The sequence below is a fragment of the Gigantopelta aegis genome, chromosome 15 (assembly GCF_016097555.1).
Source record: "Gigantopelta aegis isolate Gae_Host chromosome 15, Gae_host_genome, whole genome shotgun sequence".
NCBI classification, from domain to species: Eukaryota; Metazoa; Mollusca; class Gastropoda; order Neomphalida; family Peltospiridae; genus Gigantopelta; species Gigantopelta aegis.
This window is the reverse complement of record NC_054713.1, coordinates 23,815,431-23,959,609: the sequence shown is the minus strand read 5'-3', so window position 1 is coordinate 23,959,609 and position 144,179 is coordinate 23,815,431. Positions and strand designations below refer to the sequence as shown.

General features: G+C 36.7%; 1 protein-coding gene across 1 annotated transcript; it reads left to right on the top strand.

Annotated features, from left to right (window-relative positions):
• Positions 1-42,499: 42,499 nt before the first annotated feature.
• On the top strand, positions 42,500-129,007 carry LOC121390428 (probable cation-transporting ATPase 13A3). The gene is given in 32 exon segments (XM_041522239.1): positions 42,500-42,569; positions 67,519-67,616; positions 69,446-69,613; positions 71,157-71,212; positions 73,914-73,995; positions 75,403-75,488; positions 76,751-76,825; positions 77,795-77,864; positions 78,399-78,533; positions 80,043-80,112; positions 87,428-87,500; positions 89,597-89,606; positions 90,409-90,643; positions 92,073-92,218; positions 94,351-94,551; positions 94,994-95,055; positions 96,409-96,553; positions 98,418-98,528; positions 99,003-99,168; positions 101,088-101,208; positions 106,087-106,211; positions 106,766-106,938; positions 111,537-111,644; positions 112,513-112,592; positions 113,774-113,926; positions 114,957-115,053; positions 117,093-117,165; positions 117,918-118,068; positions 119,740-119,885; positions 120,788-120,876; positions 124,187-124,270; positions 127,423-129,007. Coding segments are annotated over 32 exon segments (3,912 nt in total). The 5' UTR covers positions 42,500-42,556; the 3' UTR covers positions 127,933-129,007.
• Positions 129,008-144,179: the final 15,172 nt, after the last annotated feature.

Sequence of the window (144,179 nt, the reverse complement as noted above, 5' to 3'; positions counted from 1 at the left end):
TTGGTATAATGTGTGAAAAATTATGACCTCTTAGTCTTAGATGGATGTTTGGCATTATGGAATTAACATATAACAGAATTAACAGTTAAATAACCGATGATATAATCCTAGAAATATCTCACTCTTGAAAGCAGGTGAATTTCTATTCGCAAGTAGCTATTTCGAGCCCTGTTTGGAACAAGTCGAGAGTGCTATGCTGTGTGTGTGTGTGTGTGTGTGTGTGTGTGTGTGTGTGTGTGTGTGTCTGTGTGACAGGGGATTAATATTATGTATAATCACTGAACTGTCCAGGTAATCTGTGCAATGTGTCGTACACTTAGAAATGATGTATAATTCCCGAAAATTTCACTTCTAATTTACGTAATACCTAAAATGTAGGTGGTCAGTGATTGGTCAGTTGTCAAGTGAATATTTTTGCTAAAACATCTTGAGAGGTGTCGAAGACAAATGACACTACACTTATTGATTCCAGGTGTTTTCAGTTGTAGTCCAATAAACGTCACCCAAGGATGTATTAATGTTAACGTCACCCAAGGGTGTATTAATGTTAACGTCACCCAAGGGCGTATTAATGTTAACGTCACCCAAGGGCGTATTGTTAACGTCACCCATGGGCGTATTAATGTTAACGTCATCCAAGGGCGCATTAATGTTAACGTCATCCAAGAGTGTATTAATGTTACTTAACAAATTATAATGAGTGATCAGAACGAAATGAAGTTCTCTCCTGTAGTGTGTAACAAACGTATATTACATGTATATAGAATTATTATCTTATTAACGTCATTTAATTTGTCACAATATTTATATAAATTATATCGTTTTGTATGGTTCTCATACTAAATTCAAAATCTATATGTAGCTCCCCTTTTATTTTTTGACGGACCGTTCAAAATTGTCAAAATTGCGCCTAACTTCCTTCATAGAAATGCACACCATTCCTTTTGGTTATTAAAGGAGCTCAATCACGGATTTAGTGGGCCTTGTTTCTCTAAATATGCATTATATATGGAAATTACATTCATTTGGAATACCAAACCTAGTTACTGTATGATCCAAAACATTTCAATTTAACTACGATCGAGGGAATTCCACGACACGCTTCATTTTTAAAATTTGACAGTCTTCTTGTAAAAAGTCATAAAAATACGGCATCAGTCGAGCGTTTTACCACTTAGCCCGAGTACTCTGTCAGGGGACTGGGTGGGGTGTCGAACGCGGCATTGCGTTCGCTCCCACCCTTCCCCACCAACTTTAAAGATTATGCATTGCCACTCTACCCCAGTTAAAGAGCGACAATATATAGTTAACCGTACACCAGAATCTGATGTTGACCACTGCTGACGCCTATGTCAGTACCAGTAATTATATTTAGAAGTATGTCAGTCTGATATCCCACTTCAAAAGTATCTCCGCTGGAATGAAAACTGCCAGCCTATTTTTGAACAGAGAAATAAAAACAACCCAACAAAAAGCTTTTGCACCTGACTAGAATAGTTGGGTTGCTGGAAGTTCAAACATTTTTAATAACTTGAAAATAAATCCTACTCCGCTTAGTGTCAACATAACTTCTCGGCGAAATCATTTTGTAGCAAACTGATTTCCGCTTCAGGTATTGGAAGATTCAATCTTTTGGAGGAAAAAAGCAAACTAAATCCCATGCTTCATCGCGCAATAACCGCTTTCCTTTCACAGAGTGCACATCAAATTTCACACTGCTTACGGTTCATTAGGAACTTTTCTTCTTGAGGATCAAGTATGTGAGGCACCTGCGGTGAGAAAGTGTCCGGGATGGGCACGTAGAATGACCAATGTCCACGCGATTCTCGCTTCATTACCGGCGTTGTTCTCACATCTGTTTGTCCGAACTGGCGCACGAAATTGATTTGAGACTGTTTAGAAACTCCTCACAGACGATTTGGTCACCAGGTTGCCGAGATTCTCCCAGGCCCACCTGCACTTGGAGATGGGATAACACAAATAACTTTAATAAATAAAAAGAAGAGGCACCCACACTGTCAATGCGTCGTGTTATGGGTTGACAGGCACACATAAAAGATGACGGGGGAAAAGGAGAGCTGTGATTGGGGGTGATTATGGCTTCTATGTATATTAGTAAAGACTTACAAGAAATGTACGTGAGGTTAATTCAGTTCATTAATTGTGTCTTTATTTAACCATAAGAACTGATCCCGAAGAACTGCAAGCGAATATATTTCAAATTCAAATTATCACCTCAAACTAGATTTTGTCTTCAGTAATTTCGTACATGTAAACAAAATCCTGTTTAAACTACTATAAACATTAGGAAAACCAGCAACACATGATGTAAAACATTAATATTCTAAACAAGAAAATATAATGAATAAATGTCTGTAAAGTCAGGAATGCCCCTTTAAGGATCCTGACTGTCATTTCTTAAGCGGCCCTCAAATATCGGTCGCGGCGCCCGCGCGAGTCCTAAAACGGGCCAAAAAGGGCATTTTCGCGAGGCGATTTCTACGGGCTCCGCTGGATTTTTAGGGGTCGCCCGAACCCCGCGGGCGTCAAAACCTGACTCCCAAATCTGCGATTTTCCAAGCGCGATTTTAGATCGTGGCAATCCCGTAGACACGTCGCTAGGGCCCCGCTCGGCGGCCTAACAGAAACCGACGGGTGATCTGGCGGCCGGCTGAAGATTTTGGCGAAAATTATTGGGAAAAAAATTCGCCGGGCGCCATGGGATTTTCACGGCCACCCTACGATAGCCTCACGGCCCCCTCACGGATCCCGGGCGATTTGTACAACATCCGGGCGCCCCGCTGGTCCCGACCGCCAACCCCCCCCCCCCCCCCCCCCCCCCCCCGGCAGCTCCAAGAAGTCCTCAGAAATAATGTACAACTTTATACAAAAGCCCGACATCAATCGCCAGTCGCCCGGGCCCTGTCTAACACGTGAGGGCACACGTCGCAGATTCATCCACGGGCTCTAAATCCCCCGGACGCCGGCTGATATGTGAGGGCCGCTTTAATAAAGCATAATTATGAACAAAGCACTTTAACATATATATCTAGGTGTGGTATACTGTGTTCATTAAAATTATACTGATGAAACTATAATTTCCATCCGACACCAAAACTAAAGTGTCTATAGAAGACAAAGGGTTAATCAGAGAAGTAAGTTAGTTAATCTAGATTTCAAACATGGTTCTTGGTTATGAAAAATCAAAGGCCGTGTTTTCCTGTCTGTGGGAAAGTACATGTAAAAGATCCCTTGCTGCTAATGGAAAAATGTAGCGGGTTTCCTCTGTGCTGATGAGAAACCGGCTTCGGTGGCGTCGTGGTTAGGCCATCGGCCTACAGGCTGGTTGGTACTCGGTTCGGATCCCAGTCGAGGCATGGGATTTTAAATCCAGATACCGACTCCAAACCTTGAGTGAGTGCTCCGAAAGGCTCAATGAGTAGGCGTAAACCACTGGTTCAACAAAGGCCATGGTTTGTGCTATCCTGCCTGTGGGAAGCGCAAATAAAAGATCCCTTGCTGCCATCGTAAAGAGTAGCCTATGTGGCGACAGCGGGTTTCCTCTAAAAAAAGAGTGTCAGAATGATCATATGTTTGACGTCCAATAGCCGATGATAAGATTAAAAATCAATGTGATCTAGTGGCGTCGTTAAGTAAAACAAACATTACTGTACTGATGACTACTAATTAATCAATGTGCTCTGATTGTGTTAAGTTGGCGTCTTTGATTTCTATCAATGTCTGACACCAAAACTATTTAAGCTTCAGATAGGTAGGTTTCTTAAGGAATGCAGATCCTCCTGCCTCCTACAAAACTATATAGTCCGGCGACAACAAAAGAAAGACATGTTTTATTTAACGACGCACTCAACACATTTTATTTACGGTTATATGGGCTCGGGGATCGATCCCACACCAACCGCGCATCGAGCGAACGCTGTACCACTGGGCTACGTCCCCCCCCCCCCCCCCCCCCCCCGGCGACAACAATGCACCCTGTTTGAGAAAGCGTATATATTACTTTACTTCCTAATGTGAATGACTTAAAAGGGATACAAAGGCAAACTTTCAAATTCCATCCGACACGAAAACGAGTATTTTGAAATATGCCCAAGCGTGGATCCAAGAGGAGGGTGATGAAAGTGAATCCACCCCTCCGAAAGTTCAAATCCCCACCAACCCCCACCCCCCCCCCCCCAACAACAACACCCCTCAAACAAACAAAAAACAAACAAAACAAAACAAAAAAACAATCAGTGTTTAGCAGATGAATATAATGCATTTGTTAGTTTTTCCAATGGTCAGCTTGATATTATTTTGTGTGGAAGATTTAACTATATATTTAATACATGGTGTTAGTGTTCTTTTGAATACTGTAGTCGCCATTTGTAATCGCTGGACTCCTGCCTAGAAGGGTGCGGGACGTAACTCAGTGGTACAGCGCTCGCCTTATGCGCGATCGATCTAGGATCGATTCCCGTCGATGGGCCCATTGGGCTATTTCTCGTTCCAGCCAGTGCACCACGACTGGTATATCAAAGGCTGTGGTATGTACTACCCTGTCTGTGGGATGGTGCATATAAAAGCTCCCTTGCTGCTAATCTAAAAGAGTAGCTTATGATGTGGCGACAGCGGGTTTTCTCTCTCAATATCTGTGTGGTGCTTAACCATACGTCCGACGCCATATAACCGTAAATAAAATGTGTTAAGTGCGTCGTTAAATACATGTCCTTCCTTCCTGCCTAGAAGAAACCTGTCTTTGCCCCTGCCAGTTATGACAAAAATATTTTTTAATGCTAAAGTACCAACAGCTTAGCTTAGTAACTGGTTTAACGTGTCCATATACCACTAGGGTTTCGAACACGCCTATCGGGGATCTGACTCGGAACAGGGATAACCTAACAAATACGGTCAATTGTGAAATTTTTAATATTAACACCAAAAGTATTAAAAAGGGGAAAATTGGGGTTAATAAATTTTGGCTGAAATATATTAACATTCCTAACCTATATAAATTATTAATATAATATAATTTCGGCGCAAATTTAGATGGGCTGGTCTAAAATTAATAATAATTATTGAACAGTATTCATTAAGACCATGGGAGGTAAGGAGGAAAGGCTATAAAGTTGGCACAAGTATACAAAAAATATTAAATTAATTTTGCAAAAGGGGCTGCCAATCATATTTTAAACATTGGTGTGACCAGGTGAGGGTCGGGAGGGAGGGGAGTCCGGCCCTACACAAAACCTAAAGCCAAACCGCCTACGCCTATGGCCCTAAAGAATGCCCTAACTCCTGGTACCCCCCCCCCCCCCCCCCCACCCCCACCGTGTCCAACCGCAGTTCAGTCCAATCCTGGCAGCCTAGTAGTTGTTTAAGACGTTAGTAGAACTTCCTAAACCGGCGTCACTAGGAGAGTGACTCCAAAGGGTTATGAGTTTCATCGTGTGTGCCACTAGGAGAGTGACACAAAAGATTCAGCAATGGTTAATTTAGTAAGAAGGAGGAAGGCGTTCGAAAGTTTTACGGTCGAGCCCTCCGGAAGGAGAAAGATGTAGGCCTACCCGACCGATGCACGAAGGAACAGGCGACCCTTCACTTGTCCTCTAAAACAACACGATAGTCATTCAGAAGACACTGCCATCACTTTAATCTTTAGCTTAGTAACTAGTTTAACATGTCCATATACCACTAGGGTTTCGAACACGCCTATCCCTAGTCCGGCCTCCGATAGGATCGGGGGTCTAACTCGGGATAGGGATAACCTATCAAATACGGTAAATTTTGAATATTAACACCAAAAGTATAAAAGAGGGGAAAATTGGGGTTAATAAATTTTGACTGAAAGAAATATATTAACATTTCGACTTAAAGAAAAATATTAACATTTCTAACCTACATTAATTATTAATATAATATAATTTTGGCGCGAATTTAGATGGGCTGGTCTAAAATTAATAATAATTATTAAACAGTATTCATTAAGCCCATGGGAGGTTAGGAGGAAGAGTTAAAAATTACCAACACCACCACCCCTAATGGCGGACCTGGGGGAAGGCCTCCACCTAAATTTTGGGACAGTTATATTTGCATTTTAAGTTTTTTCATTTTTAACGTTAGAGAATCCGAGGGATTCCTTCGGGAACGTTTGTGGCCTTCGGCCACATGTCATTGAGGACCCCATAAATAGATTTTCTGGATTTGCCACTGTCCACCCCCTTCCCCATGGCCAGCTTCACAGTCTCATTGTGACCCCTGCTCGATTTCACGGAGGATCCGCCTTGCTGATTGGTGTGGTCGACATCGGTAACGCTTATTGGACGTTTCTGATTGTTCGGTCGTCAGGGGTGGAATTTGTATTACATGAATACAACGGGACCGGATAATTGGTTCGGTCTTGAAAGCAAAGGGTTTTCGGTTTTCAGGGGTTAATTTCAGTGATTAAAATTAAAAGTTTATATTGTTTAAAGACACCACTAGAACACATTAATATATTGGATGTCAAACATTTTGTTTCAGTTATTAAAGCTGCTTAAAACACGGGACCATGAAATAAGTTGTGTTCTGAGGGAATTCTGGTTATCGAGGGTCCGGTTTCAAAATTGTAAGTCAAGAAATGTGCCGCCAGACAGGAGGGCAATAAGTGTAATTAGCGTGGCATTTGTTTTACAGGTTTGAATCGGTTTTAACAATATTTGACCTATGGGCCTAATATGTTCATTACAGGTGACAAAATACCCATGTAGTAATGAGTGTGAAATATCAGTTACAGTCCCCATACGTGTTTATACAATTTTAATATTCAGTTGGGTTATCGTTTGATTTTGTTTTTGTTTTTGTTTAGGTTTGTTTTTGTTGTTGTTGTTTGATTTGGTTTTTTGTGGGGGTTTTTTGTTGTTGTTGTGTGGGGTTTTTTTTTTTTTTGGGGGGGGGGGGGGGACACCCGATATATAAAAACTGGTTACTGTGTTATAGTATTAAGTTTTGAAATACTATAGTGTATTTAATTTTTACTGTTAGTGTCGTGTTTGTTATATTTTATTGTTTAGAATATTCATTTCTGTACAACCAAATGCCACGAAATGCATTTTTCATAATTATAAAAACGCACGTACCTCTTCCAAGTAAATGTTACGAAGACGAATTTAAATCAGTTTTAGAGGGTATGTCCCGTTTCATTGTCACAGACTCAGATTCTTGTTTTACTCTGGTATAACTTTATGTTTGTAGATTAACCAAACTTATTGTCTATGTTCAAACTAAGGTCGTCGACTTTAAAGGTAGGGTCAACTCAAACAAGAGCCTTATGTGTTTGAAAGATGCATACCCGGACCACCAACACATACTGATACTTTAGCAAATGAAAAACGCGTAATTTTAGAGTTAATAAAAACCCATGATTATTCCTGCTAACTGGGGGCAGCCATTTTGTTTCGTTTTTGTGACGTCCAGTGGGATGGCTTGGGGCGAAGTGACGTCAGCTCCTGACCATCTCCTGTATGTACAGTGTAAACAAAAGCAGTAATTTTCGACAAGGCGCTTCTCTTTGATCAACCTGACTTGTAAAACAGCATAAATGACGTAATAATATAATAAACTATTTAACTAAATATATTTCAAGTTGCATTAACGGAACAAAATAGGGTTATAGTATTTTTCTCTGTTAAATAATCCAAAGGAAAAATGTACACTATTAGGCCTATTGATATGCTACGTTGGAGCAAAAACGACAACCCACGATACCCAAGTGATAATTTTCTTTTCTTTGGGACTACGTAATTGGTCAGTTCTGTGGTTTTAGATGGAAAAGTCTACTTAATCAATAGTTTTTACAGTAATACAGTAATAAACCATGTCCATTACAATTTTAGGGGCGACAGGTAATATTCCACAATACCGGTATGTATTTTTGTGTCTAGACAGCGTCAATTAATTGGCTCATCTGGTTACCAATCAAATACACACCTGCCAATCAGGAATCACAGGTAGAAGCAACTAACAGCATAGACCAATTAACTAAGAAAACACTCCGTGTATCATTTCAGTACGTAGGTTAATGCATGGGCAAAACATTGTTAATTGTTTCGACTTGTTGTGTAGCCACTTTGACAATGGTATTTTATTTTGTATTGAAAAATAATATATATAGTGCTGGATATACTTATTGCTGGCTTACTGGGATGTGTATTATTACAGAACATTGCAATGTATGACTATTTATCATCCCGCAAAAACCAGGTAGATTGTTTCTCTAGTTCTAAGGCTCATTCCTGACGTTACGCGTTAAGTATTACGTAACCACCAGCTCGCCAGAGGGCGTACTCACTGAGATGGTACAAAATGGCTGCGCCCGCTGTATATAATAGCCGTCACATTTAACCGTTTTATTAATTAACTATACGACTATACGTGTTGATATTAAGCAATAATGTGCATTATATATCGTTGAATATGCATACCAGGCCAAATGCCTTAATTGTCCTCTCCTTTAAGATATCGGCTTAGAATGGTTAGAATGGTGAATGCTGCGAGCTTCTGAGCAGGATATTTAGCCGACAGTAACCAGTTATTTTATTTATCGCAGTCATTCATAATGATCAATCAATCAACCATCCAATCAGCTGACTTCGCGTGCTTACATTCAATTACTGTTAAAACACGCCCGTTGTGGGTACAAACTCTGACAGAGACGAGAAAGGTTGCATTCCGACAAGCAACCCCCTGAGTCAGTAGATGTGGAAGGTGTAGTGCTGTGCGGAAATAGAGACATCGAGAAGACGTGTCCGTCTCAACGAGAGAAAAATCACACTAGGGTGTAGTTCAGTCGTCATGGTTGGTATAGTGGTGCGGAAGGGCCCAATGTAAAACAAAGTAAAATCTAGAAAATAGCAGTACTTTATTTCAGAGTACTGTACGTCCACACGTGTTAATAACGTAGAACTGGAGCAGAAAGAATCGACCAGCGCCTTATGTACTTGAGGACACTCGAGCTAACACCACAAGTACGGAATGCCATTCTCCAGCACTCATCTCATTCCGTACCTGTAGTGTCAGCTCGAGTGTCTCCCAGCGCTGGACTGTTATATAGCTAGCGCTAGTGGACACTCGAGCTAACACCTCATGTACGGAATACAATACTGCACACTTTGCTACAATAGGGCTACGTTCGCAGTTTTTGTATTATCGGTTAGGGGCACCATTTCCCCATGTCATTCCACTAAAGTTAAAGTTTGTTTTGTTCAACGACACCACTAGAACACATTGATTTATTGGATGTCAAACGTTGGGTAATTCTGGACGTAGAAACCCGTTATATTTTTCCATATGTAGCAAGGGATCTTTTATATGCACTTTCCCACAGACAGGGGATCACATACCACGGCTTTTGAGTAAAAAAAAATCAGTTGAATGGATCAATAGAGATGGTTCGATTCTGCGACGCAAGCACCTCAAGCGAGCACTCAACCGACTGAGCTAAATCCCGCCCTCGTTGCATTCATTCAACTTATTTTCGTGCTTATATCCAATTAAGGTTCAAGCACGCTATCCTGGGCACACACCTCAGCTATCTGGGCTGTCTGTCCAGGACAGTGTGTTAGTTGTTAGTTGGTTAGTGGTTAGTGAGAGAAAAAAGGGTGTAGTGGCCTTACACCTACCCATTGAGCCCTCAAGAACTCGCTCTGGGTGGGAGACGGTACCTGGCTGTGAACCATGTACCTACCAGCCTGTAGTCCGATTGCTTAACCACGACGCCACTAAGTACGACTCTTAATATAATAGTATTGCATGATAAGTGTTAAATTCTATTTTTAAAATTCCAACGGGCAGACAACAAGTCAAACATTTTTATTTATACAATTTTTATTTATTACTGTTATGATTTTTTTTAAATTCAAGATGTTTCTTTATGTCGCACCCACAATTATTTTTCTTTTTGATATGATATCGTTAAACATAGAAGTAAAAGAAAACTGCTACAATTATACATTAAGTTGATTGGATTTTTTCTCATTCCAACTAGTGCACCACATCTGCACAAAGGCCGTGTAATGTGCTTTCCTGTCTGTGGGAAAGTACATATAAAAGATCCTTTGCTGCATTAGAAAAATGTAGCGGGTTTTTGCTCTTATGACTACGAGTCATTATTACCATATGTTTGACATCCAATAGCTGATGATTAATTAATCAATGTGCCCTAGTAGTGTCGTTAAAAACAAACAACAAAAAAATAACTGTTAGATAACTTTCAGGTCATAATATGCATGTTTGAAAATACGTCACATCTCATAAATATGCACATGCTAACAAATGAAATTTGTTTTATTGTATCATAAAAAGATTACTCTGAAAGAAGCCTGTACTTTCTCCAGAAAACTTAGGATAACATACGTTAATCTACTTACTATTAAAACACCAAACTAAAATAAAATTTCAACAGTGCAATACAAGCCGTAACATACATGACTGTTACGACTCTTCCATTAGCATACTCAGTGGCATAGCTCGGCGTAAGACGGGTTCCAAGAACGTTATGATGGTCATGAGGCTATGCGGCCATAACACATTGATAGCTGCTTTGTCTACAGAGGAGAACTAATCTTGATGACAATATATGGTTTCAACTCCGTCTGTAGGAAGACTGCCACTTTACAGCATATCAGTTAAACATGCGCCAAAAACCTTTCCACACGGACTCTTATAGGAAACTGTGCAATGGTGGGAAGACGGGTGTGTGTGTGTGTGTGTGTGTGTGTGTGTGTGTGTGTGTCTAATTGTGACGAGCAAAATGTTTAGGTGTTGGTTCATACATTAAAAACAAAAAAAAAAATATATATATATATATATATATATATATATATATATATATATATTTGCTTACGGGGGGGGGGGGGGGGGGGGGGGGGGGGCGGGGCTTCGATCCTCAAAATCCACACGCGAATTCCATCGATTCCGTAGAACACATTGATTTATTAATTATCGGCTATTGGATATCAAACATTTTGGTAATTTTGAAATAGTCCTAGAGAGGAAACCCACATGCACCATCCCACACACAGGATATCACATACCACGGCCTTTGATATACCAGTCGTGGTGCACTGGCTGGAACGAGAAATAGCCCAATGGGTCCACCGACGGAGATCGAACCCAAACCAACCAGCCAGCGCTTTACCACTGGGCTACGTCCCTCCCGGGATGTTCATAGAATACTATTTCTGGGAAGGGACTGTAAGTATTTCACATAAATACTGGTCAAATTATTTTTAAGGCAAAACGTACATTTAAAACGCTCTGCAAGATATTGGTGAGTTTGTACTTTAGTAAAAGAACCTGACGTTAAATGGTGGTTTAGGTTATGCCCAAATTAATTATTGTGACTTCTTTCCTTTCAGTCTCACCGGATATAATGGCAGAATCTTGCAGATTTCTGCTGCTGATTGACGGACTGGTTGATTTCAGTTTGTTTTGTTTTAACGACACCACTAGAGCACATTGATTAATTAATCATCGGCTATTGGATATCAAACATTTGGTAATTTTGACATATGGTCTTAGAGAGGAAACCTACTACATTTTATATTAGTAGTAAGGGATATTTTATATGCACCATCCCACAGATAGGATAGCAAATGCCACGGCCTTTGATATACCAGTCATGGTGCACTGGCTGGAACGAAAAATAGCTCAATGGGCCCACCGGCGGGGATCGACCCCAAACCGACCTCGCATCAAGCGAGCGCTTTACCACTAGGCTGCTTCCCGCCCTGGTTAATTTCGGAATCATCTTTCTGTCCCAACTGCACAACAAAACCATTACCACCATCTAAATAAGTGCTGCTTGTTTACAATGCAGCGTTACCACGGCACAGAATGGTGAAACTCGATGTCAAGTTACATTGATTTAATGTGCTTGTTTACAATGCAGCGTTACCACGGCACAGAATGGTGAAACTCGATGTCAAGTTACATTGATTTAATGTGCTTGTTTACAATGCAGCGTTACCACGGCACAGAATGGTGAAACTCGATGTCAAGTTACATTGATTTAATGTGCTTGTTTACAATGCAGCGTTACCACGGCACAGAATGGTGAAACTCGATGTCAAGTTACATTGATTTAATGTGCTTGTTTACAATGCAGCGTTACCACGGCACAGAATGGTGAAACTCGATGTCAAGTTACATTGATTTAATGTGCTTGTTTACAATGCAGCGTTACCACGGCACAGAATGGTGAAACTCGATGTCAAGTTACATTGATTTAATGTGCTTGTTTACAATGCAGCGTTACCACGGCACAGAATGGTGAAACTCGATGTCAAGTTACATTGATTTAATGTGCTTGTTTACAATGCAGCGTTACCACGGCACAGAATGGTGAAACTCGATGTCAAGTTACATTGATTTAATGTGCTTGTTTACAATGCAGCGTTACCACGGCACAGAATGGTGAAACTCGATGTCAAGTTACATTGATTTAATGTGCTTGTTTACAATGCAGCGTTACCACGGCACAGAATGGTGAAACTCGATGTCAAGTTACATTGATTTAATGTGCTTGTTTACAATGCAGCGTTACCACGGCACAGAATGGTGAAACTCGATGTCAAGTTACATTGATTTAATGTGCTTGTTTAGACGATGTTGTTGTAACGCACACATTAGTCTGATAGTCAATTTGATATCGTCGATGTCAGGTCAAATGGTTTTCAGGTGCGATCTGATATTTGACAAGAAAAACCTTGTCAACGAAAATAATAGCCTCGTCTACATAATAATCATATGTCATGATGCCATGCGTGTTTGACGGTACATATTCTTAACTATCGGATAAGACACTTCTGTTTTTTGTAGAAGCCACTTTGACCGAGTAGATAAGATACTGGACTGTTAAATGCTACGGTATCGGTGCAGTAGATTCGAAACCTTCCAACTGAAACTTGCTATTTTTAAATTTCAGTACAATAAAACTAGAAACAACATTATATATTACCATTTACAGTTTTAAAAGACCCATTCTTATTGTGGTTTCAGTACAAACTTCTACAAAAACGTACTTTTTATATAAAATAAAAATATTGATTCAGACATTTCTTACTTTGATTATGTTCAGCGAGAAACATTGTAAGATTTATTTACAATTGTACAATTGTTACTGATGTTAGAAAAACTGTCAAACAGTAGACAGAAACCAAAGCTGAACATATTTCGTTAGATAAAAATAGTTTTGTTTGGAACTCAAAATGACACCGTTTTATTGATTAGCTATATATCTGTATATCTCTTTAGTTTGAATGTTAAACGTTGTAAACAAGGAATCAGTGAATATGAAGCAACTAGTCAGTGATCCTCGTTTACAAATACAATTCACCATCAGTGTGAACGGTTTGACCAAATGCAATTTTGCCAAAAATCACATACTGCCAAGAACGTCTGTAAACTGGTCAAAAGTTACTGCTGATGATATAAAAACGTATAGAGCTGAGTCGAATATTTCCTTGTCTCAAATCTATATTCCTAATGATGCAATTTCTTGTAAAACTCCAAACTGCAATATATCTGGTCACTACATGCTATTGATAGTTTATATAATGAAATTGTTAATGCATTAAAATTGATATCTTAACATTTGATTAAAGGTAATAGTGACAATCACAAAAATGTGCCTGGATGGAATAACTACGTAAAAGATCTGCATCTCATTGCTCGAGAGGCTTACTTGTTATGGCGAGACAGTGGTAAACCTAGAACAGGACTTATAATATTGAACATATGAACAAAACACGTAGGCAGTTTAAATACTCTCTTAGAATGTGTCAAAATGAGGGCAGATGCTATAGCACAAAATTTGACCGACATGAACTTTCGTGAATTTTGGAAAAATATTTCTACAGAAAATAATAAACGAACTCTCTTGGCAACAACTGTGGATGGTGTGACCGTGGAAGAGAATATTGAAGGTTTGTTTAAAGAACATTATAAAGAACTTCTAAATTCTGTGACGGGTCAGCATCATCGAGCATATGTTGAAGAGTATATTGCTAATGATTCAAGTTATGTTGCTGAAATGAACGTTTGTCCAATGAGGTAATGGAGTTTGTTTTTAAACTTAGCAGTGGAAAATCAGCAGGGAATGAGGCCTCTCAGCGGAACACCTCCAAAATGCGTCTAAGAGATTATTCATTCTATTGTCAGTTTGTTTCAGTGCCATGCTTGTATCGAAAATACTTAATCATAGTCAGCAGAATGTAACATCTCGCGAAATGCGATTTTAAGCTACGCCCTTTTTCGTAAGCCACGCCCTCATATCACAAAGGAGTCTAACATTTCCGCGGGAAATAAACATAAATATGAACGAGTAGGCCTAATTCCCTACTATATTGGTAAATTATGCCAAATATAGATCTGTGTTATTGTAACGAGCATTTAATAAAATGTGAAGTAATACAAATCAGTTTTAGCCTATAATTGGGCGTTTTTCAATATGTTTTTTCTTCTAATCTGTACTTCCGGGGCCAAATTCATAAAAGCTTGCTAAGCCTAGTTACTTGCTAAACTGGCTTCTAACTCCAGTTTGTTGCTAAGTGTTATTCATAAAACCCTTCTAATGGTAGCAAGATTCTAAGTTGCTTGCTAAGTCTTAGAGTCGATCGGGAGTACCTCTAACTCATTAGCAAGCTGCTAAGTCACTTGTTTGTGTTAAGTCGTGCAGTCAGGATGGCACGTAGAATGTTGCAGTTGGCCGAGTTACGACGAGCAATGCGACGGGAACGTATTTTGAGGGATTGTAAGAACCCTTTGGATGTGTTTTCCGACTCTGAACTTATAAAACGCTATAGATTTTCACGCATGGGAATAATGCGTATTGCGGATATAGTAGCTGTGGACATTGAACACAAAACAAGACGAAACTGCGCCCTTCTGCCCTATCAGCAAGTCCTCATAGCTTTGCAATACTATGCGTCTGGGACATTTCATAGCATTGTTGGCGATCCTCTAGAGACATCACAATATACAGCTTGCAGATCGATCCACCGTGTATCCACTTCCCTAGCACACTTAAATAGATGACTTTGTGACATTTCCAAATAGCCTCTATTAGAAACATACTTATCTGCCCTTGATTTGCATAGCGCTAAGCGGCCCCAATCAGCCACTAAATGACTTCCGGCGCGTTCACGCTCCAGTCGCTTGCAACAAAGGCCCTTTGTTACTACTGAATTGTGGAGTAGTCATCGACTTGTTCCTTTTTATTTTTGACATTAATAAAGTTTTATATTACTATTATTGTCAGATTGTGTGCAATCTCCTTTTACTGAAAAGAAAATGTAGGGCCTACACTATGTTTTGTGCTCAACAGAAATACTTACAGAACATGTCTTTCATAGAACGATGAATATATGCATCAAGGCTTGTCTGGCCAGTCTGTCTTCTCACATGGTGTTTCGTAAATAGGTTTTGACAAGCCATAGTCAAAAGAAAGCCCCCAAAACAATACAAATGTGATTAATGTTTGCCACTGTTACGGCACTATATATCACTTTTCTTGATCAAGGTAGCAGCAACGATAGTCAATATATATATATATATATATATATATATATATATATATATATATATATATATATATATATATATACACACATGGGCGTACATAGGATTTTGAAAAGGGGGGTTCCAAAATAGAGGATTTTGAAAAGGGGGGGGGGGGGTCCAAAATAGATTGCAGAGATATTGGGCATATATTTCTATGTTGAGTAAATAATTATAATAATGTCAGATATCAATGTCAGATATATTAAATTATTAAAAAAGCGATTTCGGGGGGGGGGGGGGGTTCGGTCGAACCCATCGACCCCCCCCCCCCCTATGTACGCCCATGATACATACATACACATACACAAGGTATATACACACATACAAATATACATGTGTGTGTGTGTGTGTGTGTGTGTGTGTTTTGTATGTATGTGCATGTGCGTGCCCCCCACCCACATTGCCACCTTCCTACGCCACTGGTATATGTACAAAGATAAAACATTTGTTTTTTAATGTGCGTGTTCGCCTGGGTTATGTTTCTGGTTCGGTGTGTGTACTGGTGTGTGGGCTTGTTTTATAGGCTTTTGTTGTTACTGGTGTTTTCTTTGGGGGGAAGGTAAAATTGTTGAGGGGGTTTTATGTTTAAAATATTAGGGTTTTTGTTTTGCCTGCCACTTACGCTTATAATCATGTATACAACAATGTCTTCATTTTAACATGTTGGGCATCTACCTACCTTAAATAATCGGCATGCAAGACTAACAAGTACTGTTACTATAGGCAGATGTTTTTAGGTTAAATTATATATTTAGCTGTTATTACAGCAAAATTTATACTTTATAATGCAATGTATATAGGCCCAATTGACATGCAGCAAATGAAATATTTAGTCAAACAGGCGCGTGTGCAGGAAATTGTGTAGAGGAAGTCTAGACTGGCTAGTGGTGTTTTAGGGGAGGGGTCGGGTCATGCGTCCCCGGAAATACATTGAAGGAAGGAAGGAAGGAAGGAAATGGTTTATTTAACGATGCACTCAACACATTTTATTTACGGTTATATGGCGTCGGACATATGGTTAAGGACCACATATATTGAGAGAGGAAACCTGCTGTCGCCACTTCATGTGCTACTCTTTTCGATTAGCAGCAAGGGATCTTTTATATGCACCATCCCATAGACAGGATAGCACATACCACGGCCTTTGATGTACCAGTTGTGGTGCACTGGCTGGAGCGACAAAGACTGATCCCAAACCGAACGCTTTACCACTGGGCTGCGTCCCGCCCCTGGAAATACATTGAAAAAAAAAAACATAATATAGCACGTGGGGAAGGGGACTGTTCTGATCGGAATATTACATATAGTCCGTCTCATCCTCCTACAAAAATGTTTTGTTGTTTTTGTAAATAATTTAAGTTTAGTTTGACGTAAAAATAAAAAAAAGTGTTTTGGAAATAACAAAAATAAAACTATTTTTGTGTGTAATTTAGAAAACAAGCGGCTCAGAAATAAATAACTTATAGTAAATTCCATAGTATAAAAAAAATGCGTTCCCCGTGGGACGCATTATAAACATATGTTTCTATTATCTTTTACAACTGTCTTACTGTCATACACAATTCATTATAACTGTAGTTGTATTTGTATGTTTAAATGAGATTATGATAATTAATGTGAGGCGAGATTGCAGCTTTGAACCCCCCCCCCCCCCCCCCCCAAATATTTAACACATGGTCAGTTATAACAAAACGCAATTTCATCAACTTAATTTTTACCTGTGTCATTCTTTGTTTTTAAAGCATAGGTGGGGACATTTATGATGCCAGGGACTGGCATGCATAAATCTCAGCTGAAGATTCACAAACAACTGTGATTTCGGCCATTCTTGCTGTAACCGGAACGCGCCGAAAGTGGTTAGTGGTTAGGGTACCAAACGTTTCGCCCCCCAGCCAGTTCTCCCCCAAGACGATTCGCCCCCAACTGTTTGCCTGTTCGCCCCCAATTATTTGTCAGTTCGCCCCCAACTTTTAGTCAGTTCGCCCCCAATGTTTTGTTACTTTTAAACAATTAGTGTACTGTTTCTTTAGAGGGATGTTAAAGTATGTGTGTGTGTGTGTGTGTGTGTGTGTTTATTTTAGGTTTATGCCCGCAGGAAATTGTTATGAACTAAAAAAGAATAAACTGCCTTCCAAAAGCAAAACGTAATTACTTGATTTGTATTATCATCCCATGGTAGTGATCTCTAACTATTCAACACAGGGTGGAAGTGAGAAAAAAGAAAGAAAAACACTTTTTGTCACACGAAAAAATTAAATACCGGTACTCCATTTCACAGTCACATCAGCGCATGCGCGACATAAAGTAACAGTCCCACGCTCACGTTACAGCGTAATAAACTAGTTTATTAATATTTTATGAAGGCGTGTTTTGTAGTAACCCTTTTATTGTTTTGAGTCTATCATGTCAAAACAATGATACACGAACGGATTTAGACAGAAACATTAATTGCCGCTAAAACAACACATGCCGTCTGTTGATAGAAAACATGGCTCAGGCCGAAACGAAGTACTTGGGAGTAAAAAAATTTAACATAATTTTCATGTTGAATCCAACCATCTTTACACTTTCCTGGCATTGTAACAAAATACGTTTTATTACCGTCACTTTGAAAACTTTCGCTAGTACTGATTAAATGTTTTAACAATAAACTCTTGATATTGTTCTACCGGAAATGTCTCACCGACTTGAACAAGTCATGTGCTTTCCGATTTGTCTTTTGTTCTAACAGTGTTGAGTGTAACACAGAACAAACACGTATATCAGAACAGAACTTTATTACACTCAGGCGTAAGAGGTACATACATATTCCATGACTTTCCAGGATTTCCATGAGCCGAACTGACTGGGGGCGAACTGGTACCTTTGTTGGGGCGAACTGGTTTTGCACTTGGAGGCGAACTGACATCCTATTTGGTGGTGAACAGACCTGGGGGCGAATTGACTGGGGGCGAACTGGCTGGGGGGGGGGGGGGGGGGCGAAACGTCATGGATTCGGTGGTTAGGGAACGTAACTCTGCCTATTTTTTCTCGCGAATTTCTAATAGAGGCTATAACGCCGAGGCTCAAATAATTAAGGACGAATTTTCCAAACAGGACAGTTCCCTCGTGTTATCGGGTGTGTATATGGCACACATCTTTCTGGGGTGTGTTGAGTGCATCTTTAAATTCTACGTACTTTTGCGCCGAAAATAAATTTTCATTTTGAGAATAATTAGAGTTTCTGCTCTCTTTTTTTGTTGCTACATTTAACTCCCAACTCATATCGAATGTTCAATAAAGATATAACTATTATCCTATGACAAAATCACCAACATTACATTTGAAATGGACATGTGACATGGTATTGGACATGTGCCAATATGCTTATCAGGCAACTATGGAGCAGCATGTTTAACATGCTTTTATGAATTACATACTAGCTACCAGCTCTGTAGCAATGAACTAGGCATTTAGAAGCTTGCTAACATCTAGCAACCGACTAAGTTAGATGCCTTTTATGAATTTGGTCCCCGATGTTTTGACGTACCTACGTAGTCCGATATAGTGAGGTAAAGTTGTGACAAATAGGGGTATAATAGTACAAAATTTTATACTAACATGCCACTTTGCATACAGATAGGTTAGTATGTGTAGAGTAAAATTTTTATATAGGACCAACCTGACAGCGTCCCCTATTGGTCAGGTGACGTCATAATTCAAGATGGCTACCGTCACTTACATTTTGCATGGATTACCTTTTTGTGCATCACTTTTGACTGCTGAAACCTTAAAAAACATTATTGAGAACCTTCTCCATTTAAAAGGAATATCACTCCCATATTAATACACCTTATTTTTAGTCATATATCCCTGCATGTCTGCATAATTATCAATAATTGAACATAACATAAAGAAAATCACAAGAAAGGAATATAATATATCAAAAACTTTAGAAACATATTAATGGTGAACATGAAGAGAGTTTTAGAAGAAAACAAATTGTTTGAACAATTTTTGTTATTTTCCATTTAATGTTTTACTTACACTTTTATATCCGAAATTTGTTGTTTATCTAGCAGTACCGACAATATCTCTATCAAAAGAAAAATGGCGGATGTTACTACCTTGACAACAAACAGGTGAGCAATACAATTTTTCTTTTCACACTATATAGTCTCTGATAGTGTCACAATACTTTTATATATATTTTTTACTTTGTTTTCATTGATTTAAACATTTTTTAATGTATTTAATGTGTTCGGTGATTTTGCTAAATTGTATTGGTTTTACATATTTCCTATAGTTTTAAACTAAGAAAATGTTATATAGATTTGTTTTTATCAATACTGTAACGTTTTAAAACTTTAACAATACTAAAATAGGTCCAAAGTAATAAAATACAATTTGTTTTCATTTAAAACAGGTGCTACCAATTCTTTTTTTGAGATATACTACTTTCTAAAATACTAGTCATTATTTTATCAACTTCAAAAGCCAATTGTTTTAAATCGTTAAAAAAAATGTGCGAGTGTATTATTCTTTATTATGTGACCTCCTGTCATGCACATATGTATTAAAATAATGTCCTCAATGATTTTTTTAACATACAAGTTACACATAATGATAACAAAATGTATTTATGTTTATTATTTTTATTTTTTTTAAATACTATAACTTTTGATATATTTATCATTTTCAGGTCACATCATGTCAAGGAAAAGAAAGTGTGAATTTGTTAATATTCAAGAGGACTTCAAACAAAGTAAACCATTAAAACCAGTTTCCTGGGATCTTTGTTGCCTCTGCCAAGAAAATGTCAAGTCTACTAGAGAGGATCTTGTTTGTCCAGCAAACAGCAAACGACACAACAGAGGTGCAGGTTACAAAACTCATTCAGATGATCTCCTTATGTTTGCAGATATTGGTGCTCTACCTACATGCATTAGATTATCCTGCCTTGGTGATGGCAGTGGTATGGAAGCAACTTTCATGAAAAATAATGCAAAATATCACAAATCTTGTCGAAATAAATATATAAAGACTGGAAATAAAAAATAAAAAATACTGCACTGATACTGCAGATGCTGCTAATGGAGTTAGTACAAGGTCTTCACTAAATGTAGTAACAGGTGAATATACCTGTTTTTCTGTGATGTAACTGATAAGGTATGCAATCTTGTTTGTGTAAGAACTATGGGAATCGGTGAACATGTTCTTGCATCTGCGATTGAACTTGGTGATAAAAAACTCCTAACTAAACTCAGCCAAGGTGACATGGTTGCTATAGAGGCAAAATATCATAAAGTGTGTTTGATCAGATTCTACAATCGCCTTAGACCAAACACCACAAGCAGTACCACAGACAAAAACTCTGATAATCTGATTTATGGCTTGGTTCTCAATGAGGTCATTAACTATATAAAAGAAAGATACGAATCTTCAGAAACACACCCAGTATTCAAACTTGATGATCTCACCAAACTAGTTACCAAACGAATGACTGAACTTGGTATGACTGATGCAGAATCCAAGGTTCACAAAACAAGACTTAAAAACAAAATTATTTCTTTCATTCCTCAACTGCAAGCTCACTAAAAAGGCAAAGAAATATTATTAATGTTTCATGACACACCGGGGGATGCTGTTTTTGATGCCTGTTGTCAGTCTGCTGAAATGGATGGAATGTGTTTATCTCAAGCGGCAGCAGTGATTCGAAAGCATCTTTTTGATAAATATCCAGAATTTAGTGGTTCCTTTACACCCCAGTGCCAACAAGATTCTGTTCCAAAATCATTGATTACTCTGATTCGAATGTTGCTTGAAGGACCTTACATAGACAATAAAAACTCTGAAAGTATTAACACTGCTGCATTGTCTATTGCACAGCTTGTAAGGTTTAACAGCATCACACGTGAAAGGAAATCATTACCTAAGCAAGTACATCATTTGATTGATCGTGAAACACCACTACCCCTTTACATTGGAAGTATGATGCATGCTCAAATATGCAAAAGGGGCATTATTGACAAACTTTCAAAGCTTGGGCTGTGTGTGTCATATGCCCGAGTGCAAGAATTAGAAGCAAACATCACCAATGCCCTCTGTGAACAATACTCACAAAAAAACTTGGTTTGTCCACCAGGACTAGGGTGTGAAGTATTTACAACTTCAGCAAATGATAACATTGACCATAACCCATCTTCTTCAACATCCACAGAAGCATTTCATGGAACCGGAATATCACTTATCCAGCATCCTGATAATGAACTGACAAAGTCTCATCTACATTTTTCAAAGGGCTTGGTATCAAAGACATTAAATGCTGTTCTGCCAGATTCATACACATCTATCCCACCATTGTCGGGGGGAAAAAGCGGAATTGCCAATAACATGTATCAACTCTTCAGATGAACTTGAAACATTTGATCCTGTCTCAGAATCATCCCCATGATAAACAGATCCAAAGGTGCTCTTCCACAATGCTTCCACTCCTACATGAATATGTACAGTCACCTGCAATGGTTCGACATGCAATAGACATCATAAAGGCATCACTTTCAAAGTTAAATCCTGATCAGCCCGTTATTGTTACATGCGATGAACCCGTATATGCTGTAGCAAAGCAGATCCAGTGGTTACTACCTTCAGAATATGGTTAAGACAAAGTGATTGTTATGATGGGTGGATTGCACATAGAGATGTCAATGCTTAATTTGATTGGGAAATGGCTAGAAGGCAGTGGATGGTGCGAAATGTTAACAAAAGCAAATATTACCTCTTCTGGAAAAGCTGATTCATTTCTCAAAGGTTCCCATGTGAAACGTGCAAGATATGCACATCAAGTGTCTGTGGCATCTTTGCACATCGTACTCATAAAGGCTTGGCAGAATTATGAGAAAACCAGTGAAAACCCATTGCATCTGAGTGAGTGGATTAAAATGGAGTGTGATAGGTCTGTCCAGTTTCTTTACTGGTATACGGTCATCGAGTTAGAGCTGCTGCTCCTGATGTTTATACGTAGTATGCGGCAGGCCAACTTTGAGATGTATGTGGATGCCTTTTCTCAAATATGTCCATGGATGTTTTCATTAGACAACGTTCACTATGCAAGGTGGCTACCAGTCTTTGTAAAAACTTTGAGAGAGTTGAAAGTAAAACATCCAAATGTGAACGAGGAATTCATGAAAGGGAAGTTTGTTACACTGAAGTCTACTAGAGCATTCTCATGTCTTCCTGATGACCAAATCCATGAACAAAATAACAGGGATATCAAAACGGATGGAGGTGCTGTAGGTGTGTTTGCTAGTCCAAATGCACTTCTGAAATGGATGGCTGGTGGACCAGAAATTGCAAGAATAGTAAAGGAGTTTGAGGAGGTAGCTGGCATTGGATACTTCGGTGAAATGCAAGATAGTCATCATGAAGACAACAAGGCATTTGAGAAGCGTTTTCAGAATAATGTGAAAGATCTTGTGGAAGCTTTTGAAGATGAAGAAAATATCTTCGATGGTGATGACAAGTTAATCTCATTGATGACAGCACAAATTATGAACAAGAATGCAACTGAATCGGTAAGGAATGCTTTAGTAATTGGCAAGGAACAGTACACCAAATATGTCCAAGAAAGATTAATTGAAGGCAAAGCATCAGTTCATGACATCATTAAGAAAAACAAACTCCAAATTTTTAAAGAAAACAATACTTACATTGTTCCAAAGATGCAATCTAAGGTAAATTCACTCACAAAAGACTGTCGACTGTTTTCACGGATGTTCATTGCATGCCAGACACGTCAAGGAGATTTGTCAGCCTTCTTCAGCCATGAAAATCATTCCTATCCACCATCAATTTCAGAATATGGAAAGCTTAGAAAAGGGAGTAAAGCAGATCTCATGGGTTGCTTACAAAGTTGCTGCACAGTCCAATATTATGCGTTAGAGGCAACTGCTATGGTTATCGATGGTCCTGCATTGGTGCACATGATAAAACCTGGAAATGCCAAAACCTTTGAGGACTACAGCCATGTTTTTTGGAAGTCTGTTGCAGTACAGTCACATTCATCATCACGAGTGGATGTCATCTTTGATAGGTATTATCCAGATAGTTTAAAATCAGATACAAGAGAAAGGCGTGGGTCAGGGAAGAGGTACAAGGTGTTACCATCAACTAAAATCCCTATACAGTGGAATTCATTTCTTCAAGTTGATGAAAATAAAATGGAATTATTCAGTTTATTGGCTGAAGAACCAGCAAAGATACAGGAGAAGCAAGTCTTATGTACCATCTTGGACAAAGTAATCGTACAGACACCATCGTCAGTTGACACAGAAGGGTTGTCACCTTGTGGACAGAAAGAAGCGGATACAAGACTTCTTTTACATTCCAAACATGCTGCTAGTCTTGGCCATAAGAAAATCATGATCAAAACTGTGGATTCTGATGTTATTGTTCTGGCAATATTTGCTTTTGAAGGCTTGTCAGTGGATGAGGTTTGGATATAGTTTGGAACTGGTAAACACAAGCATTACATTCCAATTCATGAGTGCTCTCAAACACTTGGCTCAGATATCTGCTTGGCAATTCCATACTGGCATGCTTTCACAGGCTGTGATACTGTGTCTGCTTTTGCAGGACGTGGCAAAAAGACAGCATGGGATATATGGAAGGTATTTCCAGAGGTAACAGACACAATTAAATCTCTGTCTAACTGCCCAACAGACATTTCTAGTCAACAAATGGCCATGGTCGAGCGATACACTGTTTTACTATATGACAGAACAAGCTTAACTGATAAAGTCAATGAATGTCGTCAGGTACTTTTCACCAGGAAAAATCGACAGTTAGAAAATATACCACCTACTGAAGCAGCCCTTGTGCAACTCACAAAGAGAGCAGCTCTGCAAGCAAATATTTGGAAACAATGTCTTGTACAGAATCCAATAGTACCTGAAATCATCGATTGTGGATGGAAAAGATTTCAATCTGGGTTTGTTCCTCTATGGACATTGGTGCCTGAAGCTTCTACCCATTGTCAAGAACTAATTCATTGCAGTTGTAAAAGTCGATGTGAGAGATGTAAATGTGTAAAGTCATCTCTGCCTTGCACAGACTTATGCTTCTGTCAAGGCCATTGCTCACGACAGGATGTACATGAATCTGACTAACAGTATACTACTGACAATATTTACTCGGACAATTGTTTTTTAATGTTGAGTTTATTTCATGTTTAAATGCCACAAGACTTTCCAAAGACTTAAAAACAATGATGAAAAATAGTATTCCTTTATGATAACACTTGTGAGATGCACCTTCTGAATATCAAACTTGAGGTAACTCATTTATAATATGCGATTACAAATTTTTGTGGCCATTTTGAATATTGTATCTTATTACATTTTGCAGTTCACATATCCTTCATACAATTTAGGCATGATATATGTAATCTAAGACAATATGATCAACTTAAAATTGATTTATTAATCATTTTGACAATTTCACTATTGACATGTGGCCGCCATTTTAAAATTTTAGTCATGGCGGCCATATTGGATTGCAAAAACATTTTTGTCAAACTGATCATCCTTACTTACATATAAATTTATGTTTAAATATCTCAAATCGCCCAATAATTAGTCAGATAGCGAAATTTTCGTAATGAACCCCCTAAAATGGGTGGCCATCTTGGATTATGACATCACCTGGCCAACGGGGCTTCTGTCAGTTTGGTCCTATATCAAATTTTATTTTATACATGAGTACCTACTTGTATGCAAAGTGGCATGTTAGTATCAAATTTTGCACTATTCTACCATAACTTTGCCTCACTAATACACCTGCCGTCAACTCAGCAACTGAGTTTATGACAGACAGATGCATCGGACTACAAACAACGCTGCATAGTTAATCGTTTGTAAACGTGACACAATATTAATAATACGTGAATAATTAATATAGGTATAGGGTTTTTTTTTGGTTTTTTAACGCCTGTATCAGATATAAAGTCTGTTTTTTAAAGTTTTTTTTTTATTTAACGACGCCACTAGAACACACTGATTTTTTATCTTATCATCGGCTATTGGACGTCAAACATATGGTAATTCTGACACTGGTTTTTTTTTTAGGAAACCCGCTGTCACCACATAGGCTACTCTTTTATGACAGGCAGCAAGGGATCTTTTATTTGCGCTTCCCACAGGCAGGATAGCACAAACCATGGCCGTTGTTGAACCAGTTATGGATCACTGGTCGGTGCAAGTGGTTTACACCTACCCATTGAGCCTTGCGGAGCACTCACGCGGGGTTTGGAGTCGGTATCTGGATTTAAAATCCCATGCCTCGATGGCCTAACCACTACGCCACCGAGGTTGTTCGTATCAGATATGTAAATATGAATATATATATACAGTATATGTAAAAATTAATATATAATCGTGGGTTAATTCATTATCTACCACCTACAGGTAAGGTGAGGGAATGGGATTAAATTGGCTAATGTCAGGGCTTTAGATTGCACCAAAGCTGCACATGTACTATATATGCTGTAGGTAGTTTTTGCAAAAATGATAAACTTCAGATTTCAATTTTATCAGGGTAGATTTTCCATTTTATATGTAATGCTAATTTCAGCTAAATAAATGCCTTCTTATGCAGACACTGAAAATTAAATATGAATATGATGGATTAATCCATTATCTAAATAATCAGGGTATATTTACAATTTGTTATTTGTAATTTTCTATTTTTGTAAAAGTGGGGTGGGACGTAGACCAGTGGAATAAGCATTCGCTTGATGTGAGGTCGGTCTGGGATCAATCCCCGTCGGTGGACCCATTGGGCTATTTCTCGTTCCAGCCAGTGCTCCACAGCTGGTGTAACAAAAGCCGTGGTATGTACTATCCTGTCTGTGGGATAGTGCATATAAAAGATTCCTTCCTGCTAATCGAAAAGAGTAGCCCATGAAGTGGCGACATCGGGTTTCCTTTCTCTATATCTGTATGATCCTTAACCATATGTCTGATGCCATATAGCCAGGAAAAAAATGTGTTGAGTGCATCATTAAATAAAACCTTTCCTTCCTTCCTTTATTTTTGTAAAAATATACCGGGTATGTGAATAACCTTACTGTATGTTTCCTATCACTGCTAGGAATAGTTGTAGGTAAATATACCGGGTATGTGAATAACCTTACTGTATGTTTCCTATCACTGCTAGGAATAGTTGTAGGTAAATATACCGGGTATGTGAATAACCTTACTGTATGTTTCCTATCACTGCTAGGAATTGTTGTAGGAAAATGAAACACTTAAAAATTTAATAGGTTGGATTTTAGAGTACCTTAACCACTGACGGTACAAGATCATCCACTGAGGGTACTTTTTCCTTAATATGGTATATTAATTTATGTATTTGTTAGCTATTGTATATTTCAGCTAAGTAAACACCTTCTTATGTAGACACTAATAATTAAATATGTATACCCATTATCTAACTAATAAGGGTCGATTTTCAAACTATAAGAAATTATAATTTTTTCTATTTTTATTATTATTATTTTTTAATATTTGTGAATAACCGTATTTTATATTTACTATCAGTGCTAGGGATAGTTCTAGGAAAATGAGACATTTAAGATTTCAATAGGGTGGATTTTACAGTACCTAACTATCCGAGGATACAAGATCATCTACCGAGGGTACTTTTCCAAAAATATGGTATATTAATTTACTTATTTGTTAGCTAATATATATTTCAGCTGAGTAAAGACCTTCTTATATAAACACAAACAATTAAATATGTATATGATGGATTAATCCATTATCTCACTGATCAGGGTAGATTTCCAAATTATATGAATTTTTTTTAATTTTTTTTTATTGTTATTATTTTAACTACATGTGAATAACCTTACTGTATGTATACTATCAGTGCTAGGGATAGTTTTAGGAAATTGAGACACTTAAGATTTCAATAGGGTGGATTTTATAGTACGTAACTTTTCCCAAAATGTATATTTATTTACTTATTTGTTAGCTAATATATATTTCAGGGTCAGGGTTCAGGCAAGTAAACACCCTCTGACATCGCCAGTATATAGGGGCGGGACACTAACAAGCTAAATCTTATATAGACACTAACAACTAAATAAGTGTATGATGGATTAATCCATTATCTAAATGATTTCCATATTATAAGAAATTATTATTATTTTTTTTTATTATTATAATTACAAAATATATATATATGAATAGCTAAATGCCAATTTGGGTTCAAAGTGTGCACAATTTGGTGCACATCAATAATCTACCAGGTACCACCCGGGCACCCTTGAAGAAAAATCCAAGATGGCGGCCAAAATGGTGGCCAAATCAGGGAAATGGCTATAGCTTGCTTATAAATTGATAGATAAACAACAATTATTGCATCTACCCTATGGTTTTAGAAAGGCACTGGTGCTATCAAAATTCAGATTTAAATAAATGGGCCATGTAAATACATGAGAATTGAGAAAAATGACAATAACTTCCTTATTATTCAGTACTAAAAATGTAATTCTTGCATCTAACCCATGGTTTTAGGGGTCATGGAATATGATGAAAGTAGTTCAGTTTTTCTATATAAATTAATTTTAATTAATTCAAGATGCCAACCAATACAGGCAATGTACCTAAGGAGATGTAACTATTAAAAATAAAGTGCCACTGTATATTTGTAAAATGATTAACACAGTCATTAAAAAACCCCTGTGGGTTTAAGATAATCAATTAATAGTACTAAATAATTTGACAGATGTAAAGAAGAAGTTTGTTTTGTTTAATGACACCACTAGAGCACATTGATTAATCAATCAGCGGCTACTGGATGTCGTGGTTAGGCCATCAGTCTACAGGCTGGTAGGTACTGGGTTTGGATCCCAGTCAAGGCATAAGATTTCTAATCCAGATACTGACTCCAAACCCAGAGGAGTGCTCCACACGGCTCAATGCTAAATACTAAATAAGTATATGATGGATTAATCCATTATCTAAATGATCAGGGTAGATTTCCATATTATAAGAAATTATTATTATTATTTTTTATTATTATAATTAAAAAAAATATATATATGAATAGCTAAATGCCAATTTGGGTTCAAAGTGTGCACAATTTGGTGCCCATCAATAATCTACCGGGTACCACCCGGGCACCCTTGAAGAAAATTCCAAGATGGTGGCCAAATCAGGGAAATGGCTATAGCTTGCTTATAAATTGACAGATAAACAACAATTATTGCATCTACCCTATGGTTTTAGAAAGGCACTGGTGCTATCAAAATTCAGATTTAAATAAATGGGCCCTGTAAATACATGAGAATTGAGAAAATGACAATAACTTCCTTATTATTCGGTACTAAAATGTAATTCTTGCATCTAACCCATGGTTTTAGGGGTCATGGAATACGATGAAAGTAGTTCAATTTTTCTATATATGTTAATTTTAATTAAGTCAAGATGCCAACCAATAGAGGCAATGTACCTAAAGAGATGTAACTATTAAAAATAAAGTGCCACTGTATATTTGTAACCCTGTGGGTTTAAGATAATCAATTAATAGTACTAAATAATTTGACAGATGTAAAGAAGAAGTTTGTTTTGTTTAATGACACCACTAGAGCACATTGATTAATCAATCATCGGCTACTGGATGTCGTGGTTAGGCCATCAGTCTACAGGCTGGTAGGTACTGGGTTCGGATCCCAGTCAAGGCATGAGATTTTTAATCCAGATACCAACTCCAAACCCAGAGTGAGTGCTCCGCAAGGCTCAATGGGTAGGTGTAAACCACTTGTACCAACCAGTGATCCATAACTGGTTCAACAAAGGCCATGGTTTGTGCTATCCTGCCTGTGGGAAGCGCAAATAAAAGATCCCTTGCTGCCTGCCATAAAAGAGTAGCCTATGTGGTGACAGCGGGTTTCCTCTAAAAAACAGTGTCAGAATGACCATATGTTTGACGTCCAATAGCCGATGATAAGATAAAAATCAATGTGCTCTACTGGCGTCGTTAAATAAAATAAACTTTACTTTTTTTTTTAATTTGCAATGTAATATTATTTTAGGTGGCCTAGTACTTGCTTTATATTCCCAGTGTTAAATACCATTATCGTAAAAAAAATAGACCAGCTAAAACTGAATTCTATTGCAAACTGGCAAAACTGCATCATGCTCACTAAACAACACACACAGTACCCAAGAGAAAAAAAAAAGAACCAATAAAGGGTCACTTTATTAGTGTTTCATTATTACATGTAGGTCATCCTCTTTAAACCAACAAGTCTTTTGTGTGACTGTTACTTTTAACAGTTCGATCTTCCTCGGTTCATTACTTATATTGGTGGCCATCTTGAATAAATTAAAATTAACAGGTATAAAAGAACTGAACTACTTTCATTGTGTTCATTGATCCCTAAAACCATGGGTTAAATGCAAGAATTACTTTTTTGTATCAAACAATAAGCAATTTATTGCCATTTTGTCCATTTGAACCACCATATTGGCAACCATCTTGTATTCAGGTGACCCATTTATGAAATCTGAATTATGTTGGCACCAGTGTCTTTCCTGGCTCTTAAAACCATGGGGTAGATATAAGAAATTTTGTTCTCTGATTTGGCCACCATCAGTGTCAGAATCCATAGATAACAACTATGTGTCAAATTTTGCACACCCAAGTGGTAATTCTTTGAGACTATCATAAAGACAATGACAATGACCTTTATTCTCATAAACTGTAGGCTTACAGTATAGAGAAGAATGAAATACACACACACACACATACATATATATATATATATATATATATATATATATATATATATATAGATGCTATGATAGCACTATATAAAATTAGTGGGCAATGGGTGGAGTGGTGCCATATTTTTCAAAATGGCCACATGGAAATTTTGAAATACATATCTTTGGACATAAATTCAAATCTAATCGAAATGTTCTGTTGTTTTAAATGTTTGACTATGGTTTATAAAAATAAAGAATTGCTTATAATAAATATTTAATGTGATTAGATACAATGTAATTGTTATTGGAAACTCTGACAGTATTTACGTACTTAAAAGTTGGTATCCTGACATTAAAAGATGCAAACTCAATGTGCTCAGTCAGAATAAAATGTGTTCAGTTATGTTTGTTAATGGTTTGACAATGTAAAAAGTGTTGTTTAAACATTTCACTACCTGTAATTCTGGGTTTTTTTATTTTATTTATACCATCTGTTAATGAGCCATAAATTTGCAAGTGCATTTGAAGAATTCAGTCGGCTCTCATAGTGAAGCCATTGATGCCTCTGGGTGCCACTCATGTTTCGTTAGCTTTCCCCATTCCCATTGTTTATAAGTGTCCGCTTGTTTCTGTCAGTTGCGCTATATACTACGTTTGTGACAAGATCTTTACCATCACCTAAAATTCCAGTCTCCTTACAGAAAATTTCATTAATTCTGCCTGCACACCTGCTGACTTGTTAGTGGTATGGTCCACACTGCTTGCCACTCATTTAAGACTTTTGATTTCAGAACCTGCAGCCTGTCTTTATAACAGAACAGATGACCACTGTTATTGCAAGATTCGTCATTTTGATGTATGATTGCACAAGTACCTGATTATTAATGTTATTATAGGTGTTAAAACTATTGATATATTTAATATTTTATGAGATATTGAGAAAAATAGCTTGTGGATGGTGGCCATCTTGGATTTCAAGATGACAGCCATTGGATTCTTAGACCCCTGAAATGTCAGTCTAGGTGTTAAATCTGTATTTATATCTTTACTACTAAATGAGATATTGAGCAAAATAGCATGTGGACGGCGACCTTCTTGGATTTCAAGATGGCAGCCACAATTTGCAAACATTTTTGTCACCATTGGATTCCTAGTCCCCTAAAATGTAGGTATAGGCATTTCAACTCTCTCGATATGTGTACTAGTTAAGGAAATATTAAACAAAACAGATCCACAATGGTGGCCATCTTGGATTTCAAGATGGCAGCCATACGGGGTGCAATTTCCAGTGGGCTCTGGACTAAATATCCTTGTATTGGGTTACTCTAACCATGTGCCAATGTTAATTTTTTCACGGAATATTACACAATTGATCAACTAAGTCGCTCCACTACTAGCATGGATAGTAAACATACCGTAAGGTTATTCACATATATTTGATTACAAAATAAAAACATTACACACAATTTAGACATCTACACTGATCATTTAGATAATGGATTAATCTATCATATAGTGTCTACATAAGAAGGTGTTTACTTAGCTGAAATATACATTAGTTAACAAATATGTAAATTAATATAACAACTTTTGGGAAAAACTACTACTGAAACCTTAAGTGTCTCATTTTCCTAGAATTATCCCTAGCACTGACAGTAAACATACCATAACGTTATTCACATATATTTTTAAATAATAATAATAATTTTTGTTTTTTTAATTTGGAAATGTACTCTGATCATTTAGATAATGGATTAATCCATCATATACATATTTAATTGTCATGTCTACTTTAGAAGGTGTTTACTTAGCTGAAATATACATTAGCCAACAAATATGTAATGTAATATACCATGTTAAAGGAAAGGTACCCTCGGTGGATGATATTCATGTACCTTCGGTAGTTAGGTACCGTACTGTCAAATCCACCCTTTTGAAATGTTAAGGATCTCCTTTTCTGAAAACTAACCCTGACATAGATAGTAAAAATGCAGTAAGGTTATTCATATCTATTTATTTAAAAAAAAAAGATAATGAATTAAGCCATTATATTCATATTGAATTGTCATGTCTACATTAGCCAATATATATGTAATGTAATATACCATGTTAAAGGAAAGGTACCCTCGGTGGATGATATCCATGTACCCTTGGTAGTTAGGTATGATAAAATCCATGCTTTTGAAATTTCAAGAGTCTCCTTTTCTGAAAACCACTCCTGACATGGATAGTAAATATATGCAGTAAGATTATTGACATCTTGTTACACATGGAAAGAAAATCTACCCTGATCAGTTAAATAATAGATTAAGCCATCACATTTATATTGAATTGTCATGTCTACATTAGAAGGTGTTTATGTAGCTGACATATACAATAGCCAACATATGTGTAATGCAATAAAACATATTAAAGGAAAACTACCCTCGGTGGATGATATTCATGTACCCTCGGTAGTTAGGTACCGTACTGTGAAATCCACCCTTTTGAAATGTTAAGGATCTCCTTTTCTGAAAACTAACCATGACATGTAAATATGCAGTAAGGTTATTCACATCTACTTAAAAAATAATAATCTAATTTTAATGGAAATGTAAATGCACATATGTAATAAAATTAAAATTTACCCTGATCAGTTAGATAGTTGATGAATAATTCATATTCATATTTAATTTTCAGTCTACATAAATTGGAGGGGCTGGACGTAGCCCAGTGGTAAAGTATGGTCGGTCTAGGATCGATCCATTTTGATTGGACCATTGTGCTATTTCTTATTGCAGCCAGTGCACCACAACTGGTACATGTATATCAAAAGCCGTGGTATGGTGCATATAAAAGATTACCTGCTACTAATGAAAAAATATAGTGGGTTTCCTCTCCAAGACTATATGTCAGAATTACCAAATGTTTCACATCCAGTAAATCAATGTGCTCTAGTGGTGTCGTTAAACAAAAAACCCCACCAGTCTTTACTTATACATATGTATTTTCACACACGCACACATTTATTTCAACTTATTTCTGTGCTTAAATCCAATTAAGGTTCAAGCACGCTGTCTTGGGCACACACCTCAGTTATCTGGGCTGTCTGTCCAGGACAGTGGGTTAGTTGTTAGTTGGTTAGTGGTTAGGGAGAGAGAAGAGGGTGTAGTGGCCTTACACCTATGCATTGAGTCCTTAACAACTTGCTCTGGGCTGGAGCCGGTACGGGTTTGCAAACCCTGTACCTACCAGCATGTAGTCTGATGGATTAACCACTGTGCCACGGAGGCCGGTTACACACACACACACACACTCGCACGTACGTACGTACGTACGTACGTATGTGTGTATGTATGTATGTATGTATATATATGCATATGTATATTAAAGGTAAATGAACCTTCAGTGGTACTTTATTCAAATCTATTTAATAAAAATCATACTTTAAAAAATAAAGAAATAGAAATCTACTCTGATCACTTAGATAACTGATTAATTTTGTGTCTACAAAAGTAGATTTTTACTTTGGGGAATAGACATTAGCCAAGAAGTGTGTAATTTGTTAACTACATCAGTGGATGATTTCATGTGTACTTGGTAGTGAGATAATGTATTTATAATCCAACCTACTGAAATCTTAAATTTATGATTTTCCAAAAAACTACCGTAACTACTGTTGTGTTGTTGTTGTTATTATTTTGTAGTTGGGTGATTTTTGTTGTTGTTTGTTTATTTGTTTATGTAATTAAGTTGTACAGACGTGCATTACAATTTTGACGTTTAGATAACCGTAACCACTGGTGTAAAATTCATCAAAATATTATCCCACAGAAGACGATTAGGAAAACAACAAACAACGACATTGATATACGCTACGTAACATTCAATTACACAATTTATTAACCACACTGTATATTATTAAATACTTGTTACATTAATATCTACAGTTGGAATAATTTTTATATATACACTAGGACATTACTCGATGTCGTAAAATCTCGATGTCGATCAACCGTTTGCTTATGAATATTCAGTAGACACTCACTAGCTGACGACTCTCAGCGTCTACGATTTAGTCTCTCCCTGCTTGTACACGGGCATGTATCTAGTAGTATGACAGATGTTATTCTTGTTCCTATTGTGAAAAACAAAACCGGAGACATAACAGATAAAGGCAATTACCGTCCAGTTGCATTAGCAACTGTGATATTAAAAGTTATGGAACATATACTGTTATCACGAACAGACCTGAGTACATCGGACTATCAGTTTGGTTTTAAAAGGGACATGCACCGATATGTGTTTATTTGCTTTTAAGGAAGTTATTAACTTTTACATTTCACAAGGTAGTCCTGTGTATGTTTGCTTTTTGGATGCGAAAAAAGCCTTTGACCGAGTAAATCACTGGATATTATATATGACACTTTTGAAAAAAGACGTGCCTTCTTTTGTAGTTCGCTTTCTCAAAGCATGGTATTTAACCCAATTGTTTAGTGTAAAATGGGGTACATATATTCCCCGTAAGTTTAATGTAACAAATGTCGTCCTTATTATTTAATATATATATTGATGACCTTAACCTACAATTGTCAAAATGTGCAGTTGGGTGTAATGTTGGTGGGGTCTTTCGAAATAACTTCAGTTTTGCTGATGATATGTCACTTCTTTGCCCATCTATTTCTGCATTAAGAAAAATGTTAACGATTTGCGAGAAATTTGCAGAAGATTATGATATTATATATAATACAATGAAAACTGTTTGTATGTGTATTGAGCCAGAAACTCTGAAGTTGATCAATGTGCCTTCGATATATTTGTGTGGTGATGTACTGAAATTTGTTGACAACTATAAATATCTAGGTCATATTATATGCAAAAACATGAAAGACGATAAATACATTAAACGACAGTATAGAGCCCTTTGTGTACGTGCAAACATGTTGTTGCGGCGATTTGCAAAATGTTCAGAATCTGTTAAAACACAATTATTTGTCAGTTATTGTAGTAATTTGTACGCGGGTGCATTATTGGTGAAATTTACACAGGATACCATGAAGGATCTTAACATATGTTATAATAATGCATGCCGATGGATGATCGGACAACGACGACCATACAGTGCCAGCAAGATTTTTGTCAGTCATCGAGTAAAAAGCTTTGGCGCTTTACTTCGCTCAACAGCATATTCGCTGAAAAGAAGAATCGAAACAACTTCAAACGATCTACTTGCCCACCTACGGTGTACAAATGTGTACGTCAAATCGGTATGTGTAAATCGCTGGCACAAGTTACTGTATATTATGTAATCAGTTTTGTATGTGACGTTTAAATATGTTCTATGGATCACTGATCTGAAATAAAAATCTATTATTATTATTATTATTATTATTATTATTATTATTATTATTTAAAAACATTCCTGTTGTTTTGTCCCTCGTTTCTTTTCGTTCTATTAACGGGGAAATGAACTCAAACATGAGCCGTATGTGTTGAGAAGATGCATACCCGGACCACCAACACATACTGACACTTTAAGAAATGAAAAACGCGTAATTTTAGAGTTAATAAAAAACACCCTGATTATTCCTGCTAACTGTTTTCTTTTGTTTTCGTTGCGTCCGGTATTCTAGCCTGGGACGAAGTGACGTCAGCTCCTACCGACTCCTGTATGCACAGTGTAAACAAACGCAGTCATGTACGACAAGGCTTTCATCAACCTGACTTGATAATATAATAAACTATTTAACTAAATATATTTCAATTTGCATTTATAGAACAAAAAGGGCTTATAGTATTGTTCTCTCTTTAAAAAATCAAAACAAAGAAGAAGAAAAAAGTATACTATTAGGCCTATTGGTAGGTTACGTTGGAGCAAAAAGTACGACCACCAACGATACCTAAGTGATAATGTTCTTTTCTTTGGGACTACGTCGTTGGTTAGTTCTACTTAATCAAGAATTTTACAGACACCTGACTCCTCAATGACACCAGACTCCTCAGTGACACCTGATGTCTCACTGACATCAGACTCCTCAGTGACACCTGACTCCTCGCTGACACCTGACTTCTCACTAATACCTGACTCCTCGCTGACACCTGACTTCTCACTAATACCTGACTCCTCAGTGACACCTGACTCCCAGTGACACCTGACTCCTCACTGACACCAGACTCCTCAGTGACACCTGACTCCTCACTAACACCAGACTCCTCAGTGACACCTGACTCCTCACTAACACCAGACTCCTCAGTGACACCTGACTCCTCACTGACACCAGACTCCTCAGCAACACATGACTCCTCAGTGACACCTGACTCCTCACTGACACCAGACTCCTCAGTGACACCTGACTCACTAACACCAGACTCCTCAATGACACCTGACTCCTCTCAGTGACACCAGACTCCTCACTGACACCAGACTCCTCAGTGACACCTGATGTCTCACTGACATCAGACTCCTCAGTGACACCTGACTCCTCAGTGACACCCGACTCCTCGCTGACACCTGACTCCTCAGTGACACCTGATTTCTCACTAACACCTGACTCCTCAGTGACACCTGACTCCTCAGTGAGGAGTCCAAACTTCGCTTTGACCAGCTTGACTTCGCTGTGTCAGTCGTTACAAGGCGAAATCGGTGTCGCTTTTTGTACACAATCACGGATGATTGGTGAAGAACTTGAGGAACATCTATTCATAGATAATAATTAAGTGTTATGTGTCTGAGAGTTCTACAAGTGGGAGAGACTAGATCAGACCTACGTGTGCTACTAAACTTCTATAGTCAGGTGTGTCTACCGGAAATTGAAAAAAACAAACAAAAATAAAACACCCCAAACATTTATTTAATATAATAGGTCTATAGAGCTTTTTACTAATGTTTGGTTCATATATATACTCTTCAAGAAAAGAAACGTAACATTGATTTTCAAAGTTTAATTTATAAAATGGTAGACATGATAAAAGCAACCAAAGATAAAGACGCCATGGAAAGGGGATTACTTTGTACATATGTCCGAAACAGTATCTCTGGGAATCCACCTGAAACATGTACACAGGCATATGTGTGGCATAGGGGTGGGCAAAATGTCAGTATCAGTTATGACCACCACGATCCCTGGTGACAGCTTGACAATGGCGACGCATGGAAGCAATCAAACGTTGCACAACACGTTGTGGGATGTTCTGCCACTAATGCTGCAGTGCCATAAGAAGTTGCGGAAGTGTCTGGGGTGGTGGATTCCTCCAGCGCACACGCTGATCCAGTGCATCCCATAGATGTTCTTTTGAGTTTAAAGCTGGTGAACGGGCAGGCCAAGATAATGTCTGGACGTTGTGGCGTTGCAGAAACTCCTGACTAACACGTGCAACATGTGGTCTGGCATTGTCATGCTGAAACGTTGATTTTCATGTGCGGAATGACGTGATGCACCTGCCATATGCACAAGAGCCGTCCTACCACCATGATGGATTCCTGCCCACACCATGACACTGCCACCACCAAAACGGTCGACTTGTTGCACGCAGTTTGGAGCACAACGTTCCGCTTGACGTCTATAGGCACGTGTGCGTCCATCAGCACGTGACAGGAGAAAACGAGACTCATCTGAGAATAAAACAGTCCTCTATCTGGTACGTGTCCATCTCACCCTCTGCTGGCACCACTGCAAACGCTCCACTAATTGACGTGGGGTCAAAACGTTACGTCGCACTGGTCTTCTAGGGAAAATTCCTGCCTCCCTCAGCCGATTACGAACTGTCTGGTCAGTAATTCTGCATAGTCCAGGGACTTGTGTCGCTGTGGTTGTTGCTGTTGTGGTTCGATTTCGAAGATGACACACCCGAATGTATCGATCTTGAGCGGCGGTTATTACTCTGGGACGACCTGACCTTGGCCTGTCATTAACACCTTGAGTGGTGTTGTACCATGCCCATAAAGCAGAGATGGTCAGTCTGGAGACGCCAAAGTGCCTTGCCACAGCTTGTTGAGTTGCCCCTGCTTGCAATCTCCCAAGGGCATTATTGCGTTGAGCTGACGTCAATCTTGGCATTATTGTGTTACCTACAGTGTCGTTATGCGGTCTGTTTGAATCACTGCTGATGTGGTCTTTTATTCCCCACCAACGGAGGGTTCGGCGTGCAAAGTTACAGAACTTCATGATGCACGTGCTTCTCTGAGGATTGCGCTTTTGCGTTTCAGTACAAACGTTGATTATGGCTACGTGTATGCGAATCGAACGTGTTTTATAGTGTTTTTGCATCACCATTCGCTCACTTACTTGATTTTCTTTACGATGTGGTCAGTACTGTGGTCATTTTTTTTTTTTGAAGAGTATATATTTGTTATAAAATGTGTAGAAAAATACGTGACCTCAAATTAGACTAAATACATTATGCTTTTACACGTTACACTCAATAGCTTGGCAACATTGTGAGGTATTTTAGAAGTTGTTAATGTAAACGCCGATCCGCATCATTTATGACGAATATTAGTCCTGTTGCCATGATGCTGAAATATGTATAGGAAAAACGGGTACACCCGTCAAGCTGCTATGCACATTCATTGTAACCGAGGTTGATGTGATGTATATGATGTGACTCACCCCTCGTTAAACACAAATTCTACAGCTCGATGGTTAAACTGTAAGACACGCAACAGACTTGTTTAAAGAACTACTTTAATAGACCAATTTTCTGTGTCTTGACATCTATCTACTAGTCACTAAGACTTTTGCTGATTCGGCAGACCAGTATGGGTCGGGGGGTGGGGGGGGGGGGGGTTGTGCTCCACCCCCACCTTCCCACTCAAGGACGAGAAGGTACGGAGTTTATTTGTCCTTCTCTATATAAATAAAGATTAAATAAAATATGGCTCTCACCCATCACCACCACGAGAGACTGTGACCCACATTAGAGATTGTAAAACACATCCTATTCCAGATATCCTTCCTGTTCGGATCCCATGCTGAATGAAAATGATAGCACAGGTTTATGTTGTTCTCAAGTTTGTTACATGAGATATTATTTTCCATCACTTGTCGCCTTCATATTGGAGGCCAATGCCGAAAACCTTAACCCGCACCCGCAGGTTGGCCGCCTTTCATTATGTGCATGGGTTATAGACGTGCTACGAAAACCACTGGGTTTGAAATAGGTTACCTGGTGAATGTAAACGAGCACACTCACAAACAATACATTGACCTCAGTTTTGGTGGGTCACAGGATCGCTCGTTCTCTATGGATTAGAGTCTCCCCCCCCCCCCCCCCCCCCCCATATAATTGACCCACGAAGGGTAGCCTACATCAAAGGTCGCGGTATATACTATCCGGATTATGGAAACTTGCACATAAGATATGGTGACCGGGGGGGGGGGGGGGGGGGGGGGGGGGGGGGGGGGGGGGGGGGGGATCGGTCGATCCTGCCCGCGAAAAAGAGGGTTCCATATAAGGTATTTTATAAAGATGAAGCTATTACGAATAGCACTATTCTGTCATGACATATAATATGTGCAAGTAACATTAATAGGGTCAATCCATCTCAAATCAGCAAATATGTGGGTCGCCCACGCACTTCGGACTCGGATTCACTTCAAATTTTTGCCAAATATTCCTCAGTGATCCATAAGCATACATCCGAAAATTGGTCTCTGTATTGTAAGTATTGTTTGAGAAATTGTCATTTTACTAACCGTGGTTTTTGTTAAATTTAGTTCGAAAATGGACACCATCATTTCCGTGATATATATTTCAAGTCCCATTAAGTCAGAAAATAATGTACATAGAAACTTGATATTTTCTTATGAGTACTAAGAAGATTATGAAATTCAGATATAGAATATAGTAGACGTGGTTTTCAGTAGTTAAACTGAATACTTAGTGACAAGTAAAGAATCTTTCAAATGCCATTTTATCTTACGAGCAGCCATTTTGAATCCCCAAAACACTGTCTTACATGCAATATTACACACCTTTAACTTTTTTCCTTGTTAAGTCCACTCCAATGACCTTTGAGTGCTAAATTCTTGCATAATTAAAAAAAAAAAAAAAATCCCAAGAAAAGACTTCTATATGGATAATGAAATTTGGTACACATAAACTACATACAATTAGCTATAAAATAACACAATTTTGGGATTTCATTGAAAAGGCTTCCAAACCGATTTTTTTCCGATTTCAGAAGGATGCCGTTCGTTAATTATATTTTATCACATAGTTGTATTGATTAAGATTTCTTACACACCCGTTGGTGAGAACATCATTCGTTATATGTTTGATAACACATATAGTATCAAGACACATACACGTGTGCGACAACTTTTAAAGACATACGACTATCTAGTCCTAGGTGGTGACCAAATCACCGGAATTACCAAAACACTAGAAGAAGAAACATATTATAGAACTAATCCTAGAGTTTTTTAAGATGAAAGGTATACTGTCTTTGTGTAATGCACCATTATTGAAAAACATTGCTTTGTTTACTTTTAAAAATATAATCTGGTGAACTTGTGAATTGATGGTTTTCGTTTTTCCTTCACACTTGTTAGTTATTTTGATGACGTAGCCTACCCGGTAGCTATTCTATGTTGTTACGTGTTCTTGTCATGTATACAACATGGTCCTCCCTTTTCCCCCAATTGTATGTGTGTGTGTGTGTGTGTGTGTGTGTGTCTGATCCCCCGTTTCATTGGTTTATGCCTTCCAGCTTCAGTCAGGGTTAGAGATTACTGTATATAATAGATTGTCGAGTTTCGATAACCAGACAGTCACCAACTACGGTGTCTTAATACTACGTACGTACAGACCTTTAGTTTGATCCGTTTTGAGTTTACTTATACATTAAACTAACATTTTAATGACTAGTACACAATTATATAAGCTACAATATAAAGAAATAGCTCAACTTCCCTATCCGAAATCAGCCGACTGTATTTCGGTTAGGGACGGGACGTAGCCCAGTGGTAAGCGCTCGCTTGATGCACGGTCGGTGTAGGATCGATCCCCGTCGGTAGGCCAATTTGGGCTATTTCTCGTTCCAGCTAGTGTAGACTACCACGACTGGCATATCAAAAGCCGTGGTGTGTGCTATCTTGTCTGTGGGATGATGCATATGTAAGATCCCTTAAATTGCTGATAATGGAAAAATGTAGCGGTTTTTCCTCTCTAAGACTATATGCCAGGGCCGTACTCTAATCAAAATCCATAGGAGTGGGGGGGGGGGGGGGGGGGGGGGCACTACTTTTTATAAACAAATGAAACACTATACAAATTAAACCCTGAGATGTGTATGCTATTTTTTGGAGTAAAAACAAGTGAGATTCTCGTGGGGGGGGGGGGGGGGGAGTACCTGTTCGGCCTGCCCCCCTCTCCGTGAGGGTGCGGCCCTGTATGCCAAAAATTTTTTGTTTGACATCCAATAGCCAATTAATAAATCAATGTGCTCTAGTGGTGTCGTAAAACAAAACAACCTTTTTTTTTCTTCTTTTTGTGTGTGTGTGGGGTGGGGGAGGGAGGGACGTAGCCCAGTGGTAAAGCGTTCGCTTGATGTGCGGTCGGTCACCGTCGGATCCAGTGGGCTATTCTCGTTCCAGCCAGTGCTCCACAACTGATGCAACAAAGGCCGTGGTATGTACTACCCTGTCTGTGGGGTGGTGCATATAAAAGACCCCTTGCTACTAATCGAAAAAGAGTAGCCTATGAAGTGGCGACAACAGGTTTCCTCTCTCAATATCTGTGTGGTCCTTAACCATATGCCTGACGCCATATAACCGTAAATAAAATGTGTTGAGTGCGTCGTTAGATAAAATATTTCTTTCTTTCTTCTTTTTTTTTTGTATTTCGGTTAGCGGTGTCGGATTTACATAGGTAGCCTATAGTCAAAGACATGTATTTGTAGGCCCTAAATTTAATATTATTATATACTGTAAGTTAACTCCAAGATAATAATACTGAAGATCTGTGCCATCAGATTTAAGAATTTATATTTGTATTTTCTATACGTGCAGTTTTTAACGGCATATAGGCCTAGCCTTACGTGAAACCTTGTGAAGCCAACCCATTCTGTGTGGACACGAAGCGTAGAACCGAGGGTAACAAAATACTGATTGGTTGGTTTACTTCTCTGTCTCCTAACTGGTTAAAGGTCATACTGTTTATCATGGTGGGAAGCTGACATGAGCGGAAAACTGTGAAGCAAAAACACATCAAAATCACCGAACATGGGAAACTCAGGTATAGAGAACGCAATTAATGCTTTGTTACCCTTTCAAAATAAAATCAGAAATGATTTTGAATGGGAATATTGGGTGACAGACCTACATAAAACGAATATGGACATATCGTAGGGCCCTACCCACGTCGGCGGGAGAGTCGCATGCAAAGCCTAAACTTGGTAAGTAAACGGACGCCGTGTTATTTTCGGTATTTCAGTCTGTATTACTACTAACTGTGTGGTTTGTATGCTTGTGTGAATACGTTTGTTACTGAAATCTTTCCCAATTGAAAAGAACACTGGACAAGATTGAAGATGTATCGCCATGGTCCCTAACTGCGTTATGCTTTAAATTTCGTTACGTTTGTTTACGTAGGCCTTTACAGTTGGCGCATTCAACGTTACATCCAGTTTGTTGTCGTTCATTTGTGAGGTTTTCCTAAACAATTCATTAGCATTTTCATTAACAATAAAGTTCTAACGACAAAAATTAGAATACCATACAACTTTGTGGGAAAAAAATCTACATTTCCCAGTTAGGCCTAGTCAACAGTATCCTCGCGGTATGGGTTTTGAAGTGGATAAGCAACCAGCTCATGTACTATGATGTAGTGCAGAAATAAAGATGTTGTTCTTGTTACTATTGACAGTGCTTAGTCTGACGCAATATAACCATAAATAAAATGTGTTGAGTGCATTGTTAAATAAAACATTTCTTTCATTCTTTCTTTGTTACTATTGACAGAGACATGACCTAATATATACTCTTCAAAAGAAGAAACGCAAAACCACATTGTCGTAACATTTGGAGAATTGATTTAATTATTGAATGGTGAGTCCGATAATTACCAAATGTTGCAGGATTGTTCACAATTCACTCTAGTCCATTGTGAGTAAGTGATAGGACACACCACCAAGGTCAAGGTCATCTGGAGTCAATACCGGGTGTGGCCTCCGCGTGTGTTGACAACTGCCTGGCACCGCCTGCCCATTGAAGCAACCAGAGTACGGATGACGTCCCGGGGGATGGTGGCCCACTCGGCCTGCAAGGCTGCTGCCAGCTCGGGCAGGGTCTGGGGCTGTCGTTGTCGCTGTCGGAGGCGTCGGTCCAACTCGTCCCATAGATGCTCAATTGGGTTCAAATCCGGTGATATCGATGGCCAAGGAAGGACATTAATGTTGTTGTTCTGTAGGAAAGCCGTTGTGAGACGTGCTGTGTGAGGTCTGGCGTTGTCATGTTGGAACACTGCGTTGGCGTTGGCCATAACTGGAACGATGTGTGGCCGGAGGATCTGGTCAATGTAGCCCTGTGCATTCAGGTTGCCCTGCACGTGGACCAGGTCAGTTCTGCCAGTGTGTGAGATGGCTGCCCACACCATGACACTACCCCCGCCGAATCTGTCCACTTCCTGCACGCAGTTTGCCGCATAACGTTCACCACAACGCCTATACACGCGACATCTTCCATCATGACGTCGGAGCAGAAATCGGGACTCGTCACTGAACCACACCTGTCTCCATCGCAGTTGAGGCCATTGTCGATGAATCTGGCACCACTGCAGTCGGAGTCGACGGTGTTGTGGTGTTAAGATGACACCTCGAACTGGACGTCTGGCACGAATTCCTACCTTACGTAGGCGGTTCCGTACGGTCTGGTCGGATATCCTGCGCAAACCTGGTATTGCTGCGGCTGTGGAGGTGGCAGTAGTCAATCGTTCCCGAAGGTGGCGTACCCGGATGTAGCGGTCCTGCCCGGGGGTAGTGACCCGTGGTCGACCGGATCTAGGGAGGTCACGTGTTGATCCATGTTGCTGGTAACGGTCCCACAGTCTGGAGATGGTGCTTGGGGACACATGGAATGCCCTGGCAACGGCCGTTCTGGATTCGCCTGCGTCTAGTCGGCCGATGGCATTGTTTCTCTGCGGTTCACTGAGACGTGGCATGTCCTGGATTGTCAACTGTCGGCCAGATACAGAGGCCAGGCAAGCGAACACCCTGCACTTTTATACTGTCGGTGTTCATGTTGCACGTGCAGACAACGCACGTGCAGTGGTGACATGGTTTGCACGTGGCTGCGTTTTTGCGAATATTCACATTTTGGAACTTTATTGTACAGTAGCTGCGTTTTATCGAATGTAACCGTGGGAATGTGTTTGGGACATGCAATGACCTTATATTCACAAAGCATGAACTGGTAGGAAACATAAAATCGGAGTTATAACCCATTTGTACCCTTTTGCGTTTCTTTTTTTGAAGAGTATATGTGTATGTGTGTGTGTATATATATATATATATATATATATATATATATATATATATATACAGTTGAACCTGGTCTAATGGTCACCTGTACATAACGGTCACCTGCCTATAGAGTCCACTATAAATGCCCCCAATGCATTTCCTTCCTTATTTGACCTGTACATAACGGTCACCTGTCCTTAACGGCCAGCGGTCACTATTTTTCACCCAAAATCACAGGTTGAACCTGCTATAACGGTCACAAGATGACCCTGGTTAAATGTCTTTACTTTTTCAATCATCTTAAAAACTATAAATTAAATATCATTTAATATGTTTATATGGCCATGTCTGTAGCTTTGGGTTTATTTTCCGTCAAAGTAAAGTTCCATTGTAATTCTGTGATCGTAATTTAAAAACAAACGGGCACTCAATAACTTCCGTGACACGCAGTTACTGGTGTTGTAATTCGATTGGTTCTCAGCATCCTCACTGAACAGTAGACGACTTCCCATTGGCTGTACATAATGTTTTCTGTATGTATGGTCACTATTGAGTCTCAAAAAACAAAACAAATGAGGTGTATGTTAGGAGAAGAAGAAAAAAAACTGTTTTATTTAACGACGCACTCAACACATTTTATTTACGGTTATATGGCGTCAGACATGGTTAAGGACCACACAGAATTTGAGAGGAAACCCGCTGTCGCCGCTACATGGGCTACTGTTTCCAATTAGCAGCAAGGGATCTTTATTTGAGCTTCCCACAGGCAGGATAGCACAAACCATGCCCTTTGTTGAACCAGTTATGGATCACTGGTCGGTGCAAGTGGTTTACACCTACCCAATGAGCCTTGCGGAGCACTCACTCAGGGTTTGGAGTCGGTATCTGGATTAAAAATCCCATGCCTTGACTGGGATCCGAACCCATTACCTACCAGCCTATAGACCGATGGCCTAACCACAACACCACCGAGGACGGTATTGTTATGTTAGGTGTCTGATTGTTTCTATCCAGACATGATTGGTAAATAAACATGAACTGCTGAAGGCGGTGGTCATTAAAGATGCCCTGTTTTAGGATTATTTAATGACTCATGATCTTAGTCAGCTGTAATCAATGGTCATACTCCACTGAAGGCTTAGCAGTGACATGAAACAAACAAATGAGTTACACATGCTGTCACGGGGATCCTATAATACCCGTAACTGAATAAAACACGATTATCCAAATATCTCTCCTAACTGTATATCTATTAGATCTCTCTGTATCGGGCAGTTCAAAACCCGAGTGGCTCGTCTCTAGGTATAAACAGAGATAAGATCTTATATAAGGTATATATAATATAGCACGTTTAGTTCACTAGAAAACACAACAAAACACAATACACTTTGGAATCTGTATTAACCTTACGCTGACAAATATGTTTGCCGCAGTTAATTACTTACAACAACAATAATAATAACAACCCAGAACTAATCGCTTAATTAGTTAATCACTAGGTGTCTAGTTTACACAATATTCTAATCACTTCACCGTGATACAACACACACACGTGTGATAATTGAGAAACGCTGCCAGGGGAACTTAATTAATAAAGGAATTACAACTCTATTCCTAACTGGTTAATTTTTAATTAACCCTTAACTACTCATTCAGTAACCTTGTAATACAGACTTAATACTGGTACCTATCACCATAAAGACAATAACCTACAGTTTACCTAGGTCCTCTAGGATGACTGGTTAAGCTTTAATAATTTTAGACAGTGAAGCCTACAATTTACTTCGTCAGTTTACCGGAAACACTGTCTAAATAATATTGTATAATACAGTATTAAAATATTTAAAGTCACATCAATCACATCAAGGTTATACAGAGCAGAAAATATATAATTACCAAGTCCAGTCGGACTAACGTTCCCCGGAGCCGTCCAATATGTTTCTCCCCTATATATCTAAAATCCTAGCTATTTATTATAAAACCCGAATATCACCTGGGGGTACAGGGCGGTACCGAATACCTACAAGTGATATTTCCACAGCGACCAAGACAGCAATATTTTTCTTAGATGGTCAGACTTACTGTCGCCTAGTTCGCCAAAAATCACAGTCGTAAAACCGCACTATCGTAGGTATTACGTAACTACTGGCCACATGGCCTCCGCACCTGGTCTGGGTGTGTATTAGAGGGTACGGTCGCGCGGAGGTATTACGTAACAAGGTGCCCACCTAGTCTAAGTGCATATTGGGACTGCACACGGCCCACTAAAACAATTAATATCGCCACAGGCGAAAAGAAATTAAGAGCATGTTCCGTCTCACATGCCTTCAATTAAACAAAATATCTTCTGCAAGTCAATGTCAGTTTTAACCCTTTGCTTAAACCCTTTTAACTTCTTTGTAAATAAAATTTATTTAACCATCAATTAAGTATTTTAGCTAATCATCTGTATAAACGTTTTTAAGTTTTAAACCTTTTTTTTTTTTTTTTTTAAACACTTCCTCACCCCTCTTGTTCTGAGTACAGTGTCTGGCTCTAGTCAGAAATCGTGCTTGAAACAAGCGTCCTTGAACATTAAATTGATATAAGCACGTTAATTCCTGACATCTGACCTGACAGTCATTTGTGGGCATACATACATACATACAATGTCAGTGTTTGAGAAATGTATTAACGAATACGTTTGCATGCAAAATGCCACCGAAAAATCGTACTGCTTTGATGTTAGAATAGAGAATCGACGTTATTAACAAATCTGAGAAAAGCAATTTAAGTGCGCGAAAGATCACCGATCATTTTGGTGTAGGGCGTTCTCAGATTAATTCTATTTTAAAAAAGAAAGCTGATGTTCTGGCCGATTTTGACAATAATGTTTCAGCCAAAAGAAAAAAGCAGAAGAAAGCAACAGGCAATGATATCATAAACAAGCTAGTGTGGGAATGGTTTAAAAATGCGACAGTTGTGATATGTATTAATATATGGGTTCTAATTTTGAACCTGTGTATAAGGGTCACCTGTCTATAACGGCCACTTTTGTCAGGTACCTTGGGTGGCTGTTATATACAGGTTTGACTATATATATATAGATAGATAGATATATATAGATAGATAGATATATATATATATATATATATATTATAGTCATACCTTGTTACAACGACTGTCGTTACTATAACATTAAAAACCAGTCGGCCACAAATTGTCGGGAACGAACGTACATCAATCTTATTCTGTTCATTACACCAGAATTCACACCTTCTAACACCGAGAGCAAATTGGGAACAAACATGCACCTAACGTCTAAAAACACCTCTTTACAATGACATTACATAATCACAGATGCTGTAGTACATTGGCAGTACACAGCCATTTGGCATCCTTGATCTCGTCGCAAGCCGACAGTCACATGATATCTGAGTTACCGATGCTAACTCTATAGACGTGTATTGCTTTTGAACATAAACCTTTCGTCATTCAATTAAAGGATTAACTTTAAAAAATCAAGTCTACCCTTACGGAAATAACTTATACAAACTTATACTGTAAGTGGAATATACTTTACTTATACACCATTTATAAGTGGCCTATAAGTTACCCATATATTGGTATAAGTGAAGTATCAGTGTGTATAAGTATAAGTGAAAAGAATGGTTAACTGATACATCACATATATTTCACCTATAAGTGGTTTATCAGTGGTATAAGTGAACTGGAATTAAGACATTTTTGTGTTTGTTTCTATAAATGAAATATAAGTGAACTATTAGTTTGGAGATAGTCCTTTTGCAAAGGAAATGATGTGTTCTAAATGAATGGGGAAAAAACTAAGTCCAAAACATTTTCATGGTTATTATTTAAAAATTCATAACTTCTCACAGGATTTATCAAATTCATTGGGAACAGTGGCTAAACAACCAAACATACATGTAACAGAATTTGATAGTATTTCCAATAATAATTTTAAAAAATTATTAATATTAATATTAATACACATGGTGCTATATGATTATATTTATCCTATGCTACCTCCTCACTTAAATAGACCCTCCAGACTCACCACCTGTCACAATAAATATCTGTAAAATTGTAGCTGCAGGGCAGGAGTGTGTGTGTGTGTGTGTGTGTGTGTATGTGTGGAGGTGAGCTCCATTTCAATGTTTATTACAGTATGGATTTATTTTATCTATTAATGGTAATTTGTATTTACATATAAAAAAAGTTAATTAACTTTAAAAAAAAATAAGAAAAAAAAAATCAAGAAAAAAACCCCCACAAGAAAAACAAAGACAACAACAATGACATCAGGAATTCAGATAGAAAAAGGGATTATTATGAGAGGTGCAAAATCCTGAGATTAATAGCCTTGCCATCTTAGGCAGTATGGTGCAACTTCAAAAGGACTTAATTCAGACACCACTGTGTGGGTCTCCAGCCAGTAGGAGGAAACCAAAGAAGAAAACCAAAATGGCGGCACCTGGACATTTTCTTTGTGCACATGTGTTTAGTTAAGACTATACCCCATGTCCGTGGAACAAGTCTATCATACAGGAAAACTAATTTGGTAAGTATCTGACTACATGTAGCACCTATTTCTTTTTTTTAACAGTTCATGTTTTTCATTTAAAAACCATGCATTACAATCATTGTTGGATTTTCAAATAGACAAAATGGCGTCAATTCCTTTGTCTGATAAATTCTCTTTATTTATGTTAATGCATGTGCATAGACATTTCATTTAGTGAATACAACTATACTAAAAGTTTAAACTAGTGCTGATTATAGTTATTTTGTCACATAAAGGTTTGGTGGTGGTGTTTATGTAACAGGGTTCAAAGGACGAAAACAACACGTCACGACGTTTGGAAATGATTTACTTCATAAACAGTTCATTATGACATTGCAAACAACGCCCTGCAAGAATAAAATATACAATATATAACAGGCATTCATTATAAATAATCACATGTATGCGTCATAAAAATCATCGTCATAAAAATAGTTCGATCATACATGTCAATCACAACATCATAAAAATATGTCCATCACAGGTCATCAATATTAAAAAAATATATATTAACATTTCAATTCGTATCCCATTAATGTCACGGTTATAAGTAACATCTACTAAAATATAGTATCTTCCTAATCAAACAATCTGTTTGATTAAACTAAACCTGAATAACCTTTTGGTCCACACCTACATGTATATGATAGATATCGGGATAATCAATTCCAAGGGGAGGTAATTACAATAATAACAAATGGTTGAGATTTAGTGAATACATTAACCTAATTGACTTAAAATAAATTACTGTGTAATGTTGTCAGAATAAAAAAATACTTTACTATATTAAATATTACAATTATGTTATAATGAGGTTTAGATTAATAATTAATTGAAATAACTGCTTGATTACTAACTAACTGTCAAACCCTGTATGTGGTACACGAGCGTAAACAATGCCGGTGGTCAACAAGACAGTGTGTGAAAACCTGGGGAATAAATTATAAACTATTAAGCATCATAAACTACAGATGCTTACAAACCTGCAACAAAATAAAACATTGGCACAGCATACACTCATAAATCATACACGCATATCTTCGTACAATTATGATAGTGGAAATATTAAAATAAGTTGATGTTTAAAATACAAACATATCTTTACGCTGAAGAATTAAGTGTTATTGATATAATATATTTATATGATTCCTTTTTAGAAATAATTTAAAACATTTAGTAGTTTGTTATACTTAGTCGTAGAACTCCTAGAACTTGCACAATTAGTTATATTATTATCAAAACAATGTAATCATTTATCTGCATTAATTCGCTAGTATGTGAGCAATATATTTATATATATTATTAATAATGTTTAACTAAAAGAAAGAAATTAATTTGTACCTATAATGTATTCTGATCTGTCGCCTGTCAAAACCCGTCAAACATGTCTGCTGTTCATGTAGTGCGTGCACGTGAAAAGCATGCAGTGCTATTAGCCAATCAGATAAAGGGTACCTGACTGAGAAAACTAATAGAATAAATACTATTTGGCAGACAACAATATCTGACAAATACCTGCGAAATATTAAAATAACAAATTACATATTTACACAATATTAAAACATCATCTGCCACATTTACATTTAAATATTATAAGTACTTAGTAGTAATTAATTAAAATATACTTGTAGTTTCCCTCTGTTACCAACAAACATGATTTTTCTTTCTTTTTTATGTCAAGGCAAATTTTAAAGTTTTTAAATCCATATGATCAATTAATAGCTTGGAAGTATTAATAAGTTATAATTTTTAATTATATAATTTTGATCATTGTGACCTGTCCCTCCATTTCCGGTAATGGAGGAACATTTGTGCCATTGTACATTGAAACAGTTTATGTGATAAAACCAACTTGAAAAGCATCATATATATATATACTGAACAAAATAAGAAACTTCCACTAACTTTGCTTGAAGTTGAACATAACTTGATGAAAACAAACCGGGGGAATAATTGTTATATATGCATTTAAAGAGTGTTCCATGATGCATCATTTGGTGCAAAAATCATGGCCATAGGTTAACAGAAACTGGGAGAAATTTTGACTTAATAACGGGTATGACCACCTCATGAATTGACCACTGCAGTGCATCGCAGGCGCATAGAATTGACTATTAAAGTGTTGATTTCTGCCTGTGGAATATTGTCCCATTCCTGAATGAGCGCTTGACGAAGTTCGTTGACGTTAGCGGGTGGGTTGGGACGACGCCTCAATCGTTTGTCCAGACTATACCAGACATGCCCAATGGGGTTGAGATCAGGACTTTTAGCGGGCCAGTCATCAATGAAATCAATGTTATTTGTCCTAAGAAAATTTACAGTGTCTCTAGCTGTATGAGAGGTGGCATTATCATGCTGAAAAATCGAGATGTTTGCGTTGTTATGGAACAGAGGAATGACGTGATGAGCGAGAATGTCATCGCGGTAACATTGAACATTTAAATTGCCATCAATGACTAGTGGTGAATGATAACCATGGGCAATGGCTGCCCAGACCATGACACAACCCCCACCCCCGAAACGATCTCGTTCAAGAACACAACAGTCAGCATAACGTTCATTTCTCCTACGGTAGACGCGCACCCTGCCATCACCACGTTGTAAAGAAAATCTGGATTCATCCGAAAAAAGAACGGTATTCCAGCGTCGCCGTATCCAACGAGTGTGTATACGTGCCCAATTAAGACGATGACGTTGCGTTAAAACACATCCGACGTAAGGATGTCGTGCATGTAAACCGTTCTCTCACAGACGATTACGAACAGTTTTCACACTGATTCGGTTATTATGAAGCCCAGGCGTGTTAGCAGCAGTAGCAGTGGCAGTTTGGAATTGATTGCGCAGATGCGTGTTCATGATATAGCGGTCTTGACCATGTGTTGTAATACGCGGACGTCCATGACGTGGCAAGTCGTTGGTGTTTCCTGCCGTTCGAAATCTTAAGCGAAGATTTCGTATCGCTCGACTAGAACTCCCAACATGCCTTGCAACGTCTTCTGTCGACATGCCAGCATCAAGCATGCCAATCGCCCGTTCGCGTAAATTATTGGGTATTCTTAGCATACTAAAAATGCTACAATGTAAAAAACGTTAATTTTTTTACAAATTTTGAAGCGTTTTCGTTCACTTGACAACAATGTCAGTAAGACAAGTAAAACAAATTGACCGAATACTACACGGGACATGTCGAACCATGCATGCACGTGCAAATTGAATTTCGCGTTGTCGACGATTAACAGTGCAAAAATAATCGATAAAATTTATGAATCCTGATAATACAGCTCAAGGCTAATACTACCTATATAATTTCATTACACAATGAATTCTTTAACACAACAAATACTATATGTACAAATCGGAAGTTTCTTTGTTTGTTCAGTATATATAACATCCTGGGTCAAGACAAATGCATGACCATATAGGTATTCTGACTTTAGAACAGTTTAATTAAATGATATTAACATGCAATGCTTGGGCTTAATAAATTAATATGTGTATTAAGCAAACATAAAAACTAACAAATATTTTTCATGTTACTGTTTAAAATGTCAGTCATTACAACTGCCCCCATTTCCCTTGGGCTTTTAATTAGCACTGTGTGAAGTAAATTAATTACTCCCAGTCTGCCAGAAGTAGAGATACACCTCCTTTTGATAAGACAGGTACAAAGTGATCAGGTGACAACTCCCATTCTCCTATAGACATTTTATTGCCCAAATTAGAAGAGCTATGTAATCCCTTTGTAAGGTGATATCTAAAGACTTCCAGTTCTTCCAGTGTTTGTGAATTGCAGAAGTTGATGAACATTACATAAATTATTTTAGTTCATTTAATCAAAATACATATATATATATATATATATATATATATATATATATATATATATATATATATGATGCTTTTCAAGTTGGTTTTATCACATAAACTGTTTCAATGTACAATGGCACAAATGTTCCTCCATTACCGGAAATGGAGGGACAGGTCACAATAATCAAAATTATATAATTAAAAATTATAACTTATTAATACTTCCAAGCTAATAATTGATCATATGGATTTAAAAACTTTAAAATTTGCCTTGACATAAAAAAGAAAGAAAAATCATGTTTGTTGGTAACAGAGGGAAACCACAAGTATATTTTAATTAATTACTACTAATTACTTTATGTGACAAAATAACTATAATCAGCACTAGTTTGAACTTTTAGTATAGTTGTATTCACTAAATGAAATGTCTATGCACATGCATTAACATAAATAAAGAGAATTTATCAGATAAAGGAATGACGCCATTTTGTCTATTTGAAAATCCAACAATGATTGTAATGCATGGTTTTTAAATGAAAAACATGAACTGTTAAAATAAAAAAATAGTTGCTACATGTAGTCAGATACTTACCAAATTAGTTTTCCTGTATGATAGACTTGTTCCACGGACATGAGGTATAGTCTTAACTAAACACATGTGCACAAAGAAAATGTCCAGGTACTGCCATTTTGGTTTTCTTCTTTGGTTTCCTCCTACTGGCTGGAGACCCACACAGTGGTGTCTGAATTAAGTCCTTTTGAAGTTGCACCATACTGCCTAAGATGGCAAGGCTATTAATCTCAGGATTTTGCACCTCTCATAATAATCCCTTTTTCTATCTGAATTCCTGATGTCATTGTTGTTGTCTTTGTTTTTCTTGTGGGGGTTTTTTTCTTGATTTTTTTTTTCTTATTTTTTTTTAAAGTTAATTAACTTTTTTTATATGTAAATACAAATTACCATTAATAGATAAAATAAATCCATACTGTAATAAACATTGAAATGGAGCTCACCTCCACACACACACACACACACACACACACACACATACACACACTCCTGCCCTGCAGCTACAATTTTACAGATATTTATTGTGACAGGTGGTGAGTCTGGAGGGTCTATTTAAGTGAGGAGGTAGCATAGGATAAATATAATCATATAGCACCATGTGTATTAATATTAATATTAATAATTTTTTAAAATTATTATTGGAAATACTATCAAATTCTGTTACATGTATGTTTGGTTGTTTAGCCACTGTTCCCAATGAATTTGATAAATCCTGTGAGAAGTTATGAATTTTTAAATAATAACCATGAAAATGTTTTGGACTTAGTTTTTTCCCCATTCATTTAGAACACATCATTTCCTTTGCAAAAGGACTATCTCCAAACTAATAGTTCACTTATATTTCACTTATAGAAACAAACAAAAAATGTCTTAATTCCAGTTCACTTATACCACTGATAAACCACTTATAGGTGAAATATATGTGGAGTATCAGTGATGTATCAGTTAACCATTCTTTTCACTTATACTTACCGTATACACACTGATACTTCACTTATACCAATATATGGGTAACTTATAGGCCACTTATAAATGGCGTATAAGTAAAGTATATTCCACTTATAAGTTTGTATAAGTTATTTCCGTAAGGGTTGGTATGTGTTATCCTGTCTGTAGGATAGTGCATATAAATGATCACTTGCTACTATTGACGCCCAATAGCCGATGATTAATAAATCGATATAATGACAATTTCGATATAACGACAAAGTGACCCAGGGACGAATGTGATCGTTGTAACGAGGTCTGACTATATATCATTAAAATTTAAACATTAAATTCAATATAAATTGCGATATTGCAGAAAGTACTCATCAAATGTGAGTAAAAATTCTAACGGACAAGTTACAAAATGCAACTACCAGTCCAACGGGCGATCTGTCTTTTTCTGACTTGCTGTAATTTTATTTTAATTTTTTTTAATTTATTGTCCCCAGAAACAAGAGCAATGTCAAAAAAAAGAAAGAAATATCTTATTTAAAAAATGCACTCAACACATTTTATTTACGGTTATATGGCGTCAGACATATGGTGAAGGACCACACAGATATTGAGAGAGGAAACCCGCTGTCGCCACTTCATGGGCTACTCTTTTCGATCATCAGCAAGGAATCTTTTATATGCACCATCCCACAGACAGGGTAGTACATACCACAACCTTTGATATACCAGTTGTGGTGCACTGGCTGGAACGAGAAATAGCCCAATGGGCCCACCAACGGGGATCGATCCCAGATCGACCGCACATCGAGTGAGTGCTTTACCATTGGGCTATGTCCCGCCCCAGAGCAATGTCAAGGTTGGGGGCCTTCAATCATTACTGTACACAATTTTTATGCTGTATACAATTTTTTTTAATTTATTATTTACAATGTACCATATGAAGTATAATTAACTTGTTTTCGTGTAATATAAAAGACTTCTTTGAAAATATATAGATAAATCAAATTCAAACACTTCCCCCACCCAAACCCCCCCACCAATGTTTTTTTTTTTTAGAAGTATTATTAATATTTTTTGCATTGAAACCGCAACACTTACTTGTCTGAACTTTATTGTTAGTGAAAATGTTTTCAAACTGGGAAGAAAAACCTCACAAATGAACGAAAAGCAGACTGTGCAAGAGGAAACAAACCAAACGGAATTTGAAGTCTAACACAGTTAAGTACATATATGTTCACTGTGACCCAAATAGGATTAATGCCTATCAAGCATCAAAATAAGTGGAGAATGGTTGTTCAGGTTGCCAGGAGGTTAAAGTCAAGAAAGTCGAATGGTCGTTCAGGTTACCAGGAGGTTACGGTCAAGAAAGTCGAACAGTACTGCATTCTCCATAAAATCATATTAAACTAAAACTGCACTGTATGGTAAAATGTTTATCAACGATTCAACTGAGTATTATTTAGATAAACACATAAATGTCTAGGCTCACACCAGCCTATCCCAATTCGCTATGGGCTAATGGAAATATCATCTGGCAAACAAAATATTTCTCGTATCACCAAACTGGTGAAAATGAAATCTGACATCAGGGGATTAATAGAATTCTTCATATGTGGTCATGTAGGATAGAAAACGTACATCCGAGGTGGTGGAAATTTTAACCCGGGACGAGGCTTGCCAAGTCCCATGGTCAAAATTTCCACCACCGAAAGTGTACTTTTTCTATTCCACTTGACCGCATATGATGGAGTCTTTTTCTCTCATTCATTCGATAAATAATTATTTTACATGAACAAACAAAGATGGCTGAAAAAGTAACTTCTTTATTTGACCATTTTATGATAAATAAACTACACTATCATATTTGCTGCGGCTGTTTCATGTGTTGAATACAATTTAACACTACAAATTAACAAGATAGCTTTTATAATGAAGGTTATAATAACAAATATCAATCTAAAACTAACCAACTCGCATTAATATGATGTCATGTGTACAATAGATTATTATACGAACTTGTATGTCGTACTGATTTTATGAAACGGGTGTCAGGATTATTGTAATACATGAATTCTGACACGAGTTCAGTAAAATCAGTACGATTCACACACAGGTGTAATATACTGTCAAAGAAGAAACGCATAGGCGAAATATTCATGGAATTATCTCTTTAATACAAAGTGGCATAATTTTGTTATTTATGATCGTATCACAGTCAAATTTGACATAAGTATGTGACAATGTTCTTGCTATAGACTGACGGCAGTGGAGGCATTTTCATCACCAAACAGCGTCGCACGAGGGCGCTGAAATCAGTACCTTGTGTGGCTACCAGCAGCAGCAATCGCTGCGCAACATCTGCTTGGCATAAACTGAAAGAGTCTCTGAATCCAGGCACGTGGAATCCTAGCCCATTCATCCTGCAGTGCTTGTCCTACTGAAAGTTCTCTCTGTCCAAAATGGGAAGCATGTGACGGCGAAGAATTTCATCCCGGTAGCGTACAGCTGTCAGTTTGCCTTGTACGAACACAAGTTAACTTCTGCCTGTGTATGAGATGGCTCCCCACATCATGACACTCCCTCCATCGAATCTGTCAACTTTGGCGACGCAATTGTTGGCAAAACGTTCATTGCGGCGTCTGTAAACACATTGTAGTCCATCACGTCGATGTAGAAGGAAACGTGACTCGTCGCTGAACCATACTAGTCGCCAGTTTCCCAAGTTTCACCCCTGTACATTCGTGCACCAGCGAACATGTAAATGTCGATGTTGACGTCACAGGATGGGGCTAACATACTGTCTTCTAGTATGTATATGTCATGGTACATAATTGATCAAAGAGAACAGTAATATATTAATAGATATACCTCGTAGGCCATATGACAGGCACCACCAAAAATATTTCCAGGTCTTTAAAACCAAATCGGACATACAAGTAACCACATACATGTACATACAGAGAAATATATATACATGTATAATAACAGGATATACACAAAGTGAATGCATTACAACCTTTAATTATTAAAGGTGCTATGTCAAAGTTGCAGTAATGGCAGTTCTCGCCAAAAATATTGATTAATTTTTGCTTTCAAACATATAAAGTTTATACTTTAAGCTATATTCCTATAAAAATTACAACCAAATAATTATTTTTACCAGTAGAAAAAAAAGTATTTTAGGGGGAAATGTTGAGTATATCACGTGCATTAACTATTGACTATTGAGGTCACTGTTTTATCGTACACATTCAGCACACTAAGTTTTTTCCATAATTCTTTGCAGACAGCTGACAATGAAACAGATGTGACCATGCTATATTTAGCCACAAATTATTTGGGAAACCCCTCTTGTCCAATACAAGAATTTTAAACTTATTATTCCTGAGTTAATTATGGAAAGATTATGCGTGTGCTAGATTAATTTGTAGTTATTTATTACAAATAAATGTGAAAATATCAAAATATTGTAGTATCAACTTTGACATAGGACCTTTAATTGTCTTGAGTACCCGGTAAGTGAGTTGTTAATTAAACTAGATAAGCATCTTACAGAGAATGTTGATAAGCCTTATGTAACAGTCGAAGTCTTATGTAACAGTAATCGTCTAATTAAAAATAAAAAAGTGTTGTGGGGAAAAATAGGAGGGCCAAAAAAATGTTCAACCAATTTTTATTGCACTGACTTTCTGTGACACCCACAAATAATTTCTTGGTGGTTTTTTTCAAGCCTAAAAAATGACATTTGTAACTTTCATTTCCTTTTATAAACCAACTTTCAATAATAATATTTAGTATTTGTTGTGATCATTCTGTCCAAAAAATTTCAGATTTGGCTAAAACAAATTTGAACTTTTAGCCAAATATGCTAATCTAAAAAAAAAGCTTGAGTGAGCCCAGCACAATAATAATAATAATAATGGAAATATAAATATGTTTTAACCTATAGTATAGGTTACCAGGAGTGTATATTGTAACACTAGATAATGACATAATGAAAAGTAGGTTAAAAACATGGTCAAAACATTGCAGATTGCACATGTAGGCATCAGCCTTTCACCAACAGTTTTTTTGCTTGATGGTACAAAGTGTGTTGTAAAAGGATTGTACAAAAGTAGGACACCTGCTTCAGAATTGCATGATGCCAGGCTTTTATGACCAATGTTTCTAGACTCCAATAATTGGCACCATTCCCCACCTTTCCTCAAAAGCTATATCGTTTTTTATTCCCAATTTTGGAGTAAAAAATTCACAATCAGTGTAAATAATTCTCATTTTTTATTGTTATATAAAGGCATATTTTGAAAACAATACATAAGACTAGATATTAATTTGAATAAATATAAGTATATGTATAGCATTAGTCTTTTCAATTCAAACAAGGCTGACTAAGATGTTTTTTAAATGAAACTGAAAATTCCCAATTTTTTTTAAAACAACGTTAAAATTCCCAAAAGTCAAAGCCATGGGTGTGCAGTTAAATTTTAGAAATAAACCCTGGGTGCACGTCTGTCCATGCTACTGGAGGTGACTATAGGTTTTGTCACCATCCGTCTGTCCCACTTACCATTTTCTGGACTTTTTTTTTCACAGTACCTCAAAATATTGAGCTGAAATGTTGTGTATAGCTTTATCATGTTACGTTACAGATCAGGTTTGATTTTCATGGGTTTTTGTTTTACAGAGTTATGGCCCTTGAACTTAGGAGATATGAAACTGTGTTGGGTTCAGAGTGGGACATGTATTGCTTCAGCAGTACTCTCAGAGCTCTTGTTTATATTAACACTTGTGATGTTCGACTCCGATAGAGTGTAGGGGCGAGGCGTAGTCCAGTGGTACAGCGTTCGCTTGATGCGCGGTCCATTTGGGATCAATCCCTGTCAGTGGGCCCATTGCGCTATTTCTCGCTCCAGCCAGTGCACCACGACTGGTACATCAAAGGCCGTGGTATGTGCTATCCTGTCTATGGGATGGTGCATATAAAAGATCCCTTGCTGCTAATTGAAAAGAGTAGTCCATAAAGTGGCAACAGCAGGTTTCCTCTCTCAATATCTGTGTGGTCCTTAACCATATGTCTGACACCATATAACCGTAAATAAAATGTGTTGAGTGCATCGTTAAATAAAACATTTCCTTCCTTCCTTCCGATAGAGTGGGTATAAAAGTTTGTTGAAATCTGGTTTGGGATAACATTTTACCAAAATGTAAGCTAAGCATCCTCCACTGAGTCCTGGCATGGTTGAAGGATGACGTGTCCATGCGAGACATCAACAAGTGCGCCATTCCGGCAACCAATGGCTGCAATCTGAGCACTTCTGTGTCACTGGTAGACCAACAGAGCAATTCACCCCGCTCCAGACACATCTAGATCATGTGGCCTGTAACATTACAGGGCTCATCCTGGATCAAAAATACCTATTACAGGGCACAAATGTAATGACGCCACTGATGGCAATTGCTGTCATTGGAATATAAATTGCCATTGTAAAGCTCCTTAATGACGATAAATATATACGTCTACATACTGCATCTATTTGCTGCAAAAGCCACTTTAAAAAAATTTGCCATAGGCAGGCTCAAAATTGCTATTGGTGGGCCGTTTTACCCACAGCATTTTAAAAAACCCACAATTTGTCAGAGCCAAATTCTTATGTTCGAGCCCAGGCTGCTATATAACAAAACAATTTGTCAAATAGGATTTTTACTAGCCATAATAAAAATGTTTTAGCCAAAAATGTTTTTGGCTGTATAGTAAAGAGTATTTAAATATCAACATGAAAGTGTATCTTTTTCAGCAAACTCAAATAAAAACAGCTCATGTTATAATTTCTATATTTAAAATAAGCAAACATCATTACGTTGTATTCTGGATGACATTGTTTCTTGTTAGTGGTCACGAGATCACTAACTGAACATGTGGTAAATATATGTGTGAGGTGACAGATGGATCACATACCCAGACGTTCACTTAGCTTAGCTAAAATATTAGCCAATGGCTCATTTGGCTACCGACAGCGCAAGCCCTGAAAATGTATTGAATTTCTAGGTTATGTATCCCCTGCAATTATGAAAATGTCCATGTCCAAAAACATGCCATTGTAAAAAAAAAAAAACTTGAGTAGTCCAAGGCAAAAAAGTGCCGTGGAGAAGTAAAACCTCGACGACATTGCCGATTGCTGAGGGCAATTGCTGGGGTTGTGGCTTGCATTATTTTAAAGTAAAACCTCGACGACATTGCCGATTGCTGAGGGCAATTGCTGGGGTTGTGGCTTGCATTATTTTAAAGTAAAACCTCGAACGACATTGCCGATTGCTGAGGGCAATTGCTGGGGTTGTGGCTTGCATTATTTTAAAGTAAAACCTCGACGACATTGCCGATTGCTGAGGGCAATTGCTGGGGTTGTGGCTTGCATTATTTTAAAGTAAAACCTCGACGACATTGCCGATTGCTGAGGGCAATTGCTGGGGTTGTCGCTTGCATTATTTTAAAGTAAAACCTCGACGACATTGCCGATTGCTGAGGGCAATTGCTGGGGTTGTGGCTTGCATTATTTTAAAGTAAAACCTCGACGACATTGCCGATTGCTGAGGGCAATTGCTGGGGTTGTAGCTTGCATTATTTTAAAGCTAAAATACCATGATGTGTTTTCAATGTGGGTCAGTATATCGTTTTAGGCATGCAGATTGAGCCTCATTTTGGGGGTTAAGTGGCAACTTCCGTACTACGAGCTAATTTTGGTATTTCTTGATAGTATATGTCCTGACTCTCTTACAGATGAAAATTACCCAGAATTCCTGTGGGGGAAACATTCTCAAATGATGTCATCACAATGGCAACCATTTTCTTCATATATTTCAAATTCCCTATAAAAACATAAAATTTCATCCACATGTTATTCATTGCCTTGATTTTCAACTTTTAATATGAACCACTTGTCCGAGATACATTGTAGTTGTCAGCTTGAATTGCCAAGATAGCTGCTATATGTAAAAAAGCCTATTAGTACCAATATCTCATGACTCGTGTCACCTAGGATAGTAATTGTTTTGTCTAACCTTAGGGGCAAGGAACGCAGTTATATTATTCAAAATATCACCAGATAGATTTTTGTAAAAGGAACGAAATATAGAGAAAACTCTGTTGTGTGTTACCTACTTGCCAACTTCTCGCTTTAATATTATTTTCTAGACAGACTTTAAGAAGACAAAGTATATGGCAATCTATTTATTCATGGACCATTCCAGTCTGTCAGTTTACTTTTTCCAAAGAAAGCAAAATAGTGTCACATCATCTGAAGCTTTTTGCAGAGGCATGGTCGTGCATTTGTCTTGACCCAGGATGTCATATATACTGAACAAAAAAAGAAACTTCCGATTTGTACATATAGTATTTGTTGTGTTAAAGAATTCATTGTGTAATGAAATTATATAGGTAGTATTAGCCTTGAGCTGTATTATCAGGATTCATAAATTTTATCAATTATTTTTGCACTGTTAATCGTCGACAACGCGAAATTCAATTTGCACGTGCATGCATGGTTCAACATGTCCCATGTAGTATTCGGTCAATTTGTTTTACTTGTCTTACTGACATTGTTGTCAAGTGAACGAAAACGCTTCAAAATTTGTAAAAAAATTAACGTTTTTTACATTGTAGCATTTTTAGTATGCCAAGAATACCCAATAATTTACGTGAACGAGTGATTGGCATGCTTGATGCTGGCATGTCGACAGAAGACGTTGCAAGGCATGTTGGGAGTTCTAGTCGAGCGATACGAAATCTTCGCTTAAGATTTCGAACGACAGGAAACACCAACGACTTGCCACGTCGTGGACGTCCGCGTGTTACAACGCGTGGTCAAGACTGCTATATCATGAACACACATTTGCGCAATCGATTCCAAACTGCCACTGCTACTGCTGCTAACACACCTGGGCTTCATAATAACCGAATCAGTGGGCAAACTGTTCGTAATCGTCTGCGGGAGAACGGTTTACATGCACGACGTCCTTACGTTGGATGCGTTTTAACGCAACGTCATCGTCTAAATCATCTTAATTGGGCACGTGTACACACTCGTTGGATACGGCGACGCTGGAATACCGTTCTTTTTTCGGATGAATCCAGATTTTCTTTACAACGTGGTGATGGCAGGGTGCGCGTCTATCGTAGGAGAAATGAACGTTATGCTGACTGTTGTGTTCTTGAACGAGATCGTTTCGGGGGTGGGGGTTGTGTCATGGTCTGGGCAGCCTCTCATACAGCTAGAGACACTGTAAATTTTCTTAGGACAAATAACATTGATTTCATTGATGACTGGCCTGCTAAAAGTCCTGATCTCAACCCCATCGAGCATGTCTGGTATAGTCTGGACAAACGATTGAGGCGTCATCCCAACCCACCCGCTAACGTCAATGAACTTCGTCAAGCGCTCATTCAGGAATGGGACAATATTCCACAGGCAGAAATCAACACTTTAGTCAATTCTATGTGCCTGTGATGCACTGCAGTGGTCAATTCAAGAGGTGGTCATACCCGTTTTTTTAACCCCTACCACACTTGGTCAAAAGTTCTCCCAGTTTCTGTTAATCTATGGCCATGATTTTTGCACCAAACGATGCATCATGGAACACTCTTTAAACGCATATATAACAATTATTCCCCCGGTTTGTTTTCATCAAGTTATGTTCAAGCAAAGTTAGCGGAAGTTTCTTATTTTGTTCAGTATATATATACAATTTAGTGTCTGCTTCACGAACTTTTCTCCTGTGAATACTTTGATTGCAGTTTATCATATATGTGTCCTATGTCACAGCAATGCGGTCAGCACTGGGTGCGTTTATGGGTGTCTCCTGATTGGGGAATGATTACCTGATCGACACTGCAGGTTCCGTGTATCCTGAGCTCGGGTGATACTGAGATGGCTCAGCTGACAGTAAGCATGGAACACAACCCTGACAAATAGTCCCATATAGAATTGGAAGCAGTGCACTTTCACCGTTCATCTCAACATCATCCATATATTTATGTCAAAAAAAACAAAGAAAAGAAGAAGAAAAAAGACGTGGTCAGCATACTCACCAATGTTCTAGGAAATTGGGCTGACATTTTACGTGATTCAACCAACAAACAGGATATTTTTGTATTTCTGACCTCAAAACTTGCCACTGTAGAGTGCACTGGAGATAAGAAAATAATCATGACATCTCGTGTAGCAGTTATTCTTTGAGGAACTCTTCGTTCAATGCTGCAGTGTGACAACGGTGAATTGGACACCACACTTTAATTCATGTGCAGGAGGTTATTCTGAACGGCTGTAGCAACTCTCTTGTGTGCACTGTTGACACAGATGTGTGTGTCATCCTAATTGACAAGTTCCATCATTTGATTACCTTGGGTTAAAATGTGAACATATGGGTTGCCTTTGGTACAGGTAAATACTTTACATATCAAATCAATGGAATATATGACATCCTGAGTAAAGAGAAATACCTGGCACTGTTTCTTTTTCACCTCTACTTTCACCTCTACTTTCTTTGGAAAAGATAAAATGACTGCCTGGGATGCATGGACTGCTACCCTGGTGTGACCCATGCCTTTTACCCAACACTCTTGTCTTTGAATTACATTTCACTGTAGATGCAAATGCTCCACACTTCCAACTACTGGAACACTTTGGAGTAAACTTGTATTAAGTGTTGTTTTCAGTGCCCATCAAGCTGGAATATGGTTCCTCAGTAGACAGAATGAAAAATTGCATCCGTTTTTTGATAAGCCAGTCCTGCCTTCCTATGTATAATACCCAAAGCCTGTAGTGTTGTTACAAGAGAGTTAAGTGGATGTAGTGCTAGATGTGCAGTCAAAAAAGCCAGATACACTAGATGTTTGTTTTTTACTGTGGTAAGTAAAATGTTCTTTAGAAACTTCATACATGTGCATGGTGTATAAAATCAGTAAAGCATATTGAATGATATATACATGAACATATTGCATTTCTTGATACGGTTAATCTTTGCAGTGACAACATTCTATTCTTTATTTCCAAATGAAGTTCTCATGAATAAATAAGTCACCTTGTACTTTGTCTTCTTAAAGAACAGAATGATACCAAAGCAAGACACTGGTAAAACACAATGAACTTTACAGCTTTACATACATTTCTTGAATTACTGAATTACTAAGTCATGCACGGTGCTAGATAAATCTGTCAAGCCCCCCGGTGCTGGATGATTTCTACATATGCCTGGTGCCATAACTCCTGGTTTATGATTGACGCCATAACTCGTGGTTTATGATTGACGCCATAACTCGTGGTTTATGATTGACGCCATAACTCGTGGTTTATGATTGACGTCATCGTTAGAATTCTGTTGAATTACATATTCCCCAAGTTGCCATTTCACGTTGGATCTTTGTTTTAAAAATATTTAAACAAATTAATATTTTTAAATTTTTTTATGGTTAAGTTGTTACATTTTATGTTGTTGCTTAATACTATGTATGATTAATTGAATTTGTAGGTGTATGTTTATGAATCATTCTAGAATAAACAAACTGTATCATATAAAATTAATGTTTTGTTACTGTAACAGTGTAATTAAATGGGCAAGAAAAAAGATCAATCACCGTCATGAAGTGTAGATGAGGTAGTTTCCAACCCTCTGGACAAAATGTTTCTGTAAGGGCCTCGGTAAACATCAGCCCTCACAAAAAACATTTTGATCCTCGGGTTGGAACTGACATACCTACACCTCATGCATAATGGTGATAGATTCTGTTAGTACTCCATGTATGACTCTGTGAAGATATGTACATCGCACAACGTTACAATTACTTGTTCATCCTGAAGGTGATGCTCACCTTCCAGACAAGTATTTGTAATAAAGATCTGTACAATGACTTCATACACCAGAGTAAGAGCAAGAACTCTTGTGGGATGAAACTACTTTCTGGCTAGTATACTAGAAGTGATTGCAGGGGCATATATATGTAGTTGTGTGTGTGGTAGTATTATATGTCTGCATGTGTAGGAGTGTTTGAAAGAAAGTTGTTATCATACATAGCTATAGCTGTCATCCAAAATACTCTTTTGATGAAATTAGCGCTGGTATAGTTCTTGTGTAGATACAGTCGGACACTAAATGTCAGGAAGCAAAATAGTAAAGAAGTATTTTTAAAATGAATTTATTAGTAGTTGCCAAGGCATTGAAACGGATATGGCTTATTTTCAGTTAATCTTACTTGCTGGTGTATAAAAATAAAGCATCATCGCTAAGAAACAGTATTATTGGCCTGGAGACAGCTATATTTGAAGAGCTGTTTATGGTCTAAAACCTTATTAATACTCAGAAATGAATAGTTCTTTCACTGTATTAAAACATGTTCAACCTTTCTAAAGGCTTAAAATGTCAAAGAAATGAAGAGAACGAAAACACTGTATAGCATAGATGCAAAAACATGAAAACTGAGGCGGCCATCTGATGTCGCTATTTGACACCATTGGTATTGTGGGTAATTTTTAGCCAGGAGAGAGCTAGGACAAATACTATCAAAAAATACCAAAATTGGCTGGTAGTACGATAGTTTTTACTTGAACCATTTTTAGAGCACTTTTGGGCAATCTCCTGCATGCCTAATTCACACATGTTCTCACAAAGAGAAGATTTTCACACTATGTCATGTAGGTTAGGTTTTATTCAACATAACATGTATTATTGTTACAGGTTCTCTCACAAAGAGAAGATTTTCACACTACATGTAGGTTAGGTTTTATTCAACACAACATGTATTATTGTTACAGGCTCTCACAAAGAGAAGATGATCACACTACATGTAGATTAGGTTTTATTCAACATAACATGTATTATTGTTACAGGTTCTCTCACAAAGAGAAGATGTTCACACTACATGTAGGTTAGGTTTTATTCAACATAACATGTATTATTGTTACAGGTTCTCACAAAGAGAATTTGTTCACACTACATGTAGGTTAGGTTTTATTCAACATAACATGTATTATTGTTACAGGTTCTCACAAAGAGAATTTGTTCACACTACATGTAGGTTCGGTTTTATTCAAAATAACATGTATTATTGTTACAGGTTCTCACAAAGAGAAGATGTTCACACTACATGTAGGTTAGGTTTTATTCAACATAACATGTATTATTGTTACAGGTTAGGTTTTATTCAAAATAACATGTATTATTGTTACAGGTTCTCACAAAGAGAATGTGTTCACACTACATGTAGGTTAGGTTTTATTCAACATAACATGTATTATTGTTACAGGTTCTCACAAAGAGAAGATGTTCACACTACATGTAGGTTAGGTTTTATTCAAAATAACATGTATTATTGTTACAGGTTCTCACAAAGAGAAGATGTTCACACTACATGTAGGTTAGGTTTTATTCAACATAACATGTATTATTGTTACAGGCTCTCACAAAGAGATGTTCACACTACATGTAGGTTAGGTTTTATTCAACATAACATGTATTATTGTTACAGGCTCTCACAAAGAGATGTTCACACTATATGTAGGTTAGGTTTTATTCAACATAACATGTATTATTGTTACAGGTTCTCACAAAGAGAAGATGTTCACACTACATGTAGGTTAGGTTTTATTCAACATAACATGTATTATTGTTACAGGCTCCCACAAAGAGAAGATGTTCACACAACATGTAGATTAGGTTAGGTTAGGTTTTATTCAACATAACATGTATTATTGTTACAGGCTCTCACAAAGAGATGTTCACACTACATTAGTATTAGTCCCCTACCAGTGCAAGCGAGGCTGTAGCAGTACTCTGACAATGCTTGTTGTTACAGGTTCCCACAAGGAGAAGATGGCCAAGCTGGTTGAGACCGGCCCTCCGCCCATGAAGCCCGGTCGCCTCTATGTCAACCCAAAGGAAGAGGATCAGATGGTAGGAGGTCTTCATGTCTCATTACAGGCTCTAATCTAGACAGTGATATCGATATGTCTTTTTTTCTCATAACAGTTGGCTCAAGCAGTAGTGAGATTTAAAAGTCATTGTAATATTTGGACCCGATCTGATTTCAGAAAGAAAAAAGATCACACATGTATTTCACTTGGCACTGTTGGTCCATTGTTTCAATTTGTCTCAAGACATCAAGACAGTAAACTGGCCTCGGTGGCGTTGTGGTTAGGCCATCGGTCAACAGGCTGGTAGGTACTGGGTTCGGATCCCAGTCGAGGCATGGGATTTTTAATCCAGATACCGACTCCAAACCCTGAGTGAGTGCTCCGCGAGGCTCAGTGGGTAGGTGTAAACCACTTGCACGGACCAGTGATCCATAACTGGTTCAACAAAGGCCATGGTTTGTGCTATCCTGCCTGTGGGAAGTGCAAATAAAAGATCCCTTGCTGCTAATCGGAAAGAGTAGCCCATGAAGTGGCGACAGCAGGTTTCATCTCAAAATCTGTGTGGTCTTTAACCATATGTCTGACGCCATATAACCGTAAATAAAATGTGTTGAGTGCGTCGTTAAATAAAACATTTCTTTCTTTCTTTCTTTCAAGACAGTAATGTCTTAATAAGATGGTTCGCTTTGCCCATTTTTATCCAACTTGTGACAAGGGATAAGTTGCTTATAGTTTTTCATTCCTAGATTATTGCTGCATTCATTGGTATTCAATGTAAAGCCCTTAAAGTAGGGGTGGGATGTAGCTCAGTGGTAGCGTGCTCACTCGTAGGATCGATCCCTGTTAGTGGACTCTTTGTATTTCCCCATGCATCCCATCCAGTCTCCATGTACATGTCCCAACGTTTGTGGTACAGTCATAAGGATCATTTTGTTTTCAAAATTTTAATTGGCGACAGTTGTTAATCCATTTGAAAATAGATTTGCAAGTATTATAAATTTATTTTTTAATGTTTACTTGTTACCAGTACTATATGTATACATGTATATTCATGCAGAAAAGACATGTTTTGAGTTTCATCACCACACTTTATACTTGAAATTTGTTCAGCTGTTGCCGATGTATGTGAATATGTAATACGGTCACGCTCGCATTGAAACCAATTTTTTTAAAGCCAGTTTTCAGATATGTAGAGTATATTTTTGAAAATTATTAAAATGTGTTTTATTTAAGGAATATTTTATTAGCCAAAGAGTAAATGTTGTAGCCACTTACTACAGAATTAGCAATTGACTAATATGGCAATGTACAGGGTGACCCTGATTTTAAAAAAAATATTAGTTTGCAAATTTGATAGTCGCAAAAATTATGACGGACTCATAACTTTTATAGCTTTCAAGACTGACAGTCTAAATTTAAACAGAAAAACAGCAAATGAAGATTTCTTCCAGGTTTTTATCATTTTGAGGTTTGATTCATTATGAAAGGTTCCGATCAGTTTATCTCTGAACTAATGTGTTCAAATATCATACGCAAAATGCAAAACTTGTGATAAAATTAAATTTTCTTATGTTTTATCAATAATATTTGGTAGGGCTTGATGAATTGTTGTCATGCAGTCACCATATTTGTTTCTGGGGTTTAAATAAAGAAAAAATTAATTGTCAGTCTCACAGCCCTCTATATTACGACCATTTTTTTAATTGGGTGACTAAAACATTTCATACTATCTATACAACAAGTACAAGTAGGTGTCATCTGGCTTCTAAGTGGAAATGTTAATGTCGAGGCCGGTCTCGGTATATCTCGACACAGATTTTACACGAAAGTCATGCTGTGTTTATTGTGTATAATTTTGTTTTATTTCAGGAGATCCAGGGTTACGTGGTGAACACCTGGAAGCGGGTTGTGTTGTGGGTCTGTGCGGTGCCCACCGTGGGGCTTCTCATGCTCGTCATGTACTGGCTTCCACACCTTTACGTCAAACTTACACACGACAAATGTCCGCTTCACAAAGCAGAAGTAGTTCTCTTGAAGGTAAGTTCTCTTGAAGGTAAGCTTCACAAAGCAGAACTAGTTCTCTTGAAGGTGAGCTTCACAAAGCAGAAGTAGTTCTCTTGAAGGTAAGCTTCACAAAGCAGAAGTAGTTCTCTTGAAGGTAAGTTCTCTTGAAGGTAAGCTTCACAAAGCAGAACTAGTTCTCTTGAAGGTGAGCTTCACAAAGCAGAAGTAGTTCTCTTGAAGGTGAGCTTCACAAAGCAGAAGTAGTTCTCTTGAAGGTAAGTTCTCTTGAAGGTAAGCTTCACAAAGCAGAACTAGTTCTCTTGAAGGTGAGCTTCACAAAGCAGAAGTAGTTCTCTTGAAGGTGAGCTTCACAAAGCAGAAGTAGTTCTCTTGAAGGTGAGCTTCACAAAGCAGAACCAGTTCTCTTGAAGGTGAGCTTCACAAAGCAGAACCAGTTCTCTTGAAGGTGAGCTTCACAAAGCAGAAGTAGTTCTCTTGAAGGTAAGCTTCACAAAGCAGAACCAGTTCTCTTGAAGGTGAGCTTCACAAAGCAGAAGTAGTTCTCTTGAAGGTAAGCTTCACAAAGCAGAAGTAGTTCTCTTGAAGGTAAGTTCTCTTGAAGGTAAGCTTCACAAAGCAGAACCAGTTCTCTTGAAGGTAAGCTTCACAAAGCAGAACCAGTTCTCTTGAAGGTAAGTTCTTCTGTCCGAGTTCTTACATGTAATCTTTCTCTTGATTGCATCATTGTGCTTTAGTGGTGTCGTTAAACAAAACAAAGTTTTAAACTTTCTCTTGATTGTATGATATTTCTCCATATGCTGTTTTTTTGTGGCCACAGATGTGTTTAATTACACACATTGTATTGATGAAAATATGACCAGCCAGTCCTAAAGTCTATGTTTGAAGATTGTGGTAAGTTCCACACTGTACAGGGCTTTTAGAATTTGTACAAAATCCACCAGCCAAAGGATCAGTGATTTTTAAAATTTACTAGCCACAATTAAAAGTTTATTAGCCCTACTTTACTTAATGCAATTTTACTAATAGTAATAATTGAATATGTTACCTAAAGAGTGTGACAGAGATTAAAAACACTTAAATGTGGGGGTGAGGACAAAATATTCATATTTACAAAATAGACTTAAATGCAACATTTGACAACCTGTTTTTTTCACTAGCCATCGGGCATGGCAATAGTAGACCAACATTAAATAAAACGCTCTCACATTCTGAAATACAGGTGCCATGGAAGTGGAGCTACCATAATCTAGAAGCCCTGCTGTAGTCGGTTGTTCCGTCTCTCAGAACATTCTGCAGCCTCTTGGATACCAGTGTGAATTCAGTCAGTCCTTAATCACAAATGTTTGTGTATATGTTCCTATGGTAAAGTAACTTAGAATCGTTAGTGTATCTTATAACAAGTCAATGTTAGGACACAAACTATTACTGGTTTCTGAATGTAAGGGGAAATTACTAAGAGTGTATATTTGACATTAAATAGCCAATAAATAATTAATCAATGTTCTCTGATGGTGGTGGTGAACAAAACATAATTGACTTTATTATCTGTTTTCAGGACCAGTACAAACAGTGGTTTAAGTCCAATGTGAAAGTCATACACCAAGATGTGTTGTAAGTAAAAGTCGTGTCTTATAACTAAGAATCCGTGGACGAGAGTAGTTTGATACACACACAAATACAGTCGCTGTCACCTCCCAGCACCCCACCCGGTCAGCCACCGTTATGTTGGCCATCATCATGTGACAATGTTAGAACAGAGTTACACATGTATTATAAATGTAGGTTTGTCTCCACTTGATAAAGTCAAAAGGCGAGTTATGGGTATTACCTTTCAAATGTTTCCAACATTAAATGTCCTTATTTATGTCCATATTTCACACACTGTCTTAGATCATGGAATTTGGTTTATAGCTGCATAAATTAATATTTAAATTATTTAATTAAAATGCATAGAGAAGAACAACTGTGGAATGCAACTGTGATAGATACTGATTTGTTTTATGGTGCTTGGGACATTTAACTGCAGAATACTAGTTCAACTCAAACTTGCCAGGTATTTCTTACTGGAAAACAATCAAATAAATTAGTCATTGCATTTATTAAAGCTATTTCTGGTGGTGGTATTTTTATTTTTGGTCTGTTCCATACACAAAATGGCAGGTAATATGAATTTGTGAATATTGGTGTTACTGCGACTGTGATAGCAGCCACAACTTTTTCAGTACAGTTTTGCATTTAGATCAGTTTGTCACAAACTATAAATCCTAGGTCATTGAAACTTGTTTTATCACACATTAAAGGCTTTTGTCACAAACTATAAATCCTAGGTCATTGAAACTTGTTTTATCACACATTAAAGGCTTTTGTCACAAACTATAAATCCTAGGTCATTGAAACTTGTTTTATCACACATTAAAGGCTTTTGTAGGAGATACCGCTTGCACTATAATTTGCAATATCTCCTGTGATATTCTCCTAGGAGATATTGCTTCTTTTGTTAACGTCACTGTGTATGTTTCAGCACTAAACCTATCATTAGTGACGTCACGCCACTGTTCTGCTTGTTAACGAGTTTACCGATGCCAAATATAGTGACATTCAACCCACATTACTGACATTGTTTACAAATTATGATCGAGTAAAAAATATTGTACATTATAATCTTCTTATGATATAAAAACATGTTTGAAACATTCACTGCTATTAAATTTGGTAGCTTTTAGAGACATGTAAAGTGATATTATTGCTAAAAAATAATCTATATTGTTGCTGTTATGGTTGGGACAGAAACATTATGGTTGAGACACCACTAGTTTTGGGTCCTTAGTCTGGAACTGTCCTTGAGAATTAAGCCCACTGTAAGAGAAAATAATAATAATGGATTACGGAAATGTGTGCAAGAGAATTGTATGAATAGTGTAACTATATAGTATTCTACACAACAATATATAAGGAAGAACCACCACTGTTATGGTTGGGACAGGTGTTACATGCTATCAAGGGATACGAGTAGAGTGTGTGACAAGCATAGAAAGGATAAACTACACTAATTATTCACATTATCACTACATTTGTTATGAAATTATTCATATTAGGCACAAATAACTGATTTATTTTAATTTCTATTCATGCAGAAACAAGTAAAATGGAAAAAATTGGTTTTTGGAGACAATTACTCAATTTTCGAAAATGTACTGCAGAAATCTTATTTATTGACCAGTTTCATTGATTTTTACGATTACAAATTTTGTGGTAATTACTCTATGTAAGCATATATCATATTTATTTAAGGAAGTGTGTTATTTTAATTTGCACATAATTGTAATTTTTATAAAATATGCTTGTCACGCAAAAAGTTGCCTTTTTTCACAGGTTTTGTCAACTTTGTTGCTAGGTATCTTTACTTCCATTAGTGTGATTTGTCTGAAATTTGAAACATATATCAATTGGGTACATACAAATTAATTGACAACAAAGAGCCATCAATATCACATTAATAGTCATTTTCAGAAGCTGAAATATACTGGAGACAAGAAAATTGAGTCTTATTTGCATCAGGCCTTATTAGTCCCCTACCAGTCCAACCAGTGTGGACTATAGGTTTCATCTCCGTCCATCTGCCCATCCGTTCGTCCCACTTATAGTTTTCCAGATGATATTCAGCTGAAATTTTGTGCATAGCTTTATCATGTACTGTTACAAATCAAGTTTGACTTTCATGATGATTTGGGGCAGGATTTAGCTCAGTTGGTTGAATGCTCACTTGAGGTGCTTGCGTCACAGGATCGAACTACCTCGGTGGATCCATTCAACTGATTGGGTTATTTTCTCATTCCAACCAGTGCACCACAACTGGTCAAAGTGTGGTATGTGCATTTCCTGTCTGTGGGAAAGTGCATATAAAAGATCCCTTGCTGCATTAGGAAAAATGTAGCGGGTTTCCTCTAATGACTATGTATCAGAATTACCATTTGTTTGACATTGAATAGCCGATGATTAATTAATCAATGTGTTCTAGTGATGTTATTAAAAAAATTTTTTTTTACATAGTTATGGCCCTTGAACCTAGGGGATACAAAGATTTTTTTTTCAGATGTTTTTTTACAATACCTTGAGATATTTAGCTGAAATTTTGTATATATCTTTATCATGTTCTGTTACAGATCAACTTTGACTTTCATAGCAATTTACCCATTTTGCACAGAGTTATGCTTGTTTTTAATATTGCTACTGATAGTTTAACATCTTATATTAATGGCCGAGTTATTGGTGAGTTTGATTACACCAGGTAACAATTGTTCTTGTTTTCCAGTTCAAACGTCGAATCTGCCCCAAATTCATTGGGTCAGATCAAGACAGCAGATTCAACAGATACTCAGCTGGAAAGAATCGAGGTTTGTAGTGAAACAATGACTGGAACATTAAATACTGTACTGACATCCAAAATAAACTTTAAAAGGCTTGCAATTGTAATATGATTTAATCATATATTATTAATCATATATATATCCTCGTTTAATCAAAAACCGTATGACTAAGAGGAAAGGGCTGGTGTACATGCTCAATCATGTCAGTATATCAATTTAACGACATTAATGTTTATCTTGTTCAGTTTACAAATAAAATGTATAAAAAGGTAAGTATATAATCACACGTTATTTCTGTTCCATCAACAATTGCACCAGGTGGTAAGAAAACGTCATTTTAAAATCGAAAACCGTACTATGATGTTATCAACGTAATGGCAACAACACAAAATCAGCTTTTTCCTGCGAAAAAAAGCCATGTGACAATCACGTGACCTGAAAGTGGCTATCCGGAAGTGACCAGTCATTACTCAGTCGGATGTGTTTGATTGTGTGGATTCCGTCGTGCACCTATTGCTGTTTAGGCATGCATTTGCATTGCATTCAGTAAGATTAAAGGTTACAAATTAACTTGCATAATACATTTCATTATGCATAAAACTTATTCTTACCGGTTTTATTTTCGCATTTATAAGGAAATTTGTTTTAAGTATACGTCCTTGACAAGACGTTGTTGTCGTATCAATGATCGAACATGCACAGACATTACAAAATACCCGGAAGTAAAATAATACGGTTTTCTATTCGTACGGTTTTCGACAATTGGCGATATATATATACATACACACACACACACTAATAGTATTAGTAATTATAGAAAACCAGCAAACAGAGGTGTGATATGAAAGTATCATGAGTTCAAGATCTAAACCTCACAATACACCAAGTGTTTGTAAAGTCGTTTCTAAATGTTTTTATTTTTTTATTTAAAGCAACAATATTTATCAAATTATTAAAATTTTATGTATGTAAAGTTCTTTTTGGTTTCAGTATACATATTTCCTACTGTTTGATTACAAATATTGGTAATTATCAGGTACATGTACTCTTTAATCGAATAGTACTAACAATATGTGATATGACAGATGTCAGTCCTATAACTGGTTTAACCATTTCAAGGCCAAGGTATTTTTAGTATGAACTTGCTCAGATTGAGTTTATTTTTTAAATGTTAATGTTTTTGTAGTACATGCATCAGTTGGTTTTGTTGTTTCACCAGTTATTCAGAACAATGAGAATCATTTATCCATGGTTAATTCACATTTACTGTCAAGACATTTCACTGTTCTTTAATTCATTGTATAGCTGCAGAAAAAACTAGACAGAGTCTCAGGGCGTAACTTTATCTTCTCATTTACTTGCCATGTTTACAAAACGTTTGAAAATGAAACAGCTTTCCTAATTCTGTCAGAACCCTATTCTTTTGTTTTTCAGCACAGCGACATGTCCATTCGTTACTTCATCAGCAAAAAAGTCAAGTACATATGGGATGTTGAAAAAGATAATTTTATTAAACTCAGGTAGTGCAGATAATTAAAATATTTCAATTCAATATATAGAATTACCCGTGTTGTTAAACTTAATCAGTATACATGTAGGTAGTGGAGATAACTGAAAGATTTTAATTGAATAATCTTGAATTACCTTTATTGGCAAACTCTTGTAATGGAGATATTAAACTATTTTAATTGAATAATCTTAAATTACCTGTGTGTGTTGTACTATTTGTAGCATTGCAATGGTAATAATTCTTATTAAGAGTAGAAAGAAGCCAAGTTGTAAATTTTGTATAAGTAACCTTGACAATAGATTATTGCCAGTAGACACAAGCCAAGTTGTACTTTTGTATAAGTAACCTTGAAAATACATTATTGCCAGTAGACACAAGCCAAGTTGTACTTTTGTATAAGTAACCGTGACAATACATTATTGCCAGTAGACACAAGCCAAGTTGTACTTTTGTATAAGTAACCTTGACAATACAAGATGTATTTTTGTATAAGTAACCTTGAAAATATATTACTGCCAGTAGACACAAATCAAGATGTCCATTTTGTGTAAATAACCTTGAAAATACATTATTGCCAGTAAGCAGGCTAGGGCAAGGTTTCCATATGCATGCTTTTTGCAAACTTCCATGTATATATATATATATCTATATATATATATATATCTATGGTAAGCAGTGCATGTTTTATTTCCATTACATCATGTTCTTATTTCTTTGCCTTTTTAATGATCACTTACAGTCCTACCCTCAGGGAACATCTTTTTTCATACTATGGAATTTAATACAAGTTATTTATTTCTGAGCCAATTGTTTTCTAAATTGCACATACAGATAGTATTTTTTTGTTATTTCCAAAATGAAATTATTTACAAAAAAAACATTTATGTAGGAGGATGGGACGAACCATAGTTGATGTTGCAATGCTGTTTGTGTGCTTATCTGGCAGAAATTTCTATACTGTATTGTCAGATATATCAGCTAGTTAGTTCTTTGCAGCATAATGCTTAAATTAGGCACATATGGTTAACATACACGAGGAATCCCAATCTGACTTTTAAGCAAACTACAGACCCTTAAACATGATTGGCTCCAGGAGATATTGTAAAACCACACCTTATAAGACTTTTTGGGGTCATCCATCTTGTCTAAAATACTTCTGAAAGGGCAGGTTACATAAAAATGTTCATTTTGTATCAAAAATATATGTAAACATATTAATGACTACTCTTGAAGTCTTGAATTATCATTTAATGATGTCATCTTTGGTTTCAGAGGACTGGAGGCTGACCATTCATGTTCATATTTCCATAAACTTAGAGGCCTTAAATTTGAAAATCAGGAAAAAAGGTCAGTATATTTAACAAAGTGTAGATACATGTTGATAATTTGGTGAAACCTTGATAAGCCAGTAATTCAGAAAGCTCACCTTAGGTTTCAACTGATGACAAATTGTCTACTAATTATTCATTAACATGGACATTCAGTGACAGATTCAGATACGTGCTACATGTAGACATTTAACAGAGGGCAAAACGTCTGACAAAATGCCACTAATTCCACAAGATGACAAATGGCGTATATCTCTGTAGCTTTAAAGAGGCGGGACGTAGCCCAGTGGTACAGAGCTGACTCGATGCGCAGTCAATGTGGGATCGATCCCCATCGGTGGGCCCATTGGGCTATTTCTCGTTCCAGCCAGTGCACCACGACTGGTATATAGCCGGCTGTGGTATGTACTACCCTGTTTGTGGGATGGTGCATATAAAAGATCCCTTGCTGCTAATCGAAAAGAGTAGCCCATGAAGTGGCGACAGCGGGTTTCCTCTCTATATCTGTGTGGTCCTTAACCATATGTCTGACGCCATATAACCGTAAATAAAATGTGTTGAGTGCGTTAAATAAAACATTTCCCTCCTTGTATCTATAAACAATATTTTTTGATACACGTGTAGTTGGATAATATAATAAACTACAATACTGCTGAATTTTAAAAACAACTTTCTGCTCTTTTCGTCTTCCATTTTTAATACTGTGTATACCATATATTGTCTAGCAATTTTCCTCTTCCCCCCCCCCCCCCCACATCAACCAAACATTGAAATCACTGTATTATACTAGTATGGTAGACACCAAATGGCTGTAGTTTAAAATTTGCTGAGGTGTCGTCAAATAGATATTCCTGTCATGTCATAATTTTTAAATCAAAGAATTTTTTTATTTTAAAGTAGTTTTTTTCTGTAATAAGAATAATATATGCATTTTATAACTTCGGAGTGCTCAATACATGCATTTTATTTATTTGAAAATGTTTTTCAGACGTGTGCTTTATGGTCCAAATTCCATCAGAGTTCATGTTACTTCAATATTGGTACTACTTTTCAAAGAGGTAAGAGGCCATCACATTAATATGTACGCCCAGTGCTCGGTTAGCAGAGGAGATCGGGAGCCCGCCAGTACTCGAAGAAATCATATTGAACTCTCTAACTTCTGAAACATTTGTCCACCAGTCTGCTATAATACATACAGAGGATTCGTCACGAGTTTAAATTTTTTTTTGAAAAACAAATTATAGCATTGTTATTTTTGTTTATCCCATCCATCTACCCATCCGTCTGTTCCATTTTCTCAGATTTTGCTCTCTATTTTCAAGAGGCGAGACTTGGCCAAGTGGAAAAGTGCTCGTCCATTGAACTATTTCTTGCTGGAGCAAGTGCACCAGGACTGGTATATCAAAGGCTGTGGTATGTGCTATCCTGTCTGGGATGGTGCATATAAAAGATCCCTTGCTACGAATGGAAAAATATAGTGGGTTTTCTCTCTAAGATTATTTGTCAGAATTTCCAAATATTTGAGATGATTAATAAATCAATGTGCTCTAGTGGTGTCGTTAAACAACACTAACCTTAACCTTATTTTCTAGGTTCTGTCTCCATTCTATGTGTTCCAAGTGTTCAGCATGTGTCTGTGGTATGCTGATCAGTATGAGATATATGCCACATGTATTCTCCTCATCTCAACGTTATCCATTGTGGTCACCATCTATCAAACAAGAAAGGTAAGCTTTCAAAACACAAAGTACACAGTATGGAGGTGAGTTATGTAGAGGATTCGTCACAAGTGTTTTTATACGCCTGTCTATTATGGGTCATATTATGGTATGGTGTTGTATGTCCGTCTGTTAAGTTTTTCATGTCTGGACCATATCTTGCATACAGGACCACCAAACCTCACATATAGGAACAACTTGGGATGGTGGTGTGTCGCATACTATTACTAGGTCACTGTGACCTACTTTTTATGGTCTACTGCACATAGCAGTAAATCCTTGTCCAGACCATATCTTGCATACAGACACATACAGGACCATCAAACCTCACATTTAGGAACAACTTGGGATGATGGTGTATCGCGTACTATTACTAGGTCGCTGTGACCTACTTTTCAGTCTACTGCACATAACATTAAATCATATCTTGCATACAATTTCATACATGTCGTTGGTACAAAAGAAAGTGTTGATCTATCCCATTGCAAACATTTCACATAATTAGAATTGAATCATACCCATAACATATTCATTAATATCTATGGTTTTCCATCAAACTCCTGACAGGCGTATCATGTACTCTTGTTTAATATGAAATTATCAACCGAGTCTGTGCTAATTGGTATATGTGGAGGCTCTGACAAGTCACAGACCAATTAACTTTATTTTACATATTAAAAAAAACACGAGTAGCGAGTTCTTGTTAACCTATAACGCTTCGAACATAACATAGTAATTTGATATTTAGTAAATTACAATATTAAAGTCACATCCATGGGTAATTTGATGTCATCACGATTAACACAAATATAGTTTTCATGTCGTGCATTTTAACTAAATCTATGAAAATTGAGGTATACTGGTCTTGTTTGGCTTGTAAACAAATGACCCATTGAAAGCAAAACATTATTAAGTAGGTTAATAATGGTAAATATCAAATGGATTTATGACATGGATATTATGGGTAAGTTATAGGATAAATTGTATATATGCCATACCTGAACATGCTTGTCAAACCAAGTTAACCACAGTTGCATTTCATCAGCTTTGTTAATGTCTGAACTGGTTATTACTTGTTTCTACAATGTTCCACAGTTGCATTTCATCAGCTTTGTTAATGTCTGAACTGGTTAGTACTGGTTTCTACAATGTTCCACAGTTGCATTTCATCAGCTTTGTTAATGTCTGAACTGGTTAGTACTGGTTTCTACAATGTTCCACAATGCATTATTTAAAGGCACTGACCCTGATTATTAAGTACTGTAAAATATATTTGGTTATTTTGGGGGTTTTGTTTTCACTTTTAGAAAATTCAATTTTGATTTTGGCCATCCTGGTGTTTGTGATACTTCAAAATGCAGTTTATGTTGTACAGAAAACAGTATATATCTTGGAAACTTGTGTCAGTGACTTTAATTGATCCATTCGTCTGTCCATCCATCCATCCATCCATCCACCCACCCACCCATTCATTCATTCATTGCTTACATCACATGAATTATTTTGTTTGTTTTGTAGATGCAAAGAGCATTAAGGAACACGATAACGTTGTCGTCCATTGTAACGGTGTGTAGGGGAACACCTGATGGTAAGACATGTGGCAGTCAGAACAGTCTGTGTGATAGTTTGTACATGGTCTCACAATGTACTTTTGTAGTAGTCAAAACCAAATATAATCACGGGGAATGCCTTTTGGTTTGTCATTCAATTGAATCTTTCAAGTGTAAATGTGTGAGCAAAGGTAATAAACTTCTTTATACCCATATGGTCTACAATAAATGGTTACATGAATATTGTATATTCCCACACTGTCTTTGTGGCATGGTCATAATAGTACATTAAAAACTGTTATGACACATTTCTAATGTCACTATATAGTTGCTATAGCAGCTGCAAGGTTGCGACAGTTGCATCTCTGATATTGACATCATATGGCATCACTGTCATCGCTGGATGTTTTTTTAACACAATTGAGACAGGATTACAATCATATTAAATGTTTGCTATATATCACAGTTTGTGGATAATTAATAAATTATAACATTCACATGAGTTCAGTATGGCATTCCTGCTCGTGCAATAATCTATATATATTTTAGCCTTTCATTTGTCAAAATTATTACTGTACAGTAGAGTAAAGGTTACAAAGCGGTTTCTTTTATCTACATTTTCAGAATTTGAGAGTATTTATGGTTATATTCTTTTCTACCTGTATTTCAGAATGTGAGAGTGTTTTGTGTTATATTCTTTTCTACCTGTATTTCAGAGTGTGAGAGTGTTTTGTGTTATATTCTTTTCTACCTGTATTTCAGAGTGTGAGAGTGTTTTGTGTTATATTCTTTTCTACCTGTATTTCAGAATGTGAGAGTGTTTTGTGTTATATTCTTTTCTACCTGTATTTCAGAATGTGAGAGTGTTTTGTGTTATATTCTTTTCTACCTGTATTTCAGAGTGTGAGAGTGTTTTGTGTTATATTCTTTTCTACCTGTATTTCAGAATGTGAGAGTGTTTTGTGTTATATTCTTTTCTACCTGTATTTCAGAATGTGAGAGTGTTTTGTGTTATATTCTTTTCTACCTGTATTTCAGAATGTGAGAGTGTTTTGTGTTATATTGTATTGTATTCTACTAGTATTTCAGAGTGTGAGAGTGTTTTGTGTTATATTCTTTTCTACCTGTATTTCAGAATGTGAGAGTGTTTTGTGTTATATTCTTTTCTACCTGTATTTCAGAATGTGAGAGTGTTTTGTGTTATATTCTTTTCTACCTGTATTTCAGAATGTGAGAGTGTTTTGTGTTATATTCTTTTCTACCTGTATTTCAGAATGTGAGAGTGTTTTGTGTTATATTCTTTTCTACCTGTATTTCAGAGTGTGAGAGTGTTTTGTGTTATATTCTTTTCTACCTGTATTTCAGAATGTGAGAGTGTTTTGTGTTATATTCTTTTCTACCTGTATTTCAGAGTGTGAGAGTGTTTTGTGTTATATTCTTTTCTACCTGTATTTCAGAATGTGAGAGTGTTTTGTGTTATATTCTTTTCTACCTGTATTTCAGAATGTGAGAGTGTTTTGTGTTATATTCTTTCCTACCTGTATTTCAGAATGTGAGAGTGTTTTGTGTTATATTCTTTTCTACCTGTATTTCAGAGTGTGAGAGTGTTTTGTGTTATATTCTTTTCTACCTGTATTTCAGAGTGTGAGAGTGTTTTGTGTTATATTCTTTTCTACCTGTATTTCAGAATGTGAGAGTGTTTTGTGTTATATTCTTTTCTACCTGTATTTCAGAGTGTGAGAGTGTTTTGTGTTATATTCTTTTCTACCTGTATTTCAGAATGTGAGAGTGTTTTGTGTTATATTCTTTTCTACCTGTATTTCAGAATGTGAGAGTGTTTTGTGTTATATTCTTTTCTACCTGTATTTCAGAATGTGAGAGTGTTTTGTGTTGTATTGTATTGTATTCTACTAGTATTTCAGAATGTGAGAGTGTTTTGTGTTATATTCTTTTCTACCTGTATTTCAGAATGTGAGAGTGTTTTGTGTTATATTCTTTTCTACCTGTATTTCAGAATGTGAGAGTGTTTTGTGTTATATTCTTTTCTACCTGTATTTCAGAATGTGAGAGTGTTTTGTGTTATATTCTTTTCTACCTGTATTTCAGAATGTGAGAGTGTTTTGTGTTATATTCTTTTCTACCTGTATTTCAGAATGTGAGAGTGTTTTGTGTTGTATTGTATTGTATTCTACTAGTATTTCAGAATGTGAGAGTGTTTTGTGTTATATTCTATTCTACCTGTATTTCAGAATGTGAGAGTGTTTTGTGTTATATTCTTTTCTACCTGTATTTCAGAATGTGAGAGTGTTTTGTGTTATATTCTTTTCTACCTGTATTTCAGAATGTGAGAGTGTTTTGTGTTATATTCTTTTCTACCTGTATTTCAGAATGTGAGAGTGTTTTGTGTTATATTCTTTTCTACCTGTATTTCAGAATGTGAGAGTGTTTTGTGTTTGTTATATGTGAGAGTGTTTCTACCTGTATTTCAGAATGTGAGAGTGTTTTGTGTTATATTCTTTTCTACCTGTATTTCAGAATGTGAGAGTGTTTTGTGTTATATTCTTGTATTCTACCTGTATTCTTTTCTACCTGTATTCAGAATGTGAGAGTGTTTTGTGTTGTTTTGTGTTATATTCTTTTCTACCTGTATTTCAGAATGTGAGAGTGTTTTGTGTTGTATTGTATTGTATTCTACTAGTATTTCAGAATGTGAGAGTGTTTTGTGTTATATTGTTTTCTACCTGTATTTCAGAATGTGAGAGTGTTTTGTGTTGTATTGTATTGTATTCTACTAGTATTTCAGAATGTGAGAGTGTTTTGTGTTATATTGTGTTCTACCTGTATTTCAGAATGTGAGAGTGTTTTGTGTTTTATTCTGTTCTACCTGTATTTCAGAATGTGATAGTGTTTTGTGTTTTATTGTGTTCTACCTGTATTTCAGAATGTGATAGTGTTTTGTGTTATACTGTGTTCTACCTGTATTTCAGAGTGTGAGAGTGTTTTGTGTTTTATTGTGTTCTACCTGTATTTCAGAGTGTGAGAGTGTTTTGTGTTATACTGTGTTCTACCTGTATTTCAGAGTGTGAGAGTGTTTTGTGTTTTATTGTGTTCTACCTGTATTTCAGAGTGTGAGAGTGTTTTGTGTTATATTGTGTTCTACCTGTATTTCAGAGTGTGAGAGTGTTTTGTGTTTTATTGTTTTCAGAGTATTTTGTGTTCTACTTGTATTGTATTTCAGAGTGTGAGAGTGTTTTGTGTTTTATTGTGTTCTACTTGTATTTCAGAGTGTGAGAGTGTTTTGTGTTATATTCTTTTCTACCTGTATTTCAGAATGTGAGAGTGTTTTGTGTTATATTGTATCTGTATTGTGAGAGTGTTTTGTGTTAGTATTTCAGAATGTGAGAGTGTTTTGTGTTATACTGTGTTCTACCTGTATTTCAGAATGTGAGAGTGTTTTGTGTTATATTCTTGTATTTCAGAATGTGAGAGTGTTTTGTGTTATATTCTTTTCTACCTGTATTTCAGAATGTGAGAGTGTTTTGTGTTGTATTGTATTGTATTCTACTAGTATTTCAGAATGTGAGAGTGTTTTGTGTTATATTCTTTTCTACCTGTATTTCAGAATGTGAGAGTGTTTTGTGTTATATTCTTTTCTACCTGTATTTCAGAATGTGAGAGTGTTTTGTGTTATATTGTATTCTATTCTACTAGTATTTCAGAATGTGAGAGTGTTTTGTGTTGTATTGTGTTTTGTGTTATATTCTACTACCTGTATTTCAGAATGTGAGAGTGTTTTGTGTTATATTCTTTTCTACCTGTATTTCAGAATGTGAGAGTGTTTTGTGTTATATTCTTTTCTACCTGTATTTCAGAATGTGAGAGTGTTTTGTGTTATATTCTTTTCTACCTGTATTTCAGAATGTGAGAGTGTTTTGTGTTATATTGTATTCTACCTGTATTTCTACTTTTGTGTATTTCAGAGTGTGAGAGTGTTTTGTGTTATATTCTTTTCTACCTGTATTTCAGAATGTGAGAGTGTTTTGTGTTATATTCTTTTCTACCTGTATTTCAGAAGAGTGTGAGAGTGTTTTGTGTTATATTCTTTTCTACCTGTATTTCAGAATGTGAGAGTGTTTTGTGTTATATTCTTTTCTACCTGTATTTCAGAATGTGAGAGTGTTTTGTGTTATATTCTTTTCTACCTGTATTTCAGAGTGTGAGAGTGTTTTGTGTTATATTCTTTTCTACCTGTATTTCAGAGTGTGAGAGTGTTTTGTGTTATATTCTTTTCTACCTGTATTTCAGAGTGTGAGAGTGTTTTGTGTTATATTGTATTGTATTCTACTAGTATTTCAGAGTGAGAGTGTGTTAGACCTGTGTTGTTTTGTGTTATATTCTTTTCTACCTGTATTTCAGAATGTGAGAGTGTTTTTTGTGTTATATTTCTGTTTCTACCTGTATTTCAGAGTGTGAGAGTGTTTTGTGTTATATTCTTTTCTACCTGTATTTCAGAGTGTGAGAGTGTTTTGTGTTATACTCTGTTCTACCTGTATTTCAGAATGTGAGAGTGTTTTGTGTTATATTCTTTTCTACCTGTATTTCAGAATGTGAGAGTGTTTTGTGTTATATTCTTTTCTACCTGTATTTCAGAATGTGAGAGTGTTTTGTGTTGTATTGTATTGTATTCTACTAGTATTTCAGAATGTGAGAGTGTTTTGTGTTATATTCTTTTCTACCTGTATTTCAGAATGTGAGAGTGTTTTGTGTTGTATTGTATTCTACTAGTATTTCAGAATGTGAGAGTGTTTTGTGTTTTATTGTGTTCTACCTGTATTTCAGAGTGTGAGAGTGTTTTGTGTTATATTGTGTTCTACCTGTATTTCAGAGTGTGAGAGTGTTTTGTGTTATATACCTGTATTTCAGAATGTGAGAGTGTTTTGTGTTATATTCTGTTCTACCTGTATTTCAGAGTGTGAGAGTGTTTTGTGTTATATTGTATTGTTCTACCTGTATTTCAGAATGTGAGAGTGTTTTGTGTTATATTGTGTTCTACCTGTATTTCAGAGTGTGAGAGTGTTTGTGTGTTATATTGTGTTCTACCTGTATTTCAGAGTGTGAGAGTGTTTTGTGTTATATTGTGTTCTACCTGTATTTCAGACCTGTATTTCAGTGTGAGAGTGTTTTGTGTTATATTGTCTTGTATTTCAGAGTGTGAGAGTGTTTTGTGTTTTATTGTGTTCTACCTGTATTTCAGAGTGTGAGAGTGTTTTGTGTTATATTGTGTTCTACCTGTATTTCAGAGTGTGAGAGTGTTTTGTGTTTTATTGTGTTCTACCTGTATTTCAGAGTGTGAGAGTGTTTTGTGTTATATTGTGTTCTATATTGTGTTCTACCTGTATTTCAGAGTGTGAGAGTGTTTTGTGTTTATACCTGTATTTCAGAATGTGAGAGTGTTTTGTGTTATATTCTTTTCTACCTGTATTTCAGAGTGTGAGAGTGTTTTGTGTTGTATTGTATTGTATTCTACTAGTATTTCAGAATGTGAGAGTGTTTTGTGTTATATTGTGTTCTACCTGTATTTCAGAGTGTGAGAGTGTTTTGTGTTGTTATTGTGTTCTACTTGTATTTCAGAGTGTGAGAGTGTTTTGTGTTTTATTGTGTTCTACCTGTATTTCAGAGTGTGAGAGTGTTGTTGTGTTTCTATTGTGTTTCTACCTGTGATTTCAGAGTGTTCAGTGTTTTGTGTTTTATTGTGTTCTACCTGTATTTCAGAGTGTGAGAGTGTTTTGTGTTAGTGTTCTACCTGTATTTCAGAGTTGTTTTGTGTTTTATTGTGTTCTACTTGTATTTCAGAGTGTGAGAGTGTTTTGTGTTATATTGTGTTCTACTTGTATTTCAGAGTGTGAGAGTGTTTTGTGTTTTATTGTGTTCTACCTGTATTTCAGAATGTGAGAGTGTTTTGTGTTTTATTGTGTTCTACCTGTATTTCAGAGTGTGATAGTGTTTTGTGTTTTATTGTGTTCTACCAGAGTGTGAGAGTGTTTTGTACCTGTATTTTTTCTAGATTTCAGAATGTGAGAGTGTTTTGTGTTATATTGTTTCTACATTTCAGAGTGTGAGAGTGTTTTGTGTTATATTGTGTTCTACCTGTATTTCAGAGTGTGAGAGTGTTTTGTGTTATATTGTGTTCTACCTGTATTTCAGAGTGTGAGAGTGTTTTGTGTTATATTGTGTTCTACCTGTATTTCAGAGTGTGAGAGTGTTTTGTGTTTTATTGTGTTCTACCTGTATTTCAGAGTGTGAGAGTGTTTTGTGTTATACTGTGTTCTACCTGTATTTCAGAGTGTGAGAGTGTTTTGTGTTTATTGTGTTCTACCTGTATTTCAGAAGAGTGTTTTGTGTTTTATTGTGTTCTACCTGTATTTCAGAATGTGAGAGTGTTTTGTGTTATATTGTGTTCTACCTGTATTTCAGAGTGTGAGAGTGTTTTGTGTTATATTGTGTTCTACCTGTATTTCAGAATGTGAGAGTGTTTTGTGTTGTATTGTATTGTATTCTACTAGTATTTCAGAATGTGAGAGTGTTTTGTGTTATACTGTGTTCTACCTGTATTTCAGAATGTGAGAGTGTTTTGTGTTTTATTGTGTTCTACCTGTATTTCAGAATGTGAGAGTGTTTTGTGTTTTATTGTGTTCTATTGTGAGAGTGTTCTACCTGTATTTCAGAATGTGAGAGTGTTTTGTGTTTTATGTGTTTCTACTTGTATTTCAGAGTGTGAGAGTGTTTTGTGTTATATTGTGTTCTACCTGTATTTCAGAATGTGAGAGTGTTTTGTGTTATATTGTGTTCTACCTGTATTTCAGAGTGTGAGAGTGTTTTGTGTTATACTGTGTTCTACCTGTATTTCAGAATGTGAGGGTGTTTTGTGTTATATTGTGTTCTACCTGTATTTCAGAGTGTGAGAGTGTTTTGTGTTCTACCTGTGTTTCAGAGTATGAGAGTGTTTTGTGTTTTATTGTGTTCTACCTGTATTTCAGAGTGTGAGAGTGTTTTGTGTTATACTGTGTTCTACCTGTATTTCAGAGTGTGAGAGTGTTTTGTTTTATTGTGTTCTACCTGTATTTCAGAATGTGAGGGTGTTTTGTGTTTTATTGTGTTCTACCTGTATTTCAGAATGTGAGGGTGTTTTGTGTTATATTGTGTTCTACCTGTATTTCAGAATGTGAGAGTGTTTTGTTTTATTGTGTTCTACCTGTATTTCAGAGTGTGAGAGTGTTTTGTGTTATACTGTGTTCTACCTGTATTTCAGAGTGTGAGAGTGTTTTGTTTTATTGTGTTCTACCTGTATTTCAGAGTGTGAGAGTATATCATCAGAAGACCTTGTTCCGGGTGATGTTATTGAGATTCCTGCTCACGGCTGTCTGATGTATTTTTTATTACAGTTACCGCATTAAACCAGCTCAGTATCACAAACAATTGTCCAGTGATTTATAAATGGAGTTTTAAAAACAAATATTTGGTTTTATTGGATTTACAACCCTATGGCCTATTCTTGTCTCTGAGAAAGTCAAAACAGTTGTGCAGACAAATTCATCGGTTGAATAAGCTTAAAAAGGAAATCTTAAAATGATGGGTGCAAAAAAAAGGACTTGATTATGGGGCAAGAAAAGTGGAACAATCTACCATCATTTTGTAAAATTGATCGGTTTGGCTGTACCGATGTGATGATCAATTATAAAAATCAATAATTGATTGTGTAGAAAAATGTTAACTGTAATTGTTCCTCTAGTTTAGACGATGCAATTGTTCAAGGGGTTTGGGTTTGTTTTCAAAACTACACAAAGAAAAAGGATATTAAATAAATTAATGATTTGTAGGTAGGATCTATGCAGGTTAATATACTCTTCAAAAGAAGAAACGCAAAACCACATTGTCGTAACATTTGGAGAATTGATTTAATTATTAAATGGTGAGTCCGATAATTACCAAATGTTGCAGGATTGTTCACAATTCACTCTAGTCCATTGTGAGTAAGTGATAGGACACACCACCAAGGTCAAGGTCATCTGGAGTCAATACCGGGTGTGGCCTCCGCGTGTGTTGACAACTGCCTGGCACCGCCTGCCCATTGAAGCAACCAGAGTACGGATGACGTCCCGGGGGATGGTGGCCCACTCGGCCTGCAAGGCTGCTGCCAGCTCGGGCAGGGTCTGGGGCTGTCGTTGTCGCTGTCGGAGGCGTCGGTCCAACTCGTCCCATAGATGCTCAATTGGGTTCAAATCCGGTGATATCGATGGCCAAGGAAGGACATTAATGTTGTTGTTCTGTAGGAAAGCTGTTGTGAGACGTGCTGTGTGAGGCCTGGCGTTGTCATGTTGGAACACTGCGTTGGCGTTGGCCATAACTGGAACGATGTGTAGCCGGAGGATCTGGTCAATGTAGCCCTGTGCATTCAGGTTGCCCTGCACGTGGACCAGGTCAGTTCTGCCAGTGTGTGAGATGGCTGCCCACACCATGACACTACCCCCGCCGAATCTGTCCACTTCCTGCACGCAGTTTGCCGCATAACGTTCACCACGACGCCTATACACGCGACATCTTCCATCATGACGTCGGAGCAGAAATCGGGACTCGTCACTGAACCACACCTGTCTCCATCTCAGTTGAGGCCATTGTCGATGAATCTGGCACCACTGCAGTCGGAGTCGACGGTGTTGTGGTGTTAAGATGACACCTCGAACTGAACGTCTGGCACGAATTCCTACCTCACGTAGGCGGTTCCGTACGGTCTGGTCGGATATCCTGCGCAAACCTGGTATTGCTGCGGCTGTGGAGGTGGCAGTAGTCAATCGTTCCCGAAGGTGGCGTACCCGGATGTAGCGGTCCTGCCCGGGGGTAGTGACCCGTGGTCGACCGGATCTAGGGAGGTCACGTGTTGATCCATGTTGCTGGTAACGGTCCCACAGTCTGGAGATGGTGCTTGGGGACACATGGAATGCCCTGGCAACGGCCGTTCTGGATTCGCCTGCGTCTAGTCGGCCGATGGCATTGTTTCTCTGCGGTTCACTGAGACGTGGCATGTCCTGGATTGTCAACTGTCGGCCAGATACAGAGGCCAGGCAAGCGAACACCCTGCACTTTTATACTGTCGGTGTTCATGTTGCACGTGCAGACAACGCACGTGCAGTGGTGACATGGTTTGCACGTGGCTGCGTTTTTGCGAATATTCACATTTTGAAACTTTATTTTACAGTAGCTGCGTTTTATCGAATGTAACCGTGGGAATGTGTTTGGGACATGCAATGACCTTATATTCACAAAGCATGAACTGGTAGGAAACATAAAATCGGAGTTATAACCCATTTGTACCCTTTTGCGTTTCTTTTTTTGAAGAGTATATGACAACAGGTGCTTGGTCCTTATAATTTGAATCCTTTTTATGTTCATATAATTCTAACTGATGTGTAATCAAATATCATAACCAATGGTCGATGCTGAAATTTCAACCGATTCTATGTACAGTAGATGTTGAGTGAGATCTCATTGATATTATAGTTTTTTGACATTTCTTATCGAGCCATTTTAAAAGTAAGCCATGAATCAACATGAAAATTTTGTCATCACTATAAATTCCAGTCTGTAAATACTGTGTTGTTATAAATGCTTGGATTGGACCAAATTAATGCGATACCTTGCTTGCTACCCATGCGATGTAGAAAACCGACGTACGTCAGTTTTGTACGTACTACTTTCTGCAATATTTTCTTTATTGTTTAAAATGAATCAAATAACCCTTAGTGTTGAATCAGTAACTGTTAATGTTTGTTAAAAAACATGCAGACATATTTTTTAAAAGTTATTTGTCATAAAAATGTGAGAGTTCTCTCGGTCAGCTACTGACGGAAAACACTGAACCGTAGCATGGGGATTCCTCTAGTGCTGCTCATACAGTGCGTAAAGTGGTTCTGTTTTCATACTTGAATGAACGTCACAAATTATCATGTTCAATTTATAAATGTTTTGTGCAAAATTATCATGTTCTATTTATAAATGTTTTATGCAAAATTTCAATGTTCAGCATTTCATACTTATATCCAGCCAGTGCACCACAACTGTCTGTGGGAAAGTGCATATAAAAGATCCCTTGCTGCATTGTGAAAAGTGTAGTGGTTGTCCTCTGATGACTAATAAATGTTTGACATCCAATAGCCAATGATTATTTAATCAGTGTGCTCCAGTGATGTCGTTAAACAAAACAAAGAAACAAACTTCATATTTATTCCACTATTCAACTTCAGAAAGTAGGACTTTTTAAAATCACTTCATACATTCAGCATATTCACATGAACACAAATATTATACATCATGACTATATTCTATTCTCTCCTGCAGGTGAGAGTGTTCCAGTTACCAAGACTCCGTTACCAAACCCTCGAATCAGCAAGGACCAGACAGACATCGTCTTTGATATCCAACAGCATTCCAAACATGTCCTCTTCTGTGGAACTAACGTCATTCAAACACGTTACTACGGCAACCACAAAGTGAGAGCTGTGGTTCTCAGAACAGGTAAGCAGTAGACCATACTGTATTTCTGATTAGTCTGCTTGACATGGACAGATAACTTAGGGTCATTTGATTTTCAGAATTTTAATTTTTAAATTATATAAATTAGTAACTAATGAGTACTTATTATCATGCAAACTTGGCACCCCAGTGGTAAAGCGTTCGCTTGATGCACGGTCGGTCTGGGATCAATCCCCGTCGGTGGGCCCATTGGGCTATTTATCGATCCAGCCAGTACACCACGACTAGTACATCAAATGCTGTGGTATGTGTTATCCTGTCTGTGGGATGGTGCATATAAAAGATACCTTTCTGTTAATCGAAAAAAAGAGTAGCCCATGAAGTAGCGACAGCGGGTTTCCTCCCTCAATATCTGTGTGGTCCTTAACCATATGTCTGACGCCGATATAACCGTAAATAAAATGTGTTGAGTGCGTCGTTAAATAAAACATTTCCTTCCTTCCTTCCCTGAGAATTTGAAATATTCAAGATGGCATACACAATAAGTAGTTTGTTTCAGTGCAATGGTGCTGTTTTTTATTGCTCAGAATAATGATACTATTTCATAAATTTTCACTTGTTTGCTGAATCAAAATTGAGGTACATTTTACTTGTTCGAGCAGATTTTCACTTCTTGGAGCAGACAAGTACTTATTTCAGATGGTAACATGGTGAACTTTTGGAGTTAGTCTTATAATCAATACCATCAAGAAAGGCTATGATGAGAGCTATTAAAGTGAAGGCCCCTAGTTTCTAAAAACTGTGGCATATTTTTCACTATTAGAGCCGTGAAATCATACCTTACTTAGACTTTATTGTTTAGATTATCCATTTCTGTACAATCGCAAGTGTTTCTGGTCATCCTACTGTTTTTAATATCACAAAATGCATTTTTCATATTTTAAAAATATGCATGTATCTAAGAAGTAATTTGGGGGAGGGGGGGGGGGGGGCGGCGGCGGACGTAGCCCACTGGTAAAGCGCTCGGTTTGGGATCGATCCTTGTCGGTGGGCCTATTGGGCTATTTCTCTTTTCAGCCACTGCACCACGATTGGTATATCAAAGGCTGTGGTATGTGCTGTCCTGCCTGTGGGATGGTGCATATAAAAGATCCCTTGCTACTAATGGAAAAATGTAGCAGGTTTCCTCTCTAAGACTATATGTCAAAATTACCAACTATTTGACATCCAATAGCCGATGATTAATAAATCAATGTACATTTTAACTGAGAAGTAATGGTTATGGAATAGAGTTTTAGTCTATTTTATTTTAAGAGTATTTTCCCGTTTCAACATCAGAGACAATTGTTTGACTCGATTGTAACTTTATCCAAATGTGTTACAGGTTTGTATATTAACTAAAATTGACCGGTGTCCATTTTTACTGGTTGAAACTAGGGTCTGCGACTTTAAGAGCTGATTGTCGTTTCAGGTTTTTCCACCTCCAAGGGAGCTTTAGTCCGTGCTATTTTGTACCCGAAACCCGTGGATTTCCGCTTCAACCGACAGACCTACTGGTTTATATGTGTGCTGGCTGGCATCGCCTCTCTTGGCTTGATCTACACCATTATCATCATGGTAAGTTGACAGGGATGCTTGTCGGTCGTTAAACACAATTTAAATTTAAATTGCCAAATATAGGTCAGAATAAATGCGCCAAAATTTGAGGATTAAAATTGCATAATCATTCATTTTAAATATGGATTTGATAAATATATTTCATAGTAAATTTGCTTTTTAAAAAAACCAACTTATTTGAGAATTAATGATATTTAAGTCTATTTCAATGCATTAATATTTGGCTCTTGAAAATGAAAATATTGAAATAATCAAATGCTAGACGCCAAATAGCCGTTGTTTAAAATGTGCTTGGTTGCATTAAATGAAGTTTTCCTTTCCTGAATATTGACTTTACTACACATTTTCAAACAAAACGTGCCAGTTACTTGCTCTTCTTGAACATTCACTTTTTTTACACTGAGATGATGTCGTGTTGATATAAAGGTATGTTTTAATTTCAGAGTTGGGGTAATATGGAATTGCGTTGGTATATATTAATATATACTCAGTATTTGCTAATGATATATTTTTAACCATGGGAAGTTTAATTTTAATCCAAGTATTGCCTAGAATCTACTAATTATTGTTCCAGTGTGTGCAAACAGGTTGGTTAACAACACTGCCTACAGTGTTGAACATGACCGCTATGATGGTGGCTAGGTTATGGTTTGGGAAAGACTTGACTCGGTTGTTAAAACCAAAGTCCATGTCATACTGGGAGAAAACAATGCCATGTGCCTGTTAAGGGATGAAATACTGGATCCTCACGTTCCACCATATGCAGGTGTTTTGGGGTGTCGTCCTGGTGGATGTCTATGCACATCCACATCATGCTAGGGTAGTTAATCATCAAAAAGAAACCTAGTGTAAATATAGTGACCAGCTCAGTCTTCGGACCTCAATCCAATTGAACATGTGCAGCATTTACTACAGGTGGCCATTTCACACTTTCTGGTCCAACCACAGACTCTGCAAGTCCTAGGAGTTGCACTTTTGGAGGAATGAAACGATTCAAGTTCAAAGACTGGTTAGAAGCATGACACAGCGATGCCATGCTGTTGTGACAAGATGTTATCACATACAGCATTAACATCACTGTGCATCAGTCGGAGATGTTCTCACACACGACACTGACATCACTGTGCATCAGTCGGAGATGTTCTCACACACGACACTGATATCACTGTGCATCAGTGGGAGATGTTCTCACACACGACACTGATATCACTGTGCATCAGTGGGAGATGTTCTCACACACGACACTGACATCACTGTGCATCAGTTGGAGATGTTCTCACACACGACACTGACATCACTGTGCATCAGTTGGAGATGTTCTCACACACGACACTGACATCACTGTGCATTATTATTAGTATTATTTGGTGACTAGATGCTCCAGAATACATAATCCTTAGCAAGCGTTTAATAGTGTATACATGTATTTATCATATAATATCTTACATTTTCAGTGCAATCAAAGTATGTGATATGTTTCAGATCACATACTTTGAGAATTTGATAACTTTGCAAATTAAATGTAAATTAGTCGAGGTCTCGGCACTAGGTTTTCTGACATTTAAGCAAGCGTACTTGGGTGACACTCCATGATTGACGTATGCATTCATAGTCGTCAAATAAAAACATTTCAATGGCAATTTGACACTGAAAGCTGTCCAGCGTTCAGAAAACAAAAAACGTTAGGCATAACTTTATTTTGATGTACGGACATCCAAAATGACGTCATTCGAGTTTGACGTCATTTCCATTCAAAAATACACCGCGCCACATATTCTTACGTCATTTGAATATCTAGTAATGGCGGACTGGAATTACTGTTGCGTGTACAGTTTACAAAAACACGTATTAAGCTTGAGATTATATGATAAAGAGATTATTACCCTCGTGTATTTCGGTATCGTCAGAGGCTCGCATAATACAATTTTTATTCCTAATATATGATATTGACGATACCGAAAAACACTCTGGTAATAACCTCTATGTATGTGCAGCTGTGTTAACGAGTTTTGACAAGATTTGAGATGGTGTCTACCCTGCTTTATTATTATTTCCAGAGTAATGTACAGAGGTTGTTAGTGATATTGCATGTTTACAGTCATTATTAATATTGAACAACCTTTTTTTTCCAGAATGAACGTGGTGAGAGTGTTGGTCATATTATAATCCGTGCTTTGGATTTGATCACGATTGCAGTTCCTCCCGCCCTACCAGCTGCACTGGCTGTTGGTATCGTGTTTGCCCAGAGTCGACTGAAACGTAACCAGATCTACTGTATCAGTCCAGGCAGCATCAACATCTGCGGCAGCATCAACGCTGTGTGCTTTGACAAGGTTGGTGTTGACGTCATCTTACAGAGGAGCGAGCTTAACCCTTTTTACTGTGAACCACTCTGGATCATACAATCTCCATAGAGTTAAAAGTGCACTGAAGAGACCTAGAGATCAAAGTGTTAAGAGGAAGAGTTGCACAACGACTGACTACTGAATGCAGGGTTCATAGGGATGATCTGACTACTGAATGCAGGATTCATAGGGATGATGAAAAGCCTGGAATTTACATGTAATTTTCCAGGCCTAAATAGTCAGAGAATTTGAGTTTCATCTCGGAAAGTCTTTGTATCAAAGTATCACAAGAAAAGATTGGTTTAATTGTAATATTGTTAAATTATGTTTTTTATCCAAGAAAAACATCCTTGAAAAGGTCAAGAAAAATGCCTTTGAAAAGTCATGTGAAGTCGTGAAATTCATTTATTACATCATGTTTCTTATTCAGACTGGAACTCTCACCGAAGAAGGACTTGACATGCAGGGAGTGGTACCAGTCAACAATCAAAGGTACATGGGATTTCATCACTTAGTGGTGGAAATTTGTTTAACATCAAATTTGATATATTTGTTTGTGTCTGACCGGCCTCGGTGGCGTCGTGGCAGGCCATCGGTCTACAGGCTGGTAGGTACTGGGTTCGGATCCCAGTCGAGGCATGGGATTTTTAATCGAGATACCGACTCCAAACCCTGAGTGAGTGCTCCGCAAGGCTCAATGGGTAGGTGTAAACCACTTGCACCGACCAGTGATCCATAACTGGTTCAACAAAGGCCATGGTTTGTGCTATCCTGCCTGTGGGAAGCGCAAATAAAAGATCCCTTGCTGCCTGTCGTAAAAAGAGTAGCCTATGTGGCGACAGCGGGTTTCCTCTAAAAACAGTGTCAGAATGACCATATGTTTGACGTCCAATAGCTGATAATAAGTTAAAAAATCAATGTGCTCTAGCGGCGTCGTTAAATAAAACAAACTTTACTTTTTTTTGTTTGTGTCTGGGTGGTGTTAAACATTTATTCACTTTTATATTTGATCATTGATCATTGGTTATAATTAGTTTGTATCAGCCGATCAAGTTTCCATTGTACAGTCGGTTAGAATATATGTTATGAACTTATGAAATTTATTAATTATTAGACTGTAATTATTGAACAAACAGGACAAACCTTAGAAATTGTGCTCAATTTAATACCAATTACTTACCTTATTTTGTTCTTTACATATGCATGAAAACCCCTCAATAAAATGCTTATCTTGCTTTTCACCATCATGATTTACAAACTTTGTTCTTGTACATTTAGTTAGTATGTTGATTAATGTGTTTATGATAAATAAGTATGATTTATTACGGTTTAAATGATGTTTAATTGGTGTATTTAATTAGTGTGTTTAGTGATGAATGAGTAGGATTTATTAATGTTTAATCGGTGTATTTAATTAGTGTGTTTAGTGGTGAATGATTAGGATTTATTAATGTTTAATCGGTGTATTTAATTAGTGTGTTTAGTGGTGAATGATTAGGATTTATTAATGTTTAATCGGTGTATTTAATTAGTGTGTTTAGTGGTGAATGAGTAGGATTTATTAATGTTTAATCGGTGTATTTAATTAGTGTGTTTAATGGTGAATGAGTAAGATTTATTAATGTTTAATCGGTGTATTTAATTAGTGTGTTTAATGGTGAATGAGTAGGATTTATTAATGTTTAATCGGTGTATTTAATTAGTGTGTTTAATGGTGAATGTGTAAGATTTATTAATGTTTAATCAGTGTATTTAATTTGTGTGTTTAATAGGGAATGTGTAAGATTTATTAATGTTTAATCAGTGTATTTAATTTGTGTGTTTAATGGTGAATGTTATTTCCAGGTTTCAAGACCAGATACAAGATTTCAGTGTTCTACCACCTGGACCTCTCCTCAGTGCCATGGTAACGTGTCACTCGCTCACTATCATAGAAGGGAAGATTGTGGGAGACCCCCTTGATCTGATCATGTTTGAATCCACGGAGTGGGTGAGTTGCAAGTCTAGAAAGCAGGAAGAAAGGAAGGAAATGTTTTATTTAACGACACACTCAACACATTTTATTTACGATTATATGGCGTCAGAAATATTGTTAAGGACCACACAGATATTGAGAGAGGAAACCCGCTGTCGCCACTTCACGGGCTACTCTTTTCAATTAGCAGTAAGGGATCTTTTATATACACCATCCCACAGACAGGATAACACATACCACAGCCTTTGATATACCAGTCATGATGCACTGGCTAGTTTGAAAAATAGCCCAATGGGCCCTCCGAAGAGGGCAGATTGTTTGACGAACCGCACATCACTGGGCTATGTCCCTTTCACAGAATAAAGCGAATAACCTACGTCATTAGCCTGTTATTCTCTATATGAACAGTAAAATAACTTAAAATGCTTGAGTTGTGTGAGTGACCACATTAGTGTGTGATAATTACCCAGTCATGGTGCACTTATGGTGCACTGGATGGAACAAGAAATAGCCCAATGGGCCCACTGATGGGGATCGATCCCAGACCGACTGTGCATCAAGTGAGTGCTTTACCACTAAGCTACGTCCCGCCCCATGTTGAAACAGCATCACACATGAGCATTTGTGGACATATTTTACCATTAGATCATAAAATTGTTGAAGGTAGTTGCTTGATAGAAACTAAGTGTTGGGTGGACCAAACCTCAAATGTTAAATTCACACAAATTCTTTTCTACTTCACCTGACCTCTAAGAAATGCATATTCCCATAAGGATAGTGGTCTGGTCCAAACATCCCAACAGCCAATGGTATGGTCTAAAAATCTTCCAATGAGTCCTCTACTTCCTGTTCCAGTCACATGATTGTAACTTCGTTCTTTCTCCTTCACTGATTTGGTTCGGACGTCTTTTCTCAAGTTTTCTCCAAATTTTAATTTATTCTATCTCCATGTCCTTTCTTGCTTTCAAGTTCCATGTTATTACTTACCACTGGCAGCTTCTGTATTTTAAATAGTTTGCTCTCCATCTCTACATCCCAGTCCTCGTCTTTCCAATCACAACAGATGTTGTTTGCCCCTTGTGACTATCGATGCCATAAATTTGCCATTCGTCAACAGCTATGGCAATGATGTAATTATTGTATGCTGAAATCAGAATGGTTTATTGCATATAAAGAGATTGGTGCCAGTGTTTTAGTAGCTGATGAAATACATGGACCAGGGCACACCCAGCCCTCTGTCAACTGATAATTTATATACAAAGTGGCTACAACATTTAGTAGTTGGTTAATAAAACTGTTTAAATAAGCCATTTCTCTATAATTTTCAAGGAAATATACCACATGTCTCAAAAATGGCAAAAACTAATTTTTCCTGTACTCAATTGTAGAAGCAGCCCTCTGACAGTTTCAATATTGCATCAACTGTTTAACAGGCTTACGCTAAAACAAGAATTCAATTCCTCTCTACTTAACCTGACCTCAAACAATGGCATATTCCCCTAGGGACAGTAGTCTGATCCAAACATCCCAACAGCCAATGGGATGGCTTAAAATCTTCCAATGAGCCCTCTGCTTCCTGTTCCTGAAATGGAAGTGGGGAGGCTGGGTGGCTATAAACCCTTGAGATCAGGTTAAGTGTTCTTAAAAGAAAAAACATTGCCAGTTTTCTCCAATTCATTCATTTAGTTTTTGTAACCTTGTCATGACCATGTAAATTATGTCCTAAATTAAATGCACAACAAAAAATGGTTTATAGAAAACTAGACTAGTATATTATATGGGCAGTGTAAATGAATCGATCGTGGTGACAATTTTGAGAGGTCTGAGAAGAATAATGGAGATTAGAATGTACATATTATTGTCTTCTTTTGTGTCGCAGGTTTTGGAAGAACCCGGGCAGGAAGAAACTCGTTTTGACATGATGGTTCCAACAATTGTTTATCCGAAAAACAAAAAGTTTTCCACATCAGAGACCTATCTTGATGGGCAGGTTGGTTGTCTGCAAATTTATACAAAATAATGTCTGGTTTTTAAAAATATTTAGATGCATACCCCATAAATAATTTTAGATATTTATATTTATTAATGAACAAGGTCTGGTATCTTTGTACACAAGAAGGATTTAATCAAATTACTGAATAAACTGGACATTCACCAAGATCTTGATTATTCAATATAATATATTTTTTAAGTCACTAAGTTACAACACCATTTCTACTTAGGATGTGAAATAAACCACTGTCATAATCTCTGTCATAATCTCTAATTCAAGGTTTAGCTTCACCAAATCGCCAAATGCAAATTAAAGTTTAATTTGGTGCTTATATTTCATTAAGAATTCGTTAAAAAGCTAATTTGTTTGTAGATCTATCACCATTTTGACTTCAGATGGTTTTGTTTTTACCAAAGTACTAATAAATTTGGTAGTCCAGCTTAAAGCATTTAGTTATTTATGTTGTTACAGATTGTTGAGCCAAGCGGTGATGAGATTGGAATTCTCCGACAGTTCACCTTCTCCTCCAGTCTGCAGAGAATGTCCGTGATCACACGCAAACACGGGGCTGCCAACTTCGACCTGTTTGTGAAGGGCTCGCCAGAAATGGTCACCAGTCTCTCAAAACCTGATACAGGTCTGTGTGCAAATAGTTCAAGAGTCGCATCGGGCAGCCTTGTAGATAACTGACAGTTGAACAGTGACGTGTGCACATAAAGCTATATATAATAAGAGTTTGTACTTGTTTATGAAAAACCTGGAAAGGTATGGAATTTAAAAATAATTTTTCCAAGCCCTTTAAAAACATGAACATGTGCACATAGTGTATGTTAGGGGGATGACATAAGCTTAAGCTCATGTTACAGTTATTCATTTTCTACTTGGCATCTATTCAATGTGTAGGGTGGTTTTTAGCTCATGTTACAGTTATTCATTTTCTACTTGGCTTCTATTCAATGTGTAGGGTGGTTTTTAGCTCATGTTACAGTTATTCATTTTCTACTTGGCATCTATTCAATGTGTAGGGTGGTTTTTAGCTCATGTTACAGTTATTCATTTTCTACTTGGCATCTATTCAATGTGTAGGGTGGTTTTTACTCATGTTACAGTTATTCATTTTCTACTTGGCATCTATTCAATGTGTAGGGTGGTTTTTAGCTCATGTTACAGTTATTCATTTTCTACTTGGCATCTATTCAATGTGTAGGGTGGTTTTTACTCATGTTACAGTTATTCATTTTCTACTTGGCATCTATTCAATGTGTAGGGTGGTTTTTAGCTCATGTTACAGTTATTCATTTTCTACTTGGCATCTATTCAATGTGTAGGGTGGTTTTTACTCATGTTACAGTTATTCATTTTCTACTTGGCATCTATTCAATGTGTAGGGTGGTTTTTAGCTCATGTTACAGTTATTCATTTTCTACTTGGCATCTATTCAATGTGTAGGGTGGTTTTTAGCTCATGTTACAGTTATTCATTTTCTACTTGGCATCTATTCAATGTGTAGGGTGGTTTTTAGCTCAGACTTTGGTCATAAGATCGAACCTCCTCAGCGAACCAATTGTGTTTTTACCTGTCCCAGAAAGTGCCCCACAGTTGGTATACCAAGGTCCATGGTATGTGCACTCCTGTCTGTTGGAAAGTGCATACAAAAGATCGTTTGCTGCAAATAAAAAAATTGTCTCTGATGACTAGATTGGAATTACCAAATTACCAATAGCTGAAGAATAATGATACAATGTGCTCTTGTTGAATTGTTAAACTTAAACTTTTAATATTATTCAATATATAATTTACAAATATAAAGTTAAATACGTTGAACGCATGTTTATCAGTTCAGTATTAGGAAAACCTTGGTAAACTTAGAATAATGTTTTACAAAGATATAAAGATTAGGGGTCATTCACAATTGTCAACATTAACATAAGCGTACAAACCGTACGCTGGGGGTGAGGGGGTTAACAGCCGCTGTACGCTTTTTAGAAATACAAATAAATGTCGATTTATAACTTTCCGAGAAATCTATTTTCCCCCTAATTGTCGTTATTATAAACAGCAGAGAAGGCAACCGAAGCTCATGAAAAGATCCACAAGTGCCCGATTTGTAATGAGAAGTATCCCACAAGATACCAGCTCCTGAAACATCAAAACCAGGACAATCACAAGCAAAAGAAAAGAAGACCCAAGAAAATCACTTGAACATGGCTTCTAGATTATGATAGGCCCACTCCAGTGGCTAGTGACATTCTAATATAACTGCCAATAAAAGATGGACAAAAAAAATCAACATTTTATTTTGTACACTTATGGGGGGTCGGGGGGGGGGGGGGGGGGGGGGGGGGGGGGGTCATAAAAAAGTGTACTCTTTGTACACTTATGATAATGTTGATAATTGTGAATGGCCCCTTACCATATTATGGTTAATATATGTTTAAATATTTATTTTACATATCTGAATACTTATGGATATGATCTTATACTCTTTGTATATATTTAAACATTTTAAGTAATAATATTCTTTGAGCTGAATTGGACTTCTTGTTTTGTTTGCAGTGCCTATGAATTTCCATGATATCTTGATGGATTATACTCAACATGGATACAGAGTTATTGCCCTTGCCTGGAAACCTTTATCACCCAAGTTAAACTATGTGAAAGCACAAAGAATTACAAGGTGGGCAGTCAGATTGTATACTTAGACAGATCTGAAGAAATTTACTGGCCTTTGTTAGTAGTCGTCCTTTGATACGTATTGGGACTAAATCATGACTACTGGGCTCGAAATAGCGGCCTGTGAAAAGCAGTCCATTTTTCAGACCTAGCAGGTGAAACAGAAATTCACAAGCCGAAACCACCCAAAAAATCACAGGTCATTTTTTCAAGAGAGATATTTGTTTGATCATTTCATCTGCTATTTAGCTCGTAATTCCGTAATATTTTAATTCCATAATGCTCTATAATCCATCTTGGAGGTCATAATTTCCCCCACATAATACCAAATCCTCCTCTCACCCCATGCTATAGTTTTTTTCCAGCAGGCCATAATTTTTTCATAGTAGGATAAATTTCTTTTGACCTGCTAACTTAACCCTAGAGCGCCGCCTGTATCAAATATGATACGCAAAATAAATTAGGTTAATTAAAATTAACAAATATAAAACAGTTTGTACAATCAACATACCATTGTCTACAAATGCTTAATGTATCACATTTAGTACAGCACACTCGTGCCACCTATCGTATTTTTTGAGAATTAGTGTCGAAAGATGGACGAAAACAAGAAGGGCTACATTCGCATCTGAAGAAATTTTTGATAAAGAAATGTAACACGCAGGTGAGTGGGACTGATTAGTAAATTCTATGTATATTTGTAGTAATAAACAAAGAATGCAGTAAACTGAAATAATCTGATACTTACATTTTAACATGTACAGGAAAAGGCGCCAAACTACGCGTATCAAATATGATACGTCAGGCGTTCGTGGTTTGACGTCACTAAAGTTAAGTGTCTCATACCAGAATTTCAAAAATACAAACTCCAAAACAGTCACACGCCAGTGTTTTAAAAATGCTATAGCACAGCAATAATAATGAAAATATATATATGTATTATTATAAACAAGAACTTTATTATATAATAATAATAATAATAATAATAATAATAATAAATTATATAAATAAATAGCCTAAATAAAATAAGTAAAATAAAAGAATATTTTTTTAGTAGATTTTTGTTTTCCATTTCAGATTTTTTGTCATCAATTTCATTATGAATGAGCAACATTTTACATTGAAAGATGCCCTTGAAATAATAGATGGCGACTTAAGTGAAATTGATGGGAATGAAAATGAAATTGAAAATGAAGACCCAGATGACACTAACTGGCTAATTGGGGATCACCATGTCACTGATAGTGACAGTGATGATGATGTGCCACTTATTGAGTTATCCAATAAAAGAAAGAAAATAACGGACGACTATGACAGTGATGATGACATACCTTTACAACAGTTGCTTAATAATGAACTAACACTACCTAACAATTACAAGTGGTGTAAGCAAATGTTTACCCCTCCATCAGATACCAAGTTCCATGGTAATACAACATTGCCACCACTGCCTACATCAAGTGACAGCGAGATAACACCGTATTCACTATTTAAAATGTTCATTACAGATGATATGTTAGCCACAGTGGCCAAAGAAACCAACAAGTATAGTGTTGAAAAAGACGGGAAAATCTACCAATACCACCCCTCAGGAACTAGAGCAGCTGCTTGGGATATATTTTTTCATGGGGCTCGCACAGATGCCCAATGCACGATGCTACTGGGAACAGGAAGTAGCTTATAGTTCCATCTCTAGTGTTATGGCACGGGATCGATTTCTGAAATTATTATCGAGGCTCCATTTTGAGGACAATAACAATGCAACAGATAAAATGAAAGAAGACAAATTATGGAAAATTAGAAGTTGGTTTGAGGCGATGCGGAAAAACTGCATGACTATACCACCAGAAGAGTGCCAATCTGTTGATGAAATCATTATCCCTTTCAAGGGTAGGTCACATTTGCGTGTGTACATGCCAAACAAACCTCACAAATTGGGGATTCAAGCTATGGGGTAGGTCGGGGTCTGATGGCTATATTTATGACTTTGACTTGTACCAGGCAGCCTTCAAAGATGACAAATCAGAACTTGGTCTCGCTGCAGGTGTAGTTGAGAAGCTGACAAATACTTTGCCATCAGATCGGCATTTCAAAGTATTTGCCGACAACTACTTCTCGTCTATACCACTTGTAGAAAAATTAAAAAAAAGAAAGATTTGGTACATTGGCACTGTGTGCATGAATAGGGTAAAAAATTGCAAATTATCTGATGATAAGGAACTGAAAAAAACCCAAGCGTGGGCACTACGAGTACATGGTTGAAGAAAAAACAAATACGGTTTGTCTTCGTTGGGTTAACAACCGACCTGTCAGCCTGATATCGTCATACGTTTGTGCAGACCCAGTTGGACAAGCCAGACGTTGGAACAGAAAAGAAAAAAAATATGAAACTGTTGACAAACCTGCCATTGTCGAAGAGTACAATAAGTTTATGGGTGGCATAGATCTTCTCAACATGTGCACATCCATGTACAAGTACAACTTGTGATCGACTCGATGGTATTTATACCTCTTCTGGTATTCTGTTACCATTGCTTTGGTAAATGCCTGGTTTGTGTACCGAAGGTATCATGGTGAAATTGGCACAGAAAAGAGAAAAATCATGAGATTGAGAAAGTTCCAGGCATTGTGTGCCCAATCACTGACGAGTGCTGGAAAAGAGAAAAAGAAACGTGGGCGTCCGTCTGAGGAAGACCGGTCGTTACACCAATCTCCACCGGTGAAACGACCAAAATCCTCCAAATTGGTCTCACCTGATGTTCGGAGCGACGAATACAACCATTTCCCAACATGGGACAAATCTCGCCAGCGATGCAAATTATGTCCTGCAGCAAAACCATTTTTTAGCTATGTGAAATGCCAAAAATGCCACCTCTGTTTGAACAAAGACAGAAATTGTTTTTACGCATTTCACCAGTGATAGGACCTAGTTCTAAAAACTCACATCTTTGGAGTTATTGTTGTTAATTCTTTTAAGAAGTTTATTGTTATGATTTGATCATTTCACAGGTTTACAGTTGGAAAATGTTTTGCATTTCTTCGTTGGAGTTCATCAGTTTCGTTTTATAAGAAGAAATATGGCATACATGAAATAACACGGTTAACATTTTACATTAGCACCTGTTGAATACGTTCTGTTTTTTTAGTCTGCTAATAATGACGACAGTTGAGAGGGATGAAATAATGTTGATCGCATCGTAAAATAGCACAAATATTCGACACCGTATCATATATGATACATTGGGAACTAACTGTTTAAAACCTAATGTATCATATATGATACGGTCCCTAAATTTGGCCAAAAAATCCAAAAACTTAATTTTATTATATTTTTTGTTTTTCTTACATTGTTTGTTGATTGTTCACCAACTGTGATATTTTTCACATCGCTGTTTATAGCTAACATTTTACAGTGTATTATTACTGCTTTGAGATAGGTATACATGAATCTGGCTTTTCAAATTATGAAACTAACACATCAAACAATTACAGTCGCTTTCATTAAATTTACCTTGGTTCATGTCACATTGATGTTTTTTTGTTCAGGGACCAGATAGAGAAAGATTTGTGTATTTGTTATGTTCACTGACCCGGTTGAGAAAGATCTATGTATTTGTTTTGTTCAGGGAGCAGGTTGAGAAAGATTTGTGTATTTGTTTTGTCCAGGGACTAGGTTGAGAAAGATTTGTGTATTTGTTTTGTCCAGGGACCAGGTTGAGAAAGATTTGTGTATTTGTTTTGTCCAGGGACCAGGTTGAGATTGATTTGTGTATTTGTTTTGTTCAGGGACCTGGTTGAGAAAGATTTGTGTATTGTTTTGTTCAGGGACCAGGTTGAGAAAGATCTGTGTATTTGTTTTGTTCAGGGACCAGGTTGAGAAAGATTTGTGTATTGTTTTGTTCAGGGACCAGGTTGAGAAAGATCTGTGTATTTGTTTTGTTCAGGGAGCAGGTTGAGAAAGATTTGTGTATTTGTTTTTGTTCAGGGAGCAGGTTGAGAAAGATTTGTGTATTTGTTTTGTCCAGGGACCAGGTTGAGAAAGATTTGTGTATTTGTTTTGTCCAGGGACCAGGTTGAGAAAAATTTGTGTATTTGTTTTGTCCAGGGACCAGGTTGAGAAAGATTTGTGTATTTGTTTTGTTCAGGGACCAGGTTGAGAAAGATTTGTGTATTTGTTTTGTTTTTGTTCAGGGACCAGGTTGAGGAAGATTTGTGTATTTGTTTTTGTTCAGGGAGCAGGTTGAGAAAGATTTGTGTATTTGTTTTGTCCAGGGAGCAGGTTGAGAAAGATTTGTGTATTTGTTTTGTCCAGGGACCAGGTTGAGAAAGATTTGTGTATTTGTTTTGTTCAGGGACCAGGTTGAGAAAGATTTGTGTATTTGTTTTGTTTTTGTTCAGGGACCAGGTTGAGGAAGATTTGTGTATTTGTTTTTGTTCAGGGAGCAGGTTGAGAAAGATTTGAGTATTTGTTTTGTCCAGGGAGCAGGTTGAGAAAGATTTGTGTATTTGTTTTGTCCAGGGACCAGGTTGAGAAAGATTTGTGTATTGTTTTGTCCAGGGAGCAGGTTGAGAAAGATTTGTGTATTTGTTTTGTCCAGGGACCAGGTTGAGAAAGATTTGTGTATTTGTTTTGTTAGGGACCAGGTTGAGAAAGATTTGTGTATTTGTTTTGTTCAGGGACCAGGTTGAGAAAGATTTGTGTTGTGTATTTGTTTTGTCCAGGGACCAGGTTGAGAAAGATTTGTGTATTTGTTTTGTCCAGGGACCAGGTTGAGAAAGATTTGTGTATTTGTTTTGTCCAGGGACCAGGTTGAGAAAGATTTGTGTATTTGTTTTGTTCAGGGACCAGGTTGAGAAAGCTTTGTGTATTTGTTTTGTTCAGGGAGCAGGTTGAGAAAGATTTGAATTTTCTTGGTCTGCTGATTATGGAGAACTGTCTGAAGCCTGAGACTGCTCCAGTGATCCAAGTTCTTCGAGAGGCAAACATCCGAAACGTCATGGTCACTGGTAGGTCTTATCTCTGTACAGTCAACTGGAATTCATTGAGCCAATGGCTGCAAGTGCTTTTCATTTTCTAAGCTCGCCAAACCATATTTTAAAAAACTACACGCAATTTATCTAAGTGTGTTTGAAACTTCGCAGTAAAATCCCTTTTTATTCATTGTACAAAATGAAATTAAAAGTAAGCCCATTAGTCATAGGTAATTATGAAATAAGTATTTTACGATAAAAATTCACTTGCCTTGCCAATAATAGTGTTATTATTTAAAGTTGCAATAATTGAACCTTTGATGCTAGATGTTTCTTATATAATTTACTGATGCCATTAAGAATAAACATAGGAAGGGAAAATTAAATTATAGATGGCTATTACCATCTGTAGTGACATAATCAAGTTGATACTAACCACTAGCTAACATTAACAAGTCACAATCACTTTCAAGTGCAAAATTATCAACATTAGATTGTACAAGTATCCACATCTGGCCTGGAAGTATTTATTGTTGTTAATTCTATAGGCCTGGGACTGACATGCCTAATTTTAACGTGTTTTGAATTAGGTGATAACATGTTGACAGCGCTGAGTGTGGCTCGAGAGTGTGGTATGGTGGACAAGACTGACCGCATCATTCTCGTTCAGGCATACCCACCACAAGAGTTGAAATTGCAGCCGGAGATAGAGTTTGTGTATGCTGATGACCGAGAGACGAAGGTGGAGGAGGTTACGACAATGGTGAGACTCATCGTGATTGTAGCTGACAAACTGTTGTCATCAGTCAGATATTGTAACTAACAAACTGTTATCAAAGTCAGATATTGTAACTAACAAACTGTTATCAAAGTCAGATATTGTAACTAACAAACTGTTATCAAAGTCAGATATTGTAACTAACAAACTGTTACCAAAGTCAGATATTGTAACTAACAAACTGTTATCAAAGTCAGATATTGTAACTAACAAACTGTTGTCATCAGTCAGATATTGTAACTAACAAACTGTTGCTTATCAAAGTCAGATATTGTAACTAACAAACTGTTGTCATCAAAGTCAGATATTGTAGCTAACAAACTGTTGTCATCAAAGTCAGATATTGTAACTAACAAACTGTTGCTCATCAAAGTCAGATATAACACATTACTACCATACAGATGTGCACTGATTTAGTTTTTACTTGATGTGCAGCAGTTTTCAGGTGTTACTTTTTTGCTGGCGGTGGCAGCATCAAGTTTTACGTTAAAGTTTAACATTAAGGTTTTGCATTTAGATGTTTTTTTACAAACTATAAGTCCTAGGCCAGTGAAACTTGATTTATAATTGCACTTGTCGATGTTTGTTACTGCGCCCTGAAATTTTATGGTAGCTGAGACATGTAATTTTGCAGAATTCTTGTTACCTGTTAATAAATACTTTTTGCCATTGTACATGTATGTAATTTAATTATATTCATATGTAATTAGTACTGGTGTACATGTATTCATCCATCCATTCATTCATTTTATTCACTCAATAGAAATATTTCTTTTCAACATCACCTGTCCTCAAACTAGTGCATAAGAATGAAAGAAAAAGAAGGAAGTTACAGTCAAGTGAAGAATCTTAGGCCATCCCATTGGCGGTTGGGATGTTCGGACTAGACTACTATCCTTAGGAAAATATGCACTAGTTTGAGGACAGGTGATTTATCTATAAAAAAGAAAACACTCCAAGTTTTCTCCAATTTTAACTCGTGTATATATATATACTCGCGGAAAAAAGTTCCTGTGCACCAAATGATTGCATATAGAATATAATTTACTTGAAATCTGGTTATAAAAATTTCAGTAACTGAAAGTGTAATCACTCCCGTCGATATTCCAGCGGTGTCCTGTTAATTGCACGAGCAATTCATACTTTGTGATCACACGTTGCATTACTAGCATTCTTGGTCACGTGCTCCTGTTTGACGTCATTTTTCTTATCATTGGACTTTAAAACTATTGTATGGATTCTCATCACTCAGAAAATATTTTTGTTGGTATCTGATCGTCGTCAGTGTGATGCCATGCCTCCCAGAAAATGGACTCCTTCGAACGATGGGTATGATTGAGGTTAGAACGGCACAAACGCTGTTGCTACTAATTTTGGTATTCATTGGTGTTTATCAGAACACTATGCAATATCTGAGGAGATGTTCTCGACAGTTTAGGGGTACTAGAGATCTTCTATGTTTAGGGAATCGACACGTGACGCCACGTCAGCAAATCGTCAGTATTAAGCGGGTGCACATATGGAATCATTTGGAAATGATACATTTAACATCCTAATGCATCTCTAAGTTAAGGCCAATCAGTGGAAGAACTGAACGCAACCGATTAGGTGATAACAAAGTACGACCATGACCGTACATCAGTACGTTGTTCTGTTACATCATCACCAATGGCGCACCAAGCATTGTGTAGACAGTACTTCAGGTTCAGAAGGCAGGAGAGGATCACCGTACTTTTAACAGATAAATAGTACAGGTGATGCGCCAGTTCCGGATCATCTGTAGTTACCGATCAGTCTGTCGGTATATTCAATTTTTAGTCGTTTCTGTGTAAATTTCATTAAACAAATATTCTAACAAATAATACATGTTTCTTGAAATTGTACGTAAAATAACTGTAACAGTATATAGTCTTGGTTTTATTTTGGACAGCGATACATAACTACTATTAAAACTTTACACGAGCAGACGACATGAAAAAAAGAAGACGTTTACAAAGAGAGATGAAGTTTTTGATGTTTTTCTTTTTATATCCTTTGAAATTTTATAGTACGAGTAGGGGAAACATATATAGATTGTGCATGACTAGTTTTATGAAAAGTGATGCTACAAACGACTTACTGTAACTCCTCAAAGGGGACACACTTGATACGCCAGTTGCGGATCACTCACAAAACGGAAGTATTTACGTTGTAACTGCCGCTAGATGGGGCGATGAACGCAGGGTTTATCTTAAGACTCAAAAACGTTGAACACGGTGGAATTTTGTTCTCCCACTTTTCCCCCCTTCCTTTATAACAATGATGATGATGATGATAATAATAATTATTATTTTCTTCTTAAACCTCTCTTGATTCGTCATTTTAACAACTAGTTCATAATAATTCGACTCTGTATGTCTCGGGGCCCATGTCATAGTAGCCCTAGACTGTTCGTCCCATGGCCAGTCATCCTCTACAAAATATTATATTAATCGTTGTAGTTCCACCTATTTTTCTTGTATTATTTTTGTTTTCTACAGGTAATGACAATATGTATATAATGTAAAGACACGTATTTTATAAACTGAAACTACGATTTTAAGTGTTTGTCCACTTGTCTCTCACGTTACATTTGTAAGCCTACATGTAATTAGCCATTCGTACGCAGTCATTCACAAATATGGCTAATATAAATAAAATGTAGTTTTTTAAAATTCCATTTTCGTTTAATTCGGGCAAAAATCAGTCTGCCCTGCCCCCTACAAAAATAAGAGCCCGTATGACCTGTTAGATCGCCAGTCTAGAATCGCTAAAATCGCTGCACACGTGTCTTTGCATTTGCCCCATAATACTATTCAGTAATGTTGCCCCCCCCCCCCCCCCCAGTGTGAGAGCCGTCCACCCCTATTGCTTGCTTGATTGATCGACTGAAAAAAAAAAGAAAAAAAAAGTTTACTGTACAAAGAAAAGAATCGGCACAAGTTTGACATGAGGACCTTTATAAAACCATGCCACCGCCATTGGTCTTGTTTTGCATGTGCCATTGCACGTGCTTTTCGCATACTCGACTACTCGATTTTGGCAGAGAGGGGGAAGGGGTCCTCTATTTGGTTTTGTCAACGAAGTGAAAATCTCTTATTCGGCTTAATTATAATTCGCATTTAAACATGCAGTCTGTACCACTATAGGGTGGATTATTTTTTTCAGTGGAATTTTTGTTTTACACAATTGCATTCTGATGCAGGAGAGTCAATCGGCCACTGATCTGTGTATTCACACGGTCAATCTGAGCTAGCCCTAGCCTTTAGACCGTCGTTGAAAATAATTCTGTATTCAGGAGTAGATCCAGGAATTATTTTGCGGGGGGTGGGAGACTAACCAGAAAAGGGCAAATGGAACAACACGTCAAAAATAATAATTAATAATTTTCTTTTGTGACTGTTTTGTGTGTGTCACTATATTAATATTTATCATTATTAACAAGGGGTCTAACCGTCCTGCTTCACAATTATTTGCTTAATTTTAATATTTAAACAGGGGCGGATTATATCCGGCTAAAAAAAAAAAAAAAAACCCCACCACGTAGATAACCTGTAAAAGTTATAATTTCGGACCCCCCTCCCCCCCCACACACCTAAAGCATAATCCGCCCCTGTATTATGATAAATACTAAACAGTCCCAAAGTTGATATTTTGCAATGTCATTTCTTTCTATTTTCAAGCCTTTGTTCCTTTCACAAAGAAAATGTGACTTTTAAAAGTCATCAGTATAATAATAATAATAATAATAATAATAATAATAATAATAATTATATTATTATTATTATTATTATTATTATTATTATTATTATTATTATCATTATTATTATTATTGATATATACGATAATAAATGAAAACAATTATTTATTATTAGTAATAATAATATTAATTATTATTATTATTATATACTAGAATGCCAGAAATCAAATATAATTCAACTTGTTGAAAGTACACAACGAAAATAATAAGGATCGCGCACCTTTACTTTTGACACACGTCATGGGACGCCATCGTTGATTTTCAATCGATTTTAGAAATTGCTAATTAGGGGCGTAATCAGGAGGATGGGAACCCTATGGAGTTGCAAATGATCATAAAATATGTCCGGCAGGATCCACGAACGTGCTGAAAGTGCTAACATGTTGGAAATAGTGTTTTTGAAGGCGTAAGCCTCTATTTTTCGAAAGTGATCCGGAACTGGACAAAGTGATCCGCAACTGGTGTAAGTACGCCAGCTCCAACAACACTGTTTTTGGTGCCAAATGTTTACCTAAATTTACATTTTATATCACTGTTTATTTATATGGTTGATTATCTTTATTACCAAGAATTTCTTTTAAAGTCATACGCGTGCATGTTGACAGAATTCACAATTTTGTTTGAAGTGATCCGGAACTGGCGCATCACCTGTACATCTATGTAAATTTTAAAATTTTAAAAATATAAGTCCTGAAATTTTAATGATGCACAGGAACTTTTTTTCGTGAGTATATATGAAATAACTAGCCGTCTACACTTTTGGTATGCAATATTACAGCACTAAGACATCGTTTTGCTCTTTCAGGGTGACACGTCGATCAGAATTGACGAGGATAACCACCGATTCCACTTTGCCATTACAGGCAAGTCATGGGAGGTGATCAAACGATACATGCCGGACATCCTCTCGAAGGTTGGTTAATGTTGCGCTATAATGAAGAACTGGAAAACCAGTTTAGTTCCATCATAGGTTTCACATCATTCTCACGCAGAACACAGTATTTCTTGGGAACCGTTGTTCTGTTCTCGTGTTTTTGTTATGAGTCACCTACTGGTCCAAACAGGGAACTATAGGTTTTGTCTCCACCCTGTCTGTCTGTCTGTCTGTCTGTCTGTCCGCCTGTCCCACATTTGGTTTTGTGGACTTTCTTCACAGTGCTTCAAGATATTGAACTGAAATGTCAAAATGTTTGACATCCAATAGCCGATGATTAATAAATCAATGTGCTCTAGTGGTGTTGTTAAACAAAACAAAACAAACTTTAACTTTAACTTTCATTCTTGTAATTGTACCGGCCTCGGTGGCGTCGTGGTTAGGCCATCGGTCTACAGGCTGGTAGGTACTGGGTTTGGATCCCAGTCGAGGCATGGGATTTTTAATCGAGATACCGACTCCAAACCCAGAGTGAGTGCTCCGCAAGGCTCAATGGGTAGGTGTAAACCACTTGCACTGACCAGTGATCCATAACTGGTTCAACAAAGGCCATGGTTTGTGCTATCCTGCCTGTGAGAAGCGCAAATAAAAGATCCCTTGCTGCTATTCGGAAGAGTAGCCCATGTAGTGGCGACAGCGGGTTTCCTCTCAAAATCTGTGTGGTCCGTAACCATATGTCTGACGCCATATAACCGTAAATAAAATGTGTTGAGTGCGTCGTTAAATAAAACACTTCTTTCTTTCTTGTAATTGTGTGTATTTGTGAGATTTTAGCAAACGAAGTCATTGTTACTGTGACTGTCCTAATGGTAATGTAGGTTTTGGTTTGTTTTGTATTTATTTTCAGATTGTTGTAAGAGGCACTGTGTTTGCTCGTATGGGGCCAGAGCAAAAAGCTCAGCTGGTTGAATTGCTACAGATTCTTGGGTAGGTGAAGCTAGTGTCATTATTTTTGTTCATTAGCAATAATCGTGAGAGCAAATGATTTATGTCACAAGCGAATAGTGGTTTGTCAGTGTTTTGATCTCATCTTGGCAACCTTGTACATTTTAGTATGGGTTGAAAATCTTTCATGAAATCAGAAACGACAATAGATAATAATACGTAACAATAGGCAATAATATGTAACGGCTAATTCACTCATTAGTGATTCTCAACATTTAGTTTTCACTCGTTAACCATTAGACTACTGGATTAATTTTTAACAAAAACCACGTTGAGTGGGTACAAGTTTATAATTTTTACTCACATATATTCACTTAAATGTTTTATAAATACATGAAATAAAGTTCATATATGAATCGGTAAGTATTATTTTCGTGTCTTTTTTTGTAATTTTTATTATTTTAGATCGGCTAATGGTGATTAAAATTAGGCAAAAAATCGAAAAAGTTGCATTTACTTATGGGCATTTGTGGCCAGCTGTCCAGTATTTATGTCCATTATTCCCGATAACAGTGGTTTTCTGACCAGAATTTTTTTTAAAACCCGAACTAAGATTCATATTGCAATATTTGGTAATTTTCGTTGTTGGTAAACGATCAAATTTATTATCAAATTAGCTGTCACAATCAGCTATCGATCCCTGAAAATGACCGCGACGTGCCGCCATTGTTGTCAAGCGAACATACTTGCCGAAAACCACTTTTTGAACTCAAAATTTCAAGGTATTTTCAATTGAAAAAATAACAAAAGCCACCATTTTGAAACAAAATCTTTTTTCTTTAATTATATTTCCGTTTCCGGTGAGTGTCGTGTGCAAAATGGCGGGAAATATGAATTGGGGAATGCACTGTATACAGTGTACAGTATATCAACTGACGTGACGTCGGGCGAGATATCTCGCCTGCAGTAGTCAGAAGGTTAATCAAGTCCAGAGCAAACGTTTATGAATTGATACGGTCCTTTGCAACGACATCACTTTATTGATTCAGAATAAATAGTATTGTCTGAATAACTGAATAATGATTATAAATATGACACTGTTGGTAAGCACATTATTCCTGTAATTTGGTTTTAAAATGATATTTACTGAAATGTGTAACTAAATATGCTAGTTTCTCAGTTACAAGCTTGCTTTTTAAAATTGTTTTGAATGTCTTTCCCAGCTACTACGTTGGTATGTGTGGTGATGGAGCGAACGACTGTGGAGCACTGAAAATGGCCCACACTGGAATCTCACTGTCCGAGGCCGAAGCGTCCGTGGCTTCACCTTTCACTTCTAAAGTTCCAACCATCGAGTGCGTCCCCACCGTCATCAAGTGAGTTACCTACTTACATGTTAAAGGCATATTGTCACAGACCACTGACCTATTAAATGGCTCAACAAAGTATTACCTGAAAAAATATATACATTTGATTTGTCCCTAACAGTACTTTATTCAACCATCTACGTAACCACCACACTCCACTTATTAAGGATATTTTTTACAAATAATTGAATGGTCCATAATTCAAACACTAAAATTGCCAAAAGGGTTGACATGGATTTCTTTCTACCATGGTTCAGTTATGGTGATGCAATAGCTAGATTTCATTGTCAAAAATTAATGTAATTTATTATCATTTTGAGAAAAATAAGGTCCTTAAATATGTGGCAGTATGCCTTTAATCATTACAAGATGATTTACTTTAAAAAAAAAAAAAGTATTTCAGAAACTAAAAAACATGATCAAAATCAGTTGGGGAAATAACATTTAAGCCAATAACACCCCCACACCCCACACCCCCAAAAAATCAGTTCATTTGCTATATAATATATACTCTGTTAAAAACACAGTTTTTAAAAACAAACTTTACTAACACCACATCTATTTGATGATGAACAAGCATTTTACACATATTTTAGTTTCAAAAGGTGGAGTTTTTTAAAATAGATTTTAAGCATATGTAAGAAATAGAATACTACAATTGTGTCCATTAAATACCACTTATATTCTAACTCATTTAATAATGTATCCCAGTTTGCTTTCACTGTATAAACATGTTTGAACAAACTCAAAAGATAAATAGTATCAACTCTAGATATGTTATGGTATTCAATATTTCAGCCATTTTAATTTTATTTCTGATCAGTCTAGTCACAAACTCTAAAAATAGAAACCAAATTGCTCTGAAGTTAATATAATAAATTTAGGAGGAAATGACTAGAAAATAGGTACTTGTTGTTGTGAAAATCCACAAAGAGGACTATACTACATGTATGTTGATGAAGAAAAACAGTGAATACAGAGGATTCCAAATAAAATAATTCTGAACATTTTACAATTTTTTTTATTTTTCTATTTTCAGGGAAGGACGATGTGCACTTGTGACCTCGTTTGGGATCTTCAAGTACATGGCCTGCTACAGTCTGACTCAGCTTGTGTCTGTTCTCCTCTTATACTGGGTAATTATCACACAGCTTGTGTCTGTTCTCTTATACTGGGTAATTATCACACAGCTTGTGTCTGTTCTCCTCTTATACTGGGTAAATATCACACAACTTGTGTCTGTTCTCCTCTTATACTGGGTAATTATCACACAACTTGTGTCTGTTCTCCTCTTATACTGGGTAATTATCACACAACTTGTGTCTGTTCTCCTCTTATACTGGGTAATTATCACACAACTTGTGTCTGTTCTCCTCTTATACTGGGTAATTATCACACAACTTGTGTCTGTTCTCCTCTTATACTGGGTAATTATCACACAACTTGTGTCTGTTCTCCTCTTATACTGGGTAATTATCACACAACTTGTGTCTGTTCTCCTCTTATACTGGGTAAATATCACACAACTTGTGTCTGTTCTCCTCTTGTACTTGGTAATTATCACACAACTTGTGTCTGTTCTCCTCTTATACTGGGTAAATATCACACAACTTGTGTCTGTTCTCCTCTTGTACTTGGTAATTATCACACAGCTTGTGTCTGTTCTCCTCTTATACTGGGTAAATATCACATAGCTTGTGTCTGTTCTCCTCTAATACTGGGTAATTATCACACAGCTTGTGTCTGTTCTCCTGTTGTACTGGGTAAATATCACATAGCTTGTGTCTGTTCTCCTCTTATACATAGAGAATACTAAACGAGCTTGCCTGTCTTACCATTTTTATGAAACTAGTGAACAGTTTTGGTATCTGAAGAGCGAAAGCCAATATTACACCAGTTAGATATTGAGTGATTGTTATGACATGATCAATATCTTACACTGGTGTGTAATAAATATAGAATACTAAACGAGGTTGCCTGTCATACCATTTTTATGAAACGAGTGAACAGTTTTGGTATCTGACGAGCGAAAGCGAGTTTCATAAAAATGGTATGACTGGCAAGCTAGTTTAGTATTTTATTTATTACAAACCAACTGCAAACAAGCCGCAACACAAATGTAAGCAGATGTCGAGACCTATTGCACATTATTTTTCTATGAATTGGGTCAGCAAGTGATCTATGTCACGCTCATGTCACGTCAATATTACACTAGTTAGATACTGAGTGATTGTTATGACATGAGCAATATCTTACACTGATGTGTAATAATGGGTAATTATCACACAACTTGTGTCTGTTCTCTTATATTGGATAATTATCTCGTTTTACTAATGGAAAAATGTAGCGGGTTTCCTCTCTAAGACGATATATCAAAATACCCGATGTTTGACATCCAGTAGCTGATTATTAATAAAACAATGTGCTCTAGTGGTGTCATAATACAAAACAAACTTTAACTTTTTACGTTATCAGGTTTATCCGTGAAGGTAATAATTAAATCGGAAACTGCAAAATTTCCCATCTGTCATTAACCTATTATAACGTTTGTCCTGCAGTCCATAAAATATAATGAAGAAATCATACTTAATTGTAATTTTTAAACATGCATTCATTTGATCTATGTAAGCAGCTATCAATGACACCGAATCAGCTTAATGTAGGTGAAGTTTTTAATTGCAGGTATTCTGACTTTTCTTCAGATTGGTGAACTTTTTAATTGCAGGTATTCTGACTTTTCTTCAGATTGGTGAAGTTTTTAATTGCAGGTATTCTGTCTTTTCTTCAGACTGGTGAAGTTTTTAATTGCAGGTATTCTGACTTTTCTTCAGAGTGGTGAAGTTTTTAATTGCAGGTATTCTGACTTTTCTTCAGATTGGTGAAGTTTTTAATTGCAGGTATTCTGACTTTTCTTCAGATTGGTGAAGTTTTTAATTGCAGGTATTCTGACTTTTCTTCAGACTGGTGAAGTTTTTAATTGCAGGTATTCTGTCTTTTCTTCAGACTGGTGAAGTTTTTAATTGCAGGTATTCTGACTTTTCTTCAGACTGGTGAAGTTTTTAATTGCAGGTATTCTGACTTTTCTTCAGACTGGTGAAGTTTTTAATTGCAGGTATTCTGACTTTTCTTCAGACTGGTGAAGTTTTTAATTGCAGGTATTTTTACTTTTCTTCAGATTGGTGCTAACCTGACAGACTACGAGTTCTTGTTTATTGATCTCTTCACCATCACCACTCTCAGCATCACTTGTGAGTAACCATCTTCTCTATTCCACCATTTAACAGGGATGGATAAACTCCACACTTCAATGCAGTTGTTGATTGTAGTGCTACCCAAATGTTCTATCTGTCCTTGATCTTGAATTAAAAGCTCACACTAACACTATATTTGTTTTCCCAGTCCCTTAATTGTGATCAAATAAATCCCTACTTTTCACGACCCTGTAGGGTTTTTGGGGTAGTGGTGGGGTTCAAGATCATTTCATTACTAGTTGGTATGGGACAGAAAACATAGGGAGCAAGTTGGTAGGTTTTGCTTTTACATTGTTTTTCTTTACCAAAAATCGTGCAAAAGCTTATTAAAAGTGCTAATTCAATTTTTTATTTTTTATATTTCCAATTCTGAAATATATTTCTCTAAATCAGTGTCCTCTAGTGGTGGTGTTAAACCAAACAAACAATGATTATCTAAATTAAAAACCTATATAATTATGGTATGCCATTAAAAACCTATATAATTATGGTATGCCATTAAAAGTACATGTAGTTGGTAAATTATGCTTTCTTTGGCATAAATATTCCATGATTGCAGAGTTGTAAATGTTAAGATTAAAAAATATCACCTTACCATAGTGTGACATAACATGTTATTCCCATGGACCCTTCATAATGTTTGTCTGTCTGTTCATCCATCAATCCAGTTCCATCAATCTGTCCATTTTGTGTTCTTTTTCTTGTCTGCATGTTTAGTTTTAGTTTATAAAATATGTTTCCCGTTGTAGATGGCCGAACGGGCCCGTACCCGCAGCTGGCAAAGGAGCTGCCACCCATCAGTCTGTTGGCTGCAGGGCCCATTCTGTCCCTCATCATCCACGTCGTCATCCAGACCGCTGTGCAGGTTTATTGTTTCATCGACATCCAGAAACAACCCTGGTGAGATGATCACTTTCTGTCAGTGGCTGTTAGGGATATGGGGGGGGGGGGGGGGGGGGGGCATTCCTCCCACTCCCCAATCAAACCTTTTTTTCTTTTTATGTCCCACCCCTTCCTTCAGGTCAGAGACATTGGTGAGAAAGACTGAAAACAATATTCCATTTAATGCACATTCTATAACCTATTATTTCTCGTTCTAGCCAGAGCACCACAAATGGTATATCAAAGGCCATGGTATGTGCTTTCCTGTCTGTGGGATGGTGCATATAAATGATCCATTGCTACAAATGGAAAAATGTAGCATTTTCACTCCCTTAAGACTATTTGTCAAAATTACCAATTGTTTGACATCCAAAGCCGATGATTAATAAATCAATATGTTCTAGTGGTGTTGTTAAACAAAACAAACTTTTAACTTTTTCAGTGGCTGTTAAGTCAGATGTATATTTGATAGCCTTAGGAAGGTGTGCTTAAGTGTACATTGAGTACTAAATGTAAAAAGAATTGTCATTGCCAAGGGTAAAACTACATGGGTATCAAATCGTATCCAGTAACATGTTAATATTCTGTGAGCTACATTCAATGTGTCCATTAACATGTTAATATTATGTGTACAGTCACATTCAATGTGTCCATTAACATGTTAATATATTCTGTGAGCTACATTCAATATGTCCAGTAACATGTTAATATTCTGTGAGCTACATTCAATGTGGCCATTAACATGTTAATATTATGTGTACAGTCACATTCAATGTGACCATTAACATGTTAATATATTCTTTGAGCTACATTCAATATGTCCAGTAACATGTTAATATTCTGTGAGCTACATCCAATGTGTCCATTAACATGTTAATATTATGTGTACAGTCACATTCAATGTGTCCATTAACATGTTAATATATTCTATGAGCTACATTCAACATGTCCAGTAACATGTTAATATTCTGTGAGCTACATTCAATATTTATATATTCTGTGAGCTACATTCAATATGTCCAGTAACATGTTAATATTCTGTGAGCTACATTCAATACAGGTATGTCCAGTAACATGTTAATATATTCTGTGAGCTACATTCAATATGTCCAGTAACATGTTCATTGAGCTACATTCAATATGTCCAGTAACATGTTAATATTCTGTGAGCTACATTCAATACAGGTATGTCCAGTAACATGTTAATATATTCTGTGAGCTACATTCAATATGTCCAGTAACATGTTCATTGAGCTACATTCAATGTGTCCAGTAACATGTTCATATTCTGTGAGCTATGTTCACTGTATACAGTCACATGTTACTATATTCTGTGAGCTACATTCAATGTGTCCAGTCACATGTTCATATTCTGTGAGCTATGTTCACTGTATAGTCACATCTTATAGGATATTAAAACGAGCTTTGATTTAGTATCATGTTTTTTACTAAGTGAAATAATTTTCAGTTGTCACAAGCTTTAGCAAGTGACAATGAAAATTATTTCACAAGGGACATAATCATGATATGAAATGATAGCGAGTTTAATATCCTATTTATTACCTATAATCGATCTTAATTTATATCACTCAGCTTGTTTGGTTGAGGTTCCTGTAAGGTTGTAGTGCACCAGTCGATATGTACCAAGATATTTTTAACCATATGGTAATAATAATGCTTCTCTTTCAGGTTTGTTCCCTTTCATCCCAATGAGGATGATGACTACCAGTGTTATGAGAATTCTGCCGTCTTCCTCATTTCAACGTTCCAGTACACCATCTTGGCAGTTGCATTCTCAAAGGGTGCTCCATTCCGGCGGACTATATTTTCTAATTGTAAGCAAATCTTCTGGTAGATTCAATGGTCATATACCTTTTTTGTGTGATTGTCATTATATGCATGAATAACAAACAGTTAACTGAAAAACATATTTAAGTTCAGTATCATGTTACATTTCCCCCAAATACACCAATATTCCAATAATATTGTTTATTTTTATTCATTCATTCATTCATTCATTCATTCATTCATTCATTCAATCATTCAATCATTCATTCATTCATTCATTTATTTATTTATTGTCTTATCTTGATGCAGTCAAAGTGGAATGGGACGTAGTCCCGTGGTAAAACACTTATGTCATGCGCAGTCGGTCTGGGATCGATCCCCGTCAGTGGGCCCACTGGGCTATTTCTCATTCCAGCCAGTGCACAGGGAAATAGGAATGGTATATCAAAGGCTGTGGTATGTTCTATCCTGTCTGTGGGATGGTGCATATAAAAGATCCCTTGCTACTAATGGAAAATGTAGAGGGTTTCCTCTCTTAAGACTATGTCAACATTACCAAATGTTTGATATTCAATAGCCAGTGATTAGTAAATCTATGTGCTCTAGTGATGTCATTAAACAAAAAACCAAACTAACAAAAACAAAACGAAAAGAAAAAACAAAACAAAAACCCTTTTTACTTGATGCAGTCAAAAGACAAGATATAGTTGTTACGTTTCACAAACTGCATGTCCTAGACTAGTGAAACTAGTTATAATGTCCATTTCAATACCTACTTTAAAAAACATGGTATGAATTGTTTGTTTTTTTAATTTTTTAAAATGTTAAAAAAATTTCCATGAAGAACTAGACTAATTGGGAATATTAATTCACTAATTATTTCTTCATTTACTGGATCAGTTTATTTATTTATTTAGTTTCATTCATTCATTTGTTTGATAATTTTTAGACTTATTCCTCGGCAACATTGCCCTATGTGCTGCTCTATCTGCTTGGTTGACCATCTATCCTACTGATGGCTTTGCTGACTTTATGGAGGTAATATTTATTGTAGTTTGGCTTTGAAGTGGTATTTTACATGATGACCATTTCAGTCAGAATTCCACATTTGATATATATATACAATACAACACTCGGTTTCGCTAGATATAATTTTTGCGAAATGAGTGAACTTCCCTATTTAGTATCTGACCGAACAAAAGTGAGGACAGATACCATGGGAAGTTCATGAGTTTAAAAAATATATATATCTATCAAAAACAAGTGTGGTATTTTATTAATTGCCCACCTTTGAGTAACAGTTACTATAGTAATTGACAATTACTTCTAACATAACTTGACAAGACATACGAATGCACAGAGCTCAGACCAGCAAAGATGATGTTGCTTACTAAAATAACATATAGCAACTAATAGGCATCTGTTGGTGTGTAGTAAGTGTGAACGACACACCCAGATATTCACCAGGTGTGTAGGTGTGTAGTAAATGTGAACGACACACCCAGACGTTCACCAGGTGGGTAGGAAATGTGAACGACACACCCAGACGTTCACCAGGTGGGTAGTAAATGTGAACGACACACCCAGACGATCACCAGGTGGGTAGTAAATGTGAACGACACACCCAGACATTCACCAGGTGGGTAGTAAATGTGAACGACACACCCAGACGTTCACCAGATGGGTAGTAAATGAGAGGGGAGGGGTTTAGCTCAGTCGGTTGAGCTCTTGCCTGAATTGCTTGCATCACAAGATCGAATCACCTCAGTGATCCATTCAGCTGATTGGGCTTTTTCTTGTTTCAACCAGTGCACCACAACTGAACAAAGGCCATGGTATGAGCTTTCCTGTCTGTGGAAAGTTAATATAATATAAAAATATCCCTTGCTGCATTAAGAAAATGTAGCGGGCTTCCTCTGTTGACTATGAGTATAATTACCAAATGTTTGACATCCAATAGTCAATGATTAATTAATCAATGTGCTCTAGTGGTGTCGTTAAACAAAACAAATTTTTAATGAATTAGAGGCTGTGCCTTCTTATCAGTTGAAAGTGTATTTACCAGAGCCCTTGCTGATCATATGAAGAAAAGTGTTTTTCTCGTTTTGTGAATGAAGTATTGCAGCTATAATTACATAATTAATTATAATTAATAAGACACATACCCACTGTTGAAACAAGACTTTGTTAGCTACTAAAAGCTTCAAAACCTTTTCAAAACGTCACTGGTAAAATGCACATAAAAAGATCCCTTGCTGCTGTTGATCAGGAGTAACCTGTGTGGTGGTAGAAGACAACGCCACTGATTAAACAAAGGGGTGGGACGTAGCCCAGTGGTACAGCATTCGCTCAATGCGCGGTCAGTGTGGGATTGATCCCCGTCAGTGGGCCCATTGGGCTATTTCTCATTCCAGCCAGTGCACCACGACTGGTATATCAAAGGCTGTGGTATGTACTACCCTGACTGTGGGATGGTGCATATAAAAGATCCCTTGCTGCTTATTGAAAACATTAGCCCATGAAGTGGCAACAGCGGGTTTCCTCTCTCAATATCTGTGTGGTCCTTAACCATATGTCTGATGCCATATAACCGTAAATAAAATGTGTTGAGTGTGTTGTTAAATAAAACATGTTTTTCTTTCTTTCTGATTAAACAGTGAACTTGTTAGACGTTAAAAGCTTCAAAATGTTTTAAAAAGTTACCATAAAAGGTCTCTTACTGCTCTAGAGTAAGAGTAATAGTTTCCAGTACGAGTCCTGCTGTAGATGTTTTTTCTGTATCACATGACTCTCAACAATATTGCGAAAGGACGAGTGCCAAAAATATTTTCTAGTTAATTAATTTTAGTATAAAAACGTAAAATGCCAGACAGGCAAAACTAACACGATTTTTGTCTTTAGGAGATCTCAGCAAAGTCGATGTAGGTGACACCGTTACAACCTAGTATGATGAATCTATGACACTGTTACAGCCTAGTATGATTAATCTATGACACCGTTACAACCTAGTATGATGAATCTATGACACTGTTACAGCCTAGTATGATGAATCTATGACAGTTACATCCTAGTATGATGAATCTATGACCCTGTTACAACCTAGTATGATGAATCTATGACACTGTTACAGCTTAGTATGATGAATCTATGACACTGTTACAGCCTAGTATGATGAATCTATGACACCATTACAACCTAGTATGATGAATCTATGACACTGTTACAGCCTAGTATGATAAATCTATGACACCATTACAACCTAGTATGATGAATCTATGACACTGTTACAGCCTAGTATGATGAATCTATGACACCATTACAACCTAGTGTGATGAATCTATGACACTGTTACAGCCTAGTATGATGAATCTATGACACCATTACAACCTAGTATGATGAATCTATGTCACTGTTACAGCCTAGTATGATGAATCTATGACACCATTACAACCTAGTATGATGAATCTATGACACTGTTACAGCCTAGTATGATGAATCTATGACACCATTACAACCTAGTATGATAAATCTATGTCAATGTACGTTTTTTTTCTCAAGTTTGGTCTGGACAAAATGTTGTGGAAATCTAACAGTAATAAAGGTAGGAAAGTAATTTATTATAGTTGTTAGCAATGTGGTTCGGACTTTAGACCAAGAGTAATTTATTATAGTTGTTAGCAATGTGGTTCGGACTTTAGACCAAGAGTAATTTATTATAGTTGTTAGCAATGTGGTTTGGACTTTAGACCAAGTATAATTTATTACAGTTGTTAGCAATGTGGTTCGGACTTTAGACCAAGAGTAATTTATTACAGTTGTTAGCAGTGTGGTTCGGACTTTAGACCAAGAGTAATTTATTACAGTTGTTAGCAATGTGGTTCGGACTTTAGACCAAGAGTAATTTATTACAGTTGTTAGCAATGTGGTTTGGACTTTAGACCAAGAGTAATTTATTATAGTTGTTAGCAATTTATTATAGTTGTTAGCAATGTGATTCGGACTTTAGACCAAGAGTAATTTATTATAGTTGTTAGCAATGTGGTTCGGACTTTAGACCAAGAGTAATTTATTATAGTTGTTAGCAATGTGGTTCAGACTTTAGACCAAGAGTAATTTATTATAGTTGTTAGCAATGTGGTTCAGACTTTAGACCAAGAGTAATTTATTATAGTTGTTAGCAATGTGGTTCGGACTTTAGACCAAGAGTAATTTATTATAGTTGTTAGCAATGTGGTTCAGACTTTAGACCAAGTGTTGACGAGACTATGCGTTATGCATTAGTAGCCTTTGTTTTTCTTTCCTGAGAAAGCCAACAATAGTGTAATGGTCTGATAATCTTATCTTTCAGCTGAAAATATTTCCGCCCATCACATATCGCCTGATGTACATTGGAATCGCAGCCATCAACTTCTTCCTTTCAGTGATGATTGAGGTAATGTTAAAGGTTTTGTTCAGCATATAGTGCAGACCTTGCCACAAAAAAAACATTGAAGGGAGTGATTAATTGCTCCCCTAACTTAGATTATGGGGAGCCATTGAAGATATTACATTATACATTCACATGCTAAAGGGAGCAAAAAGTGCTCTCCTTGAACTAGTCTCAGGTGAGTGATGGGGAGTGAGAGAGATGGCTCCCCTTAAACAGTTTGGTCTGATATTAACATGACACCTCTCTGTCTGAATCCATAACCCATTGTTTTGAATGGATCCTCATTTAACCTGTTTTCTTGCTTGTGAAACTGTGGCCTCAGGGTTTTAATCAATTCTCATCGTCAGTCTGAATTTAATGATACTGAACCTAGCCTAGTAGCGCGAGTCTGTGTGGAATATCCTTGGCTGTTATCAAGTTTGTTATTCTGTTATTATCTAAGCTGTTTTGTTTTATTTAAACACCTGTTTTCGACATCCATCCATATACATATTATATAAAGAACCAATGTAAAAAAAAACTTCTGATTATTGCTATAACTTTGTATCTTATTTATGATCACAGATAATTTTTAAAATCCAAAGTTTCATTTTTTCTGTTAAATTTTTTAAATTAATTGTTCATGGTACAGAAATAGAAAATATTTCACTAGCCCGCTGGACTAGAACCAACAAAAAATGTACTAGCCCGCCAGAATGTCTTCTAGTTTGTAGAACAATATATTATTGTTTAACAATATTATAATATACACCGTCTTCACTTCAAATGATAGATATATATATACACAAAGAAACAAGTTAAGCACTTGTCTTATGAGGTTTGATGTTGAAAGCCTGATAACATAACCTCAGAAAAACAAATGTGTTTTGCAAGAATACATCTTTGACAGTAAGAAAACATAACAAGTGTATCCAGTTTTGAAATTTTAATCATGATTCTGAGAAGAATTCCAATATGCTGTATTTGAGCCAAAAACGGAGGCACAATAAGTATGGAGGTGCAAAGTCAGAAACACAAGTCAACATCATGACTGATGATGAAAAATGTCATTTGAAGTCCACAGATGACATTCATGACACAAATCATCAATAGAGGGTAAACCCGCCATGTGCCCGGATGACAGCTTCCATCCTTCGTCTCATCCCTCCAGTAAGTCGTCTGATTTGCTGCATGGGCAACTGCTGCCATTCTCGATAGAGAGCTGGCTCTAATTGTGCCAGTCTGTACAGGTGGGGTCAGTGCCTGTACTCGATGCCCCAAGATGTCCCAAACATGCTCTAGCGGGTTTAGGTCGGGACTCGTGGCCGGCCAGGGCAGGGTCGTCACAGCATGTACAGAGGTCTGGTGGCGAGTGGATGGTTGTCAAAATACGGCACAACAACTGGTTGCAGGACGTTATGAATGTAACCATTGAGATTGCCTTGGATGGTGACAAGATCCAGCTTACAATCATGTGACAGGCAACCCCAAACCATTACTGAACCTCCACCATATGGGGTCGTAGGTCATATGTTCCTGGGTGTGTAGGCAGCATTTTTATGACTCCAAACTCTCAATCGGCCATCTGTGACATGGAGCAGGAACCGGCTTTCGTCGGACCAATGGACTCTTCGCCAGAACCTCAGATTCCAACCTCTCTGGGCCAAACACCACGCTAAACGGCGTCTCTCATGATGATCAGCAAGAAAGGGATGCTTGATGACCCTTCTGGCCTTCAATCCCACAAATTTCAGACAATTCCTCACTGTTCTGGCTGACGTCCATCTATTGGGTAACCAATGGCTCTTCAGAACAGGAGAGGTAGCAAAGGGTTGACGACGTACGAGCCGAAGCAGGGCCCCGTCCTCGTGCTGTGACATCATGCGCGGTCTCCCTGACCGTGGGAGATTCTTTACAGCATTGGTATGCCCATGTTTTCGTATCAGTCTGCTGATTACGGTGTACTGATACCCCAGTTGACGTCCTATACTTTTGAAGGTCATGCCAGTCGCATGTATACCAATAATATGCTATCTTTGGGCCTCTGATAACCGTCGACGTGCCATATTCAATGATTAAACTTCAAGAATGCAAGACAGTGACGTTAAGTGTCAACAATTGCAGTGTATTGATACTGCATTTTGAGCAAAGCATGGGTGCATGTCATTCTGTTGTGGGACATCACAGTTGTCATTGTACTCTCCTATTATTTCGATGGAACACCATTCTTGACATATTCGTCACATAATTTGCAGTTTTTACGAATGGGGGTATTTCAGTACTAATTATATCTAGGGGTGCTTAACTATTTTCTTTGTGTATATATTGGACAAAAACATTATTAAGGACACTTGGTAGGCTAAGTGATCAACATCACGTGGCAAACAAAATCTCGAGCCCCAAAGTTTGATTGACAAAACAATAAATTTTGAAATATTCTGGTACAGACAAAGTTTTTCACATTTCTTTCATATAGATTTACAAAATTCAAGTGACATTCTGCAAGTATTTAACAGAACAATCTATTCATAACACACCAGCAACAGTTTCAACGTAAACAAGCCATTTCTAGAAAGTATTCACCTTTGACTGGCTCTCTCTGGAATGTTGCGCTTGCCTAGTTCAGAACTTCAAAGTTGTCTGTTGTCAATGGGTACATTTATTGTGTATTTAGTCGTGGTTTGGAATTTTGGCATGGCTGATGCGGAGTCTCAGATTCAGTGCAAAAAACCGCTAAAAAATCAAGACTAGCCCATTGGACTAGTAGTTGTATTTTTAACTGGTCCACATTTAGCGAGTGGGTGAGTACTTTCTGCATCCCTGTATAATGAATCCCCATTGGTGCACCCATTGGGCTATTTCTCATTCCAGCCAGTGCTCCACAACTGTTGTAACAAAGGCCGTGGTATGTAAAATCCTGTCTGTGGGATGGTGCATATAAAAGATCCCTTGCTACTAATCGAAAAGAGTAGCCTATGAAGTGGCGACAGCGGGTTTCCTCTCTCAATATCTGTGTGGTCCTTAACCATATGTGTGACGCCATATAACCGTAAATACAATGTGTTGAATGCGTCGTTAAATAAAACATTTCTTTCCTTTTTTCCCTGTATAATGAAAGATAACTTTCTGGCTTCTGCCTTGAATATTATAATTCCTACTTTCTTTCTGTTTTCCAGATGTTCCTTATAGATAACACAAACATTGTGGAGCATTGCCGATCTGCCATCAAGCATTACCTCCCAACGGCCGAGTACAAGTATGCAAGTATTGAAAATGAAATAAAGGAGAACCCTGACTGGCCACCTGTCTCAAAAACGACGCATGGCCTGGCCGCGGCGTTCCAGCGTCTGGACAGCCTGCACCACGTACCCCGGGACGGCGACGGCCGTGTGGGGTCCGCCCTCAACGACCTGCTCGAGATGGAAGATGACTCGAGTAGTGAGAAGTCGTTCGGTCGACACAGGCTGCCTGACGGTCTCGAGCTCCGCAACAGGGGGGATCGGCAGACAGCGGAGGGGGCCCATTATGGGGCCCATGATGGGGATCGGCAGACAGCGGAGGTTGCCCATCACGGTGACCGCCACAGAACCATGTTGTCCCATCTCAACTTGGACGACCAACGCAATGTTGATTGCAACGATCCAGTGACAGTTGAAATTGCTGGAAAATACATTACTCCCATGTAGATACATAATACATCGCTTCAGCTGTAGTTGAGGAAATGAGAGCAAATACTGGGTCACACTGCCTCACCACATAAACTGTGTTCAACAGTGCAACAAGTCACCACATAAACTGTGTTTTACAGTGCAACAACTCACCACATAAACTGTGTTTTACAGTGCAACAACTCACCACACAAACTATTCAAGGCTTAACGCGGCCTAACCATTGTTAACAATACCACATTTGTGATTTGTGGCTCCAAGACGAAAGGCAGTGGTCGACGACAAGACATTTTCCTCACCATTGATCTGGCTTTAAACACAATAAAAATAGCATATATCACTCATATATGTCTCAATGCAATTCCAAATTTTATAAATAGTGCGATTTCTTAAATTCCGATATTTTCTTAAAAACACAGGTGTAATTTAGTAATATGCAATAAAAAATGTGGCATCATTTCAAATGCTGACAACATTGAAATTGAAAAACAGCTAAATTAACACGAGCCTGTAACATGTAAAGTGCTTCATATACATGTAGGTTAGTTTCATGTCTTTAACAATAACTCGGTTCCATATAGAGCTGAGAAGATTGCTCTTATGTTGATATGTTTGTATTTTTCATAACTAAATAGTTTTTTTGAATTTAAAAAGATCACATAATTAGGTTTTTTTACCATTTGTCAAATGAAAATTACTGTTGAATAAGTTATATTTATTGTGCACTGTCGTCAACCTTAATTAATATAAATAGGAGTTAGTTGAAACAATTTTAATTTTTTAACAAAAAGTGTCAGTCTTGCATGATGCTTTAACAGCCGTCAAAATGAACATATAGTTTTGCCAAATGTGCTCAAACTATGCATCAATTATTGGATTGTTTCTCAAACTATTATCTTCAAATTATCATGAATATTTAACAGTTACTGTGTTTAAAAAAAAAATGTTTTGCTAATCATTTCATAATGTATGTAGCTTTACTAGACAAACTATGCATGAATGTAATGACTTTTTGTCACTCACATTTCATTTATCATATATATTTTTGCTACATATCAGGAGAAAGCCAATAAACTATATTTTAGATGGTTTACTGTACAAAGTAATTTATTTAAGGTTGTTTGATCTGCGACTTTGATTTTCATTCAGATATGAAGTATGTATTAACTGAATGAATTTTTTAAATATTTTTTCACCATGAATGGTGGTGTAATTGTTCAGCCGTTATTGTATTTTTACTCCGATGTTTTGTATGTTCTTTGAACACTGTGCCTTCTCAGTGAATGTCCTCCATTGATGTATCATGGTTCATCTTTTACAAAACTTCTTTCTGTAGAAGTTCTTAATTATTATTGGATGTTATAAATTTACATGTTTATAATGCACAATATTTCAGGCGTACCATCATAGTGTTTGCAAGTCAGTTATGCAACATTACATTGAAACGAATAACTAATTTTACTTAAAATTTGAGGTAATTGATTGGCTTATGCAACTATAATTAATATAACTGAACAATTATTGATTATGCTGGCAAAAGTTGCACGAACTCCCTTCCTATAATGTAAAATTTGAAATATTGTCACCTGATTTATTTTTAACTTATTACTCACTAAGTGCAAATACATGTAGTTAATGTAGTGATGCTTAGATTCAAAGCTCAATGGTAGTTCTGTCTAGATTTAGTTCATACATATTGCATGTAACTAGGGTAGTGGAACTAGGTTACATAGTGGAATTGTCACACTAAACTAGAGCTGTGAGGATATGATGATACAGTAACGTATCACAATATGGGGTCCATGATACAATGCATCAGTTTAGGCAGCTATATTGTGACATATACAATACATGTACATTTTAATAAGTTCAGATAAAATGAATAACGTAATAATTTACGAGCGTGGAATGTGTGTGAGGAATGAAACCATAATTCTCACTTTCAGTTGCGGGAATAATATTCCTTAACATTTAATACATCTGTATCTAAGTTGCTGTGATGTCACGTATCAAATGTGTTGTTTTATGAAAGGTACTTGAAACATAAATAGAGGTTATTACCAGAGTGTTTTTCGGTATCGTCAATATCATATATTAGGAATAAAAATTGTATTATGCGAGCCTTTCTTTATCATATAAGCTCAAGCTTAATACAACGTGTTTTTGTAAACTGTAACGCAACTTTAATTCCAGTCCGCCATTACTAGATATTCAAATGACATAAGAATATGTGGTGTGGTGTATTTTTGAATGGAAATGACGTCAAACTCGAATGACGTCATTTTGGATGTCCTTACATCAAAATAAAGTTATGCCTAATGTTTTTTTATTTTCTGAACGCTGGACAGCTTTCAGTGTCAAATTGCCATTGAAATGTTTTTATTTGGTGACTATGAATGCATATGTCAATCATGGAGTGTCACCCAAGTACGTTTGCTTAAATGTCAATAAACCTAGTGCCGAGACCTCGACTAATTTACATCTAATTTGCAAAGTTATCAAATTCTTAAAGTATGTGATCTGAAAAATATCACATAATATATGTGTTTCTTAAAGTCAATAATAATAATATTCAAGATAGGGTTTTGAAATCTATGCAGTTTTAGCATACCCAAATTTGTTTGCAGATTTTATTATTTTAAGTTGACCTTTCACTGGCATAGGAAGCAGGGCACACTTTTTAGCAGCAGTGATGGTTTTAATATATTTATATGTGTATTTATATATGTGTTTTTTCCCCCCCCCCCCCCCCCCCCCCCCAATCCATATTTTGGCACCTTCCTTTTGCCAATGCCTTTTGACAGAATTAATGACATCATTATTATATGATTTTCTTAACCCTAACCATAAACCTAACCCATTTTCTTTCTGGGGGAGGCCCTCTATACCCTCTATCAACTGCAGTAACTGTTGTATTCAGCACACATTGTAAATATTAAATTTCATAGCACCATACCCAAATATTTCTTTCTGGCAGAAACACTTGTGATAATAATAAAATGGTTTTCTCAGCATATTGCGAATCTAACTTTGCATAACCTATTTTTTTATTCGCATACTAAATTTAGGACATATTGATGATCATAAGTTTCATAACGGATAACGCACGGTAACCTGTAATTGGTTTAAGTGATACCTATTCAATGGTTAACACATACTTTCTTTTATTACATACATGTACCTATTCAATCTTACTATATTGATAAAGACATTTTCAAACTGTGATAAATTTATCTTGTATCACGTGTGTGATATGGACCGAAACTTGTAAATGGTGAATTCCCTTTTTATTTTTACTGAAGTTGGCGCCTTTATATTACTGATGTCATGTTAGATTTACAAACTACTTCACATCGTATTTGAAACATTACACAAGATTGCTGCAGAGGCTGATTCTTAACGTTAAAAAAATCCATGAAAGGAGGATTGATTAATAGATTTAAGAAAGTGTAGTTATGACGTTAAATTAAAAACTGTTTTGGTAAAAAAAATAAAAGGTATGTAATAAATACAGAACTTCACATACATTGTTTTCGCTTCCTATTTATTGCACTCATTTATTTTTTAGCAAGAACATACCACTCAACCGTTGCGTGGTCTCGTGGTGTATATTCTTGTGCAAAATGAACTCGTGCAATAAATAGGAAGCGAAAACAACGTGTGAAGTTGTGTGTATTTCTCAGAGCTCTATTACAGACTGTGATGTTGTGATCGGAATAATGTCACAATCTAACTAAAGTGACATTTGTATGCTATTATGCTCCTTACATTATATAGTTGTAATGGTAGCAAAAATGGCAGATGAAAAGTAGGAAATTAACTAAAACCATGTCAACTAAATATTTTAACTTCAAAAATAGTTACATGTATCCCCTCTGAAATTTGACTATAATTATGACTTTTTGTTGTGTTTTCAAAACCAGTTAATTTTAGTCCTCTTATTTCTTTAATGCAAGTTAAGTGTCGTGTATTTATGGTATATTAATAAAGCTACCGTTGTGTATCAAGTTTATATTCAGAACTTTTATTGAGTTGCCAGAACCCATTGAAATTTATTTCAATAGGGACATTGAAATAGTAGTGAGATTTATATCCTGCCTATTACCAAATAGTTTTTGACAGTGAACATTATTATAAAAAATCAATGTGGACATATCATAGATGTTTAACACTGTCAACTAATAGTTTTTACAATAGTTCAGTTATTTGACATTTAGTAGTGGGAATAAATAATAATAATTATATTATTATTATTATTATTATGATTGTAAAGTTGGGAATTTTGTTGTATATTTCTGTATATTTTAGAGTTTTGTTGTTTCCAGTTTGGTATTTCAACATTTTATTGTTGTGTTATTTACATTATTGTTCAGGTTATCAATAATCAGTTTTATACTTTATTTCATAATTATAGTGCTTTAATTTATATTTAATCTTGTATTTTAATAGCTGGTTTAAACAAGATTTATTGTTTTTGTTGACCGATTAGTAGTTGGGCATTTTAGTAGTAAAGCTGATAAGCTTACAATGTTATTAGACTACATTTATTGTACAGTTATTATTTCCTCCAGTTCAGGAAATAGAAATTCTGCCTACAAAATGAGTAATGTTTGAATTGGGTGTGAAACTGACTGCAGGTGTGTGCACGAAGCCTAGAAAGATGTGGAGTACCTACATCTGGCTCAGTCAGTTGAGCACTCGCCTCAGGTGTTTGGATCACAGGATCGAACCCCATCAGGGCACTGTTCTCTAATTCGCTTTTGTCACATCCTAACCAGTGCCACACAACTGGTCTATCAAAAGCTGTGGTATGTACTGCCCTGTCTGTGCTTGCTGCAAGGAAATGCCAGTCACGTTGTGTACTAAATGTGTAAATCGTGATTACACGTTTCCTTTACACCATAATAATGGTAAGCTGTGAATATAGAGAGATTTTATTCTTCTTAGATAATCCACAAACAAATACTTGACAATAAACGCCAGTGACAATTTTTGCACCATCGTTTTTGTATCATATACAAAAATTTAACATAACTTAATTTCATATTTCTACAATGTTTTCTTCATAAAAAGTATTGGGAATTATAAAACAGAAAATTTGCAATAGTAATTTTCATTAAAACTTTCCCAGCATTATGAACCTGTAGATGTGATGCACTCGGTTTATTTGTGTTAAAGTGTAATACAAGGTGATGTAATATATATACAGAACTTCACATATGTTGTTTCTGCTATCCATTTATTGCACAAATTTATTTTGCGCAAGAATTTTGCTACGCGGTATCGTGGTATGTTATTTTTCAAAATAAACAAGTGCAATAAATAGGAAGCGGAAATAACGTATGTGAAGTTCTGTATTTAGTACGTACCTTAAGACTATTTACCCTGTCAAAATAGTCCTGAGTTCCATATGTTGGTACATGTATGTTTTTTGTTTTTTTATAAGTCTTGACAAAATATTAAGTTTAAGTTTTAAACCACTGGTTATGTTGTACTGTATTTATTGTGTACAACACCAAAATGATAGTGTGGGATTTGTTTGTCGTTGAATGCAGCAGATCAGTTTTAAATGGCTCAACTAAAGCAATTTTGTAGAAAGTTGATTATCTTGTTAATTAAGAGACTGACACTAAGACTTGTAATTGGGGACAAACATGTATCAGTTCGACACACTAGGTTCATTGTCAAGTTGCAAAGAAGATTGTTATAATCTGACCTTCCTTTAAAACACATTTTAGTCACGACTCTGAACTTGTACATTGAAAATTTATTTGAGTGTCCTCACAAAAAGTTGAGGACTTTGGTTCATGGTCTAATTTATATTGTTATACCACCATAAAAAGACTGAATTCCAAATGCATGTTTGTTCCCTTTGCAGAAATTAGATATAAAAGTCATTGTTCAAATAGCAGTAAGTTGATTTTGAAATCTTTTCTTTTGTTGTAGGTTGTAAATTTGATTACATATATAATACTCAGTCTGTTAGTACTGGTAGTGGTAATAATTATAGTACTAGTCATAAGATTTCTTCAGGTACTTTGTAGTTACTAATAGTGGCTTATGGTAAATGTTTTTGAATTTATATCAAGACGTATTATTATCCAGGCAGCGGTTTTATGTATGTATAACATTTAATAAACAACATTTCTATACAATTAGAAATAGTTGGTGCAGGTACATTGTACCTTTGTATTTTCTTTTCTTTTTAAAGATATTATTTATGTATATTAAATCTATATGTTAAAATATCCATTTGAAAGTTCCATAATGGTGGCTGCTTGCCAGAAATGATTAATATTTGTTTTAAAATAAAAAAAATTACAGCTTTAGCTATATGCCCATAAGAAATTGAAATCAAGTAATTTCGTTTATATGCATAAAATGTATTTTGTAAAATCTTTATTTGTCAACCGACTGGTTACTGCATGATGTGTATAGTCAGGCCAGTGCTCAGCGGGCTGTGACAGCGGTAACTAGTTGGCAGTGTCCGCAGAATGGCAGATTTATTAACATTTAATTAGACATTTCTTGTTTTCTGCATTCCTGTTTCTTGCCAAGTATTCTTTGGGAAGAAGCTCCTGACACAGTGTGTCAGTATAATTTTTTAAAATATATATTCTCAAGTTAAGTATGTAAACATGAATATATTAAGTGTCAGAATTAACTTGAAGTGATTTACGATAAATTAAATGTGATTTGCAGCTTTTAGAGGGCAGTTTCAATGGGTATATCAGGCACGTAGGAACAATGTCTGGAGTGAGGGGGAACAGCCTCTAGTGGGGGGGCACAAGCCATGTTTTTAGCTTTATTTATATAGAGTAGGTTATTAAAACGTAAAGGTTTTTCATTGGGTGCCCCTACCCCCCACACCTACAGGCCTATATATATATATATAACTAGAGCATATTTGCTTTACTTACATACCACTTAGGTTAGGCGGATTAGGTTAGGATATACCAATAATCAGATTAGATTAGGATATACCAATAATCAGATTAGATTAGGATATACCAATAATCAGATTAGATTAGGATATACCAATAGTCAGATTAGATTAGGATATACCAATAGTCGGATTAGGTTAGGATATACCAATACAGTGTTGTCAGATTAAGTAAGGATATACCAATAGTCTGATTAGGTTAGGATATACCAGTAGTCAGATTAGGTTAGGATATACCAGTAGTCAGATTAGGTTAGGATATACCAATAGTCTGATTAGGTTAGGATATACCAATAGTCAGATTAGGTTAGGATATACCAGTAGTCAGATTAGGTTAGGATATACCAATAGTCGGATTAGGTTAGGATATACCAATAGTCGGATTAGGTTAGGATATACCAATACAGTGTTGTCAGATTAAGTAAGGATATACCAATAGTCAGATTAGGTTAGGATATACCAGTAGTCGGATTAGGTTAGGATATACCAATAGATTAGGTTAGGATATACCAATAGTCGAATTAAGTTAGGATATACCAATAGTCGGATTAGGTTAGGATATACCAATAATCAGATTAGATTAGGATATACCAATAGTCAGATTAGATTAGGATATACCAATAGTTGTATTAGGTTAGGATATACCAATACAGTGTTGTCAGATTAAGTTAGGATATACCAATAGTCTGATTAGATTAGGTTAGGATATACCAATAGTCGGATTAGGTTAGGATATACCAGTAGTCAGATTAGGTTAGGATATACCAATAGTCGGATTAGGTTAGGATATACCAGTAGTCAGATTAGGTTAGGATATACCAATAGTCGGATTAGGTTAGGTTATACCAATAGTCGGATTAGGTTAGGATATACCAGTAGTCAGATTAGATTAGGATATACCAATAGTCGGATTAGGTTAGGATATACCAGTAGTCAGATTAGGTTAGGATATACCAATAGTCGGATTAGGTTAGGATATACCAATAATCAGAAATGATTACCTATTGGCGTAATTATATGCTCATGACTGTTTAGAAATTCTCAAACAGGAATAGGCCAATGGTTTTAAATGTAGAAAAAGTCCTGACATGAATTGCACATTGTTGTGGGTTTAGCATATACTGCTCATCATTAAACTAAAATATTAAAATATTGAGAGGCTATCATACAAGATTAATCAAGAGTATTTTACAGTATGAAACATCTAGTAACACAAACAACTGTGTCTGAAGAAAGTGTATAAAAATCATATAGGTATGGGTTTTTGTGTTTATTTTGTATTCATGGCAGATCCATGTTAGTTTTGATTGTAAACTGATTGTCGTGTGTTCTGTATTGTGATTGGTTAATTACATTCTTTTTCCGGGATCAAATAGACAATAACACCCGGAAAGCTAATGACGTCATTAGAAAGTGACGTCATTAGCAATTGGAACAGGCGAACTTGATGATTCAAGGGTTTACAGTTAGATTGTAGACAGGTATTTTTTTCAAGAAATGCCAAATATACAGTTAGTTCTGTAGAAAAACGATTCAGTTTACAATGGACATAACAATATGGAGTTTTTAGATTTGCGGATGTTATTGTCTATTTGATGCCCGCAAATGTTTCATTTTTGACCTCAGGCTAACGCCTTCGGTCAAAAATTACATTTCCGGGATCAAATAGACAATAACACCCGCAAATCTAAAAACTCCATATGGTTATCTCCTAAATAATACTGTATTCTAAGTACAGCTACATTTTGTAAATTAAAGTTTTAAACTGAATTTTAAAAAATGCACATTAATTTTTCATATACAGTGAAACCACTCTAAACCGGACACCCTCGGGGGCCAAGTAAGGTATCCGGTTTAGAGAGGTTATTTTCTGTACTGATTTAAAAAAAAAAAAGGACGGTTCTAGAGATATTCCGCTTAGAAAAGTTTCACTGTATATATATTATTAAATTTTAGTTTAAAATTCAGTTTAGGTTCTTGCACACTTTCACTGGCACATGTCTGTGTACGTTGTTTGCGTTTTGGTCATGATGGAGAGAGGTCCGTGTAGTGCCCTTACTAACATGAAAAACATTACCCCAGCTTAATTTCCATGCTACCAAGACTGATCTCAAAAACATTCTGTGATCTTTTTCTTTGCAGCAGCCAAAATTCATTGTGTAACTTGTACAAACTCAAGAAAATTGTACTTTTGAGCCATAGTGATTGATCTACATGTACATGCACTAGTATCTGATTGTGTTGTGTTATCCATGCTGCTCTTTACAGTTTGAAGCTTCAGCTTTTAGCTGTATGTAAACTAAAGAGTGTGCATGGAATGGATTTGATACTCTCACTGAATCTATTAAATTATAAACATCAAAATTAGCTTTATATTGGCCAGTATACTTACGGTAGGCATAATGATTAAAGTATGTAGCAAACAAATGTTTTCCCAATAGGTCCAAGCTGTACTTGTGATTACAGTAATGTTCTCATTGATCATTAATCAACAGCCTTTACTTTAATAATACTGATAGCTGTGAAACCATTGCTGTGTTTGTTTTATCAGAATATGTATTTGTAAAATACCATTGTTGACCTCGGTTTGTGTGACCTGTAATGCTTCGCATATTTTCAGTTACTCCCATTTTACTATATCTCTTTTTCTACTTTGTACATATCACTTTATACACTCCTGTGCTTTTTTAAATAAACATTTTAGAAATATGTCATCTGTTTTATTGATATGGTTAAAATAATGATGTTGTTAATTTTGTAAATGTAATAACAACTTTCTCTTGAATGACTGCTGTGATAGTTAGCTTTCTCAAGTTTTGCCTTTATTCACCAACATGATCGTGGGTTTTGGATTTGGTAGTACACTGAAGATCTACTGAAGACCAAGTAGAAATGGTGAGTGGCTGGCCTAGATAAAAACAAGTTAAAGTTTGTTTTGTTTAACAACACCACTAGAGCACATTGATTAATTAATCATCGGCTATTTCAAAGAAAGATATGTTTTATTTAACAACACACTCAACACATTTTATTTAGGGTCATATAGCATCGGTTATGGCATTATATGGTTAAAAATCACACATATTGAGGGAGAAAACCTGTTGTCGCCACTTCATGGGCTACTCTTTTTCGATTAGCAGAAAGCGATCTTTTATATGCACCATCCCATAGATAGGATAGCACATACCACAGCCTTTGATTTATCAGTTGTGGTGCACTGGCTGGAGCGAGAAATAGCCCAATGGGCCCACTGATGGGGATTGATCCCAAACCGACTGCGCATCCAATTTTTGATGTTTGAGTGTCACATTATTCCAAATTATGTTCATATTGTGACAAAGACTTATTAGTTTATGTAAAAAGGTGCTAAGTACATATCAAAACAATAGTTAGTGCAGGAAGGTGCCATGTGCCTGTTGAATTGTGCAGAAAGGTGCTAAGTACATATCAACACAATAGTTAGTGCAGGAAGGTGCCATGTGCCTGTTGAATTGTGCAGAAAGGTGCTAAGTACATATCAACACAATAGTTAGTGCAGGAAGGTGCCATGTGCCTGTTGAATTGTGCAGAAAGGTGCTAAGTGGTACTTATCAACTTTCTGTACAGATCACTTTATACATTGTTCAGGTTTTATAAGAGCAACACAGTGCCACATTTGTCAGATAGAGCCTTACTGTCTCCAGGAATTAGGTCAAATAGATAAGATAACATTAGCATCATTGAGCATGGTAAACATTTCCTTTGAAACATCTGTGGAATGTGACTTTGTTCACTCATTTGTATGCTCTTATTCCAGACAGTTGTTTTTGCATTGGCTAGAATTTTGTCTTTTGACTGTGACTTGTGCATGGCTAGAAATAAATTCCATAATAATTATATTGGTGGGCTTTTTTGTACGTAGTTTTTTAATTTGCAATGTGTTGCTATTATGAATGCATAAAACTGTATGTTATCGGTAGCCTTACTTGATTTGAAATGAAAGTAAGATACATATTAGTCATTGACTTGTGAAAAATAAAAGTAAGCATAAATAATATAATAAAAAGTTCAAAATTAAAGATGTTAGTTCATAATTATAATACTAATTTCAATATAGATGCTAATTATGAATTACTTTTGTCCACACAGGAAAATGAAGATGAATGGAGTGATGATGATTACTATGCATTAGTTCGAGGTAATAAAAATAATGATGACTTCGTGGAAACAGTCAAAACAGCTAACACCAGATCCTAAAATATAGCTTTTGCAGAATGAAACTCTTAAAGAAATGTTGGAAAATGACAATGAAAAAAGAGATAACATGCATCCCATTACAGGATCAGCTGTACAGCAAGAAAAAAAAGACACACCACTAAATGAATCAGATGATGAAAGGCATATTATCAAAAACCGTTCACCTAGCAGTGACACATTAGATGTAAAGGATAATTCCTCTATGGATGAAGATGAGAATATTCCATTGGCACAGCTGAAACGATTAACAATCCACATAATGGTACTATTACAAAACAAAGAAATCTCAGACCTGTGAAAAGAAAACTATGTTTACCTGACAGTTCAGGTGAGGAAACAAGAGTTCAGTGCTGCTTATGTCACGGGTGTAATATCTTAATTACAGGGATTTCACAATAGAGATAAAGCATAGAAAAGAAGAAGAAAGCATATTACAAAAAAAGAAAAATAATATATCAAGAAAAAACAAATATCATATGAGGCAGTAAAAGAGCAGATGAAGAGAAAGATAACTAATTTACAGATCAAGAGAAAGAAAAGAATGACTTCTATTCTTTATGCAAAGAAAAGATCTATAAGAGAAGCATCATGCAGACATAATTAGAAAATATTACAAAGACAGACTTGATATACTCTTACAAGGCAACAAGCTAAAACGAGTGCCAGTACAACCAGATGGCAATTAACTGCTTTTATTCAGCTGTACTGAAGTCAACAGGAGACCAGACAGAGACGCATACCCTTCGCCGTGTGTGTGTGTGCATATGAAAGAAACTGTCTGAAATTAAATAGGTTGTATAGCAAATGAGGATGTTTTGTCAGAAAACAAGATAGTTGCTGTCTTTTTCAAAGAATTAGAACTATTGTCTCTGGACGGTCATTGGAAAGGAATGTTGTCCAACTGTGTTCCTGCAAACATTTACAAACAGGTAGTTAGAATATTTTCCAGCAGGACAGAAACACCTGTGCAAGATATTCAACCTGATATCTCGGAGAAAGTGTCCAATCAGTGTATTCATCTTGCATATCTGGCTATGCTGGATGAAGAACACTATGATGCAGTTTGTTATGTACAAAATAGTAACACCATACCTCAGCAGCATAATACGACATGTGACGAGCAGCAAAACCCATGTACCTAAAATGATGTCAATGCAGGTGATGCAAACTGCTGGAAACACACCGATGATTTCACCAGCACATTCTCCATTACCAGCTCATACAAAAGTGACACCACACAAACGGGCACTATTTTTAAGTCCAAAGAAACCAGGATTAAAGTCAAAGGAAGAAGAGAAATTTAGCAGAATGGAAAAGAAACAAACGAAAACAGAACAGAATTCATGGAGAAACATACATTTCCTGCATTGGAAGAATTGTTTCAGAAAAAACAAACTGGTTAACTGTGGAAAATGCAGATTTAAATGCCAAGATAAAATTCCAGAAGAGAAAAGAAAAGAAGTGTTCGATTGTTTTTATAGTTTAGGCTCTTTTGAACTTCAGAGAAATTACATTTGTCAGTTGGTGGAAGAGGTCACACCAGTCCATTCAAAAGGTCAAAGATCGACATCTCAACAATATGAAATGATAGTAAATGACACAAAGATTTGCGTTTGCAAGAACGTTTTTCTTCAAACATTTTGTATTGGAAAAAAAAGACAGCTGACTGTGCCCTAAAGAAGAAACAACATGGAATTTATAGTGGCTCTGGCCAGAGAGGAAAGCAAGCATCTGCTAACAAGATACCAAATCATTTGACCAAATCTGTGCATGACCGCATAAAATCATTTCCAACAATGGAAGCACATTACTGCAGGAAAGACACAAAGGAAAATATCTAGCACAGGATCTTAGCATTACAAACATGTGGCAGCTATACAGTGATGCTTGCAAAGCAAAAAACTTTAAGGCAGTGTCTCTATGTTCATACAGAAAAATATTTTGTGAGAATTACATTATCTCATTTTTTAAACCAAAGAAAGATCAATGTTCATTGTGCAATAGGTACAATGCCATGAAATTGTCAGGAACCAATGAAGTATACATTTCATCAAAACAAAAAACTTGAAGCAAGAGAAGAAAAAGAAAATGACAAAGAGCCAAATTAGCCAAGATATTTTATGTTGCCACATTTGATCTTCATGCAGTGTCCATGTTCACTCATTGGTGAGTTGTGCTACACACGTAAACTGTACGTACAACTTGTCAGTATATTCACTTGGATGAAACCCAAGGTAAGCAGGGTTAAAGTGAGATAGCCACTTGTCTTTTGAAAAATACATTTTCTGTATGTGCTTCCTCAAAACACATAGAGAAAATAATGTATACTACTCAAAAGAATTTAAGGGTCAAAAATTTATAACCAAATAAGTTTCAGAGTGTATTAGATTGATAATGTAAACTACACCAAAAATTTAATTTATTGTTCCATATTTACAAAAAAACACAAATAAACGTCACTGTATACAAGAAAGTCACATGACATGCTGTCAAAGTTGAAGGTTGTCAAACATGGATTTAACACATTAGAACATTCGTTTAATAGTGTGTGAATCCACCCCTGGCGCGAATACACTCGACACATCGTTGCCTCATGCTGTTGATCAGACGTCTGAAGAACTCTTGGGGAATGGCCTGCCACTCTGCCATAAGAAGTTGACCCAGATCATGAAGGTTGGCCGGAGGGGCATGGTTATCCCGAACTCTCCTGCCTAATTCGTCCCAGGCGTGCTCTGTTGGGGCCAAGTCAGGCGAATATGCTGGCCAATCCATCCTGGCGATACCTTGTTGTCTGAGAAAGTCCGTTACCACCCTGGCGCGGTGGGGTCTGGCATTGTCATCCTGCAGAACTGCCCCGCCGCCAATCTGCTGAAGGCCTGGGAGAACCAACGGCCGGATAATCTCATTCAGATAGCGGATTCCATTCAGATTGCCATCCACCACATAGAGGGGGGTCCTGTGGTGGATAGAGATGCCGCCCCACACCATGACGCTGCCACCACCGAACCGGTGACGTTGTCTAACGTTAACATCAGCGAAGCGCTCCCCAGGACGTCTGTAGACACGAACCCGACCGTCGTTGAACTGGAGACTAAACCTGGACTCATTAGTGAACATCACTCGACCTCACTGAACACGTTGCCACCGCAGATGAAGTGTGCACCAGTGACGTCTGGCCGTTCTGTGACGTGGTAGGAGTGGTGGTCGAACAGCCTGGCAACAGCAGCATAGATTATTGGCTCTCAGACAATTGCGTATGGTTTGATCAGACACTCTAGTTCCAGTCGCAGTCCGCAGATTGTCACGTAATCGGCGTGCAGTGGTTGTGCGTTGACGTAGAGCCATATTGGTGATGTAGCGGTCCTCTCTATTTGTAGTGCTTCGGGGTCTTCCCGAACGTGGACGATTTTGAACAGAATTCGTTGCTTGGTACCGTTGCCACAGTCGGCCAACGACACTCTGACTGACACCAAGTCTTAGAGCAACATTTCTTTGCGTATTGCCATCCTGAAGTCAAGCAATAGCCCTTCCTCGATCTTCGATAGTCAGTTGACGTCGTACCATTGTCGAATTTGGAGTGTGCACCGTACACGAACGCAAGCTCCAATTATACGGAAATTCAGCATTGGGAACATGGAATACACATGCAAAGCATGCAAATGAAGCGCTTTGTGAAAAAGCAAGTTATGGTCACTTAGCAGACCTTTCGCTTTCGCCCTAATTTACGTGCAAATGTAAGCATGTTTTCGCCATTAGAACTAGTCGACAGTGTCAATGACAGGGGATTTTAATTCATTTATGGGTTGCTTAGACCCACTTTCGTCAAAATGGAACAATACCATGCGTGACATTATGGTCTAGCTAATATAATTGACATTCAGAAAATAATGTCGAAAATATCGTCTGACCCTTAAATTATTTTGAGTAGTATACTATTCCAATACATGTGGAGGACAGAATTGGAATCAGTACGTTGCTTCCTTACTTGTGTACTGCATGATGAAGAAAAAACCCATTAAAAAGGTTGAATCACCATTTCCTCCAATCTGGCCACTCACAAATGGAATGTGATTCAATCCATGCAACAACTGAACATGCTAAGCACGGGGCGTCCCTTTTTACACCCTCCCAGTGGCACATGGTAGTGGCAATGGCCAGAAAAAGAAATCCATACATCACCGTTCCACTGAAACTTGGAGACGTGCTGGTCTTCAAAATATTTGTAAAGATGTTCTGTCCCAATTTCAAAGTTGCAACATCTGGAGAAAGAATTCAGTGGCTGGAACTTGTCTGGGTACAAGTTTGCCGCGAAGAATCTAAAAGTATCTTTATAAATTACAGTTTTGATAAGGCCAACTTCCTGGAAATAAAGATACAGGCATCAACAAGAAGCAAGGCTCAGTCACTATACAGCATCATTGAGCTTCAGAAATGCTACATTTCAAAATTGCCAATTTCTGAGGCGAAGGAGAAAGGACTTGTTAACGTTATGTAAGAAGAAGATAATCCCAGAAGAGTTTCATGGCTACTACATGGACCCGTCAAGTACCAAATCAACAAAAGATAGAATCCCTAGCCCTAGTACTGATGAATCAGAAAATTACTGAATAGGATGGCAGTCTCACCTGGGTGATAGTCGGGACTGCTTATAATTATAAATGTACTAAACTTTCTTTGTATTAAGACATAAATTTATAAATTACTTCAACCATAATATCAATATAAGGAAACTAGTCATTTATTCAGTTTAATTATCTGAATTGTTTACAAACTAGATAAGAATGTTTTATTCAGATTCTATGTGCTTGTAGATTATTACAGTATTACATAACTTTGATAATCATTTGTGTGTTGTATGTAAAACTAAAGCAGAACTGAATTAGGGATTCATAACATTTAAGGGGTTAATTTTTCGTTGAAAGTCTTAATTAGATGTTTATTATGTAATAATTATATTTTTACCCTTAAGTGTAGTGTATCAAAGAATTATGTAACAAAATGGCAAGTTGCAAGTGTTATTTTCAGATATAACAACACATAATTAGGATATAACAACACATAATTAATGTGCATTAAGGTTCCAAGT